The 144,179-nt window shown below is 49.1% G+C and overlaps 1 protein-coding gene across 9 annotated transcripts; it reads right to left on the bottom strand.

The window, feature by feature from the left end:
- Nucleotides 1-45,641: 45,641 nt before the first annotated feature.
- On the bottom strand, nt 45,642-133,108 carry PFKFB3 (6-phosphofructo-2-kinase/fructose-2,6-biphosphatase 3). 9 transcript variants are annotated; one of them, XM_060097581.1, is made up of 16 exons: nt 71,455-71,617; nt 64,190-64,315; nt 63,109-63,205; nt 62,465-62,531; nt 61,947-62,021; nt 61,500-61,556; nt 59,199-59,323; nt 58,287-58,494; nt 57,717-57,863; nt 57,504-57,608; nt 56,036-56,165; nt 55,340-55,402; nt 55,161-55,225; nt 53,221-53,394; nt 51,724-51,746; nt 45,642-48,180 (listed from the first exon to the last, which is right to left on the bottom strand). In XM_060097581.1, the coding sequence occupies exons 1-16, from the start codon at nt 71,528-71,530 to the stop codon at nt 48,171-48,173; spliced, it is 1,548 nt and encodes a 515-aa protein (XP_059953564.1). In that variant the 5' UTR covers nt 71,531-71,617; the 3' UTR covers nt 45,642-48,170. The 9 variants fall into 9 exon arrangements, with proteins under 9 accessions (XP_059953564.1, XP_059953565.1, XP_059953568.1 ...); XM_060097582.1 differs by having other exon boundaries at nt 45,642-48,177; XM_060097585.1 differs by lacking the exons at nt 51,724-51,746; nt 71,455-71,617 and adding an exon at nt 132,980-133,108.
- Nucleotides 133,109-144,179: the final 11,071 nt, after the last annotated feature.

The raw sequence follows: 144,179 nt of genomic DNA, 5'->3' as shown, positions 1-144,179 counted from the left end.
AATTCTGTGTGGCAGAGGGAAGGAAGGTATGCAGAAGAAGGCACACTGGAACTGGGTCTTGAGAAATGAGTGGAGTTTATCCAAGGAAGGGCATTTTAGGTGGAAGAGGCAGCTGAGCAAAGGTGGCACAGCAGGAAGGTAACCAGTCAGGTGTGGCTACTGTGAGATGTGGACAGAGTGGAAAGTTCTGGAAAGCTCTGTCTCCTATATCTGCCTATTCTGCCCACCTGCAAAGCCCAGATTCTTCCAAGAGCCTGCCCTACACACACCACATCCCGCCAGGGTCCAGCACAAGGTATAAGGAATCTTTACAAACCCAACATTGTCGGGCACAATGCCTACCTCCCAGACAGACCTTGACAAGTCAATGCCAATTGACTCTGGCTTCATTTGTGTGATGGTAAATGTCACTGGTCTTTGTCAAACAACTGGAAATTGTACTCCACCCCGCCCCCATAGCTGGTTAATGATTAGTCTCTAATCGCTGTCTCATGCTGTCTGGCAGGAGGTTCTGTATGACTCAGGGCTCTGCTGACATTCCAGGAGGTCACTGGAGGGACACTCCCCCCAAACGTGACCCCCCGGCACACAGGCTGGGAGCACAGGCGGGGAGAGGTCCTCGCCCCTCTGGGTGTGCACACAGCAACCAGATTTCCGAAGAAGAGAAGGAAAAACTGACCCAAGACACTTGCTGCTTCTCCAAATGAATTTATAGCATGAGGAAAAGGGAAAAATAAAATCTGTTCAGGCCACTTTTATAAGAACAGATGGGGCTTCCCTGGTGGCGCAGTGGTTGAGAGTCCGCCTGCCGATGCAGGGGACACGGGTTTGTGCCCCGGTCCGGGAAGATCCCACATGCCGCGGAGCAGCTGGGCCCGTGAGCCATGGCCGCTGGGCCTGCGTGTCCGGAGCCTGTGCTCCGCAACGGGAGAGGCCACAACAGTGAGAGGCCCGCGTACCACAAAAAAAAAAGAACAGATGCCATTTTATGAGGTTGATAGAAACCCCAGATAGCTGCACAGAAAGAACGTTTCGAACCTTCCAAATTTCTACAAATATGCGTATGCGTGTTAGATCTTTGACCATTAATGTTCATAAGATAATATATTATTAAGCAAGAATTGTCATTTTTAAAAAAGGCACTTAAGATGTTTAAAATGTGGCATATATACGAATACAAGATTTAAATGTGCTTAAATATAGACTATATAATGGTAGATTTGAAGGATAAAAGCATTTCAGAATAAAAGCAGTAAGAAGTTACTAGCTATTGCATTATGATGATCTTATGGAGATCCGTGATCGACTTACAAATAGTGATCACACTGACATTTATTCAGCAATTACTGTATAACAGAGACTACACTAAGAGCTCCACGCATCTTCTCATTTCATTCTCTCCAGAGCCCTCCAATGGCTGTCCTGTTATTATCCCATTTTACGGATGAAGAACAGAGGTCTGTGTTAGATCAGCCAGGGTTGAGGCAACAAAGTCCAGCCCTGCATTCTAGTCTGTCTGAGTCTAAATCTTTTATTTTAACCACCCACCCACCCCGAGAGTATCTTCTTGAAATGGCAGCTATGCATGTAGCCACTCACTGAAGAAGCATTTATTGAGCATCTGTATGCATACACACGCCAACTACTAGGGGATAAAAATGTGTATAAAACACAGCCTGTCCTCAGCAAATCTTTGGTCAAGTAGTCAGTATCCTTTTTTAGCTTTAAAATTACTATGCAAAGAGCAGCTGTATTCATGAAAGCCCAAAACGAGAAGCAACTCCAACGTCCTTCAGTGCATAAACAAACCATGGCACCCCGGTATGGTAGAATTCCATTCCTCCACAAAAAGGAATGCACTATTAATACATGGAATACATTACTAGTATGACTACTAGTACATGTTACATGCACTAATACATGTAATACAAGATTACTAATATGTTAACACATATTAATAAACAACTCCATGGATCTCAAAGGAATTGTGTCCAGTGAAAAAAGTCAACCAAAAGGTAACACACTGTATGAGTCCATTTATGTAACAGTCTTGAAATAACAAGTTATACAGATGGAGAAAGCTTAGTGGTTGCCAGGGGTTAGGGATGGGACGGAGAGGGGGAATGTGGCCACCAAGGACAGCTTGAGGGAGCCTTGAGGTGATGAAACCAGTCTGTATACTGATTCGGGTGGCAGTTAGAAGCATCCTCACTGTGATAAGATTGCATAGAACTATTCACGCACACACTCACGTGCACACACACACACTCAAAGGCATATAAAACAGAGGAAATCTGGATAAGTTCCGTGGACTAATGTCAGAATGCAGGTGGTAACATCGTGCTATAGTTATGTAAGATGTTACCACTGGGGGAAGCTGGGGGAAGAGCACAAGGACCTCCCTGTGCATTTTTGGGGAACTTCCTCGAATCTATAATGATTTCTTTTTTTTAAATTTTGAGTACTATGGAATTATTCTTTTTTGTAGACACTTTAACCCCACCAGCAGCTGCAACATCTCTGCTGTGGCCCTGAGATTTTGACCCGAGAAAGCAAAGATTTCATTGGTCCTTAGTAGAACTCAAATGGAGGTAGCCGGTGGTTAAAGAAGTCAGCAGTTAACACGCAACTGCCTTGCCAGCAGTCAAATGACAGTCTCATATGCAGATTTTTTTTCTTTTTTTTTTTGCTGAAGGATGGTCTTTATATTAACTAGATCCACAAACACACATTTTGCACTTTTACGCATTTTCTAAAGTATGATCTAAAATGAGCCATACACAGAAATAAATAACAACCCCTTCCACTCATATGCTGTGCTTCTTTCTGAAGAATTATCCCATTCGTCATCTAAGTTATAAAACATGCCACCCGTGAACCTGATTCAAAGGCCCAAAATCCCACAAATGAAAGGTAGCATTTGGGTGAGGATTTAATCTAAATGACCAAAGCCTTCTCTTGGGGCAGCAGAAGCTTGGGTCCTATTTTCACCAACATCCTAATTCCCTCCAGGCTCTCTCTTTATGTACCCTGTTTTGTCAAATACAAGAGTCTAGGAATTGTAAGACACATCCTGATTTCAGAGATATTTGAGCATTAAAAAAGCATGCCTTAGAATCCATGGAATACTATAATATTCCATCCAAATACATCCAAATTGAGGTCATGTAACCTCTGCACATATCTGAAGAACAGGCTCCTCCCTTACGCTATAAGGAAAACGTTCCCATGTGTGGTGATGCAATCCTTCCATTTAAAACACAAAGAAAGGTTCAAAGAAAGGTTCCCTTTGTGTGAGATAAGAACCTGTGTGGGGAAATAGGAGAGTGTGTGGTTATTTGTAGCAATGAGATGAGCTCATATGAAACTTCCCACAAAGACCAGAGCCCACATTCATGTGCGTGTGTGTGTGTATCTGTGTATGTGTGTACGTGAAGACCAGCTGACTGTTCATGATTCATCCACACTGGCTCTGTTACCAGGGTAGGGATGGAGTTCCTGGGACAGATAATCAGCTACTTCCTGCCTGTGCGGGGTGACAGGCAGGCTCGGCTGAGTCACACGGCAGTGACCCAGGTGGTTCCGCTGAAGGAACAGGGTCACAGCCACTTTTCAATACACCTCCTTTGCTGAGTCACATACAAACGTTGCAGAGAAATCTCCAGGAACGGCCACAACACGCTGGTGCCTATGACTGAAAAGGGAGCAGCTTCTGGAAACCAAACAGGCCTGCCGCCCTGACAACAGAGAGGGCTTGAGGAGGGCAGGGTGTGGTCATGACCACCACTCCCCAGCCCAGGTCCCCCAGGCCCAGGTTGGAGGGTTTGTAGGACCCAGGCGAGGAGCCTTAGACATGAGCCTCCCAGTGGAACCAAGGCAGAGTCACCCAGTCACAGATCTCAAAGGGCCCCAGATATCACCCAGTCCAGGAGTAGATAGAACGCAGGAATAGGTACGCTTCAGAATCATGGACATAGAGAACAGACTGGTGGTTGCCAAGGGGGAGGGAGTTGGAGGAGGGATAGATCTGGAGTTTGGGATGAGCAGATGCAAACTATTATACATAGGATGGATAAACAAGAAGGTCCTACTGTATAGCACAGAGAACTATATTCAATATCCTGTGACAAACCATAATGGAAAAGAATATATTAAAAAAATCATGTATATATGTATAACTAAATCACTTTGCTGTACAGCGGTAATTAACACATTGTAAATCAACTATCTTTCAATTAAAAAAATTTTTAATTAAAAAAAAAGGAAAAGGTACACTTGGATGGAAAATTAAAAATCCTCGCTTCCACTAACCCATAACAGATATTTAGTGTTTCAATGTAGGCATTAAAAAATGCTTATGAGGGGCTTCCCTGGTGGTGCAGTGGTTGAGAATCCACCTCCCAATGCAGGGGACACGAGTTCGAGCCCTGGTCCAGGAAGATCCCACATGCCCCGGAGCAACTAAGCCCGCACGCCACAACTACTGAGCCTGTGCTCTAGAGCCCGTGAGCCGCAACTACTGAGCCTGCGTGCCACAACTACTGAAGCCCGTGCCCTTAGAGCCCATGCTCTACAACAAAGAGAAGCCACTGCAATGAGAAGCCCACGCACCGCAACAAGAGTAGCCCCCGCTCGCCGCAACTAGAGAAAGCCCGCGCACAGCAGCGAAGACCCTACACAGCCAAAGATAAATAAAATAAATTTTTAAAAAACTGCCTATGAATATAGGCAGACATCTGTGTCTGCCACCAATAAAAGTCATAATTTGCTCATATCACACGATGGTTGTTGCACATTCTGAAATAACATCCACCCTACATTTTCCACTTGGAAATCATGGACTTTTTTACTTCCCACTACATCTTGTTATTTAATCCATTATTAAAGTACCACATACATTACTGTGTCACAGATGTTTGTGCTTGGTATTCTGATACCTGTATTTCAATAAACATTCTTTCTTTTGCAATCTGATATATTTATTTTTTACATTTAAAAGTTTTCCTGAGAGGGGCTTCCCTGGTGGCACAGTGGTTGAGAGTCCGCCTGCCGATGCAGGGGACGGGGGTTCATGCCCCGGTCCGGGAAGATCCCACATGCCGCAGAGCGGCTAGGCCCGTGAGCCATGGCAGCTGAGCCTGCGCACCCGGAGCCTGTGCTCCGCAACGGGCGAGGCCACAACAGTGAGAGGCCCGCGTATCGCCAAAAAAAAAAAAAGTTATCCTGAGAAGGGTCCAGAATCAAGCCCAGCCCACCACGGAAAACTTTAAGAACATCCTTTGCTAGGGTTGTCATGACGAAGAGCAGAGAGCAGGTGACTTAAACAACAGAAACTGTCTCACGGTTCTGGAGGCTGGAAGTCCAAGATAAAGAAGTCCTTCTGGGGACCCCAAGGGAAGGTTCTGCTCCAGGCCTCTCTCCTTGGCTTGTCAATGGCCATCTTCTCCTTATGTCTTTTCACACCATATCCTCCCTCTATGCATGTCTCTGTGTCCAAATTTCCCCTTTTTATAGCGAGGCCAGTCATGCTGGATTAGCATCTACCCTAATGACCTCATTTCAGTGTCATTAGCTCTGCAGAGACCCTGTCTCCAAGTAAGGTCACGATCTGCAGTTGGGAGGAGGTTCGGACGCCAACAGATCTTACGGTGAAGGAGTAGAGAGGCCCGACAAGACACGATTCCATCCAGAGCAGGCGCCCCGTCCAGTAACCTCCGTGTTCTGCTCAGGTGCCCGGGGTGGAGTGACACACAGAACTGCTAACAGGACACAGGCTTCCTGATGCCTCGTTCGCGACTTGAAGTGCTTCACAAACTGTAAATGGCGCACAGTTGTAGCTTAAAGGGCAGCGGTAAGGTCTCGGAGAGCAGGGGGCAGTCTCTCCATATGCAGACGTTCTCAGAAGCCTAAGACGCTGGATCAGAACGCAGAGCTGTTCACCCACGAGGCCGCCAGGGCTCGGGCCCCCGGAAGAGGAGCAGGAACACTGGTGTCATTGTTTTACTTTCCGTTGGCAGCTGCCATCAGTCTCATCTCTCATTTTTATAGCAGTTATGATCGTCTGTATCACGTATACGAGGTAGCAGGTGATGGGGCTCCGGAGTCTACTTGTGGTCTCCATGGAAATGCCTGCAACCTTGACCGCGCTTACCACGCAGAAGACACTGAACCCTTTAGGAAAACGGGAAGTATTTTCTCACCACTTTGTCTCTCTCTCTCTCTGAGAAATCTTGACCTCAGGCCTATTATCCAGATCTGAATTCCTGCCTCCTCTGTCTGACCCTGTTCTCAAGAAATGAAATGAAATCTTTCCACCTAGCTGCTGGCAGGCCCCAATCCAGGGTATGAAACCAGTCCAGTGGAAACCAGTTGAAGCAGAAAGCTTCCGGGGCCCTGATAGACTTATTTCAACACACTGGCCAGAATCCATAAATCTGCTGTATGATTCAGAACTCAGTTAAGAAACCCAGCACCCCTATGTCCTAATCGGATAATCAGAATGATTACCCCCTCTAGGCAGCTTGAAGGTAAGGGAAGGAGCAGGCAGGAATATTACCTGCAAATCTTAAGGTGACATCAGGGACATTTATCATCCCCCAAAGTGTACCAGCCTGGTTACAGCCACACGTGTCGTGCGTGTGAACCCAGGGCACTCTATACATCTGCATAACATACCAAGTACATACACGGTGGTAATGAAACATAGAATTACTGCCTCATACGAGTATTCCCTGCTGGATCACAAGCAGTGTGAGGGCAGGGACCATTGTCCCAAATGCTTAATATGTTCAATGAGATAAAAGACAAAACTAAGAATTTCAGCAGAGAAATCAAAATTATTAAATTATTTCTTTTTAAAAGAACCAGTGGGAATTCTAGAACTGAAAATAACCAATATAAAGAATAACCAAAATTAAAAATTCTAGGAACAGGTTTAAGAGAAAATCAGTAAACTAAAACATAGAGGGGGAAAATAGGATGATAAATAAAGCATAGAGCAACAAAAAGATGGAAAACACAGCAGAGCAGGTAACAGAAATAGAGTATAAATTGAGAATGTCTAGTATATGTGCTTATGAAATTCTAAAGGGAGAGAGGAATGGGGGAAAATGCAATATTTAAGAAATAATGGTTGAGAATTGCCATAAACGATGAAGAACAGCAAATCCCAAATTCAAAACACTCTAAGAAGTCCAGAAGGATAAACAAAACAAAGAAATCCACCCCAGGCACATCATAATAAAATCACTGAAAATCAAAGACAAAAGTAATAGCTTGAATGCAGCGAGAGACCAGAATGGCATATTACCTTTAAAAGACCTAAAATAAAGTGACAGCTGACTTCTCAATAGGAGACAATAGAAGGGTATCTTCAAAGGGCCAAGAGAGACAGCACATATATACAAGGTCAGGAATAAAAAAGGAAATAGCACTATAAATCCTACAGACATTAAAAATAGGACTTCCCTGGTGGCGCAGTGGTTAAGAATCCGCCTGCCAATGCAGGGGACATGGGTTCGAACCCTGGTGTGGGAAGATCCCACATGCCACAGAGCAACTAAGCCAGTGCACCACAACTACTGAGCCTGTGTTCTAGAGCCCGCAAGCCACAACTACCGAAGCCCATGTGTCACAACTACTGAAGCCTGCGCATCTACAGCCCATGCTCTGCAACAAGAGGAGCCACTGCAATGAGAAGCCCACGCACCACAACGAAGAGTAGCCCCCGCTTGTCGCAATGCAACAAACACCCAACACAGCCAAAAATAAATAAATTAATGTTTTTAATGTTTAAATAAATATAAATAAAAATATACTAAGACGGTATTATGAACAGCTCTATGAAAATAATTATGAAAATTGATGGTCAGATCACCAGAGAAATAAAACTTACCAAAACTGGCATGATAAAACAGAAAAATATAGTTGAATCCATAATTTAAAACCTCCCCAAAAGAAAGCTCTTGGTCCAGACAGGTTCACTGGGAATTCTACCAAACACTAAGAGGAGAAGAAACACTTCTCTTATACAATTTCTTTCCAAAAAGAGAAACGAAGCAATCTCCAACTCAGTTTTTTGAGGCCAGCCTAACCATGATCCAAAACCTCTTAAGAACATTACAAGGATGGAAAGTTTCAGACCAATCTTACTCATGAACACAGACATAAAAACCTTAAACAAAGTGAAGTGAGGGTAAACCAAATACAACAATAAATAAAGAAGTTAATACATCCCAAACAAGTTAGGTTCCTTCAAGGAATGCTAGATTTGCTTAACATTCAAAAATCAGTCAGAGCCGTGTGATATCTCAATAGCTGCAGAAAAGGCGTTTGATAAAATTCTGCATGTATTTATCTTTTAAAAAACTCATAGAGACTAGAAATAAAAGATAACTCCTTGTTTTCAATTTTTCAAAAACAAGCATCTAAAAAAGCATAATATTACTGGTAAAAAATGAAGTACTTTCCTTCTGAGATCAGGAGTGAGACGAATAACCACTCTCACCATTTCTATTCAACATTTTAGTGGAGGGCCGAACAGCAATAAAACAAGAAAAATAGAAAAGGTTAAGAACTGGAAAGGAACAGATAAAACCGTCATCATTCTCTGACCACATAATTGATTTACGTAGAGTCCAAAACAAGCAAACAAACAAAACACTACCGAAAAATTATTAGAGCTAGTAAGTGAATTTAACAAGGTCCCAAGGTACAAGGAAATTTTAAAAAATACAATTGTTATTTCTCATAACAGCAATAAATAACTAGAGAATGAAAATTTTAATGATGCCTTTAACCTCTTTATGCTTGATCTTTGTGAACGTGTTATCCAATCCAAAAAAAAAAAAAAATTGTGATTAAACGGTCTTTTGTTGTGAAAAAAAAAAAAGATAATTTTTACAATAGCACCCAAAAGAATACCAAAAAGATCCTAGTCTGAGGGATAACAGCAGTCACTTGAGTTCAAAACTCTCCTTACAACCTCCCCAGAAAAGCCGGAGATTATCACGGAGTGAAATAAACCACACAGGCAGAGAAATATGCACCTAACTGCAACAAAGCTATTGCTGGAGTTCTAGTGCGTGTTCAAGACCTTGGAAGTAAAGAGTGGGAGAGTCTTAAGAAGATCTTCTAAAAATAAGAGACCAGTGAACTATGCAGTCACACGGGGGCCAGTACTCAGAGGGGCGCTATGCTTGGTTTTCGTCGCCATCTTGAAATTCTTACTTTACCTTTGAACTGATGTTTTAGAAGTGAAGTCTGGGACTCTGCGTCTCCTTTTCCTGTTGGCTTCTCGCTAGACTGCAGTAAGGGCTGAGAGAGGGAGACTGAGCGTCAGGAGGAAGAATTGGCATCCTCCTTCCTGCTTTGTGCGTTCATCTGGAAGCATCTCTCTGACTGCAGCCCTTCGCCCTGGGCGCGTTTGTTTCTAACCGCCAGCCTCTTTCAGCACACCTGGAACCAATCTCATCGCCCGCCCCCGCCCCTGAGCTCTCAGTAGCAGCTAACAGCATCTACTCCTTCTCAGCTGTGGGCATCCCGTCTCTGAGCTTCTAGGTTTTGATAACCCCAATTGCTCCCCTTTGTTCCCCTAGCCTTCAAGGCAGTACCTGTTTTCTGAAGCTATTATCTCCCTGCTACCCTAAGGTTCCTTCTTGTCTTTCAGCCTCTGAAACCTATGTAACCATGTCTCCTTATTCAACTCGCTCTGTTGAAATACATAATGTGATTTCTGTTCTAACTCAGCAGAGACATACAACACACAAGAACAGTCTTATGACCTCAGGGTAGGGAAAGATTTCCTAAGCAGGACACAAAAAGTGCTAATCAGGAGGGAAAAGCTTGGCAAGTTAGATTACATTGAAGATATCAAAATATGGCTTTTAAAGGATTAAAAGGCAAGTAAGAGATATTTGCTATTCATTGAACCAAAAAAAAAGGGGGGGGGCTTGTATCCAGACATAAAGAACTCCTACAAATCAAGGCAGAAAACCTGATGAATAAAATACTTTAAATATATACAATTTTTATTTACCAATTACCTCAATAAAACTGAAAAAAAATGAGCAAAGACTTCAAAATGTACTTCACAAAAGATAATATCCAAATGTCCAATAAATACATGAAAAGGTACTCAACTTCATTTGTCACAAATGGAATACAAATTAAAATCAAGATATCACTACACACCATCATAAAAGCTGAAATTAAAAAAACTGACAATGCCAACTGCTGGTAGGGATGTATGCTGTAAAGACTCTTGTACACTGTGGTTGGGAATGTGAATTAGTACAACCAGTTTGGAAAACTGTTTAGCATTAGCTACCAAAACTGAACGCATGCCTATCACCCAGCAATTTCACTGATATTTACATAACAAACTGAAATGCATGCTCTTTGTCACGGAAAGACACATGCAAGAATGTTCATAGCAGCATTTTTCATAACAGTACAAAATTGGAAAAACACAAATGTCCAAAAGCAGTAGAATGGAAAATAAATTGTGGTATATTCATATAATAAAATACTATATAGAAAAGAGAATCAACCACAACCAACGCAACAAGTATGAATCTTAAGAACTTAATGATGAGTTAAAAAAAAACAGTCATCAAAGAACACATACAGTATGATTTTGTGTTTTAAAAAACAGGCAGGACCAAACTATAGTGTCTAGGGATGCATGCTTAGATAGTAAAAGTATAAGGGAAAGCAGAAGTCATTATCATATATATCAGGATGGTGGTTAATTCTAGGAGATAAAGAGGGGGTGACCATAGTGGGGATGGAGAGGTCTTCTGGGTGCTGGCAATGTTCTATTCTTATCTCATTTATGTTTTTGCTTTTTTTTTTTTTAAATGTAACCATTTATTTATTTATTTTATTATTACTTTTTTTTTGCAGTACGTGGGCCTCTCACTGCTGTGGCCTCTCCCGTTGCGGAGAACAGGCTCCGGACGTGTAGGCCCAGCGGCCATGGCTCACGGGCCCAGCCGCTCCGCGGCACGCGGGATCCTCCCGGACCGGGGCACGAACCCGTGTCCCCTGGATCGGCAGGCAGACTCCCAACCACTGAGCCACCAGGGAAGCCCCTGTTTTTGCTTTTTAATAAAATATAGAACCATACTTTATTTTTTGTGCACATTATGCAGGTTGTATTTGACCCCAAAAAAGGGTTAAAGTGTAGATAATAATGCACATTTCTTAGGATCATTGTAAAGATGAAGTGAACTAGGATGCATAGAGAAGGCTTTGTAAAGTGCCTGACATATAATAAGTATTTAGTACAAGCTAGTTATTATTATCTGGTGTAGTGTTATAGAGAGATAAAAGCAACTATGAACCTGGGCTAGGAGCAAACAAAACCCTAACAAGAAGCTGTCAAAGAGCCTAAAATGGTTTCTAATATATACTAAAGACTAGGTAAAGGATGGAGGTAAGTTTTAAGTGTGCTTGCTACAAATAAATGCCAGGAGATAAGAATTTGTTCCTACCACAGTGCTTGGCTTATGAGCATCTTTCAATAACTATTAGAAATATGGATAGATGGGTGGAGGGGTGGATGGATGGATGGACGGACAGATGGGTGGATAGGTAGATAAACTGAAACAAGAGTTAGTCTGATGCACTTCTCTGGTGGCACAGTGGATAAGAATCCGCCTGCCAATGCAGGGGACACGGGTTTGATCCCTGGTCCTGGAAGATCCCCCATGCTGTGGAACAATTAAACCCATGTGCCACAACTACTGAGCCTGCACTCTGGAGCCCAAGTGCCACAACTACTGAACCTGTGTGCCGCAACTACTGAAGCCCACACGCCTAGAGCCCGTGCTCCGCAACAGGAGAAGCCTCCGCAATGAGAAGTCTGCGCACCACAACGAAGAGTAACCCCCGCTCGCCACAACTAGAGAAAGCCCACACGCAGCAACAAAGACCCAAAGCAGCCAAAAACATAAAAATAAAATTAAATCTAAAAAAAAAAAGAGTCTGATGCAAATCTTGCAGCTCCAAGATCTTAACACACATCATATACAATAAAGTTTTAGGCTTTGTGATAACAGGGAAGTTGGTGACCATTTTTGCAGAACTTTTCATGGTCTTTCCTGGCTGTTTACTAGCCAGGGAAAGGGCTAATATCAACCTGGATCTATAATATCTACCACCAAGTGGGTAATTTATTTTACTTACAAATTAAGCATTCTGCCAGGGCTATCAATCTAGTCTGAAGGCAGAGTATGAGAGTAGTTTTTCTACCCACACAGTCTCCCACAGCAAGCAGAGGCTAAACTAATGCTCATCCAATGGACAGGGATTCACTAGGCTAAAAACATGTTTTCCTATGACAGCCTAAAATGACAACCAGTCATCCGGAATGGAGACCACTGAAGCCACAGTTTCCAGACCAGTATTGTATGTAATTGCAGTCTTCAAAGTTTTGTTCATCACAGGGAAAAGAAACATCATTATATTCACCAAGCAGTCACTATGCTCCTGTCTGGTCCTTAGAACTGCAGACCAAGAAGGCTGTCAACTATTGAGGCATATGCTACAGTCACAGGGCAGAGGCCGTGTACATTGATTGATTTCTTATTCCTATTATAAGGCATAATATGCTCACTCACAAACTCTGAACATCTCCACCTACACCTCCACTCCTCTTCCCCAATCCCAATCAGTCCTGTCGCAACAATTACAACTGGATCTATTTCCTTCCCAACGTTTTTCTTTATATACACACACACATTTATTTTATTTAAAAATGATATCAAACTATATATGTATAATACAATAACCATTATATTTGGTCTCTGTCCCAGGTTCCTGGCACAGAGTTCCTAACACCCTTGGAAATTCCTGAGTGATCGGACTATCTTTTTTTTTAATTCATAAAGAGCCCCTTTTGATCACACCTGAGTTTATGCTAATGAGGTGATCTAGGTGGGGCTCCACATAGCCTCAGGATGGGGCTGGTCACGAGAAAGACAAAGTGATACAGGGTTGGAACTTCCAGCCCCACCCACTGACCTAGGGGAAGTGGGCAGGAGAACTGGAGAGTAAGCTCTATACAACTCTAGAGCAATGAGATATGATAAGCTCCCAGGTTGGTGAACACGTGGAGGTTCTGGGAGCTTGCGCACCCAGAGAGGACACGGATGCTCTGCGGCCCTTCCCACGTATTCGCCCTTATACATCTCTTCCATTTGTCTGTCCTGAGGTGTACCCTGTATAATAAACCTGGAACTGTAAGTAAAATGCCTTCCTGAGCTCTCTGAGCCATTCTAGCAAACCACTGAACCTGAAGAGAGAGTCCTTGGAACCCCTGACTTGTAGCCAATCAGCCAAGGACAAGCGCCAACCGGGGTCTGGCATCTCGAGTGGGACAGCTTGTGGAACTGAGCCCTTTGACTTGTGGCATCTGACAATAACTCCAGGCAGAGTCAGAATTGAATGGAACCATTGATACCCAGCTGGTGTTGGAGAATTGATTGGTGTCGGGAAACACCCACTAGACAACTTGCTTTCTTTGCTCAGTGCTTCTCATAAACAATTTTCATGGGCACTGCACTGTACTTCACTCTTTTCATGCTTTGCGTAGGAAAGCAGACGCCCTAACCAGAACCCCTCTGATCCTTTTCCTGTTCCAGCATGTGCTCACCCCCTGGCTTATGTGTGCTTTCCTGTAGCGACTGCACCTGTAACTCTCTCCTGAGACCCGCCCTGGCTTCTGGAGCCATCTGCCTGGAAGCACTGAGAACTCGGAGGGCCTACAGGATTAAGAAGGCCCAGCTCCTTGCCTCCACGTGGTACAATTTATACTCCAGAGCTCCCCCCAGAAGATTGGGTGAGTGCTGGGCCTTCATCTGAAATCACTCCCTGATTTGGTGTCTTTCACTCCCCCGCTCCTGTCCCGACCTTCCTTTATGGGGTTGTCCTGGAACATGCCCCTAATAAATGACATGCAGATGAGTCCTCATCGCAGGGTGTGTCTGGGGAAGATGACTCATCATACACAATATTCCGTGGTATAGGATGTGAGTTAATCCATGTAACCAGTCTCCTGTGAGTGGATTTTTGTGTTGTTTCTGACTTGTCCTATCCCAGACCACACTGCATACGTAATTGCACACTAGTCCTACAGCAGTCCTTAATCCCTCCCCCCGCCCCCCTACTCTTAGGAGTTGGTCCAGTCAGTTGTCTGGCCTCCTGCCATCAGAGTTTAAAAACAAGAATGTATCTACAAAACAGAAACAGACTCACAGACATAGAGAACAGACTTGTGGTTGCCAAGGCGGAGAGGGAATCAGGGAGGGAAGGATTGGGAGTTTGGGATGAGCAGATGCAAACTAGTATATATAGGATGGATAAACAATAAGGCCCTACTGTCTAGCACGGGGAACTCTAGTCAATGTCCTGGGATAAACCATCATGGGAAAGAATATAAAAAGAGAATGTATACCTAAGTATAATTGAATCACTTTGCTGTACAGCGAAAATTAACACAACATTATGAATCAACTATACGTCAATTTTAAAAATAAGTAAATAAAAAGAAGGGCCGCACCACAGGGGGAAAAAAAAAGTGTCAACACGGCCACAAGGAACCCACTACCGTTATTAGCCACGAGGAGAAAAATGACTCAGCAAGCTTGTTTATTTTTCCTGGAGTTAAGTTAGGATCAAAGGGCTCAGCCCACACAACTTCCCGAACTGCTCTCAGATTCCTAAGAAATCAATGGTTATTATCACACATCTGCCCCAGAGGCTGGGTCCCCTATTTTCAGATCAATGACTAAGAAAGGGTCCTTTGTCTGAGAAATTACGAGGTCTTACATCCCAGTGTCTAACTTCTTCCTAACTCCTTGGATGGTCCCAAATAAAAAAGATGAAATCTTGATGATGGAGAGACTTCATTTATCGATACTACTGTGAAATTTTCTGGGAATTTCCGCAAGGAAAAGTCTTGCATATTTCTTTTGAAATGAGCAGGCGAGGACATGTGGAAATCTGTTTGAAACCTTTTCGTTTGGGAAACCTCTAAAAAAAAAGCTAAACTATCTTACTCTCTGGGGAATCTCCAGAGTAGAAACTTCCTCCACACTGTTCTCTTGACACAGAACCTAAGGCAGGAATCATTGGATTCCTTCTTTTTTCCCTCCTCGCAGGTGTGAATTTGATCTATCAGTGTCTGAAAGGCCCCTCTCAGCTCTGGCTGTGGGTTTCCACTCACAGAATAGATCCAAAGGGTGTTTCAGGACGACAGATCTCCCGCACGTTAAATATACCTGCCAGTAGCCCCATCTCATTCTTAAAGCTTTCCGGGACGATCAATGAAGTCAGTCCACTTAAAACACACAACCACCATGTGAATAAAAGGGTAGTGGCTGCAAGCTCTGGGTTGCGTGATAGAATGTGAGAAGTCACCGAAGACACAATCTCATTATCACAACCCTGACCAGCGGGGTCCAGACACAGCCACCTCCTCTGTGTGTTATCAGTCACATCCCAGCAAGTACTACCTCTTTTTTATTTTTCATCAGGGATGACAAACTTAGAACAGGTTGACTCACCTGGACCTGCTCACTGTCTCCTGCTGACACACCTCTTCCCATTCTGAAAAGAAAAGAAAAAAAAAATCTTCAGTTAGTCTCTGTGAATTCACATCCTCTGGTTGGAGGAATACATACTGGGCCCAACCACCCACAAAGAGGAGAATGAAATCTTTTACAGGGAGTCATCTCTGTCCTGATGCTAAGAACAAAAGACAAAGTAAGTTCTGAGGGCACAGATGTTAAAGTCTTAGAGGTAGGAGGGAATCAGACTATGAAGGGGGCTGTGGGGTGGAATACGTTTCAGAGTTTAGGTGGTTTACCCCAAACAGCCTCATTAGTGGCAAGTCAGAGGCTTCAGACAGCTTCTCTGAATTCATGGCCTGGGGCTCTTTCCACCAGAATGCATTGCTAATGTTGTTAGAAACAAAGAATACAGGAGGGCCTCCCTGGTGGCGCAGTGGTTGGGGGTCCGCCTGCCGGTGCAGGGGACACGGGTTCGTGCCCCGATCCCGGAGGATCCCACATGCCGCGGAGCGGCTGGGCCCGCGAGCCATGGCCGCGGAGCCTGTGTGTCCGGAGCCTGTGCTCCGCAACGGGAGAGGCCACAGCAGTGAGAGGCCCGCGTACAGCAAAAAAAAAAAAAAAAAAAAAAAAAAAAAGAATACAGGAGAGGGCTTCCCTGGTGGAGCAGTGGTTGAGAGTCCACCTGCCGATGCAGGGGACACGGGTTCGTGCCCCGGTCCGGGAAGATCCCATATGCTGCGGAGCGGCTGGGCCCGTGAGCCATGGCCGCTGAGCCTGTGCGTCCAGAGCCTGTGCTCTGCAACGGGAGAGGCCACAATGGTGAGAGGCCCGTGTACCGCAAAAAAAAAAAAGAGCACAGGAGAGAATGAAAGATGCAGGTCAAGGCTCCCATCACCTGTCAGTTACTTTTTTTTTTTTTTTTTTTTTGCGGTATGCGGGCCTCTCACCGTTGTGGCCTCCCCCGTTGCGGAGCACAGGCTCCGGACGCGCAGGCTCCGGACGCGCAGGCTCAGCGGCCATGGCTCACGGGCCCAGCCGCTCCGCGACATATGGGATCCTCCCAGACCGGGGCACAAACCCGTATCCCCTGCATCGGCAGGCGGACTCTCAACCACTTGCGCCACCAGGGAGGCCCTGTCAGTTACTTTTTAAATAATAATAATTGTCATCATTATTATTATTATAGACTTGTCACTTTTTTCCCACCTCGTAGAGATAAAGGCACCAAAGGAGAAGCAGCTGTGCCACTTGGCCAGCAGCTTCAACATCACGCCCGCCCAGGCCGCCCCTCTCGGCCTAAAACTCAGAGAATCGCCAGCCAGAGGATGCTCAGAACCCAGAGCCTTCACCTCCTGAAATCCACACATCCCAGCTGGCTCCCGGCAAAGCCAGTCCATCGAACACCATTGCTTGCTTGACCTGGCGGAGATCTGCGTACTCAACAAGACTAACCCAAAGAAGTACTCTGTCTCTCAAGTTTACACAGTCAGATAAGGGAGACACCTGTTGAAATGATCTTGTCCAGAAAAAATATACCTTGTGTTTTTCATGAACATTTATGGATTTTTAAGAGGTTGATTAAATTTTATTTCATTTGCATGGGGGTCAGAAAGAAACAGAGATAGATGTGAACCTTCAACATAACGCTGTAAGTGGGGCCCAAACAGTATAAAATGACAGGTTAATGGAAAACAATCACTTTCAATAGGTCTGTACTGATACCAAAAGTACAGAAGACACTAAAACTTATATTTTACGCAGTTGACACTGATCTGAGAAAGCACAAGATGACCCCAGAACAAGGAAACCTTCTCTGGGAGGCTCGCTTTTGTCTTGGGTTATCTTGAGGAGATGCTTTCAAGAGAGCCAGAGCAGCCAAGGAGGAGTCAAAGGACCCATCCGGGCTCCAGGATGCTGGGTGCAGGTGTCATCCCTGCACCTGGATGCCTAGGCCACCTCTCCACATATCCACCGACCACCCTGCTGTCCAGGGGCTTAGACGGGGTGACCCGGGTCCCTCCCAGTAATTCCATTCTTGAACCCCTAAATAGGAAGGAGCACATTGTGGATTGGTTGGCTTGAGTGGATAATCAGAAGAGGATAAAGAGGAGAAACAAACTACCTGAAAGTATGTGAATTAAAAGACACTCTATTCCTTGCCCCAAGTGAAGCCTGTCACCTTTTAGTAACGGCTTCCCAGAGACTGTACTCTTTCTCTCGCCTTGATGGCACACCAACTGCCCTCCTGATCCCCTGGACCTGAAAGCCAGGCTGTGGCAGCCTTTTCTGTCTCTTCTCTACGCCAGTGACCAAGGTAGAAGGATGTTGGAACCAAGGATGGGAGAGATTTTTCTGTGACAACTCATGTTACAGAACACACCTCACTGCTGGCTACTAGGTGATGACACACCGTCACCCTTGCCTGGACCAGATCCATCCGCCTTAGGGGACCACACCCTGCCAGCCACAGCCATCCACCTCCATGCAACTTGTGGGCGACCTCATCGAGTAGCCAGTTCACCTCAAGGCAATTGCCCAATTAGTTAAATTTTATGCTACCACTTTAGATTTCTGAAAGAGAGGGTAACTTTTTTTTTACCCTGCAATAAACAGGCAAGCTTTAAGAGAAGGCACATAGGAAGAAAACGAAAAGTCAAGTCTTTTAAAGATTTTACTAGGTTTAGTTACATATGTAATAGAAGTAATTGTTCTTTCTGTAAAAAATTCAAATATAGAAGTTTATAGAGTAAAACGTAAAGGTCCCATTCTATCATCCCCAACCACTTCACCTTCACCTCTAAAACTAACTTAACCTCTATTAGGCAGTTTGATATGTACCCCTATAGTCTTTTTTTTCTGTGCACTGGCATATAATATATATACTTTATACATTTTATATATAATTTATATATAATTATATTATTCAGTTATATTTATTTGATTTATATTGTATTTTATATAACTTATATTATTAAATTATAATTATATTAATTAAATATAATTTTTATATATAAGTAATATATTATATAATTAATATAAAATATATATTACATATTATTATATATTATTATATTTAATGTTAAATATACATTATATATAAATATATCTATATAAATATATTTATAAATTTACTATATATAAATAAATTTATATTAAAATTTATATATAAATTATATATTATATAATTGTATATTAATTATATACAATACATAATTATATAATTATAATTATAATTATATATAACATATATTATATATAGGATTCTTGGTTCAAGATGGCAGAGTAGAAGGACATGCGCCCACTCCCTCTTGCGAGGGCACCGGAATCACAACTAACTGCTGAACAGTCATCGACAGGAAGACACTGGAACTCACCAGGAAACATACACCACATCCAAAGACAAAGGAGAAGCTACAATGAGATGGTAGGAGGGGTACAATCACAATAAAATCAAATCCCATAACTTCTGGGTTGGTGACTCACAAACTGGAGAACACTTATACCACAGAAGTCCACCCACTGGAGTGAAGGTTCTGAGCCCCACGTCAGACTTCCCAACCTGGGGGTCCGGCAACGGGAGGAGGAATTCCTAGAGAATCAGACTTTGAAAGCTAGCAGGATTTGACTGCAGGACTTCTGACAGGACTGGGGGAAATAGAGACTCCACTCTTGGAGGGCACACACAAACTAGTGTGCACATCAGGACCCAGGGGAAGGAGCAGTGACCCAACAGGAGACTGAACTAGACCTACCTGCTACTGTTGGAGGGTCTCCTGCAGAGGCAGGGAGTGGCTGTGGCTCACCATGAGGACAAGGACACTGGCAGCAGAAGTTCTGGGAAGTACTCCTTCGCCTGAGCCCTCCCAGGATCCACCATTAGCCCCACCAAAGAGCTGGGTAGGCTCCAGTGTTGGGTCGCCTCAGGCCAAACAACCAACAGGGAGGGAATACAGCCCCACCCATCAGCAGACAAGCAGATTAAAGTTTTACTGAGCTCTGCCCACCAGGGCAACACCCAGCTCTACCCACCACCAGTCCATCCCATCAGGAAACATCCACAAGCCCTTAGATAGCCTCATCCACCAAAGGGCAGACAGCAGAAGCAAGAAGAACTACAATCCTGCAGCCTGTGGAACAAAAACCACATTCACAGAAACATAGACAAGATGAAAAGGGAGAGAGCTATGTACCAGATGAAGGAACAAGATAAAATCCCAGAAAAATAACTAAATGAAGTGGAGATAGGAAACCTTCCAGAAAAAGAATTCAGAATAATGATAGTGAAGCTGATCCAGGACCTCGGAAAAAGAATGGAGGCAAAGATCAGGAAGATGCAAGAAATGTTTAACAAAGACCTAGAAGAATTAAGAACAAACACCTAGAAGAATTAAAGAACAAACACACAGAGATGAACAATACAATAAGTAAAATGAAAAATACACTAGAAGGAATCAATAGCAGAATAACTGAGGCAGAAGAACAGATAAGTGACCTGGAAGACAGAATGGTGGAATTCTCTGCTGCAGAACAGAATAAAGAAAAAAGAATAAAAAGAAATGAAGACAGCCTAAGAGACCTCTGGGACAACATCAAACACAACAACATTCGCATTATACGGGTCCCAGAAGGAGAAAAGAGAGAGACAGGACCCGAGAAAATATTTGAAGAGATTATAGTTGAAAATTTCCCTAACGTGGGAAAGGAAATAGCCACCCAAGTCCAGGAAGTGCAGAGAGTCCCATACAGGGTAAACCCAAGGAGAAACATGCCAAGACACATAGTAATCAAATTGGCAAAAATTAAAAGCAAAGAAAAATTATTGAAAGCAGCAAGGGAAAAACGACAATTAACATAAAGGGAACTTGCATAAGGTTAACAGCTGATTTCTCAGCAGAAACTCTAAAAGCCAGAAGGCAGTGGCATGATATACTTAAAGTGATGAAAGGGAAGAACCGACAACCAAGATTACTCTACCCGGCAAGGATCTCATTCAGATTCGATGGAGAAATCAAAAGCTTTACAGACAAACAAAAGCTAAGAGAATTCAGCACCACCAAACCAGCTCTACAACAAGTGCTAAAGGAACTTCTCTAAGTGGGAAACACAAGAGAAGAAAAAGACCTACAAAAACAAACTCATAACAATTAAGACAAAGGTAATAGGAACATATATATCAATAATTACCTTAAATGTGAGTGTATTAAATGCTCCAAACAAAAGACACAGGCTCACTGAATGGATACAAAAACAAGACCCATATATATGCTGTCTACAAGAGACCCACTTCAGACCTAGGGACACATACAGACTGAAAGTGAGGGGATGGTAAAAGATATTCCATGCAAATGGAAATCAAAAGAAAGCTGGAGTAGTAATACTCATATCAGATAAAATAGACTTTAAAATAAAGAATGTTACAAGAGACAAGGAAGGACACTACATAATGATCAAGGGATCAAACCAAGAAGAAGATATAACAATTATAAATATATATGCACCCAACATAGGAGCACCTCAGTACATAAGGCAACTGCTAACAGCTCTAAAAGAGGAAATCGACAGTAACACAGTACTAGTGGGGGAGTTTAACACCTCACTTACACCAATGGACAGATCGTCCAAACAGAAAATTAATAAGGAAACACAAGCTTTAAATGACACCATAGACCAGATAGATTTAATTGATATTTATAGGACATTTCATCCAAAAACAGCAGATTACACTTTCTTCTCAAGTGCACATGGAACATTCTCCAGGATAGATCACATCTTGGGTCACAAATCAAGCCTCAGTAAATTTAAGAAAATTGAAATCATATCAACCATCTTTTCTGACCACAACGCTATGAGATTAGAAATCAATTACAAGGAAAAAACGTAAAAATCACAAACAAATGGAGGCTAAACAACATGTTACTAAATAACCAAGAGATCACTGAAGAAATCAAAGAGGAAATCAAGAAATACCTAGAGACAAATGACAATGAAAACACGACGATCCAACACCGATGGGATGTAGCAAAAGCAGTTCTAAGAGGGAAGTTTATAGCTATACAAGCCTACCTCAAGAAACAAGAAAAATCTCAAATAAACAATGTAACGTTACACCCAAAGGAACTAGAGAAAGAAGAACAAACAAAATCCAAAGTTAGCAGAAGGAAAGAAATCATAAAGATCAGAGCAGAGGGCTTCCCTGGTGGTGCAGTGGTTGAGAGTCCACCTGCCGATGCAGGGGACGCGGGTTCGTGCCCCGCTCCGGGAAGATCCCACATGCCGCAGAGCGGCTGGGCCCGTGAGCCATGGCCGCTGGGCCTGTGCGTCCAGAGCCTGTGCTCTGCAACGGGAGAGGCCACAACAGTGGGAGGCCCGCATGCCACACACACACACAAAAAAGATCAGAGCAGAAATAAATGAAATAGAAACAAAGAAAACAATAGCAAAGATCAATAAAACTGAAAGCTGGTTCTTTGAGACAATAAACAAAATTGATAAACCATTAGCCAGAAAAAGAGGGAGAAGACTCAAATCAATAAAATTAGAAATGAAAAAGGAGAAGTTACAACAGACACTGCAGAAATACAAAGCATCCTAAGAGACTACTACAAGCAACTCTATGACAATAATATGGACAACCTGGAAAAAATGGACAAATTCTTAGAAAGGTACAACCTTCCAAGACTGAACCAGGAAGAAATAGAAAATATGAACAGACCAATCACAAGTAATGAAATTGAATCTGTGATTAAAAATCTTCCAACAAACAGAAGTCCAGTACCAGATGGTTTCACAGGTGAATTCTATCAAACATTTAGAGAAGAGCTAACACTCATCCTTCTCAAACTCTTCCAAAAAATTGCAGAGGAAGGAACACTCCCAAACTCATTCTATGAGGCCACTGTCACCCTGATACCAAAACCAAAGACACTACAAAAAGAGAATTACAGACCAATATCACTGATGAATATAGATGCAAAAATCCTCAACAAAATACTATGAAACAGAATCCAACAACACATTACAAGGGTCATACACCATGATCAAGTGGGATTTATCCCAGGGATGCAAGGATTCTTTAATATACGCAAATCAATCAATGTGATGCACTCTATTAACAAATTGAAGAATAAAAACCATATGATCATCTCAATAGATGCAGAAAAAGCTTTTGACAAAACTCAACACCCATTTATGATAAAAACTCTCCTGAAAGTGAGCATAGAGGGAACCTACCTCAACATAATAAAGGCCATATATGACAAACCCACAGCAAACATCATTCTCAATGGTGAAAAACTGAAAACATTTCCTCTGAGATCAGGAACAAGGCAAGGATGTCCACTCTTGCCACTATTATTCAACCTAGTTTTGGAAATCCTAGCCATGGAAATCAGAGAAGAAAAAGAAATAACAGGAACACAAATTGGAAAAGAAGAAGTAAATCTGTCACTGTTTGCAGATGACATGATACTATACATAGAGAATCCCAAAGATGCCACCAGAAAACTACTAGAGCTAATCAATGAATTTGGTAAAGTTGCAGGATACAAAATGCACAGAAATCTCTTGCATTCTTCCACACTAATGATGAAAAATCTGAAAGAGAAATTAAGGAAACACTCCCATTTACCACTGCAACAAAAAGAATAAAATATCTAGGAATAAACCTATCAAGGGAGACGAAAGACCTGTATGCAGAAAACTCTAAGACACTGATGAAAGAAATTAAACATGATACCAACAGATGGAGAGATATACCATGTTCTTAGATTGGAAGAATCAATATTGTGGAAATGACTATACTACCCAAAGCAATCTACAGATTCAATGCAATCCCTATCAAATTACCAATGGCATTTTTTACAGAGCTAGAACAAAAAATCTTAAAATTTGTATGGAGACACAAAAGACCCCGAATAGACAAAGAGTCTTCAGGAAAAAAAACGGAGCTGGAGGAATCAGACTCCCTGACTTCAGACTATACTACAAAGCAACAGTAATCAAAACAATATTGTACTAGCACAAAAACAGAAATATAGATCAATGGAACAGGATAGAAAGCTCAGAGATAAACCCATGCACCTATGGTCAACTAATCTATGACAAAGGAGGCAAGGATATACAAAGGAGAAAAGACAGTCTCTTCAATAAGTGGTGCTGGGAAAATTGGACAGCTACATGTAAAAGAATGAAATTACAACACTCCCTAACACCATACACAAAAATAAACTCAAAATGGATTAGAGACCTAAATATAAGACCGAACACTATAAAACTCTTAGAGGAAAATATAGGAAGAACACTCTTTGACATAAATCACAGCAAGATATTTTTTTTGATCCACCTCCTAGAGAAATGGAAATAAAAACAAAAATAAACAAATGGGACCTAATGAAACTTAAAAACTTTTGGAAAGCAAAGGAAACTACAAACAAGACGAAAAGACAGCCCTCAGAATGGGAGAAAATATTTGCAAACGAATCAACAGACAAAGGATTAACCTCCGAAGTATATAAACAGCTCATGAAGCTCAATATTAAAAAAACAAACAAGCCAATCAAAAAATGGGCAGAAGACCTAAAGAGACATTTCTGCAAAGAAGACTTAGAGATGGCCAAGAAGCACATGAAAAGCTGCTCAACATCATTAATTATTAGAGAAATGCAAGTCAAAACTACAATGAGGTATCACCTCACACCAGTTAGATTGGGCATCATCAGAAAATTTACAAACAACAAATGCTGGAGAGGGTATGGAGAAAAGGGAACCCTCTTGCACTGTTGGTGGGAATGTAAATTGATACAGCCACTATGGAGAACAGTATGGAGGTTCCTTAAAAAACTAAAAATAGAATTACCATATGACCCAGCAATCCCACTACTGGGCATATACCCAGAGAAAACCATAATTCAAAAAGACACATGTGGGCTTCCCTGGTGGTGCAATGGTTGAGAATACGCCTGCCAATGCAGGGGACACATGTTCAAGCCCTGGTCCAGGAAGATCCCACATGCCGGGAAGCAACTCAGCCCGTGCACCCCAACTACGGAGCCTGCACTCTAGAGCCCGTGAGCCACAACTACTGAGCCTGCGTGCCACAACTACTGAAGCCCGTGCACCTAGAGCCTGTGTTCCACAACAAGAGAAGCCACTGCAATGAGAAGCTGGCACACTGCAACAAAGAGTAGCTCCTGCTCACCGCAGCTAGAGAAACCCTGCGCACAGCAAAGAAGATCAACTCCGCCAAAAATAAATAAATTTATTTAAAAAAAAGACACATGCACCCCAATGTTCATTTCAGCACTGTTTACAATAGCCAAGTCATGGAAGCAACCTAAATGCCCATCAACAGATGAATGGATAAAGAAGATGTAGTACATATATACAATGGAATATTACTCAGCCATAAAAAGGAATGAAACTGGGTCATTTGTAGAGACATGGATGGATCTAGAGACTGTCATACAGAGTGAAGTAAGTCAGAAAGAGAAAAACAAATATTATATATTAACACATATATGTGGAACCTAGAAAAATGGTACAGATGAAACAGTTTGCAGTGCAGAAATAGAGACACAGATGTAGGGGACAAATGTATGGACACCAAGGGGGGAAATTGGGGGCTGGTGGTGTGATGAATTGGGATATTGGGATTGACATGTACACACTAATATGTATAAAATGGATAACTAATAAGAACCTGCTGTATAAAAAAATAAATAAAATAAAATTGAAAAAAAATTTTTAAATGGGCATTCTCTTATCTAACTACAGTGTCATTATCACTTTTAACAACAATAATTCATTGATATCACCTGGTACCTGCTCCATAATTAAAATTCCTGAAATGTCAAAATTATATATATATATTACCTATATAATTAATTATATATAATATATAATTATAATTAGTATAATTATATATAATATATATTACATATATAATTGATACATATATAATTGATATATATATTATATTATATATAATTTATATATAAATTATATAATATATAAAAATTTTATATATGTAACTTATATATATAAATGAGGACATAAATGGTACCAGACTAATAATAATGTGTATTAGAGATATTTTCAAATCTGTACGTGTATGTTTATCTCATTATCTTTAATTGTTGCACAGTTTTTCATAGTAGGACCATATTATAATTTTTTAACCAATTCCATATTGATGGCCATTTAAGTTTTTCAGATATTTTTATCATATATACATGCATATATATATGAGTATATAATATATATCATTCTTTAATGTAAGATACTTCCATCACTTCTAAATTTATCCTTATTATAAATAACTTTCTATACAAGTATTTGCCTGCATTTATGTCTTAGGACAAATATCTAGAAGCTGAATCACTAAACTGGAAGAGACAAACTTTTTAAAACAAAAGTCTTACATGGTTAATTATTCAACTACCAATCAGAAAGTATATACTACTGTTGATCACAAACAACACTAAAAAAAAAAAAAATCATGAGGGAAATTTACAGAGGACATTCTGGGTATCTGTTACCAATTATACCATGAGCTTTGGCTTGAGCTTTCTGAACCATCTCCTTCATTCTCATAAAACAGAGTATAGGAGTCCCAAAAGTGTATCCTTCAAATACCCCAGGATAACAACTTAAGCCAAAGAGAATTATTTCTGTATTAACCACACAGCAGCAACAGCTGCACCCTGTGACCAGTGACACAGAAGATACACACCAGAGGTTTAGGCTCTGGAGTTAGACACAGATTTGAATTTGTCTCTACAACTTGATGCTTACTCTCTCATGATACCTCTGTTTATCAACTTCTGTTCCCTTCTTTCCATATCCTCCCCTTGCCTCTCAGCTCTCAATTTCAAACATCCTGCCTTTGCCACCAGACTAATCTTCCCCTGCACTGGTTCACATCCTTCCCTTCGAAGGGCTTCCAGTGCCTGAGAGAGAGTTCCACGTCGGACTGGAACACAGAAGCTTGTAACTGACCATCACGCCCACCAACAACACTGGGAAAAGGAGAAGAAGAAAAACTGGATAAACAAGCAAAAACATATGTTTTTAAAGCTATTGGGAACCACAGTTTCAAAAAAAAGTCTAAAGTCACTAAATTGGAGAGAGAGCCAGGGGGCTCCGCCCTGTGATCAGAGATGGCACTTTGTTTCAGAAGTGCTGGCTGAGTTGGGGAAGGGTTGTGTGGGTGAGTGTGCTGTAGACAGAAGAGAGGTGATGGATGATCCCTGTGAAGATTAACCGGGAGCAGAGATGTAAATGCAGTGGTTCCCCCTCCCACCCCACCCCCTTGCCCCTGAGCACGCGAGGTATACTCACATCCATTCAGGTTTATGCAGTCAGAGAGTTGGAAAAAATAGTTTAGGTTATTCTAGTTCAAGGTTCTGAATTTTGGCTGCATGTTAGAATCACCAGGGAACTTTTAAAAATACGTTCTGGGGGTGCAGGGGGAGGGCAAGGGGACTTCCAGACAAATTAAAACAGAAGCTCTGCGGGCAAGGCCCAGACCTCAGCACTTCCTAAAGTTCCCAAGGTGATTCTGGGATGCAGCCAACATTAAGAAGCACTGGTTTAATTCAACATGCTTCTATCATTCCTTAGACTTTAGATTAGATCCTCATGTGTTAAACTATTTTATCTTCTTCCCACTACTGAGGGCTCAGGCTACCTCTCGGCTACCTTTGTGTCTTTACAGCATCCACCAAGGTGCTCTGCATGTAGTAGGTATTCGATAAATGTTCTTGACGTGATCGATTAAATACACTCCCATGAGAGTTAGTCATTAGGAACTCAACGTCAGGAACAAAATGCATTTCTTACAACTTCAAATTGAACACATCAAATATAGGAGAGAGAAGGACATTCCCAAGCCAGAAACATTCACACCTTATACTTTACGTCAGCCCAGGAGAGTGGAAATGAATACATTTCCAGGGAAATCACCTCAATAAAAATGAAAGAAAAAGTCTGTTTCCCTGTCTCAAAAGATTTTCTTCTCTTTCTGGAAACTCACTGACTTTAATCCAGTTGGATCTAGCAAAGTAACAAAGACATTGGCTTCATGGCCACCTGGTAACCATGGTTACCTGGTTTGATTTCCCCCTCTAGCCGTGACAATCTGTGTGATCCAGGGCAAATTATTTAACCTCTCAAATTATTTAAACTCTGAGCCAGAGTTTTCTCATATATCTTGTTAAAAGATAAACTGAAGCATATTAAATTTTTTAAGAGTTTATTTGAACAAAAATTGACTTGAATCAGGGAACATCCAATCTAGCGGATAGAAAGTTGCTCCAAGGAGCTGTACAAAATGAAAGACATTTATAGCCAGAAGGGAGTGGGAACAAGGAAGTTATTCTAGGCAAAAAGTGGGTTGGTTATTGCAAGGTTACTTTCCTGTAGGGGATGCGGGGGTCTATCAGGCAGATGACCTAACTAGTGCAGATAAGGTGTTTCCTGATTGACTGGCTTAAGACTCCATTTCTGGAAGAGCGGAAACTGTAATTAAGTATGGGTTTGGTGACGTGGCACTTGGCATAAGTGATTCCGTTTTGGGCCCGTTGACTTGTTCTTAACAATATAAAATGGAAAAAAAAAAACCATAGAACTAACTCATAAAGTTGTGGGGAAGATTCAATGCAAAGTTTCAAGTCTAGACATCTAGCCCATAGTGGGCATTCAAATACTACTTCTGTGTATTCTTGGGGACCATAGAATATTATATGTCTTCATATATTAATATATATTATATTATATGTTATATATATATTATATTATTATATGTCTTCATATATTCTGTGGTATTAAATCAAGTTGAGTCCTTGCCTGTAGTCCTGATTCCCAGAACTCATCCAACACCAAACTGGCCACCGAAGAGCTAAGGCGATTCCCCCATCAAGACTAGAAAGGGTTCAGTTAGGACGGGTCTGTAAGATAACACATCACATCAGTGGAACCGGAAATTGGGCTGGTTGGGGAAAAGAAAGATGGATTTTTCCCTTACTGAAGGGAGAGCTGAACTCTTGAACCAACTGGATGTGTTTTCCTGTGTTTTGCCGACTAGCCAAAAGCGGTGGGCGGATGGATGTCTCTGCCTATTTCCTCCCGGTTGTTTTCACAGACCTACACTTTGAGAGGGCTAATTGTTGAGTCCTCATCTTTCTTCCCCACAAGAAGAGGGCTTTGTTCAGCGATTAAATCAGGCTGAGAGGCAAAGCCTTTCCATTTTAGATCAAGGTTTGGGCCCCCAAGTAAAAGAAATATCGCTTCTTTTTCATTTAGCTGACAATGTTTTCTCCCTTAGAGAATGAATTGGAGATTTCCACCCACCAGAAAGGCCCCACCGTGACTCATACGGATATCAAAATACCAGGAGGTGAGACCCCAGCTAGCAAAGCAGAGCATGAAGACAATCGTTTAGACATCTTGTTTCTACTTCCAGTGAATGAACACAAGCAAAGATCGCCTTTGGTTCATCTACACAATGGCCTCAGCCCTCTCCCTTCCTTTGTTTTGGGGTGTATTGCATTTCAGACTCACAGGGAGAGAAAACCCTGCCAGTGGCTGGGTTCTGTGTGCTCATCGTCACCATCTCGGGAGGTTTCTTTGCTGCCCAGCTTTGCAAGACTTGATGGACTTTTCTCTGAAGTTCTAGAGCTGCTGAGAACTTCTCGTTGTTGCTGTCTAAAGTCATCACCTTCTCTGAGATTAAAGCATTGTGTTCCATGGCTTTAATCTGAGTATAAACTTCTTCAGTCCTTTCTTTGGGAAATAAATATTGCCTAAGTTTCTTAGTGCAAGTCACATGGCACATTCACCCTTTAAACAGGAGGCTCTAAGCAGCTTGGGTCCAGCGGGGTTGACAGCCAGCACCAAAAAGCAACGCAGGCGAGCACAGGGGCTGAGGAACCCCATGCAGCATCACTGAGAAGGGGGAAGAGGGTCAACTTGCAGGAGAGGAAGGAAGTTGTCTTCTCAGCTGTTAGTCTAGTGGGTAATGGCTATAGCTGGCAGCTTAGAGCTTTAATGCCACACAGAGCTTCTGACACATCCTGGGGCACTGTTTTCTCTCCCATTCTTTCCAGGGAAGTAACTCTCAGTGAAAAAAGAGCTGGATCAGGAGTCAAGTCGGTTTAGTCCCAGCTGCTATTATGCCTGCAATCGCTTCCCCTCTGTGAGACTTGGTTTCCTCATCTGTAAAGTGTTAGGGTTGAACTAGAGGACCTTGAAGACCCCAGCTCGAGCCATCATGGCTTCAAAGACTAAAAGGCTCATATGATGATGTGTTTATAATTCTCTTTGATAGGAACTAATGTTTTTCTCATTCATCTCCTATAAAATTTTCTCCTAGCATTTAGCAGTCTTGGACCGTAATAGGACCTCTATAAACCCCAAGTGAGTGAATGAAGGAACGAACCTGATTTAACCCACTCTTCTCACTCCCGAGAAGCTCCATCTGAGTGAGGAGGCCCCAGTAGTAACACAATACTTCTTTGTCCTTAACTGTCCTTTTCCAGCTTCTCACTCACCTAATCCTTTGTGAGCTGTGGATTTTAAAGACCAGGAATTACTTGTCCAAGGCCAAGTTATTCTACTGGCAAAGTATACCAAATGTCCGAAAAAGAAAAACACTTAAGTGATTTTTTATAAGATGAATATAAGTCTGAGTCAAAATCAGGAAAGAACAGTATAAGAAACAACAATTATAAGCCAGTTTCACATTTAATATAGTGTGAGGCTAGAACCAAAAGGCTTGATTTCAGTAAAGACTGCTAAGAATGATGACTGAAATCGAATTCCTAGTGACCTTCATTTCAGTTTCCTCCTGAATCAGTAAACAAATAAAACACAAAATATACGAGATGAAGACACAAGTAAGAAAGTGGATACAGCTTCCCAACTCTTGCCTAGTTTCTCAGAGACGTGCTTCCTAAGTTTTGTTTTCTGTGAAGAGAAGGCAGGATGAGAAATCCACCACATCAAAGAGCCCAAGTCACCAGTTTTCTTCCATGTGTGCTCTAGAAAAAGGAGAAGGGTCATATCATCATTCAAGGGTCTATCTATTACTATATAAAGCAATTCCTTTTTTCCACTACAAGGACCACAATTTTGTGTCTTTGAAGCATTGTGTTTTTATTGCATTACTGGGTCCAGAGTAGACTTGACCATAGCCTATTACAAATATACATAAAACTCCTAACAATGTCTATCTGCAAATTGAAATCTGCAATGTATTTTAAAAATAAATAATGACCAGCTTGGGTATATCTTAGAAGGATATAGTAAAAGCTCTCATAACGTGATACAACACATCAATAGATAAAAGGGCAAAAAACACAATTTTTGTACATGCAAAAAAACCCCACATTCTGTTAAATCAACTCCAATTTATGATTTAACATAAAAAACTGATCAAATCAGGAAAAAAAAAAAAGAATTACTCGTTCAGATGTACTCTTCTTGCCACAGAACTAATTTATTCTTGTGTAAGAAAGCCCAGAGTGTTGACTGGGCTAAGGTGCCTCTGACCCAGAGCATCCGCTGAGCACAGCTCTTTGGGGGGGACTGTACCCACACTCTCAGGCCTGGTCTGAACTGGAATATGGTTAGTGTCTTTCTAAAACACAGTGAGCAACCAGATTGCTCCAGAGAGAACAGCATCTCTCCAGAAAGTCCCTTTGTCTTAACCAAGCTCTTCTTCCTGTGGCTGGCGGTGGTCTGGCTCCCTTGGAGAAATAAGGGTTTGATCTTCACTACATGCACTTGACTCACGCTCCCTGGGTATATGCTTTTTTATCCTGGTAAATGGAGTGGTGTCATGCTCTTCATTTGGTACCTGGGGCCCAGAAAGTCCCCAACAGCTGAGCTGAGGCCACGCTGTCCCCTCAATGGGCTGAGGAAACTAACAGCTAACACATTTAACTCCAACCCCTGGAGTTACAAAATGACAAATCATAATTTGTCTCACACCTTTTCCACTCCACTGTGGGTGGCGGCGGGGAGAAGCAAAGTGAATTAGCGAAAGAGAACAGGCCCCAGTAAGAAAAAGTCCCAGGCCCCGGGGGAGCAGCCCAGGAAAAGGTCTGCCTCAGTTGACAGCTCAGATGTGCAGAATAGATCAGAGGGGTGGCACTTAGAGGCCAGCCTGAGCACATGGCCGTGTCCTTGCTCCCTCCTGGAGGGGTCGGGGAGGGCTCATCTGATGCTGTGCGTTTACTTCCCCTTCCTTATTCTTCGCTCCATCCCTGTCATTCCTCACCAACTTCATCCACTGAGACATTCTGGGACTTTAATAACAAAGTAAAGAGCCTTGGGTGGGGAGTTACATCTAGGAGTTTTGTGTATATTTGTAATAGGCTATGGTCAAGTCTACTCTGGACTCACATCTTGGAGGTGAACAAAAATGCTAAATGTGTTGCCCTGGGACCAGCCACTGCTCCATTTCCAATCATGACAATGTGGTTTGTAAAGGAATCTTTTTCTTTAATGAGACACTGAAGCTCCTGCCTTCTTCTCTAGGCTGACACCTCAGCCGTACTGGAACTCTTAGGACCTGGGCATCCCCAGTGAATCTATCAGATTGCTAGCTCAGAAAGGGTGATGCTCAGTCTTAAAATGTTTACTGTCTCTAGTACTTCAAACAATGACTTGCACATAACACACCTTCAACAGATACTTGTTGGGAGGGATAAGCCCCTTCCAAGTCATATGTGAAAGCCTCACGTTCTAGTGAATGAGCCCCTCTAGACTGCACAGTAACTGAATCTGCTGTAAAAAAAAAAGTGGAGGGGCTTCCCTGGTGGCGCAGTGGTTGGGGTTCTGCCTGCCGATGCAGGGGACACAGGTTCGTGCCCCGGTCCGGGAAGATCCCACATGCCGCGGAGCGGCTGGGCCCGTGAGCCATGGCTGCTGAGCCTGCGCGTCCGGAGCCTGTGCTCCACAACAGGAGAGGCCACAACGGTGAGAGGCCCGCGTAACGCAAAAAAAAATAAAAATAAAAGGGGGGGGGTGGATAAATTGGGAGCTTGGGGTGAACAGATACACACTACTGTTTATAAAATAGATAAACAACAAGGACCTACCATATAGCACAGGGAACTAACTATATTCAATACCTTGTAATAACCTATAATGGAAAAGAATCTCAAAAAGAATAGATTTATGGGGGCCTCCCTGGTGGCGCAGTGGTTGAGAGTCCGCCTGCCGATGCAGGGGATACGGGTTCGTGCCCTGGTCTGGGAGGATCCCATATGCCGCGGAGCGGCTGGGCCCGTGAGCCATGGCCGCTGGGCCTGCGCGTCCGGAGCCTGTGCTCCGCAACGGGAGAGGCCACAACAGTGAGAGGCCCGCATACTGCAAAAAAGAAAAAAAAAAAAAAAAAGAATAGATTTATGTGTACATCTGTAACTGAATTACTTTGCTGTACACCTGAAACTAACACACCATTGTAAATCAACTATACTTCAATTTTAAAAAAAGAAAGAAAAAAGCAAAACAAAAACTGTTTTTAGGGCATTACATTGAGAATGTTTTCATCCTGCATGCTCAACCTAAACACCTGAGAGAAATCTTCCATTGCAGTTACTGCACTCGAGGAAACCCTGAGCCAGAATGATGCTGACCTTCCAGTTAGCATGGAAACAGGTAACCACCTCCATCCCAGTTAGGAATATGAAGTGCTAAACATTCTGGGTAGTGGAAGGCAATAGTTCATGGAAATCAAAGAACTACAGATCAGGTAAGAAACTTAAAAACTCATCTGCAAAGGAATATCTGTGAGTCCATAGTGATATAAATAAATGAATGAATAAGTAAATGAATGGGGAGGAGTGACTAATTTTCCTTACAGAAGAATCACACACAATCATTGTAAAAGAAAGGAAGGAAATAGAAAATTGCCGTTAGACACCAACGTAATAACATCTGCAAAGAAAATACACCAATGAATGCTAAAGTCCAAGGGTGAAAATTTAAGAAGACACAAGATATTTGTATATACTCAAAGTGTCTCCCCCCAAATCTTGATCAATTACTGTGGTGGTTTTAACACATGTCCACAAATTCTTTACTCCTCCTCCCTTCAGAGATGGAGATAATTTCCTCGAGAACTGAAAACTGAAAGGGAAAAACACTAACCTGACAGTGAAAAGTGGCAGACACCACTAATAAGAACCTGCTGTATAGGGGCTTCCCTGGTGGCGCAGTGGTTGAGAGTCTGCCTGCCGATGCAGGGGACATGGGTTCGTGCCCCGGTTTGGGAAGATCCCACATGCTGCAGAGCAGCTAGGCCCGTGAGCCACGGCTACTGAGCCTGCATGTCCGGAGCCTGTGCTCCGCAACAGGAGAGGCCACAACAGTGAGAGGCCCGCATACTGCAAAAGAAAAAAAAAAAAAAAAAAAAGAACCTGCTGTATAAAAAAATAAATTAAATTTAAAAAAATTTTTAAAAAGTGGCAGACACCACCTTCACCAAATGACTGGTTAACATCACCAGCAATAAGTCGTGTTGTTATCCTGTCCCCCAATATGATATGATGAGAAAATCACCTCCCCCAAAATGCATTAGCTTAGTCCTATCATGAGACAACCTAAGACAAATCCAAGTTGAGGAGCCTTCTGCAAGATACCTGACTAGCACTCCTCAAAAGTATCAAAGTCATTATTTTAAAAAAGGAAAGTCTGAGAAATTGTCACAAATTGAAGGAGGTTAAATGCCATGTGGGATCCTGAATGGGATTCTGGAACCGAAAGTGGATATTAGTGGAAAAACTGGGGAAATTCAAATAAAGTCTGCAGTTTTGCTAATGGTATTATACTAATGTTAATTCTTAGTTTTGATGAACGTATCATGCTTTTGTAAGATGTTAACATTAGGGGAAGCTGGGTAAGGGGTAGATGGGAACTCTCTGTGCAATCTTTGCAACTCTTCTGTAAATCTAAAAATATTCAAAAATGAAAAGGTTTTCTGAATCTATCTAGTCTATGCTCTTCATTTTATATATAAGAAATCTCGGGATGCTAACATGCAAATGTCCAGTATCCTAGCACCAGGCATGTGGTAAGTGCTTGATAAATGGTCCTTTAATTACATGGACTTTATTCTAATGGCCCTAGAACCCAGGCATCCTGGCCATGCAGTCCTGGGCAAGTCCCTATAAATATTGACTCTATAAAGTAATGAAAGTAATGTTTTTTTGTTTTTGTGTGTTTTTTTTTAAAGAAGATGTTGGGGATAGGATTTATTTATTTTTGCTGTGTTGCATCTTCATTTCTGTGCAAGGGCTTTCTCTAGCTGTGGCAAGCGGGGGCCACTCTTCATCGCGGTGCGCGGGCCTCTCACTATCGCGGCCTCTCTTGTTGCGGAGCACAGGTTCCAGACGCGCAGGCTCAGTAGTTGTGGCTCACGGGCCTAGTTGCTCCGTGGCATGTGGGATCCTCCCAGACCAGGGCTCGAACCCGTGTCCCCTGCATTAGCAGGCAGATTCTCAACCACTGTGCCACCAGGGAAGCCCAGTAGTGTTTTTTTAAAGTTTTGTTTTTAAAAGATAAAACAGAAATAAAATAAAAACAAGAAGTAGCTCCTTTCCTTTCACTAACCATGAAATTCAGATTTTCCCTAGATATGTTTAGTGAAAGAGAAAAGTTAACATGGCTAAAATCTAACTTGTCTGGCAGCTGGCACATAGTTTTAATTTTAATTTTAATTAATAGGTGGTAGACATCACTACACATTTAAAAATAAAATAAAAGGAGGACCGGTGACCATAAGAATAAATATTTCATGATACTATTTGATAGAATAGGTTTTAACCATCTCATTAAATGCCCCAGACATTTAAAGAATTCATGAAATTCTTTAAGAAGAAATTCTTTCACACAATTTACATGTTTCCATGCTTCTGTTTTCACTCTGCTTTGTCAGAAGCACTGAAGAGAGTTTTATCTTTTCTATTCCTTGTTAGACTGCTGATTTAAAGAGAGGGGGGAAAAAAGCCAAACTCTACAGACACTTTCAAAGTTCAGTTTTATAATAAAAATTGTTTGGATAATTAGACCTTGACACTCCTGAAGATAAAATAAACATGTAATCTTCTATTTTATTTTGCTCAGTAAAATTATTCAGAAGATCAAATGTAGTAAAGACAATGTAAAATTTAACATTTTGAAATTGATGTTGGACCTTGTTTAACTTAACATTTTGGAGAGTAACTGCCTCTGACATCAACTCAAGGAACACTTTTTTGCCGCTAATGTAATCAGTTTTGTAGTGACATCAGCAAAGATATGTTTATTATTTTTTTAACAAAACACACAGAAACATGTAAAAGTTTTTAACTTTTTCTTTGGAAATAATTTCAAAATACAGAAAAGTTGCAAGAATAAGAATGGAACCAAAAAAAAAAAAAACTATACACCTTTTACCTAGGTCTACCTATTGTTAATATTTTATCCCATTTGCTTTATCATCCTTCTTCTCTTTCTCTCTCCCTCTCTCTCTCTCCCTCTCCCCCCCACAAGGTGAATTTTCACTCAGTCATTTTTTGCGTAAGTTGTACGTATGGAGACATCACAGCCCTGAAACCAGCAGTGTAAGAGATGACATAGAAGTTTTTCTGTGGGGATTTTTTGCAATGTTTTCTACAAATTGTATTAGCCCTAGAAAACATTCCAGTTACATTTTAAAGAATATTTATGACAACCTACATGGCTGCTCTGTTTAAAGGTATTTTTCTCTCCAGCTAGAGAATAATATTGAGAATAACTGAAAATAATCACTTATGTTTAAATTATTTTTTAATTTTTTTTGTGTGTGTGTGGTATGCAGGCCTCTCACTGTTGTGGCCTCTCCCGTTGCAGAGCACAGGCTCCGGACGTGCAGGCTCAGCGGCCATGGCTCACGGGCCCAGCCGCTCCGCGGCATGTAGGACCTTCCTGGACCGGGGCACGAACCCGTGTCCCCTGCATCGGCAGGCGGACTCTCAACCGCTGCGCCACCAAGGAAGCCTTAATTTTTTTTTAAATTTTAAGCATTCAGTATTTCTTACTGATATTCTTTGCTTTTTCTCAAGCAACTCTCTTTCAGAAGGGTTGTATCCTTGGACACTACTGGAGAAATGGAAGAGACCAAAACATTGAAACAAAATTATTGTTTCTTCATTTCCTTTTATCATATACCATTCAGAATAATGTAACAAAATGATTCTCCCTTTAAAGAAATATCTATAAGGCAGGGAAAGGCAGGAAGTTCCAGGGTTCAGGGTACCTTGAATAATATTTGAGGGAGTCATTTTTTGTTTCATGCCCTAGAATTTTTTTATACACCAGGGCAATGCAGCTAGGGGAGATTTGAAATAGGCAAGAAGCACATTCTCAGACACATTATTTTGCAAAAGAATACAATTTAAGGTCTGGGATTGCTCGAAACTATTGCTGTTCCCCTTACACCTTAGAAGGTCTTCCTTTAAACACCCAGGGGAAACCTCAACCAGTTTAAAGGCCACTGTCCTGAACAAGTCATGGTCATCTGGGCAAAGAAGAGGTTAAACTGGAGAAAGGAGGTAAACTGAACCCAGCTTCTTGGCGATGAGATTAAGGAGATGGCCCACCCCCATCCCCATTCGACATGATCAAGAGTCGAGATTCAAAGGATGGCCAATAGGCACATGAAAAGATTCACAACATCACTAATTATCAGAGAAATGCAAATCAAAACTACAATGTGGTATCACTTCACACTGGTCAGAATGACCATCATTAAAAAGTCTACAAATGACAAATGCTAGAGAGGGTGTGGAGAAAAGGGAACCCTCCTACACTGTTGGTGCAAATGTAAATTGGTGCAGCCACTATGGAGAACAGTATGCAGGTTCCTTTAAAAACTTAAAATAGGGCTATCCTGGTGGCACAGTGGTTGAGAGTCCGCCTGCCGATGCAGGGGACACAGGTTCGTGCCCCGGTCCGGGAAGATCCTACATGCTGCGGAGCGGCTGGGCCCGTGAGCCATGGCCACTGGGCCTGTGCGTCCGGAGCCTGTGCTCCGCAACGGGAGAGGCCACAACAGTGAGAGGGCCATGTACCGCAAAAAACAAACAAACAAACAAAAAACCTTAAAATAGAGTTACCATATGATCCAGCAATCCCACTCCTGGGCATATATCTGGAGAAAACTTTAATTCAAAAAGATACATGCACCCAATGTTCATAGCAGCACTATTTACAATAGCCAAGACATGGAAGCAACCTAAGTGTCCATCAACAGATGAGCAGATAAAGAAGATGTGGTACACACACACACACACATATATATGTATGGAATATTACTCAGCCATAAAAAAGAATGAAAAAATGCCATTTGCAGCAACATGGATGGACCTAGAGATTATCATACTAAGTGAAGTAAGTCAAACAGAGAAAGACAAATATCATATGATATCACTTATATATAGAATCTAAAATATGATACAAACGAACTTATTTACAAAATAGAAATAGACTCGCAGACATAGAAAACAAATTTATGGTTACCAAAGGGGAAAGGGGGTTTGGGAGGAGGGATAAATTAGGAGTTTGGGATTAGCAGATACAGACAACTGTACATAAAGTAGATAAACAAGCTCCTACTGTATAGCAAAGGAACATTGCTCCTACTGTATAGGAAACGAATATACAGGGAACTATATTCAATATCTTGTAAAAAACCACAATGGAAAAGAATATATATATATATATATATGAATCATTTTGCTGTACACCAGAAACTAACAAAACACTGTAAATCAACTATACTTCAATAAAAATTTTTTTAAAAAATAGTTGAGATTCAGAGGGAAATGCAGAGTTGGGTGAGTGTCATTTTGTCCATTGGTCACCACTGCAGCATCTGATAAATATCGTATGATCAGAATGGCAGCCAAGAATGTGATTTGTGATTAATCAAGTGAAAAACAATTTGGTTAATAAAAGACAGAAAGGGGCCTCCCTGGTGGCGCAGTGGTTGGGAGTCCGCCTGCCGATGCAGGGGATACGGGTTCGTGCCCCGGTCTGGGAGGATCCCATATGCCGCGGAGCGGCTGGGCCCGTGAGCCATGGCCGCTGGGCCTGCGCGTCCGGAGCCTGTGCTCCGCAACGGGAGAGGCCACAACAGTGAGAGGCCCGCATACCGCAAAAAGAAAAAAAAAAAAAGACAGAAAGGTCTGAAGTAACCTGAAACAGAAGGATGAGAGTTCCCAAATGGTAGCCCTTCTTTCACTCATTCACCTTGTTCTGAGATTGGTTATTGAGTATTTATCGTGTGTGTGTGTGTGTGTATATATATATATATATATATATATATATATATATATACACACACATATATATATACACATATATATATATATATATATACATATATATATATATGTGTGTATATATATATATATGTATACCCACTGGTTCTGGTCCTCTAGAGAACCTTGATCAATTGATACAATCCTTAATATTATATACTCTCAGAGAACCCCATACTTAAACTTCGTGTTTTCATACAGCTATATAATGGTATAATGAAAGAGAGATAGAGAGATATAGATAGATAGATAGATAGATAGATAGATAGATAGATAGATAGATAGATAGATAATAAGGGACTGGCTCACACAATTAAGGAGGCTGACAAGTCCCAAGACCTGCAGGTTGAGTCAGCAAGCTGGAGGCCCAAGAGAACCAGCAATGTAGTTCCCATCCAAAAGCCGGCAGGCTGGAGACCCAGGAAGAACCAACATTTCAGGCCAGAGTCCAAAGGCAGGGGAAGACCCATATCCCATCTCAAACGCTGTCAGGCAGGAAAATTCCCCTTGCTCAGGGGAGGTCAGTCTTTTGTTCTATTCAGGCCTTCAACAGATTGGATGAGGCCCGCCCACATGAGGGAGAGCAATCTGCTTTACTCAGTCTACTGATTTAAATGTGAATCTCATCTAAAAACTCCCTCACAGAAACACCCAGAATAATATTTGATCTGGGCACCCTGTGGCCCAATCAAGTTAACATATAAAATTAACCATCACAAGGATGAAGGAAAACAGTCCAGAAGACTGACACCTAAAATTGAGTCTTAAGGGATTCGTGAGACTTGACTAAATTGGGGGGTAAAGATTTGTGATCTAGGCAGAGAGAGAAGAATGTGGAGAGGGTCAAGAATAGAAAACATGGCTCACCCTGAAAATCACAGAGGATCAGACAGTGGGAGCTGGGGTAGCCAGGCCTGGAGGTCATTAGGGGAGGTGTTGGAAGGTAAGCAGAAGGGTCCCTGGCTTGGGGGCTTTGCCTGCCACACTAACGTCCTGTCCTTTTTTGTGGGAAATGAATGGGTGGTCACTGAAAGGATTTATGCATAGCAATTATCAGGTTTCCCTTAAAAACCTTTAAATTATAAAACAATACTTACAGACATTTTCTCAAAAATGAATGAAGTGAGCTTATCACTTTAAGGAAAACAACTGACAGTATTTGTTGGCCATTTTAAGTTTTCAAGTAAAAAAAAGTTTCAGATTTGGCACTGCAACTAACATTTAAGAAACTATAATTTGTCCAGTTTGGGTGTAGGATCAAAGGAGAGTACTCACAATTATCTGAAAAGGCTATTAACATACTCCTCCCATTTTCAACTACATTTCTGTGTGAGGCTAGATTTTCTTCACATACTTCAACTCAAGCAACATATCACAATAGATTGAACACAGAATCAGATATGAGAATCTGCCATTAAAGAGATTTCTAAAAAATATAAATGCCATTCTTCTCCCTAAAAATTTTCTATTTTGAAAATTATAGTTATTTTGCATTAAATATAGGTTAGTTATAACGTGATGTGTTTATTATTTTTAAATAAATTATTAAAACATAGTTTAATTTTTTTTTCTGTTTTCATTTCAAATACACTAAATATGAATAGATATAACTCACATGAAAAAGGGCTCTTTGGAGTCTTTAATAATTTTTAAGACTGTAAAGGAGCCTTCAGATCAAAAATTTGGAGAACTGTTGCACTAACATATTGCGCTAACTGTTCTAAATTCAAAACATTCCAATAGTAGCTGAGTTACACGCTTAACAGAAAGATAGGGTGGGAAAGATATCCCTGGGGGTGTGTAGTGCCTGAGTTAATCATTAAAGGAGGCTTCGCTTTCTTGGGTGCCCTGGAGGTGTTTCCACCCTGGGTGCAATGCACTGTAGTGAGTGCTTTTGGGGTGGGGAGGGCTTTGCCTCTCTCTGTTTGCAAAGTAGAGAAAGACTATTTGTGAATCTAAGCAAACTTCCCAGGCTATCTGGAAAGGGCAAATGTGGAAGTTGAGGATCTGGAAACCTATTTGCCTAAAACGTAACCTTAACCTATGCAGGTGAACTCCTGGGAAAGCCTTCATGTACCCCAGGAATGGGGTACTCCAAAAGATGGTCTTGAGGCCCAGTTTAAAACAGGTGGGAAGGGGAAAACACAGAATCTTAGAGACTGGGCATCCTGAATCACGACCCCCTAAAGAAATCCTATTTTCTTAACGTATTTTTGGACACAGACAGTCCTCTCCATAGCCCCAGGGACACAAAAGCCCGTTTGCTAATTAACATGTGATTCATCTGGCAGCGCCTGGCTCAGCCCTGACACCTGGAGCTGACCACCAGTTAGGGCTGGGCGGAATCAGGCAGTCTCTGTAAGTTCTCCCAGCCTCAGATCCTCACCTGTAAAGTGGGGTTCACAGCATCGACTTTGCATTTAAAGGACCCGGCACCCGTGACTAGATTAATAACAGCCATTCCAGTGCTTACTCTATGCCAGAACTGTCCAGGGCTCTTCATGTGTAAGATTTAGTCCTCACAGAAAGCCTGAAAATGCATTACAGTACTGCTGCACTTCTAAGGAGACTTTTGGTCTACATTTAACACATCCGAAATTGAATTTTGTCTTGCATTGGTTGTGCATGTGGTTAGTTCTCTTTTGTAGGAAAAGTTAATAAATTGATGGTGTATTCTACTGAAAATATGGTATGAGCTCCCCCATTTTACGGATGGGGAACAAGTTAAAAATATAAAGTAATTTGTCCAGGCCCACACGTCAAGAACGCGGGAGGACAGAAGTGAACCCAGGACTATCTTTCTCCAAAGCCTGAGGTCATATCTTATTGATTCACTACACTGGGCTGGTAGTCTCCCCTCTCCCCTTGATTCTGCCACACGGCATAGATTACTGAAAATAAACTGAGCCCACCCAGGCCTCGAGTGCCCCCTCTACCCCTCTGTTCACCAAATGTAGGTGCCAGAATATCCAGGTGAGACATCTTTTGCGCAGTTAACCCGACGTCAGAGGCAGAGTTGCTCTGATGCCTGCAGCTGAAGTTTAGGCCTCAAGGAACTGAAAATGGACGGCTCGCACTCCCAGTGTTGAGCACTTATTGACAATGTAACGTTATGAAATATCTTATATATGGGGGACACGTCTGCACACTGCCCACCCTCATCCCCACCACCATCAGGTTCTAACAGTCCACCAAGCCAGCCTGTCCCTGGGCTTCATTTCACCCTAGACGTTGAATCTTGTGTGGCTAATGCGTGAAAAAAATGAGGCTTCTTCCGTGGACGTCCACACCATTAAATACATGCAAAGACACCTCTCAGGGCATGTGCGGAGGGCCTCCTTTAGTCCTAAGTGGCTGAAATACTCTGTTTTGTGCTTCTGCTGTCTTTTTCTTTTTCACTTTTTTTTTGTGTGATATAGTTGATGTACAGTATTATATAAGTTACAGGTGTATATCATAGTGATTCACAATTTTTAAAGGTTATATTCCATTTATAGTTATTATAAAATATCATCTATATTCCCTGTGTTGTATAATACATCCTTGTAGCTTATTTATTTTATACATGAGAGTTTGTACCTCTTACTCCCCCCATGCTTCTGTTGTCTTCATGGGAGTTCCCTCTGAGCATGATCTTACTTGTATGTCAGAACCTGTGGGTTGAAACCAGTGCCTAAGCCATCAATGCACTGGCTGAAGACTTGACCCAAACTACTCACACTGTGTCAAAAAAATGTGAGTTCCAACTGAAGCTGTTAAAACAGCCATTAGAACTTAACTCCAGGGACTTCTCTGGTGGCACAGTGGTTAAAAATCCACCTGCCAATGCAGAGGACACGGGTTCAAGGCCTGGTTCAGGAAGATCCCACGTGTCGCAGAGCAACTATGCCCAGGCAGCACAACTACTGAGCCAGTGCTCCGGAGCCCGCGAATCACAACTACTGAGGCTGCATGCTGCAACTACTGAAGCCCGCACGCCTAGAGCCCGCGCTCTGCAACAAGAGAAGCCACCACACTGAGAAGCCCGCGCACCGCCATGAAGAGTAGCCCCTGCTCGCCGCAAGTAGAGAAAGCCTGCACGCAGCAACGAAGACCCAATGCAGCCAAACATAAATAAATAAATTTATTTTTTAAAAAAAGAACTTTTAACTCCAGCAAACGTCAGTTGCCACATCTTTAAATGGTAAGGATTAAATAAAAGCCTTTGTCCAAGGATCTAGAAGAGTCTCCATGTTTTTCTTACTGCTCTGGATGTGTTTCCAATTTACATTTTAGAAAAATTGGGGGATTTGTCAAATTTGTTGCAAATATCTGTTAGCCTGTTGTTTTCCTTTTACTCATGTTCAAGGTTTTCTATGACATTGAACTTAAAATGTTCACAGGGTGTGGAATCTCAGTATTTCCTTTGTAGTTAATCTTATTGCTTCTAAGCCTGGTCTTTGTCCAACCAAAAATTAGACATCCACCAACATTTTCTTCTCCTTTGTTAATAGCTTGATTTTTTAAAAAACACTTAGATGGGCGGTGCAACACATAATCTGATTAGCTTTTTCATCCCAAATAGTTGGCCAATTCTCCCGCTACAGTTTATTAAGTAATTCCAAGTTAAGAGACTCTCAACCGTGCTGGTGGGAAAAGTGGAAAGTGAGCCGAGGGCAAAGTGAGTTGAGAATCAATTTGGCTGGAGGCTCCTGCCGCCGCCCGGGCCTGCAGGTGGAAGCACCTGGCATGAAGAATGCAGGCACAGCCTGCCCTCGAGAGGGACGCCACCAGCTCTGTTCACTCAGGTCACTTTGCTGCAGCAAATCCTTCCTAAGCACGCATGCCCACTCCCCACCCCACGAGGCATCCTCTCTCTATGCGACCCTGTGATCTGTTGCCTCTTAAAGGTGCTAGTCAATTTCTTGGGAGGAAAGATTAGCAAGGCGGATTCTGGACATTACCTGTGGAGTCCAGAATCTGGACTAGGGCGCCCACCTTCTCCTCAAGGGCCACTGCTGACTTCCCTGAAGACCCTGACCGTCTGACCACCAGCTGGGCACCCCAGGAAGCAAGGAGGGAAGACGGCCCATGCCTCCCAGCCCAGCGCGCAAGCAGCTTGAAACTGACCTGACCTCTCACCTGTTCCACTGCTAACTCCCATTAACTTGGAGAGACCAGAAATATGCGGAGGGGAAATTTTACAACGGTTAAAGCCACAAACCTTAGTGTCCCAGGCACTTGGATTTGAATCCTTAAAATTCACCTGCTAAGCAGCCTTGGGGAAGTTCTTTACCTTTGGCGAGTGTCGGATTCTCCATCTGCAAAACAGCAAACAGGAACTGCCTCACCCCTCAGGGCGCCTAAGGATCTCCTTAAGACCATTAAGTCTTAAGGCGTTGCAGCTGTTCCTGTTTGACAGAATGACTTTATCTGCCACTGGGGAATTCCTCACTTGTTTTTCCTGGTACGAAGAGCCACAGTCTGGCTCTAGACCCTCCATAATGAGTGTCCTTCCAGCATTCACCTTCCTGCAGCTCTCTGCACCCCTTCACCCACCATGCGTCCACCTGGTGACTCATTCTTCAGTATTTTTTCAATAACAGTCACTGTCACACAGATGACTCTCAGCTTGCCCAAAAGGCCACAAAATGGTCCTGGAAGTTGGATTGAGTCTCTTCCCACTGGAACCTTGAAAGGGGCTACAAGGGGGTGGGAGGAAGGGCAGGGAAGTGAAAGGGACCAAGAACCTGAGATGAAATGCCTTCCTGTGATTCTACCCAGGGCCCCAACACCATCTGCAGGGCTTGTATAAGAACAGCTGCTGACTGGGACTTCCCTGGCGGTCCAGTGGTTAAGAATCCGCCTTCCAATGCAGGGGATGTGGGTTCGATCCCTGGTTGGGGAACTAAGATCCCACATGCTGCAGGGTAACTAAGCCTGCGCGCTGTAGAGCCCGCGTGCCACACCTAGAGAGCCCACATGCCGCAACTACTGAGCCCTCGTGCTCTGGAGCTGACACGCCACAACTAGAGAGAAGCCCACACGCTGCAACTAAGACCAGATACAGCCAAATCAATCAATAAATAAATCAATAAAAAAGAACAGCTGCTGACTGAAGGGGCTGGGAGAAGGGATGGATGGCATTCTGAATGCCGTGATGGTAGATACATATCAGTATGTGTTTGTCAAAACACACAGGACCAAACAACAGAGTGAGCCCTAGTGGAAACCATAGATTCTAGGTAATAATAACGCATCAATATTGGCTCATCAGTTGTAACAAATGTACCACAAATGCAAGATGCTAATAACAAGGGAGACATATGCCTGGACCTGGGGGTATCCAAGAACTCTCTGTACTACCTGCTCTTCTCTCGAAACCTAACACAGCTCTAAAAATAAAGGCTATTCATTTTTTTAAAAAGGTGACACAACATTGTTTTGCAAATGCAGACATTAGGCAATCAGAATCTGCATGTCCCGTTTTGGTTTTTTTCCTTGGCCACGCCGCGCGGCCTGCGGGATCTTAGTTCCCCAACCAGGGCTCGAACCCAGGACCCTTGCAGTAGAAGTGCAGAGCCCTAACCAATGGACCGCCAGGGAAGTCCCTGCAAGTCCTGTTTGAAGGAAGGTGATGGGGCTGAGTGGTAGAAGCTTGGTGTACTGACCCCAAGTGTGATGAAAGACTCTTCCTCCCCGCCCCCCAAAAAGGACCAGAGACGCACTTCATCCGTGTATTTCAACCAGGTATTTTATTGTTCTGGCAACTGCAAAATATACAAATTTCCGACAGGCATCCCCTGTTTGAAAGCTGGCACAGCTTCATCCCAGGTAATTAATTCAGACAAATGTATACAGAACACAGAGAAGTCAGAAATCACACGTAAAAGGCCCCCAAGCCAACCAACTAACAAGACCCAATCTATACAGCTTTCCATCTTCAGGATCCCTTATACATATTAAATAAATAAATAGCACATCTGCTATCAAAATAATAAAAAAATAAATTTCAAGTATTAGAAACGAAAACGTCATTGGCGTGGTTCAAACAGTCTTTCTTCCCCCCCGCCCCCAAACGAAGAGCTTCGCCCACGGTCTCAGGACAGAAGGAGGAGAGGGGTGAGCCCGCCCCCAAAACAAACATGCAAAGCTAAAAATATTGGTCCCAGATGTTTTTCGGGGGGTGAGGGAGTGAGAGTCAATGGTCGGCGTTGCAGAAGCCCTGAGACCGTGGCTCAGACACACCCTTGTCCACCGCCTCCCTCCTCAGATGTCAGGCCCCTGGTCTCCAGTCTCCCAGCCTCGGCTCTCTCCCCATCTCCCCTCCACGCCTGTATTGATCTATCTCCCCACTGAGGCTCCTGAAAACCAAGGTCCCTGGTTAGGCCAAGTGCATCCTTTGTGGATGCACTGATTTCGGGCAGTCAGAGGCAAGGGGGGACACACCTTCACGAAGACCCCACTCAGACCAGCCATGAGAGTCAAAATTCAGGGTCAGCTCCGACAACCAGAGAAGGAATCAAAAGGTGGACATAAGAGAGCCATTCTCAAGAGCAGAGCTGCAGGGCCCTCCGTCTAAAAACACAAACCTACACACACACACACACACACACAGTCTGACAAGACAGCGGGAAAGCGAGAAAGTAACCAGTCTTGCACGGGAATGTACAGAGACATCGTCTTGGGAAGATGGCCAGTTAAGGGAAGGGAGGATTTGAATGGTTTTGTGTGAAACCCACAAACCTGGTTGTAGGGTGTCTGAATCGTGTTCCCATTTCTCCCAACCAGAGGAACATGCATTTTTCTACAAGCTCCTCTCAAACAAAACCCCCAAACAGCTCCTCTCCCCACTCCCAGCTCCAGCTGTCTAGACGCCCCTGCCTCTACCCCCAGTGACTACTGCACAAGCTAAGAGGGGTAAGGATGTGGGACCCCAAAGCAGAAGGCAGGAAGGGAAGGTGACCTTTGGCACCGGCTTTCAGAAATCCTGAAAAGGGTCATTTGGACAAACTCTACTGCTGAGTCCAAATCCATCCTCCTGGGCCTCGACACCGCCCCTCCCCCAGTCCTCGGAGGCCTCAGAGGAAAACCCGCAGGCGGAAACTACAGGTGTTTAGAACCACGTGTCCACAAGCCCTGCCTTGAACCACGCCCCCAAAATGCCACAGGGGCCATGAAGGCAAACGAGGACATTCTCTCCTCCAGAATCGCCCAAGGCACCCAGCTCCACGCTGGGCACACAGCAGACGCGTGACACAAGCGTAGGGAACCGAGCTGAATCCTGCCAGGAGACAGCGGACAGCCAGGCTCTCGGAGGAAGTGGCCGCGAGCGGGGCCTGGCTTGGGCCACTGTCCCCACCAGGGAAACACAGGAAGTGATGAAGGCCCCAAAGGAGGCGGCCAGACCCTCGTTCCCCAGCCGTTTTAAGGGGTGAGGGGTCCCTCCCCTCCCCACAGGCTGCCCAACTCCCACATCCTTTCAGAGATCCAACCCCCAGGGCGCAAAATGCAAACATCTAAGTTCCTGAAGGTGTGACTTTCAGGTCACACTCTCTGCCACAAAAAAAGTGCACGAGCCAGCAGCCCCGGGAAAGCCGTGTCCCAGGTGCCTCGAATCCAGGCGGGAGCCTTCCCTGGGAGGCGAGGCCCCGGTGCTCTTTCAGCAACGTATTTCCTCCTACCTCCGCAACTAGACGGTCCCACACCATCTTCAGAGACAGGACACACACCCGGAAGGGTGAGCGACACGCGGAGGGTCGCTGCCTGGCTGACCAGCAGGTCCAGCTCCGGGCTCTCTCGGCCGACCCCAACCTAGCACGGGCCGAGGAGGCAACGTTCAGGCCGAGAGGCACCAAGAGCTTTCTGAAAGTCTTCAGTGTCCCTTAACCTTCAGCAGCTGAGATCCAGGCCCCCTTTAAGGTTAGGACTCGGGGCAGTGTCATCTCGCCAGCAGGGAAGGTCCAGAAATGAGATGAACAAGCCCACGGGGAGGCGCCGCCGTCCCGCCTCCACTGCACATCCTCCTTCCCGGGCCTCAAGGGGTCCGCGGGGCGCGGGGCCCGAAGGCCAGGGGAGCACAGGCAGGCGGGGGCCCGGTCCTCCTGGAGCAGCAGCCCCTCCTCCACGCCGCCCTCCGGGAGATGTCCTTGGGATCGCTGGCCTTGGGCAGACAGAAGGGCAGGAGCAAAGCTGCGGGAGCGAAAGGGCGGGGCGCCGGCGGGGCTGCGTCAGTGCGTCCTGGAGGCCTCCGCGCCGCTCGGGGAGCCTTTCATGTTCTGCTTTCGGGAGAAAAGACGCGGAAGCCGGTTACCATTCCTGTTGACTAGGGTTCTAAAGCAAAGACGAAAGCCATGCAGTTAAGACGTGCCCCCCTCTCCCCAACAAAGACCACGGCCCTGAAGAGCATCATCACCAAACAGTGGCCCAGGAACGTGGTGGAGGCTAAGCCCGGGGGTCCCACGGGAGAAAGACCGGGAGGGCCCCTGACATCTGCCTGAAGGACAGGGAGGCAGGGAGGGGAGGGCAGGCAGCTCCTGTGGGTCAGAGCTGTCCTGGGGAGCACTGGGTGCCAGCACCTAGGCCGCCCCCCCGCCCCCCGGCTCACGGCCCTTTAGAGCCCAAGGCTACCCTTGCCCCAACCCGGGAAACTCATGCTGGCTTCGCTGTCAGGCAGAGGAAGGGGTGGGGGGCTTAAATCTGGAGAAGCATCAGGACTCTCCTCCCAGCAGGGTATACCACAGCCCTAGGGACCTGGATGCCAGGAACACAGCTCGGATGCCGGAACTCAAGCAAGGGAGCTGAGCAGAGAAGGCATGTGTCAGTAAAGCTCTCACCCCGTTCTAATAAAAGCAATCCTACCCGGAAGCCCCACCCCAAAGATGCTGGCCAGTACCAAAAACCCCTTAAAAAATATTTTTCAATCAGCTGGGAACAGACGATGGCTGCCACCACACAGCAGCAATCTCTTGACCTACCCTCCCTAACCCACCCTGCGGGAAAGGGAAGCAGAATCTTTAAAAGTGTTCTCTTGCATCCTGAGTGTCTCCACCAAGACTGTCTCAAAGGGGCGGCAGGGAGAGTGGAACCCAGGCGGACAGAAATGTAAGCATCACCAAGGCTCACTCCCCTCCCGCGTGAACCAGGGGGCTGAGGTGGAGAATCTCTACAGAGGACCATCGCAGGGCTGGCAGCACGGAAGCCAGTGCCTGATCTGAGCCCGCTCTCAGCTGGACTCAGGAGCCCAGGTGACCGACCCTCCGACCACGAGTGCATCAGACAGCCCCTGTGAGCGGGGTGTCTCCTGGGGAGGCCCCCAGCCTCGCAGCCAGAGAGGACCCAGTCAACCCGTGGGGTCAGAGATGGAGGTGCTGGCTCCCACCCACCCTGGGACACCTCATGCCCAAGGCTGGAGCACCCACAAACGATGGCAATGCAACGATGACACGGGGGACCACAGGCACAGGCCATGTCATTCGCTCATGGTGCCCCTGGCTCTGGACACATGGGGGATCTCAAGACAATGGGGCTGCTCTTTAAAAACACACAAGTTCTGGGGCACAGGGTGTATGAGTCACAGACTTCACAATGGCCAGTCTTCACGCAGACTGAGACGCCCCAAGGGCTGAGATGCCATGACCCAGAGAGACGTGGAGGGGACAGGAGGGCATGCACGGAGCCATTTACCTTTCCAAGGTTAGTAAGGAGAAAACTTTGAGAAAATATGACAGACAGTTCGTCTTTCAAGCATAGTGGGGGGGAAGGAAGAAACATGTTGGGAAAGAAAAACAAAACAAAACATCTTTAGTAGGATTCTCTTCTTAGCGTGCATTTGAAACTTAAAAGTCAAGGATGCATCGTGAGGGCCAGATGGTCCGTTGGTCCCGAGCCCTAGTGCAGCCCCTGGAGAGTGGACTGCAGGGCGGGCGCTGAGTCCCACCTGGCTGTCGTGCCTGTTTTACCAGAGCACCAGCATCACCGGCATCCTCAGGCCACAACACTAAGACCCCAGGGGCACCCCACTCCCTAGTCCCTAGGCGCTCCTGCTGCCCATGAGGAGAAATCCCCCTGGCCTGTAGAGGAGGGAACACAGACCAGAGAGCCCTGGATGTAACCACTAAAGCACAGGGCATCACATCTCCCACGGGAACAGCTACTGTGCACCAGGCACTGACCACATGTCAGGTATCTTGCTAAGTGCTACATCCATATTCTCATCATCAAAACACCTGGACGCTGGGACACCTGAGTGGATGCAGGTGTGATGGGTCCAGAGAACACATTTTTGCTGAACTGAAGGGATTTTGGCCACAGGCATTATTAGCCTTAGAGATGGACAAGTTCAACCTTAGAGGGTTGGGGGATGTGCCTGAATGGACCCCTCGCAGCAAGAAGATTTCTCTCCTGGCAGCATCAGGCCATGGGTCAGAAGGAACAGGATACACACCGATGCAAAACCATAAGGTTCCAAACCCAAAGGCTAGTTTTCACACAAGGAGGACTCTTGATCCCAGGACATCCTGGGTGCAACACCTGGCATCAAGGGGGTAACGGACGTGGGACTGTTACTCTTAAAGACTGAACTCAACGGGCAGGCCCACCATTAAATAAACGCGTCTCAGCCACGGGAAGCAGCTGCAGGGGAGAGGCTGCAAGAAAGAGAAAGGAAATTGAACAGCTCGGGGCCACGCCCCACAGGCTGCAAATGTCAGGTGCCCAGGATAGGCAGGTCAATGGGACCCTGGCTGTTCTGGAAACCGGCAGAGAGAAAACAGCCAGGCTTTGGGACTGGGAGACCCATTCAAGGGCTGGTTCTGCTACGAAGCAGCTGGGTGACCGTGGGCGAGACTCACCCTCATCTGAGCAACAGGGACAGGAACTGCCTTGCGACCTCCTGGGGTTATTTTAAGGACCAAAGACTCGGGATGTGTACAAGCCGTAAAGTGATGAAATATATTTCTCAACAAGTGGTACCACCTAGTCCAAGCATGATGCCCCAAAGCTCCTATTTTCCAAGAACAAGCCACGTTTCTGCGTGAATTAGTCCAGGTAGCCTAACCAGCGAAAGGGACGTGGGGTGGGTGTGGCTCGTGGCGTTGGGATGATATTTCAGGGTGTCTCTTATTAAAACTCTGCAAGATAAAGGCCTCAGTTCCTTCTGGGGCTGGGGGCCACCGGAGCAGAGGAAGCGCTGGATTATCCAGCAGCTGCTAACACTGAACTCTCTGCAGAGAAAAAGCTGCACCCCATCCTGAACGTGACCGTGAACGTCGAGCAGGTTGTGATACAGGACAACCCGATGCAGAATGATGGCTCCCAAACAGACCTCTCCAGAGCCTGGGGGTCCCGGAGGCCCTGAAGGTGGGGGGCCTTGCCAGGACAGGAGGGAGAGGCTTGGGTCCTCCACTCTTTGTTTTGCAGGTTAGGCTCTGGGTAAACTTTCCTTTCAAAATGACAGGGCTCTCCCGGGAGAGGCCCAGAACTTAAAAGACAACATCAGCAGGCACAAACCCAGCTCCCGCCAAAATCTGACTCTAAGAGGGAAAAAGCAGATAGACATCCAGCCATCAAGCACTGCAAATACTAACAATCGCCCCGGCCCCGCAGTGGCCGCAGCAGCAGGAGGATGCACCCAAAACCCGCCGACTTCCTGTATCCTTTTCTGAAAATCCATGAATCCCTTATTCTTCCTCCCATCCCATCTTCCTCCTTCAGATTTCACAGAAACTGGCATTACCCTCAACACTTTAACAGATAGGAGGCCAAACTGGCAAGCAAGGAGAAAGAGATGCAAAAAGCAAAAGTATTCAGAGAAAAATACTTACAAACAGGCTTTCCCTAGCAAAGGCTGCAGAGAGAAAAGGTGGGAGAGAGAGTCAGTTGAGGGAGAGGGTGAGGGCCCAGGTCATCGGGGACCAGGCAGCCTCCGCGGGGACAGAGCCCTGGACCCTCCCGGCCATGTCCAGCCAGTGGCCCTGCACACCGCCCAACCCCCACCTAGCCGGTCCCCACGGTGTCTGTGACTGCGGCCTCTAACCTTCCAACTATGACCCCACCGTTTACACCAACGCAGGATATCACTGACACACCACTTCAGTTCTCAGTTTTCATAAAAAGCACCTCTGACGTTAGACCTGAAAGGAGCACTAATTAGACATCTCCCAGCCAGTCTACCTCCCTCATTTTAAAAATCAGGGAGACTGAAGGCCGGGGAGGTGACGGAACCTGACAATAAAACCCCAGAGCCGGCGCCAGGAGCAGACACCACCATGTCAGAGTCTCAGCACGATCACCCCATTGATCAGCCCTTGGCAGTAGCTGCTTACTCCCCCATTCCACAGATGCGAAAACTGAGGCCTGAAGAGGTACGATGGCCTGTTGGGGCTGCGCAACACCCCCCCACACACAACACATTTTCAGACAACACACGGTTTAAATGCGTTTTGGGGGAAACGCAGGAAGAGCTTGTGGGCCTTCAGCACCCAGCTCATTAACAAATCCAATTCGAACCTGAGCCTGTGATTTCTGTGTCAGAGGCCAGGCATAGCGGGTTGGAGGTTGGGGAGACCACTGGGTGGGACCCAAATTTGTGCCCAGGGATTTCTGTGTCTCACATCCTGGCCAGGATTCTCGGGTGTTGTTGAGGAAAAGAGTGGTTTTCTGAAAAAAAATCTTAATGCCCAGTAGCCAGTACCTTTTAGCCTTTCACCATCACAGCGAATGAAATAACCTAAGAATGAAATCTAATTGGTTTTCTGCTTTGGGGTTTTTTACTACGTCATAGGAGAAAGTGGCTAGTTCCAGGTCCCCCGGCCCGGGTTCCAGCCCAGCCATGCTGGCTCCGTACACGCTCGCAGGGCCCCATCTGACAAGAGCTTTTCTCTAACGGGGAACGATGGAAAGGGAGCAAGTCAGGAAGAATACTCAGCTTGGGGACAGAAAAGACGTCCCCGGGACACACAGAAGCCAACAGCCCAGAGCTGGACGGAGACTCCTGAACTGGGGGTTGCCTTCAACTTTGAGAAGAAACTGTTCACCAAGGTGAATGGATCGCAGACACTCGGCCATTTCTTTGCTCTGCCTGGCTCTGCCTGGGGAAGACCACCTCTCCAGAATGGGCATGTGCATGCACAGCCAACGTCTCAAGGACGGATCCGGGGGTCCCACACTCAGAGAGGCATCCGTGTCCTCTCCCCGCACACCCCCAAGCGGGCCTGGGTCTGAGGCTGCCACCGCCCCGCCGGGCACGCTTCTCCCCAGCAGGCACGTTCTCCCCACCCTGCACGAGACTCGACTCAGGAAGGAGAAGGGGGTCAACGCACTTGTCCGGGCAGCTGCGTGGGCACCTCCGGGGGCAGGCAGGTAGGCAGGGCAGCGGAGGTAGAGGCCACATGCTCCTCAAAGCTGTTGATGCGAGGCTTTTTGGTGGGCTCGGGGCTGGCTAGTGGGGTGACACTATTGCGTCTCATGAGCGGGTTAGGTCCCTTCTTTGCATCCTAAGCGAGACAAAGACAAAAGAGAGAAGGCGACAGTTACGAGGAAGGGGAAGTCAATAAGCCCAAACAAAAAAATCCAAAACCAAACCAAACACGTTTCTCTGCTTCTGGATTTCACTGAGACCACAAGCCCGACCACGGTGAACGGCCCTGGACCGAGGGGCTGCTGGCTCGTCCCGTGTCTAGCACTCGGCAAGAACAAGGATGACCTCTCCTCCCGAACCCCCTGCCCGATCATTCCAAGACACCCACTCAGACAGACACGATGTTCGCAAAGCAGGCGAGGGAGGACGAGCAGGACGGTTCTGCACAGACAGTGATGCAGTTACAGCAGGGAAGAGATCAGAAGGACCTTGCTGCCAGCCTCCAAAAACACAGAGGCAGGGGTCCTGGGCATGAGGCTCGGGCAACCGCTGTGGGCAGCAGGAGGGGCAGGGGGGGAGCAGATGTGGTGTTGGACCCCCTCCCACTGACCTCAAGCCAGGATCTTCACAGTTCCTGTTCCCAGCGAGAACACCCAGCTTAGGACAGGAAACGCAAGCCTCCCCCAGCCAGGAGACCAAAGACGCAGGAAACCGCCAGCGAGGGCCGAACACCAGCCTTCTGACCAAGTGACATCTCCAGTGGAATGGGGACCTCTGAAGTCCCCCAGGGCCTGTCACTCTGTAGCTCGTGGCCCAGGAGCCTGAGCTGGGGTCTGTCTCCATTAAGCCCCTGCCCTGCTCTGAACAGTGAAGTGTTCAGGGGCCACCGGAGCCCAGTTCGGGCCCAACCCCAAGAACCCGGCTGCTGGCAGTCCAGCGGGGAGGCTGCTACTCCTGGAAGGAGGGCAAACGCGCATCCTGACACCCTGGCTCAGGAGGTGCCGTCACAGCCAAGGGAAGCCGTCCGCCTTCGCTTCGGTCAACCAGCCAGGCAACTGCCATGGGAGCTGGGATTTTAATGCCAAAATCTTCTGGCCAAGCTCCTTGGGAACAGGGACAAGAACATCACACTCAGTGTAAAAGAAAGGGTCAGACTGATGCTGGCAGAGAGCTGAAGTTTGACAGTCGGTATAGAGTAAATTCAAACTTTCTTTCACAATGTACGCCTGGGCAGAACCCTGTGCTGCCCATGGGAGGCCCAGCCAGGCTGACCACCGAATTCCAGACCCCACCCTAGAGGGGGGGTCAGCTGCGGCCAGGCATTGGGGTCTCCTGGAAGATCATTCCACCCGCCGCTGCTCCCGTGGCTAACCCCCGAGTCACAGCTGTGTTTCCCAGTCCCACCTCTTCTTCACTCTTATCGTCTTCGTGGGAATCTGGGACCTGAGTGCATGCAGATGACTGAGCGGATGTGTGGGTCCCGTGACTCTGGAACCTGCAATCGTTTAACTGCCCCGGAGGAAAAGGTGACAGTAACTGGGCTACGGTTACGTTTAAAAGAGCAAGAATGTCTTCCTCCTCAACACTCACTTCTCGGGTCAAGTGGTGGGGGAAGAAGCATGGCAAGAGAGAAAAGGAAGACGATGCCGAGAAGCCACCAGACGGGCAGGCAGGAGCACGCGGATGCCGAGGACAGGGAGGGCCGTCACGAGGGCCCCTGTTCCAAACAAGACAGAACGCACCGACAGACACAGCCAGCCTTTACAAACAAGCCGCCGGGGTGGGGGTGGGGGGGCGTCCCAAGTGCTGGCGCCCACTGGTGCCGCCGCTTGGCAGCATCCTTCCCAGAAGGAGGATAGGGCAGGAGTGTGCGGGGGGGTGCGGCAGCGAGCTCGCACTCACCTCTGACCTCTCCCGATGCGTGCTCACGGACTCCACGTTCAGGTAGATGGATTCTACTCGGCAGCCTGGGCGAGGGCAGAGAAGAGGTCGGCTACCGGTTAGAGGCGTCCCGCGCTCACAGCCTCACTGCCACCCCACCAGGGAGACTGGTCTAGGAGGGGCTGCGTCACCACACTCACCGTAAGCGACAGGAGTCAGCTTCAAGACAGCATGAAGGGGGCATTTCAGGTAGGGCATCTCCTCTGAGAAAGAGAGAAGGGTTACGGTGAGACTGGAGACTTGAGGGGGGACATTCCCAGGCCCCAGTGAGAGCTTCTGCCACGTGGGGACCACCTGCAGAGGCCTCACTGGGCAGGGTGTCCCCCCCACCGCCCCACCCCGCAACCCGGCCGCTGGCCTGCTGTGCTCGAGGCAGGCGGCCCTACAAAGAACAGAACCGAAGCAAACCCAAACCCTCACACAATGCGCTGGAGTAAAAGAGTCCATTTCCCAAACAACTTAGGTGTCAGGATCCACATTTAAGTGTTAAGAGTAACATCAGAGTTTTCTGGGCTGTTAACTCCTTAGAGGTGGGCTGCCTCTTCCCCACCTGACCCACAGCCCCTGAGACGTCAGGACACAGGAATTCCGGGAGGCTGGTTCTCGAAGCCATTAAGCCCACCCAGCATCAAACTGCTCGAGTGTCTTCCAGGGGCTGCAAGGAAGCGCTAGGTGGGGGGAGGGGGAGGGGGAGGGGACGCAGCCTTTCCTCACCCCTGTCAGCAGGCTACCCCAGCTCTAAGGCCAGTTTCCTTTCCCTCTCTCCCTTGGGGGGGCTGTGACTGGCTCCCCACCCCCTGACTTCCCGGGAGAGGATGCATCGGAGGACCAGGCACCTGCGCTCTTGTCCAGGAAGTAGGCCAGGAGGCAGCGCAGGACGGCCTGGTGGCAGATGACCAGCACGTTCTCCTGCCGCTCCAGCTCCATGATCACCGGCTCCAGGCGCTGGACCAGGTCCTGGTAGGACTGCAAGGCAGAGGGACAGGGCACCGAGTTGGAGCAGAAGCCTGGCATCCGTGGCCACGCCTCTCCCACTTATAAACCAGAGACCGCATGATGGATCCTCCATCAACCTCCTCTCCCCACACCTCAGTGTGCTGCATCCCTCCCGGGCACTGGGGGACCCACCCCAACTGCCCTCTCCCTCTCACTGCTCGTTCCTGACCCTCACTCTCCACCGGGAAAGTGAGGGAACGGGGCCCTGGCACACACTGCAGCGCAGAACAGCCCTGCACACGTTATACAGAGTGAAAGACCACAGGGTGTATGATTCCACTGACGTGAAACGTCCAGAACAGGCAACTCCAGAGACAGAACACAGACTCACAGTTGTCGGGGGTGGGGGAGGAGGAACTGGGACTGACCGCTAAAAGGCTGTGGTTTGTTTATGGAGCGATGGAATGTTCTAGAATTAGTGGTGATAGCTGTACAATATTGTGAAATGTAAGAAAAACCACTGACCTGTACACTTTGGTTAAAATGGTGACTTTTATATGATGTGAATTTTATCTCAATAAAAGAAAATTGAAAAAGAAAGGGTAGGCCTGTACCTTTAAGACCACCGAGGTTCCCTCCACCCCCAGTCCCCTCTCTCACTAAGCAGGTCCCAGGGAACAAGGGCCTGGGAGGGACCAGGGACAGCGTCCTGGGCTCCAGGGAACTGACACGCTGAGCGGAAGGAAGCACCACAGATGGGAAGCACCCCCGCTGGGTGTCACCAGCCGAGCCTGCGGAGACCCCAGAGCACCGCCTACAGCTGGACTCTCCATTCAATGCTGCAGGCAGCTGCTCGCTCAGCCCGAGGGGGCTACACGGCCTAAGGGTCCCTCCACCAGCATCGATGGAGTCAGTACAAGTGACTTGCTGACGTGTCTGCCATGTCGCCCACAGTCAAGGGGGGCCTTGTGCCCAGTGAATCACCATCCAGGACTGTTTTTCTTTCCTGAATTGTCATGTACGTCATTAGAGAAACACATCTGTCCCTGCTGCTTGTGGGAAACACAATTGTGCTTCTCTTGGAGCTGTTTACAAGGTCCAACTCGGGAAACTTGATTCAAAGGCAGACGGGCCAGGACGAGCATCGGCACAGGGTAGCGGGGTGGATGCAGGGGCCCTTCCTCCCGGAGTCACCAGTAACGGGTCCCTCCGGGTCCCTAGCAGCCCCCCTCCCCAGCCTCGCCAGACACAGTAGCCTCAGAAGGACCAGCTCAGCTCCTTGCCTACAGCACCCCGGCCACCTGCCCATCACTTGCCCAGCGCACACAGGCCCGAGCCAGAGACGCAGGGGGAGTGGGCGGCACGCACCTCCCCGGTGGGGTAGCGGTAGTAGTACTTGTCCTGCTCGCGCAGCGCGTACTCCTCGGGGTAGGTGTCCTTGATCTCCTCATAGGTCATCTCCTCACAGACGCCCTGGTGGGAACACCCAGAGGTCACTCAAGGGAATACCTGCCACGGCCGCCCCGACCTGGCCAGAGCAGCCCCTGCAGGTGGGAAGTGCTCAGGATTCCCCGGACTCACGGCATCAATCTCGTTGAGCGCCTTCCACTGCTCGTAGGGGAGCTGCAGGGCCTCCGCCGTCTGGATGGTGCTCTTCAGCTGGCTGGTCCACACCTTGAGGTCCTTCAGGTTCTGCTCCTCCACAAACTTGCTCAGGGCATTGGCGAACTGGGGGGAGCGGGGGTGGGACGGCGGATGGGATGAGGGGCTCATGCCGGACCACCAGCTCCGCCCCTCCCTCCCAGAGAAACAGTGCAGGGCCGGTCCCCGTGCACATCAGGGTCGGCCACACTGTCCTCACTACTGGTGAGGGCGGCCTGGGAGCAGCCACTGCACACGTACCCCCTCCCCTCGGACACACACACACACACACACACACCCCTCCCCACAGGCTCAAGAGACCCTCCACCCTCCCCAGACACATATACGTACACACACAGACACACGTGCATATACATACCCAGAGGAACACACAGAGACATACATGTACACACAAGGACACACAGACACAGGGACGGACACACACAGACGCACACAGGGACGCACAGCCCCACCCCTCGGTTTCCTGCCCCATCCCCGCACTCCGCCTACCTTCCTGCCCCTGCTGGACAGGCCCGAGTCCCCTCCGATCTTGCCCTGGAGGTTGTGCTCGCTCTCCCCGTGCCGGCACAGGTAGATGGTGCGGGGCTGCACGTGGATGTTCATCAGGTAGTACACGATGCGGCTCTGGATGTGGTCCTGGACCCTGTTCACCAGGAACCGCCGGCCCACGTCGATCACCTTGATCAGGGACAGGTCCCTGCACAGGAGGGCAACCAGCACGTCAGAACACTGGACAGCACAGCCGGGGCAAAGCCCTGACCCCGCCCCAGCCCCACTGCCGAGACTCAGCCCCAACCAATCCACAGTGTCAGCTCCTGGGGACACAGACGGAACCTCTCTTCTCTGAGAGTCAGGGGGTCTGAGTCTGTAATTCCCACAGAGGAGTGAGCGCTGGAGAGGCTGGCTGGCCTCCCAGAGCACAGGGAAAGAAAAGCAAGAGGATGGCAAAGAAAGCAAGGGAAATATCAAAGGACAGGAGCAAGATGGGGCTCAAATATTCACTTTCCACACTTGTACACAATGTCTAAAACACCGAATATGTCATCAAGAGGTTTTTTTTTTTTTTTTTTTTTTTGCGGTATGTGGGCCTCTCACTGTTGTGGCCTCTCCCGTTGCGGAGCACAGGCTCCGGACGCGCAGGCTCAGCGGCCATGGCTCACGGGCCCAGCCGCTCCGTGGCATGTGGGATCTTCCTGGACTGGGGCACGAACCCGTGTCCCCTGCATCGGCAGGCGGACTCTCAACCACTGCGCCACCAGGGAAGCCCAAGAGTTTTTTTTTTAAGATACTTAAAAAGAGAGTTTATAAAAGTATCCAGGAGCAAGTGCTTCGTGGGAACATCAAGAATAATATTCAAAGCCCTAAAGTAGGTGGCTCAGACGGTCACGTCTTAGGAATTACCTGTCACATTTATCGGGGTCGAGGGGCTGGTAGCTGGCTTCATAGCAATTAATTCTCTTCATGAAATCGTCCATAGCTTCTGCTGAGTTGCAGTCTTTGTAATCTGGGCTAGAGATTTTCACTTCCTGTAACACCACAAAGAGGCAGCTGATAAATCACGCTGGAAGGCTTTCTGCTTAGAATGAAGCAGGATTTGGGGCTCGCAAACGGGGAAAAGCACAGACAGGCTCAGAATGATGATGACCCTACCCAGCGTTTTAAGAGAGAAAAAAAAAGAGATACGGCTGGACGCTGAGTCATACCCCATGCTTCCACGGGGAGAGCACCCAGGGCAGATAGAGCCTCTCAGCCTGGAAGGGCGAACACAGGAAATCCATGCGGATTCTAATGAACCCCTCTGAATGGGCCCCGATTCGGGATCAATCCAGTAGCCAGGTCACCAGCAGACAACCCAGCCGTCAATTCAGCTGAGCTCCCCATAAGCACCTGCAGCGTTCACCCCACCAAGCAGAGGTTGTCCGTAAGCAAAAGTGCACCGGGAGGTGCTGGCGATGCCCTGGTCCCACGTGCCAGGCAGGATTCCTCCTCCACTGCCCAGAGGTGGGGGCAGCACGCACTTGTCACTGGACCCCAATGGATGCTTCTCCACCTGGACTGCGTGTCCAGTCCTCCTGCCCAAGGCTTGCTCTCATGGGACAGAGACGGAGGAGGAATGCCCCTCGGGCCTGCCATCCCCTATAGCTGAACAATAGGCCTGAGCAACCTGGCACATTTCAGGGAAACCCAGGATTTGTTAATGCATGTGCTCTTGTCGTCCTCAACAATGACCACAACCATAAAAGAGAGGCAGGCACGCTGCAAAATCCGAGTTCAGCGGGGAGTTTCATGGGTGCACGGTTACAGTCCGGGAAGATGAAAAAGGTCTGGAGGTGGATGGTGGGGATGGCTTCCCAACAATGTGAATGTGCTGAGTGTCACAGAGCTGAACACTTAAAAACGGTCAAAATGGTACCTTTTATATTATGTATATTTTAGCACAATTAAAAAAAAAATCTCAGTTCACAAACCCCTTTCTCCAGCACAGCCTTTGCCTAAAAAGCACAACAGAAAGGCCTCAAAACTGCAAAGTTGCTTTGAGGCTTCATCAGAGAAAGAGATCTCTGAACACGGAGAGGGTCAGGGCAAACAGATCCACGGATTCACAGAGGATGAGACAAGAGTTTCTGGCCAAAGCGAGTGTAGACGGCTCACTGGGGAAAAACGATTCTGCCGCTGCACTCTGCTTCCCTACCAAATGGGAATGGTAGAACCAAACCAAAGAAATACAGCAAAACCCTTTGTTTAGAGCATGGCAACTTCTGTTTCCTCCTACTCTGAGCCTCTTCCTTTGGGGCCACTGAAACCAATCTAGACTGATTTTCTACCATTTCAATAGCTCTTCCTGAAATATGAACTCATTTCTCAGAAGTGCATGTAAATATTCCCACTGCCTTGGAGAAAAGGCCCAACACCAAAAGCTAACCAACTCCCAGCATCCCTTTAAAGGATGCGCACTTTATGTGGCCAAACTCTAGCGTTCCCTGTAGAAGTGTCGGACCAGCTTTTCTTTACAGGTAATGTCTTACTCTGATGTATTTAAGCTGGAGAAGAAACTATCTACGATATAAGAAAGGGAACTGTAGTGAAGTCTTCATAGTAACCGTTTCTGTTTATGAGCTACTGCTATCAAATAAAATTTAAGAATTAATCAAATTAAACTGCCAATTACCCTCAATTTACCCGGCCAACTTCCCCTTGGTACAGGGAGAGGCGCAGGAAGATAGTTTAACCACCCACATTCTTCCCAAATTTGGGAATTCTGCCTTCTGTCTGCTGAGTCCTATGTGCTTTTGTCAATACACAACCATTCTTACCTACCAGGGGCCTTTACAGCAAAAGAGACCAGCCTGCTACTTCCTTTCCCGTCTGGAGGGGTGAGCTGCTCTTTGCCCTAAGCAGCCCCATCACCCCTCAACTGCCAAGCTCCTGCCACCAACAGAAACTGTTCGAGATCCCCCAGTTTCTCTCTTATGTCCCACAAAGACAGCTTTCTGCCAACCATCTGAAAGGACCTTGATAAAGCCTGTCCAAGTCACAGAATGTGCTTTTAAGTTAAATACCGCTCTGTACTTCTGACCCCCCAATCCCTCCTCAGACAAGATCAACAACCAGCTGGGAGAGCCAGCTCTTTCTCAGGGTGGCTCCTCTGGGCCAACCCAGTCCCTCACTTTTCTCAGATTAGCACACTACAAAGGGTCTTACCATGATGTTGGAGGCCACAACTGTAGGATCATCACACACAGACTCAATGAAAAACACCTGGGACGAAGCAAGACAGAAACGCTAAGAAACAACAAATGTGGTAACACAAAGGGCCAACTTCGGTATCACTGTGATGGCACTACCACATTGGAGCAGAAAGGACCCCACTCATAAATCCCCAAATACAGAAAAAGGAACCAGCCACTCAGTCCTGAGTTCTCTGCACCCGCCCCCAATAGAGGGATGCTCCCCCTCCCCCTCCCGAGTCGCCGTAACCCCTAAGAGCCCCCACCAGTCAGACCCAATCTGTAGGCAGCAAAACCCAGGCAGCGGGAGGGGAAGGCCCGAGCATGGAGCACCGGTGCTCCAGGCACAGGAACCAGCCGATCCCTGCGGGGCTTCCCTTGCTCCTGACCGCTCCGAGGCGAGACGAGAAATCAGGCTCACCTTGAAATCATTTTCTTTGGCAAAATGAAGGATCATGTGTCTCCTCTCTCTAGTAGTATTGGTGGCATCGAAAACCTGGCAGGGAGAAAGAAGGGTGGTGAAGAGAGCCCAGTTTGAGTTGAACAGTGTTTACCAAACCACCAGAGGTCAGGCCTGGCACTTCCTCACCCTCCCAGGCCCCCTACTGCCCCCTACACTCAAGGATGGAAGGGGAGGGATGGGAATAGAACTTAAAGCAAAGGAACAATAGCCATACACAGGAGAGGGAGCACAGGGAAGGGACACTGGCTCCCTCGGCTGCAGCCGCCCCAGGTCCAGCTGCCTGTGCCCCTGAGTCCGCCTGATGATCACCTTCCTCCCGAGTCCCTGTGCTGCCCTTGCCCGCTGCTTCCCTCACAGCTCAGGCCAGACACCCGTCCCCACTGGAGGTGTCCCCACACAGCTCTGTCTACACTCCCTCCCCACCCCAGGGCACCATCCCGCTGGGATCGGAGACAGGGCTTATACTCCAGGCTTACTGCAATCTGGCCCCCTTCCTTCGCCAGGTAACTCTTGACATCTCTCAAGGCAGCCAGCGCACACTGCCTGCAACACACAGAAAGAGCATGGGCGCGTCAGAGCCGGGCCATCCCAGGAGGACACGCAGGCACCCCCAATTCACCTCAACGACCAGGGTGACCTGTGATTCTACTGCTAAACTGCTCAGGCAGGCAGGACCGTCAGGCCCGAGGCCCCCGATGGGAGCCCCGCACACATGGCTGCAGCACTTGGGACTCGGCCTCGTGCCGGCTGCACAGTGAAGTTCCCCTGGGAGCTTTCAAAACACAGATGCCCAGGTCCTGCCCACAAATGCCCACTGTACCCATCTGGGCAGAGCTGTGCCCAGCTCCCAAGTGATTCTAAAGTGCAGCTGTCACACTTCAGTTCTCTGGTCACTCTGAGGTGAAAAGAAAATCCTTTTCCAACGTAAACAGATGATTTTCCAGGAAAATGATTTAGCTTACTCCTAATGAGCTGTTGCTGTCGGTCAGTGGGATCAGTGAGGCTCAGAGGCCGAGAGGCTCAGGCTGATACACAGGAGGGGGACCAGCTGCCTCTCTCTCACCCAACCTGGCGCTACAGAGCGCCCATCCCCCTCTGCCCACCGCAGCCCGGGCCTCACTTGCGAACTTTCATGGCCTCCTCGTTGTCAGGGCGGAAGAAGTTGTAGGAGCTGTACTGCTTCACGGCTTCCCGGCGGTACTCACCCACGTTGAACACTGGATGGAAAAGAAAGGCCCCTTAGCTGACCACGCTGACCACCAGAAGGGCCTCCCATGGTCAGGATCGCTCTTTCCAGAAAAGAAAAGCAAGCCGGCACACGACTTGAATAAGATCCTGATAAGACCCAGAAACCAGACAGTGGGCTCCGCGTCCTGTGCCAGCATCGCTTGGCCTGGAAGGCTGCCCAGCTCCCCCAAACCCAGGACCTTGTTTCTCCGGGGTTGCCTCCCATGGCCCAGCCTGCAGGCCGGCCTCTCCAGGCCGGGGCTGGAGCCTGAGCCTGAGAGCAGGTGGCAGCCACAGGCCTAGTGAAAATCGGGGCCATGATGTCCACCAACGCACTGGGGGTGGGGAGAGTGAAGGCTCCTACGCGTGGCCGGGGCCACAGCAGCCATTCTGCAGATCAGCAGCCTGCACCCAGGGTGGGCAGTGGGTGCTGAGCCAGTGCTTAGTGTAGGAAGTACTGTGCTGGGCACAGGGCAGGGTGGGCAGCAAATGTGAAAAATTAGTCCCCGTGCTCAACACCCCCGTGTAGGTGGGAAGACCAGGCGAAGATTCGCAAAAATATAATCAATAGTACATAGCACTTTATGACGGTCAGTGGAGGAGTGTCTCAACTAAGGGCTTGGGGAACTTAAAGGAAAAGATCCACACAGACTGCGGTGGTCAGAGAAGGCTTCTTGGAGGAGGTGAGGGCTGAGCTGGGCAGGATGCAGGGCAGTGGGAACCAGACAGCAGCCAGTGAAAAGAGACCCTCCCCCTCCCATACACAGCAGGGTGTGCATACAGGGTGGAGGGTGGCACAGCTGGAAAGGCAAGTGTGTCCCTCGACTACAGGGACAGCACTCTGTTAGATGGCCCTGCAAAGAGAGTCCCAGCAGCTGGAGAGGGAAAGGCCATTCTTTTTTTGGGGGGGCGGTCATGGCAAGTGGGAGGGTGCCCTCAGCCTGACAGCCCCGGCCTGGGGGGCGCAGGCTCACCTTTCGTGGGGACGCCAATCCAGTTGAGGTAGCGGGTCAGCTTCTTGGAGATGTACGTCTTCCCCCGGGCTGGGAGGCCCACCATGACAATCACCGTTGGGGAGTTGGTGAGCTTCGGCCCACAGGCTGGGGAGAGCAACACAGAAAGGGCCATGAATAAAGCAGCCAGCGGGGCCCACAACAGGCTTTAAAGAATTCCACGGGGGACTTCCCTGGCAGTCCAGCAGTTAAGACTCTGTGCTCCCAACGCAGGGGGCATGGGTTCGATCCCTGGTCAGGGAGCTAAGATCCTGCAAGCCGCACGGTGTGGCAAAAGAAAAGAAAAGAAAGAATTCCACGGAAACACGGCTTTCATTCCCACCTCGAAGCCCCTACATTTTACAATCCAGTGGGACTGGGCCCCTGGTGGCCAGAACCCTGGGTCACACAGCTCCCTCTTGCTTTGAGGTCCACACGGCAGGGACCCCAAATTCCCAGCCTGACACCTGAGGGCCCAAAACCCAGCCAGGAACCAATTACTAACCCCAGAGCAGAAAGCACCCCTGGGGGTGTAAGGCTCACCAGTGATGAGGAGGTTATCAGTAGGAGAGGTTGCTTCAGATGCAACATAACATGTAAATGGAGGCAGCAAGTAGGAGCCCTGGGGGGCAGGGCCCCAGCGGTGGCCAAATGACAGAAGCCTATTGTCAGTTTCCGCACCACCATGCACGAGGGCTGCATGGCCTTCCTAAAATAAGTAATTTTTAAAAGGCAATTTTCACGAGTAAGAGTTTATCAAATGGAAGTAGGTCTGGGACCCGGGAGGCTGACTCCCACAAATTTATCTGTCCCTGAGACTCTCCTGCCCTTTTCTGCTCCCCACTTCCACCAGGTCACATGGGCCCCCAGAAACCCAGAGGGTCTTGCCTGACTTTGCTGAAAGTCAAAGGGGATTTGCAAAATCCCCTCCTGACTTTGCTGCTGAACCACTGTCCCATGTTCCTCAGAATCTCAACAAAACAGCAGGGAGAGAGGTTTTCACTGGGTTTGAAGAAAGCAGCCCAAAGAACCCTGTTCTGGACATTTCAGGTGCAGTGTTTCCTTGGCTGGCGTCTTGCCCCTGAGATTCTCCGGCATCCTGGTGACAAGACTGCTCTCGAGCCTGGGGCTCCCCGTGGGAGCCAGAGACCAGCCGCCTGCCCACTCCCTGACCAGCAGATGGGAGGCAGGGAGGGCCGCCAGGCCACTGACAGCACAGGCTTGAGGAGATGCCTCCTCTTAAGCTGGACACCCCAACACAGCCCCATGATGCTGGGCCTGGGGGCCAAACTGAGGTCACGTGTCCAAACACCGGCCATGCTGATCCAGGGTCTGCTCCTGGACCTGCAGGCTGGGGCCACAGAGGCAGCAAGCACCGCACACAGGGGCTGTGTCTCCTTTCATGTTTCTAGACCATCGGTGACCTTCTCCACGCGGAGCAAGGAGGAGGAAGAAAAAGGCCATCGGGAGGCCAGGAGACACTAGGGAGCCACAGAAACCCTTGGCTGGGATTCCCCAGCAGCCATCGGCCAGGAACGAACAGGTTCCTAGAAAACAGAGGCCATTTCCCTGCCCTGCGTGAGCACACGAGTGGGGCAAAGAAGCACCAGTCGGCCATGTGTCACTCCAGCAACTGCAGGTGACACATGAGAAAGTGAAAGTGTCCTCACTTGCGCCTGGAAATGATACTCATTCTGCTCACCCTTCCCCCAAGCCACCGGTTTTCCCCTGGTCTTATCTGATGTCCCTACATGCCACTGCTCTCAAGAGCATCCACATACAGAGACAGACGTGCGCACGTGCACGCGCACACACACACTCTCAGCTGTGCACATACATGGAATACTTTTGTTGGACTCATGCCAAGGAAACAGAGACAGAGGCTGACTGATTTATCAAATCGGGGATTACTTCTATATCCACTAATCGTATGCGCAAATCTCCTCTGGCAGTAGACACTTCGGGAGGAAAAAAAAAACCCATAAAGACATGGCAGAGTACATATCTGAAGCCCAAAATTCAAGCTGGGTCTCAAACCCAAACAGACCATCCCTCCTTTGGCGAAGCAGAAATGATTCCTCTCTTCCTTTGGCTTCTTGCATGAGATTCAGAGAGCTGCCAGAGGGATGGCCAAAGGTGCCCGCAGCTGCCCCCCCCGCTCAGGGGTCCCCAAGAGAGAAGGGAAACCACAAAACCTTGTGGCTAAACCTTCGGGTTTTACTCTTCTTCATCCCTGCCCCCCCTTTTTTTTTAAACTCACAACACATCTCAAGTGCTTTCATGGTCCTATAATCACCTGCCTCTGCTTCAGTTCCCCTCTGACTCTGTTTCTTCTTCTCTGCAGACCTTTTTAACCCTCCCACCTCTCACACCTTCCTCCCTGGAGCTCTGCCTTTTCGTTTTCCTCCCCAACAGCACAGGGATTTTCACAAGATTTTCCAAAAAGTACTTGTGTGTAAGGGGATACACAGAGGTTAGAGGGGTAAAGAAGCAATCGTCTGAAGCCCCTGGACAGAGGCTGTATTCGCAGGTTCCAATTCCAGCCCTGCTCCCTGACTGAGCTGCTAACCTCTCTGACTGAAGTAACCCACTGCCTCAAGCAGGCAGGACAGCTGTCCTGGCCCACGGTACGGACACCACAACGCAGGCTCAGGAAATAAAAGAAACCAATGGAAGACACTTTGCCGCTGCTCCCATACCTCCTGCAAGCTTTCTTCTACTCAGAGGCACACCAAAATGTTAACCTCAAAAAGATGCCACATCACTTGGGCTCTTTCCCGACGAGTAGGTAAGTCATGTTTTAGTGCCGAGTTTCAGGGGAACTAATGGAAGACTGACGGCCAAGCTGTAGCTGTAGACAGGGCCAGTGCTCAGGATAGCCCCATGGAAGTTCCACGGTCGGGTGTCTACAGTAACCATGGCAACCTGCTCCCCTGCCGCTGCCAGGCAAGGGCAAACCACATGCTGCACAGGAAGCCCTGCTGTGACCCTGCGGTGATGCCACTGCCCAAGAAGGGCTCTCTGGGGAATGGGTCCATGTGATTGGCCCTGGACTGTGCTCCGCTGGACACAAACCCTCTCCTGAGATCACACCAGCCCAGAGAGTCTGCTTGGTCCGTGTTAAGAATACATATCTAGGGACTTCCCTGGCGGTTCAGTTGTTGAGACTTCGCCTTCTGATGCAGGGCCTGTGGGTTTGATCCCTGGTCAGGAAGCTAAGATCCCACATGACTCACGGCCAAAAAACCAAAACATAAATCAGAAGCAATATTGCAACAAATTCAGTAAAGACTTAAAAAATGGTCCACATCAAAAAAAAATCTTTAAAAAAACAAAACAAAACATCTAAGTGAGCTCACCCCAGGCAGGTGAGGCTCAGCGGGGTAGGGAGACCCCAGCTCAGCAAAATCTCTTTTCAAAGCTCTTCTGGACTATGTGGTGGATGCCAAACTCATTCACTGCTTTGCACGCACATTTTAACTCACGCCTAACCTTTGTGCAACAAACGGCCCTCCCAACCCGACACGCTCTCTGGCAGAGAGCGAGGGATGGGCATTTTAGTGAATCAGTTGACCGCACAAGAGCATGGTGGCTGAGAGGGTGACGGGCCCTGGCACTTCCTCGGGCCGTGGACAAGTTACTTGATCTCTCAGGGTCTCGGTTTTCCCTTTCTGTGAAATGCAGGGATGCTTCATAAAGGTTCTCGGGAGGATTAATCACAAGATAATATGTGTAAGATACTTGCTACGTTGGCCTCCATCAGCCATTAAGGCTTCATCATCCCAGACACGAGGGAACTAGGACCCACAAGTGAAGGAGGTCCCCCTGCACAGGCGGTGAGGGACAGACCAGCTCCAGCTCACCTCGGACTTTCTCACCCGCAATCCTTCAGTCCCTCCTTCCTCAATCAGTGGTTATCAACCAGTGGCTGAACCTAAGAAGCTTTTTAAAACCAGGATGCCCGGGCCCCACCTGCAGCAATTCTAACTTGGTGTGGGGTACCAGCATGGATTTTTTCCTCAAAGTCTCCCCCAAATGATTTTTTTTTTTTTTTTTTTTGCGGTACGCGGGCCTCTCACTGTTGTGGCCTCTCCCGTTGCGGAGCACAGGCTCCGGACGTGCAGGCTCAGCAGCCATGGCTCACGGGCCCAGCTGCTCTGCGGCATGTGGGATCTTCCCGCACCGGGGCACGAACCCGTGTCCCTTGCCTCGGCAGGCAGACTCTCAACCACTGCGCCACCAGGGAAGCCCCGTCCCCCAAATGATTTTAATGTGAAGTCAGGGCCAAGAATCACCTCTATAAATTATAGTGGCCACCCAAGGATATAAGGTCAGGATTTCTCTGGAAGGTTTCCTTCCCTTCCTTCCCTCTTTAAGTTGGAAAACCATTAGTGGAGCTAAGCCCCTGCTGAGATGAAACCTTCTCTCAGCAGACAGTACACAACCTACTTTACAGAGATGAGGAAACTGGATTCTGAGTGGGGAAACGATAAGTAAGTCCAGACCTGTACACAGAACTCTCAGCTTTCTGTGATGACAAACAGAAAGGATCGCCAGCTCTTGCCAGTCGAGAATTTACTTCTTTGTCCATTTAGCTGATTCACCAAGTCAGTAAGTCTCCCTGAGTTACCGTCTGCACTCGAAGGAAGCTGCAGGTTTTGTAAGAAGCATTTACCACCATGAAGGTGTAGCAACGGGGCCCCTAACCAATGCGTTTCAGAGGTGGAAATACCACCAAACGAATCAATCTGGGGCTTTGTACTGTGCTTCTCTGACTGTTCTTTATACATCGGCAGTAATGTTTCCGCTGCCCTCTTGTAGTTTTCACATCTCAGAGGAGGCTGCTGTAGACCCCCAACTAGGACAGCACTTAGAAAGACGGGAACAGGTTCAGAAGGGAGAAAATCCACCCAATGTTCCGAATGCCATGAAAGAAGGGGGGAGGGGCAGGGAATCTGGAAAGACGCCAAGAAGGGATACCCTCTCTTCGCTATTGGATGAGAGACAAATGTGACTATATAAACGGAGACAGACACTGCTACTTAAAATAATGGCATGTAAGCAGTAAATATCCAGGGTACAGATATTTTCATAAGAAAAAAACATAACCCCACAGCCACACGCAGGGATTCCAGGAGTGGGCGGGGAGAGGAGACTTAATCCATCAGCTTTAGCAAGCCCTCCCCACCTCAAGCCGTGAATTGTTCCGACAGGGATTTTCAGGCAAATCTCTCATCTGCGTGTGAGACGTGCAGACTGATAGATTCTAATGGATGGGTCTCTGAAGCCTGGAGGAAAAGCATGGCTGCATACTTGTGTCTCTCACAATCACGTGGCTGAGCGGATGCCAGCCAATCTCAGCACCCCGGCACCGGCTGGACCTCCCAGTTCTCACCCGACCGTGAACCCCAGAGAACAACTAAATATGTATGTGCATTTGTATGCGCATACATACAGGCGTTTAGAGAACCAACCCATATTTGTATGACCCATTACAGTTTACCGAGCACTCCGTAAATATCTTTTACTCAAAAGTCAAAAAGGCTGGGGCTGTTTCTGCATCTTGCCATCTCCCTCAGGATTTCAGGCGGGGCATTCCTCACTACCAGTAGGCTTTACAGAAATACAACCGGACCGTGGTCAGCCTGTTCAGCGAGCTATGTAAGAGCATACCTGAAAGGCCGGTGGAACAAGACATCTGCAAGGCCCCCAGCCCTCGGCTACCTTGTAAAGTAGCCTAGCTGTCCTTCAGGCTTCTGTAGCCCGCTGAACCAGAGGGGGCAAGCTGGTGGAGGAGCCCCCCCGCCCCCAGTGTGGGGAGCACCTGGCCAGGTCCCCATCAACAGGACGACCTAGGAGCACCCCAGGGGCAGCTCTCCCAACCTCCTGGGACAGGTCCGGGTTTGGTGGGGGGCGGGGGGGGGTGATTCACACCTGGGCAAAGCCTGGGGAGAGGAGCTGTCACCGTGGCCTTGGTGACCATTCCCTGAGAAACGTGGCAGCACAGAAGGTCAGCAGGCCACCTAGTGCTCAGGCTCTGTGGATGCCTAAAAGCCACCTGGAGGGTTTGCACTTGGGAGCCCACGTTTACGTCTCAGGCAACCTGACCTGACCTGGAGCAAAACACGGCTGTCTCAGCCTGGCCACCTGACAGGCTCCTGGGCCGGTTCCCTGGAGGAGGGGTATCGCCTTCAAACCACCCGCACCACCCTTTTAAGAGGTGCTCTCTCCCTGGCTGGGGACAGAGCCCAAGGTAAGCCTTCCCAAAGCATTTATGGGCCACGACGCACAGGGCGAGGAGGTGAATTGCCAGCAAACTCCGAGCTCAGTGAGTGTGTGTGTGCGCGCGCGCACGTGGGAAACATTGCCAACTGTGCAGTCACCCATCCGCAGACACCCCCCCTCCCCAGAACCTGCACAAAGGCTTGGTTCCAGACAGCTCTCTTGTAGTTCCCAGCACAGGAGCTAGAGGTGGAAGCGGGGAAAGGAAGAGAGGAGAGAGGTAGACAGCAGTAAAGAGAGAGAAGACAGAGGTAAAAACCAGAACTAGAGAGAGGAGATTAGAAATTCATAGAAAGAAGGAGAGAAAAACAAAAGCTATATAAAGAGAGAGAAACATATAGAAAGATGGAGTGAGAGGGGGTGGAAATACAGAGATTGAGAGATAAATATATAGGAGGGAAAGGCGAGACGGAAAGAGGTAAAAAGGAGGGGGGAAGGAGGGGGAGAGAGAGGAGGGGAGGTAGCGACGGACAGAGAAAGGGGGCTGAGACCCGAGGAGGCGCGGCGGGCGCCCGGGAGCGGGGGCCGGGCCGGGGGACACGCCGACATCCCTTCCCACGCCTCCGCAAAGCGGAGACCTTCTGCCGTGCTCCGCGCTTCCCGTCCCGTGCGCTCGCCGTTTCCGGGTCCCTCTGCGCTCCCGGCGCGAGCGGAGTGGAGCTCCGCGGAGACTGCAGGCCTGGCCACAGCGCCCCCGACGCCGGCCAGGGTAGGCGCAGCGCCCGCGCCGTCCCCGCCTCGCGCCGAGGCCGGCGGGGAGGAGCTGGGGGCGCCTGGGCCGGGCCTCGGGGACGGCGTGGAGGGCGGCGCCCGGCCCGCCCGAGCGCGCCGCCCGGCCCGCCCGAGCGCGCCAGAGGAGGGGAGCCGGCACAAAAGCGCCCGGCCGGCGCCCGCCACACAATGGCCTCGCTGTCCACACGGCGCGCCCTCCCCGGCAGCCCGGCCCCGCGCACGTATGCACTCACATCTGGGCAACGAGGGGCGGTGGTCGACCGGGATCCAGATCTTCTGCACCCGGCTCTGAGTCAGCTCCAGGGGCATCTTCTCAGCCGAGACTCGGCGGCTCTCCGCCCCTTCTGAAGAATTCGGACTTGGGGAGGAGAGCGGTCTGGCGACCCCCGAAACAAAGGGGGGAGGGGGTGCGTGCGCGAGAGCGCGGCTTTTTGGAAACGTGCTTTGTGCTAAATCACGGACGCTCGCCCGAGGCGTGAGGCTCCCAGAGAGGGGCGGGAGGCCTGGGGCTGCACCCGCAGCTCCTGCAAGGCTGGACTCTTCCGCTCGGGAAGCCCCGGGATGCTCGGAGCGCCGTGACAGCCGCGGTCCCCGTGCGCCGGCTCGAGTGCGCTGCGGTCCACACCAACTCGCCTCCTCTCTGGCTCTGCTGGGATGCCCAGTGCTCCTCCCGGGCTTTTAAGAATCCGGGCCGGCAGAGACGCACACGTCAGCCCCGGGGCGGGGACGCATTCCTCGTGTTCCATCCCCCTTTCACGTGGAAGGAGGGTGGCCCAGCCAGGAGACAGCCTGCTGGCGCCCCCTGCAGGCCGGCGACATCGGCGCGCCCGGCTACTGAGGTTCCCCGGATAACGCCCTAAACCAGCCCTGGCTGAAAGTGCTACTCCGTGAGCCCCCTCCTATCATCCCCTAAAAGCGACCTGCACAGCCTCCCAGAATAATCACCTCAACTGCGCTTGGAGGAAAGAAACAGCACCGTCCAGTGTGGTCCACGGACCCCCTCTGCCGAATCACCTGGCATGCTTAATGCATCCTGCTGACTCGGTCTCTCTGGGAATGGGACCCCCATACTCTGCATTTTTAGCACGCGCTCCGGGTCAGGCACAGTCAAGGTGAAGACGCGTGTTTCGGGTTAAAGGTTGCAGAGAGGTTAGAGAGGACGGGGGGGTGGTGGGGGGTGTTGTCTCTGCTACCCTAGAGGGAAGCCAGAGGGAGGATGCTGAGAGCGCCTGTGGGTCACTCCTTGCCGGAGCTGCTCCCTAAACATACCTGTGAGTCACCCGCCAGGGGCCCCGCCACCCACGGGGAGAGGGCTTCCCTGGTCCTTCGTCCTCACCCCGCCCAATTTCCTGAATTCCTTAGAAACCCCAACTAGCGCTGAACATTGCTCCCCCGCACCCAGCCCCCAAGACCTGGAACCCCGGGTCCCGGAATGCCGGGCACGAGGAGGGGGTGGGAGAGACCCGGAGGCTGGACCAAAATGGAACGTGGCATCTTGGTTTTCACGGTCACCGTTTACAATATTTTCGATATACCTTTATCTCTCCGAGTAGAAGAGTAAATAAAATAGATCCTATTCCGACCTGCAATTCATTACTTGGCTGCAAGCCCCGGAATAACTATTGGAGGCGTCACCATGATTGTGCAAACCCCTAAAATTCGTGCCATTTAACCGGCGCAGCCCTACTGCAACTCTTCCTCGCCAGTTTTTGGTGTATGTGTGCCTTCTGCATCCCCGGTCCCCTCAGCTTTGCATCAGCAGGCGACATGTGGCAGTCGTGTAGTCAGATCGGTGGCCGCCCCGTGAAGATCTGGGCTGCTTTGAGCGGGGGCTGCCGCCTGCACAGGGTATGGCATGTATGTGACTTTGGAACGCGATGCCTCGGTGCGCAGCGCAGCCCTGCCCTGCAGAGGTGTATCCCTCACGCTGGGCTGCGCCGTGATTGGAAGGAGGCGGCGCTCGCTGAAACCCACACCGCCACGGAACAGTCTGCGCAGAGGCTGCCACACGTCGCTCACGTACCGCATGGCTCGGCTGGGACGGCGCCCGCTCCCTGGCGGCCGTCAAGCTGCTCCAGCCTGCCCCGCCCCCCACCCTGGGCCTCCCCCTTCCCCTCACCCCAGCCCGCCCAGAGGCGGGGAGCGCCCAGCGTCCCCCATCGGGCGGGTGCCCCAAACCACCCCCCAGCCCGACCTCCACCCCAGGCACACCCCCAGTCCAAGCATCCCCCTCCCAACCCGCCCAGGGTCGCGGAGCGGACAGTGTTGCCCACCCGGCGGTACCCCCGACCCCTTCCCACCCCCCGCGCCCCGACGCCCACTCTAGGCACCCTACTAGCCTGGGCATCCCCCATTTTCCCCGCATCCCAGCCCAGGGACCAGAGTCGCCTACGGAAAGGGTGCCCTTGACCTCCTCCCCCCCGCCCCCACCCTGGGTACCCCCCCACACTCCCACCCCCCACTTCCCTCTCCTGAGTCCCTGCTCTCCTCCCTCCCACAGCTTTGCTGACAGTCTGGTTTCGGCGCTTGGGCAGCTGTTCAGAAACCCGAGTGCACTGCATTTGGACTTGTTTTTCTGTACCGGGAGCAAATGCCAGAGATGACACCCTATAGCGCCCCAGAGAGAGTCCCACTCCACTCCTGAAATAAGAGTGGTCTGATCCAAAGAGGAAAATAGCAGCGAGGGAGCGCTGGCGCCCGCGCCGGAAAGTCGCCGCTCCCAGATCGCTGGGGCCGGGGTGGGGACGGCTGCAGCCCTACAGGCTTGCACACTTGTCTCTCCCAGAGGACCCAGTGTACCTGGTGTACCCACGTGCCTGTACTTGCCCACCGATTTTTTTGCACACGCTGAAGGGCAAGGCAGGGGATGGGTGTCCAAGCTTGAAAACAACTGTGGATCTCAGCTCAGCGGGAGAGCGGTCCACACCAGTGAAGGCACATCTTTAATCTCGTCATCTGGATGATGTGTCTGACCAGGGTCCAGCTCTGAGGGCACGAGGAGGTTGACATTCCTCGGAGCTTCCAGCTAACTATTCACACTCCACACCCAGACCTGGTGCCTTCCCGGCCCGGGTGTCGGTAACGCCTAGAGCCTTAGGCGTTCTGGCCACAGAGCAGAGACTAAGTTCTCCCTCATCACCTCCTACACCTAATGGGGGCCAGCAAATGGAAGTTTCAAGTAATCCCCCTCCCACTTCTGATATCTAAGTGCAAACAAACTGGGAATGAGTGGGGGACTAGGACAAATTTACACTTTAAAATAAAGGGGGGGGGGCAGCTAGAACTGGTGTGGCCCTTGCAATCCTCAAGTGCCATACATTAGCGTAGCATCCTTCTGGAAGCTAACACTGATTGACTGCAATGCCGTTTACAAACAACCCAATTGCATCTGAACTCCAAGAACCTACTGGTTCAGTGTTTACTGTTTTAGACATCCACCTCTTTCCCTAGTTCTGCTAATGACCGCATCTGTATCCAACTCTCCAGGGCTTTGACCAACCCCCACCCCCACCCCAAGCGGATGATCAGAACGCCGTCCTTCAGAAAAGGCAGCAGAGAATGTAAAAATTCCTCGAATACGATGATGTTTCTACAGATAGGACAGCTCCAAGTACTGGGGCAGGTGGTGGGGGGGGGGGATTCTATGACCCGTGGTCCTAGGCATTATTAAGGCTAGAAGGAATTTTCCAGATAATCCAGTCATCCTTTTAAATGAGTAAAGGGAAGTTTAGCGATTAGAGGAGTTAGAAGTAGGCCAAAGGTCAAGGAACACAGCCAGTTAGGACCCTCTACTCGACACAGTGGGCAGATGGCCCCCAGGGCACTTGTGATGACTACAGCCTGACCCGGGGGTGCTGAGTGGAGTCCTGACGAGGGCAGGGCACACTGTGACTCAGCCCATCTCACCCAGAACAGCTGAGCTCCCGGCAGGAGAGAGGAAAGAAAGCCCTTCTTGCACAGTAGTGCCTCTTGCGGTGCTTATTTATAGCGAATTCCTTAGCTAGCTCCAGACTCAGAAAGGATGATGGGGGTGGGTTTTCTCCATGACCTCTCTCTTCTCCGTTCCCTCTGCCGGCCACAGGCATCTAACCCTCACCCCTGCTCCCCCATGCTGCTGTAACTTCAGCCAAAAGCAACCCCATTTCCACGATCAGAAGCCAGTGAGCCAGACTGCAACACGGAAACCATGCTGGAACCCACCTCCTGTCCAGCGAGAGGAGGCAGAACAAGCCATGGCAGGCGTGAGCATTCACAAGTTGCTAATTAGACACAAAGCGTCATCATCTGCTCCTGTGAACAATCCCGTGTCTGAGAGAGTGAAGAGAGAGGCCAAATAAAAGACTGAAATAAGCCCTTACCTCATCGCCCATCCAGAGACAGGGGAGAGGACGGCATTTTTTTTTTCTAAATAAAATGTAACTCGTGAATGGGAACACAGGCATGGACGTCCACACGATGCCACAACGGCAGGTTGAAAACCCAGTTCAAAACTTGCACACAGGGCTTCCCTGGTGGCACAGGGGTTGAGAGTCCGCCTGCCGATGCAGTGGACACGGGTTCGGGCCCCGGTCCGGGAAGATCCCACATGCCGCGGATCGGCTGGGCCTATGAGCCATGGCCGCTGAGCCTGCGCGTCCAGAGCCTGTGCTCCGCAACGGGAGAGGCCACAACAGTGAGAGGCCTGCGTACCGCAAAAAAACAACAACAACAACAACAAAAAAAAAACTTGCACACAGAGGTTTATAGCCGCTTTATTCATAATCACCAAAACGTGGAAGCAGCCAAGATGTCCATCAGTAGGTGAAACGATAAATAAACTGTGGTGCCTCCAGACAATGGGATATTATTCAGTGTCCAAAAGAAATGAGCTGTCAGCCACGATAAAGACATGGAAGAACGGTAAGTACATATTCCTAAGTGGAAGAAGCCAATCTGAAAAGGCTACAGACTGTATGATTCCAACTCTATGACATTCTGGAAAAGGTACAACTACAGTAAAAAGATGAATGGTTGCCAGGGTTTGGGGGGAAAGAGGGATGAATAGGAGGATTTTTAGGGCAGCGAAACTGCTCTGTATGATCTTACAATGATGGATACGTGTCTTTTTTTTTTTTTTTTTTTGCAGTATGCGGGCCTCTCACTGTTGTGGCCTCTCCCGCTGCGGAGCACAGGCTCCGGACACGCAGGCTCAGCGGCCATGGCTCACGGGCCCAGCGCTCCGCAGCATGTGGGATCCTCCCAGACCGGGGCACGAACCCGTGTCCCCTGCATCGGCAGGCGGACTCTAAACCACTGCGCCACCAGGGAAGCCCTGGATACGTGTCTTTATACATTTGTCCAAACCCATTAAATATACAACACCAAGAGTGAACCCACGGTAAACTATGGACTGTGGGTGACAATGACGTGTCCGTGTAGGTTCACCCTTAGTAAAATGTACCATCTGGTGAGTGACATTGATAACAGGGGAGGCTGTGCGTGAGTAGGGGCAGGGGGTACATGGGAAATCTCTACACTTTCCCCTCATTTTTGCTGTGAACCTAAAAGTGTCCTAAAAAATAAAGTCTATTTAAAAAAAATCATTCCTCTTCTATAAATGTACACTTTTCTCCAAATGAGGGGATTTACCCATCTCGTCACGAGAGTATCAGGACAGTTAAATGTGGCCACGACCTGGCTCTGGGTGAATCGTCACAACTGAAGTCCTACTGAACCAGCAAGTTTCCTTTCCTTCTGCCCAGTCCGCGGTCCTCCACTTCCTGCAGGCCTTTCCTCTTCTGAGTGTATGCCCCGACCTTGGGACCACGCTATTAAAACTGCCCCTGGGTGTTTCACACCTAGCATCACACCAGGCTCCTGCTTTGAGAGTATTTTACACTCCCTGTCAACCTCCTCACCCTATATGAAGACATATGTTATCTGTGTTTAAAAGTATTACGTTATGACTTCAGAATATGTGTGCTTTTAAAAAGTCAGATATTCTGTAGTCTAGTTAACAGTCTTGTACCAACGTCAATTTCCTGGTTTTGGTATTTTACTACAGTCATATAAGATGTCACCATTAAAGGAAGCTGGGTGAAGGGTTCATGGGACTCTGTGTACTATTTTGTAACTTCTTGTATTTCAAAATAAAAAGTTTTTTTAAAACTCCCCAAAGGGCCTCCCTGGTGGCGCAAGTGGTTAAGAGTCCGCCTGCCGATGCAGGGGATACGGGTTCGTGCCCCGGTCTGGGAGGATCCCATATGCCGCGGAGCGGCTGGGCCCGTGAGCCATGGCCGCTGGGCCTGCGCATCCGGAGCCTGTGCTCCGCAACGGGAGAGGCCACAACAGTGAGAGGCCCACATACCGCAAAAAGAAAAAAAAAAAAACTCCCCAAATATTAAATCGGTGATAGCTCAGTTTGCTCAAATTCCAGAGAAAAAAAGGAAAAAAAGCATAGATGGTATAGATCCAGGCATTAAGGGAGAAGGGAACTGACGGAAAGGTAGCCAAGAACTCTTGTAGTGATTTGCATGTGTTCCTAACACCTTTGCTTCTTGCAAATGACACAAATATACAAACAGAATTTGCACAAATCCTGCACCTGTGGAAAAACGGAATCAAGCTCAAGCTGTGTTTTACTTTGGGTGGGGGGGATGATTCTATTTCTGGGCTTTGCATAAATCGTTGGGAGAATATTGGTGGGTTTGTAGTCTCGGTTGTCACCAATCTGCATGCACAGCACAAAATAAAGAAAAGACACATGCAGAGTTCAGCTGAAGACTCCAGACGGCTAGGCTGAGCCTGTCTTTCCCGGAGGGAAGAGGAGCCACAGAGATGAGCAGCTCACTGTCCATCTTCTGGCACATTTAATAGATGCTCACAAGCAGTAGCTGTGTGTCAGACACTACACAGAACAGGCTGCACCGGAAACACAACAATCTCGGGTCCAGCCAGGAAGAGCAGGTGATCAAACAGCTCTCATCAAGGTGTTCCCTGCTCCATCTCACTCCGAGTATGACAAAGAAAGATCTCCCACGCCCAAGAGCTTGTAATTGAAGACCAGAGGGGGAAATGTACACGAACTAGACTACAAGTAGGGAACTAAGAGAGAGCTGTTGGGTAAGGTTATGCCGAATGCAGGCTCAGGGTAAAGTCCAGGTTGAGAGAATAAGGAAAGTTTGCATGTAATTGGGGCAGATTCGCTGGGAATTTCATATCCATTTCATTGTCCTTCAGCGTTTCTCTGCTAAGCCCAAGAGCAAACATGGAACTAAAAGTCAGTATCTCTCATTTCTTCCCACATTAAACAAGTATTCAATGAAAGCAACTGTTCAGGGGTCTCCAGAGTCAAGTGAGATGTGGTCCTTGTCTGAATTATGAATTCATTTTTGAATTTCACAGTGTCCCTAACACACAAACACACACAGACACACACACACGCACGTGCGCCCCGACCTTTTTCCCTTGGAGTTAATGAAACTGAGGCTCAGAAATATTACATTACTTCCCTGTGATCACATAGCTAATAAGCAAAGGAATAAAAAACAAGATCTCCGGCTAGGCTGGTATTCTTTCAAGTGTCACCCAATTAAATTACTTTCCAACTAGAACATTCAGTCTTCTTCTCAATAACAAAGTCAACAATAAAACTTTGGATCCAAGTGGTTTCTATGACAATGTCTACATTACTTAGTATTTGGATATAATGAGGAAATAAGAATCATCTTAAGAAACGATTATGAAGATTAATAACTAAAAACTTTCAAATGAACCTATAATGTAAAGTGCTACTTAGCATATGAAGACAGAGAGACAGCCACCCAAAGAGTCCCAGCCCTCATACTGGGACAGCCTCCCCTACTGATGCAGAAAAGGCGCATGGTTGACACCACACAGCTGAGCCAATTTAAAAAGAAATTACTATTTTATGAAATAAAACTGAGTCAGCTTTAAAAATTTTTTTAAAAGAGGTAGAGGAGGTCTTGGGCTTTCTGTGTACTTCTCAAAGGTTTTAAGGTGTCCTAATTGATTAGCAAAGGGAAAGAAGAAAAGAAAGATCCTATTTCTCGGACACTATTCAAATTCTTTGATAAGCTTCAAATTTCTATTGTTGATAATACATCTTTACGGCCAGGCTGTCAACAGCACAACATCACCGTAGCTGCAGGGCAGCACTGGCCCATAGGAGCGACAACCTTGGCTTAGGATTTTCCAGTTGTGAGAAGAAACAGGAGAACCTAACAGCAGCAGTAGATACTAGTTAGCCTCACATAGTCCAGATACTGTTCCTTCAACACGTGCTGTAACAAGTTGGCGAGATGGTCCACATTCCACTGTGTGTCCTGCATCTTCGGTCACCCTTCCAGGTATCCGGAGTAAGAGGCACCCAAGTGGAGACACACGGACAGAGGCGCTGGGGTGGGATCTGGATTCAGGGAAGAGCCGGGTGGGTAGCACAGAGAGGACTGGAGAGTGAGGAGGGGGAGGGGCAGTCAGGGGGCACCTTGTGGACCCTCAGGATGACTGGCTCCTGTTCTGAGAAAGAGGAAGTCCCCAAAGGGCACTGAGAAGGATGAACAAGAGGACGGGAGGGACCTTCCTCGCTTTCACAGCTGTTTCCATCCCGAGGGGCCTAGAACAGAGCCGGGCTGGTGGCACGTATCCGTCAACACTGGTTGACAGAATGCATGTTTGGTTAAAGACTGGCCTCTGGGGACTTCCCTGGTGGTCCAGTGGTTAAGCCTCCGCGCTCCCAATGCAGGAGGCACGGGTTCGATCCCTGGTCAGGGAACTAAGATCCTGCATGCCACAGTGGCAAAAAAAAAAGACTGGCCTCTGGTTATGGTGCTAAGAACAGGTTATAATAAGCAGGAAATGGTCTTGGGATCCTGAAATAACCGTTAGCTCCAGGATCTCCACTCTGGGTTTGTAAGGAAGATGGGGTCAAGGAGAGCTCAAAAGACAGGCCCCTGCGTGGAGACAGTTTCTCTTCCACTCACTCCTCCCCCAGAGAGCATTTATCCTATGAAACTAGAAGAGGAGTCCAGGCCAGAAACCTTTATTCTGGAAAATTCCTCTCCAAGGCTTTAAAACAAGAGGCGGGGGTGGAGTAGAAAAAGATCAGGGTGCTGGAACCCATAACTGGATGTTGGGATCCGTAACCACACTATAGGTTGTGGTAAAGGGCCCTCAGATCCTGAAAAAAGTTGCCCTGTGCAGTGAGGATAACTTAATGGGTACTTTGCTGAGAAACTACGTATCAGTTTCTGATACACAGCTCTGGGAGCAGCCCTGACAGGAACCCACATGCTCCTTTCTCTGCCCCACCAGGCACAGAATCCCTCTAACTCCTGCTTACCTGCCCTCACAGAGAGCCCACTGGCGAGCAGACCTGAATGTTCTATTCTGACCAGCAGCCATGATCCTCCTAGAAATGTACCAAGTGGGCAATCTAGTTTAAATACCATTCTCTCACCAGTTTGGTTTGTGATTGGTCTCCCTAAGCTTGACCATCTCTGGCTGCACTGCTAAAATCCAGCTTCTAAAGAAGAAAATCTGAGGACCAGACACCGGGGCACAGACAAGGCTGGCCACCCGTTCCTCTCTGACACCAACCTGGTCTGTTTTCATTGTGTGCATGGATATATGCCCTAGAACACTTGTGGCTTTGTTTCTTGTCAGAAAAGTTTCCCAGGGACAATATTTTATAGACACAAACACAAAACAGAGATCGAAGAAACAATCCAGAAGTAAAGAAAGACCCAGATAAACTGATGTAGCAGCTCTGGGTAAACTCACTGTGGAGTAGGGAAAACCATGGCAGCTACTAAGCCACCCCAGATGTCCCCTGTCCGAGAGTCTTCTAGGACCTGCATGACACTCTCCCAAATCACCGATGGAAAAGAAACAGGCAAAAACCCGCCTCTGCCATGAGAAAAGGGCTGCACAACTTTCAGTAGGTGAAAGATTTTCAGAGTACATCACTAGATAAACTGAGGATAAGTTGGACAACTCTGGAGTTATTCTTTTTGATAGTTCTTGCTATTTCCTTATCAGTAAGAAAGCTATCACCCAGCCATTAGTCATGGTGGATAAAGAGGCCAGACAGATGCCAGGGATAGTGTGCAAACACCTGGACAGTGATTACATCCACTAAAGACTCAAACAACCCAGCAGCTCTTCACTGCCCCCAGGCAAGCTCACAACAACACAGCTGCTTGTCAAATACCTGTTACCAGCTTTAGGAGGGCCAGAGCTGTCCTGATACAGAAGGCTGGACTTTGAATCTGCACCCAGACACTTAGCACTGCTCCCTGGGGACAGTGTACACATACTACCTGGCCCTCCTCTGCCACCCATCCCCCAGTGCCAGTAACTCCTTTATGTAAAAAGGCAGTGGGTGTAGCAGCATTTTTCGCAAGAACCAAAGGCCCAAGTGTCCATCAAGAGATGAACAGAAAGACAAAATGTGGTCCATGCATACAGTGGAATATTATTCGGTCATGAAAAGGAAGGAGGGGGACTTCCATGGTGGCGCAGTGGTTAAGAATCCACCTGCCAATGCAGGGGACACGGGTTCGATCCCTGGTGTAGGAAGATCCCACATACCGCAGAGCAGCTAAGCCCGTGCACCACAACTACTGAGCTGCACTCTAGAGCCCGCGAGCCACAACTACTGAAACCCGTGCGCCTAGAGCCTGTGCTCCGCAACAAGAGAAGCCACTGCAATGAGAAGCCCATGCTCACCGCAACTAGAGAAAGCCCACGTGCAGCAACAAAGACCCAACGCAGCCAAAAATAAATAAATAAATAAAATTTTAAAAAATTTAAAAAGAAAAGGAAGGAGGTATTGAAACACACTGCAACATGGATAAACCTTGAAGACATTACAGGTGTGGACTGAGTTGTGGTCCCCTAGAACTCATATGCTGAAGCCCTAAGCCCTAGTACCTCAGAATGTGATTGTATTTGGACACACAGTGTTTAAAGAAGTAATTAAGTTAAATGAGGCCATTAGCATGGACCCTCATCCAATCTGACTAGTGTCTTTATAAGAAGAGGAATTTGGAAATTCCCTGGGGTCCAGTGGTTAGGACTCCGTGCCCTCACTGCCGAGGGCCCGGGTTCAATCCTGGTCAGGGAACTAAAATCCCATAAGCCGTGTGGCATGGCCAAAAAAAAAAAGAAGAGGAATTTGGACACACCAAGACCTACCAGGTGTGTATGCCCACAGAGGAAAGGTCCTGTGAGGACACAGCAAAAAGCCGGGCATCTGCAAGCCAAGGAGAGAGGCCTCAGGAGAAACCCAACCTCATCTTGGACTTCCAGCCTCCAGAACCATGAGAAAATAAGTGTCTGTTATGTAAGCCACCCAGTCTGTGGTATTTGTCATGGCAGCCGGAGCAAACTAACACAATTATGCAAAGTGAAAGAAACCAGACACAAAAGGTTATGTACTGTGTGATTCCATCAATGGGAAATATCGGAATAGGTAAATCCATACAGACAGAAAGCAGATTAGTGCTTGCCAGGGGCCGATAAGAACAGGGGTGACTGCTTCCTGGGGATGGAGCTTCCTTTCCAAGTGATGAACACGTTTTGGAATTGGATAGAGGCAAGGGTTGGACAGCACTGTGACTGTACACTAAATGCCACTGAACTGTGTGCTTTAAAATGGTTCATTTTATGTTATGTGAATTTCACCTCAATTTAAAAAAAAAAGACAGCGGATGAGGGAAGACAGAGAGCAATCTGAAAAATGAAGATATTAAACCTGTTCAAGTTAGGACAGGGTGGTTAACAAGACAGAGAAGAAGAGGATGCTAGAAAGACCAGGAAAAAGCAAATTCGAGAGACCGGAGAAAAACAGAAAAGACGGTCAGCCCAGACCCCTGCATCCATAGCCCTGTCTGCACCTGCCAACTGGCAGCCTTCCCCCACTTTGCTCCTTACCCAGGCCCCTCGTCATCAACAACACAAGGGGTGGGGAAGGAGGAGAGGGGAGGAGACCGAACAAAATCATTTCACATCGTGTTCATTTCACATCCGGCGGGTGTGACTTGCTGTACCAGAGTGGCTTTGCTCAACAATGCATCGGGGACAATGCCCAGCTATATACAATGGGGTTTTCGTAAGAAGAGTGCACAGCAGAGCCCCGGCACGCAGTGGGCTCACGATTTCGTAGCCAAGGGCTCTGTGCAAAGCGAGCCTTCAGCTTTCTCCAGACCCTGCATCTCTCCCTGAACTCTCAGCCAGGTGGTGGCATCTAAGTTAGAAAACAGGTTCCCCAATTCCTCCACCTTCCCCACTCTACCCTGCTCAGTGAAATCCATCACATAGCTGGGAGGTTCCATTACTTCCTGTAATAGTCAGGGTTCTCCTGAGAAATATGTATGTATGTACAAAAGGAAACTCATTATACGGTTTTGGAGGCTGAGAGGTCCCACCATCTGCTGTCTGCAGGCTGGAGACCCAGGAAATTGGGTGGGATTCACTCAGAGTCTGAAGCCCTGAGAAACAGGAGCTCCGAGGTCCGATGTCCAAGGACAGAAGAGGATGGACACCCCAACTCATGCCGAGAGAGTGAGTTCGCCCTTCCTCCATGCTTCTGTTGCATCCAGGCCCTCACCAGACAGGATGCTGTACACCGCTTTGGGGAGGACCATATGCTTTACTTAGTCCACTGAATCAGAGGCAGTCTCTCCAGAAACATCCACGCACACACACCCAGAAATCATGTTTTACCAGCTACCTGGGCACCCCTTGGCCCAGTCAGGTTGACACATAAAATTAACCATCACTCACCCCAGTAGCCACTCTTCCCATCATCCTTAGCAGCAGAACCCCAGTTTTTAGCTAAACAATCTCCCAGCTAAATGATGATTTTCAGACTTGCAGGTTAGCCATGGCTGAGGCGAAGGTGGAGCCAGGGGAGAGGGTCAAGCTCCCAGCCGCTCCACCGCCCGCACCCGGCACCGTCTTCTGCTGCTGGAACAGCTTACCTCCCCGCCCTCCACACCCTGCATGTTCCCTAGGCTCTTTCCACACTGCATCTAGAAACCCCAATCTAGAAATCTGACGGCCCTCCCCCAAAGCCTCAGCTTGAACCTGTGGCTTCAGGCTGGTCATTCTATTATTAGATGGGCTGCTGGCCAGACAGACAAATGTCCCTCCCTGCAACTTCCCTCAATTCTCTCTCTGCCACCTGCCCCCTCCTCCAGGGCAGATGCCCACCCTCCAACCTGTGTGAGCAGCTGTCGTGTCCCCATGAGACATGCACTCTTCAGGCTCAGAAGCCCACTCCTGGGCTTTAAAGCAGTGTGAACACAGCTTTCCACACAGCAGAGCAAGAGTGGACCAGCCCCATGATGTGAAAGGAATCAGGTTCTAGGGAGGAGTGAATGCTGACTGACACCATAAGACCTACTGTTAATACCACAGCCAGGCCCTTGAAATGACTGGCAAAAAGTGATTCTAGGGAACCTATGGATAACCCAGGTTTGGATCCTCAACTATGCAAACCAGCCCTGTCTGGTCTCCAAAGCTTATTCAGCGGGAGTGGGGGCACGGAAGAGACTGCAGGGTGGGGAGGGGCGTGGGCTAGGGCTGGGAGCCTGGACCCCGCCCTGACCCTGTCTGTACCAGGTCACGGGATTGCCCTCTCTGGACCCAAGTTCCCTCCTCTGCCCATGAGCCCTCTAGATGGTCTGGAAGCATCTCCACTTCTCCAAGGATTCTAATTGCTCTCAGTGAAATGCAAATAGAAACTGGATGGTAATTACTAGACTATAAGCACTTAAAACACAGACAGCTGTTCATCCGTGTATCACTAGAGCCTGCCATCATGTCAGGACACGGGACGTCTTCAGTATGTTGGATGAAGGAAGAATGTATTTGCAGTGATGCTATATGGCTCACATCATGGGCTGGAAGTAGCCTCCGTAACCACTCAGGGAACCCCAGGGCTTGGAGAGGGACAGAGAGCCACTCGCCCTGGTGAGCAGCTGGCTCATCTGGAAAATCAGGATAATCGCTGCCTGTGCACCTCGCGAGGTGGGGAAGGGGACAAATCAGATACCACTAAAAGTGCTCATGCAAACACTCCAGTACTCAACACATACATGAAGATTAGCATTTTCTGAATCATCCAGGCCCACCCCGAGGTGGTGGCTGAGGCGTGTTAGTAGACTTCTTCTCCTCTTGAGGCTCCACGACCTGGTCTCCAGCCCTTGGTTTCCTCAACACACACACACACACACACACACACACATATGACCTGGTCTCCAGCCCTTGGTTTCCTCCACACACACACACACATATGACCTGGTCTCCAGCCCTTGGTTTCCTCAACACACACACACACACACACACACACACACACACATATGACCTGGTCTCCAGCCCTTGGTTTCCTCCACACACACACACACACACATATGACCTGGTCTCCAGCCCTTGGTTTCCTCAACACACACACACACACACACACACACACACATGACCTGGTCTCCAGCCCTTGGTTTCCTCAAAACACACACACACACACACACACACACACACACACAAGTCCTGGTCTCCAGCCCTTGGTTTCCTCAACACACACACACACACACACACACACACGACATGGTCTCCAGCCCTTGGTTTCCCCAACACACACACACACACACACACACACACACACACACACACACATGACCTGGTCTCCAGCCCTTGGTTTCCTCAACACACACACACGCACACACACACACACACGACCTGGTCTCCAGCCCTTGGTTTCCTCAACACACACACACACACACACACACACACATATGACCTGGTCTCCAGCCCTTGGTTTCCTCAACACACACACACACACACACACACACACATGACCTGGTCTCCAGCCCTTGGTTTCCTCAAAACACACACACACACACACACACACACACACACACACACGACCTGGTCTCCAGCCCTTGGTTTCCTCAACACACACACATACACACACACACACACACACGGAGAAGAGCCGAAGTCAAAACAACCGAGGTTCCCGACCCAGGGGAGGACGGAACTGACAAGCAGCCACCTTCTGCCGTGTGGTGAGCGCCCAGGGCGACGCACCGGGAGCCGAGGTTGAGAAAGTGGGGCGCAGGCTGTGTCACAAGACTGCTTACGCCCCATGGTGCATGCAGCTCTGCAATTGCCAAATCCGAGCTGACATCCTTTCCCCTCTCTGTTCCCCCTTGTACTTCTTCCTTCTCCCGGTGGAAAACATTCTAAAAATAGAGCCAAATCAAGCCAAAAAACTGTTTAAATGCAGGTTTTAGAAAACAGCACTGAGTAGATGTTGGACAGCCTACAGCAGCTGGGCCGTGCTAATGCCTAGCGTTCAAGTTAGCGGGGCGGGTGGTCTGTTATCGCCGTGCTAAGACCACACTGCGCATGTGTCCGGTTCTGGGAGACGCCTTTTAAGGGAACGGTAACAAACTCAGACACATCCAGAGGAAGGCAAGCAGAAGGCCCCGGCCATCCGGAAACCACTCTGTGAGGAACAGCTAAAGAACTAGATGTGAGATAAAGGACAAGATGATGAGATAAAATGATAAACAGCTACCAATACAGGGGAGCTGACTTGCATTGTGCTGCTCCCGGAAGCAGAAGCCCGACTGCGGGCTGGAGGCCATGGTGGGGACCATGATGGTACAGAATGATGACACAGTGCCTGCCCCATTGTGAGCCCCCAGCCCAGCTCATCAGCTTGGTGATTTGGGGCAGGGCACTTCTGTACACCTGAAGTGTGGAACGACCTCACGATCTCAGTGGTCCTTTTCCGTTGTAAAGTCTTTTAAGTCTAGAACCGCGATACGAAGTGAATCTGGGTACAAAGCTGCTGACCCAGCATTTAATCACACATCTGATCAGCCTGGGTAGCCAAGGGGCCAGGAGCCACAGATTGGGTGGAACATTACTCTGACAAGGCCCCTGGAATGCAATAGCCCTCCGGTGATCCCGGCTGACGACTCATTCTTTCTAGTCACCCGTTGGGGCAACTGAGACCATTACGGCCCCTCTGAACCAATCAGAGACGCCAGCTCGAAACCCCAGACGAGAACGGAGTTAGACACCTAGACCAGTGTTTCCCATCTAGTGATGATTAAAACCTCAGGGAGTGACAAACGTGTGGGACCCCAAGAGGATGTTCACCCCCCGTGTAGAAATTAGTTCTGTTTCAAATTTCTCATTTTTGAATCAACAAACACAATCTTTAAATATTTTTCCTAAGGCAGCCTTAGAGGTATGCCCCTCCGGTCTCCCTTTAAGAAAGAACTTGCTCGTCAGCTATGAGCGGTGCAGTTAAATGAGTCTCTAGCCACAGCACTTCGGGATCCGTGGTGGCCTCGGAGCCCAGGCCATGCCCCTCCCGGCAGCTCCCAGGTAAGGACTGAGCCCAGCAGGGCACCAGGGTCTGGCTGTTTCTGCCCACAATGGGCAAGCTCTGCACTGAAGCTCCCCACCGGGGCTGGCAGAGACTTCTCAGAGATGCCCTCCACCTTTTCCCGCACACCCCCCAACTCGCCGTTCACAGGTATCAGGCCTGCAACCCTCTCCCTTTATTTTTCACAAGCACTACCCCCAATAAATCTCTTGCACTTCTGACTCCTGTCTGCTTCCCCGAGGACCCAACCAACACACATGCCCAAAATAAAACAGCTTGAGAGCATCCGAGTGTGTATGGAGTTCAGAGAAGTTAGGGTGCAAGATGAGTGTGCTCTTGATGCTTGGCTGGCTTATCGCTCAGATGAATTATCAGCAGCCGCTCTGAGGGGTCTGGCCATGGTACAGCTTTAGACGAATTTAGTCTCAGTTATTTGGTATTTGATGACAGAACTGTATTGATGACTGTGTAAAGATGGGAACCACAAGAATCACTGATGTTGACATGTGACTTCATGAGAAAATGATAAGGATTTGAAATCACAAAGAAAGAAATCACAAAGGCCTACTTTAAGGCATTCCACGGGTCAAATCTGGTACAAGTTTTGGGCAACAAAATGAATAATAGTAATAGATTATAACCCTGAGTAAAATGAGAATCCCCAAATCCATTCACCTGTAAATAAAACGAATGAATGAATGGGTGCAGGAGATGAAAGAGCGTCTCTTTACACAGAATGCCAACAAATAAGTGTAAAAGCAATGATGAAATTTGTAAGGCACTACTTGGTAATAATTATTTCAGATAAGAGTCATCGAGTGGCTGAAAGTTTGACAAGAAATGGGATATTTGCAGCATCTCAGAGTATCTCCCCACAAGACACTTATTAATTACAGAGGAGGAATAGAAACCTCACAGTAGAGGAAGCTGGTGGACGCCATCCTACACAAGGGATCAAAGTGAACACGGGCAGGAATAAGACTAAGACCTACCACACAAAGACCTACCCCGAGGACACGGCACTACTCCCCGGGTGTTCCTGCCAAAAATGTAGAGGCTGGATCTAATCATAAAGAAGCAACAAACAAACCCAGATAGGGGGATATTCTAAGAAATAAATGGCCTGGGGCCTCCCTGGTGGCGCAGTGGTTGAGAGTCCGCCTGCCGATGCAGGGGATACGGGTTCGTGCCCCGGTCTGGGAGGATCCCATATGCCGCGGAGCGGCTGGGCCCATGAGCCGTGGCCGCTGGGCCTGCGCATCCGGAGCCTGCGCATCCGGAGCCTGTGCTCCGCAACGGGGGAGGCCACAACAGTGAGAGGCCCGCATACCACAAAAAGAAAAAAAAAAAAAAAAAGAAAGAAATGGCCTGGATTCCGAGGAGTTACTTGCACACCCATGTTCAAAACAGCATTATTCACGGTAGCCAAGAGGTGGAAACAACCCAAATGTCCATCCACAGATGAATGGATACACAGAATATGGTCTATCCACAGTGGAATATTATTCAGCCTGTAAAAAGGAAGGAAATTCTGACGTCTGCTACAACATGCATGAACCGTGAGGACGTTATGTTGAGTGAAATAAGCCAGTCACAAAAGAACAAATACTGTATGATTCCACTCACATGGCGCACCTAGGGTGGGCAGGGTGGATGGATGGACGGACGGATGGATGGATGGATGGATAGAGAGAGAGACAGACAGGCAGAGGAGTGAGGGAAAGAGAGAAAAAGAGAAGCAGAAATCAAATAGGGTAAATGTTAACGTTTGCAAAATCTGGATGAAGGCTATCTTGGAAGGCTTTGTGCTATTTTTGCAACTTTCCTGTAAGTCTGAAATTATTTCAAAACAAAAAATAAAACTCAAAAAAAATTTTAAGTTCATGAAGCACCTAAAATGGTAGTAAAAAAATTTTAAGTTCATGAAGCACCTAAAATGGTAGTAAAAAAATTTTAAGTTCATGAAGCACCTAAAATGGTAGTAAAAAAAATTTAAGTTCATGAAGCACCTAAAATGGTAGTAATTCTGCACATTCACTTCAAAAGGCTCTTCCTCAGGGTTGGAATTTGCATGCATCTGATCAAATCACGGCATCTCTCATATTTCAAAACCTAATGTTGAAAGATAATGTATAATGGCAATTACATTTAATTTAACTTTTCACTTGTTGGCAGCAAAAGACCTGCCACATGGGAATTCCCTGGCGGGCCAGTGGTTAGGACTCCAAGCTTTCACTGCCAAGGGCCTGGGTTCGATCCCTGGTCAGGGAACTAAGATCCCGCAAGCCGTGTGGCTTGGCCAAAAAAAAAAAGAAAAAGAAAAGTCCTGCCACACAGGAAACAGGTAATTTGTAGAGAAGCAGCCTAGAATAGTTGCGTAACATCTCTCCTCATTTACTATATTTTAAATGGTGTAACATAAGCCATGTCATATATATTACACTATATTAAACAGTGTAACAAGCTATGTCGTACATATTACACTATTTAAATATTATAAAGTTATGTAGAGCAAAATATACTGGCATAAGGATGCTTGGCTTTTTACTTTTAAAACACTCTGCAGGGGACTCCCCTGGGGCGCAGTGGTTAAGACTCCGCGCTCCCAAAGCAGGGGGCCCGGGTTTGGTCCCCGGTCAGGGAACTAGATCCCACATGCATGCCGCAACTAAGAGTTTGCATGCCACAACTAAGGAGCCTGCCTGCCACAACTAAGACCTGGTGCAACCAAATAAGTAAGTAAATATTAAAAAAAACAAAAACAAAAACACTCTGCAGAAGTCTTGGAACACCTCCCGGTCACCTCACTGGCCAGAATGTGGTTTCCACGCTGGCCACAAAGTCAGGAGGGAAACTCAGTCTTTTATCTGGATCAAATGCCTGGGATTCTGCTGCTCAGAAAGGGGGCACATGGATGTTGGGGGAATGCTCGCAGTCTCTGCCATAGCATCCTTTTTGGATAACACAGTTTTTCCACAAACCCCTCTCAGGAGACATAGTCTTTTATTCCAAAAAGAGTGGGGAAAGCTATTAAGCTTCGCACTCAGACGAGACCAATGAGGTTTATATGTCCCGTCTCCAACCCGAACGGGTACAATTGTGCAATGCCTTTTTTTTTTTTGGCCACGCTGCGTGGCTTGCGGGATCTTAGTTCCGGGACCAGGGATGGAACCCACGCCCTCAGCAGTGAAAGTGCCCAATCCTAACCACTAGATCACCAGGGAAGTCCCTACAATGCCATTCTTGAACTCACCTGTCGAAAATTCATGTTTCCCTTCCATAACTAAAGTAAATCAAATAGCATGTGTTAGCTGTAGAATACCGAAAGCTGAAGATCCGTTTCAGTGGATGTGGAGACGTGGCCCACTGTCTGCCCTGCAGCCCCTCCGTTTCTCCCCGGCTGCCTGCACCTCGCCTGGGCAGATGGGGGAGGTGGAAATCCCCAATTTCAGGGTAAGTTGTCCCGCCCCGTCCCATCCACAAGCCACTCCCCCTGGCAGGTCTGGATGTGACCATCTGACCCGTTCTCGATGGAAAACAATAAAGAACATCTTTTAGGTTTAAGCTACTGATGGTCAGGAATTCTGTGAGTTCTAGCCAAAAGCATTCTTAACTGGTAGATGTATCATGAGCATCATCAAAATTCTAATACAGACTTCATACACAATTATTATGTTAATAATATAATCGAGAACAAAAGAGTTTCACTTAAAGTCATTCCTCTTTTTATATACCACCAAAAACACCACCACCACAAAAGAAAAAACTTTTGATTTTGGCCTCTTTGCATCCCTGAAAGCAAGGGAAGACCCCAACAGCTTCACTGGAGCCACCCAAAAAAACTTGGACAGGGCTCCTGCTGTTGCGGGAGAATCAGCAAGACCTTACATCACTGTGGAAAGGGTTCCAGAGTTTTTGTAAAAAAGGAGGAAGGAACTATTGATCTAGTATAACTAGGTGAGGTCTGAGCCCCACAGAGCGACTTGCCTCAGCTCCCAGACTGAGCACTGGTCCAGCCACACCAGAGGGAAGATGGATGGGACCAGAGGGACCACATTTGAGGCCCTGGCCTTCCTCCACCACCCTCCTCGCCCCCTCAGTTGGCCAGTTTTTGTGGCCTGTTCTCTTCATCCTTATCAAGCTTGCTTCCAGAAAAGAATCTGCACCCCATCCCCATTAGATTATCAATGATTGCTGGGTGGCTTAAAGCATAGCCCCTCCCGTGGTCCTTGACTTAACCAGCATTCAAGCCCTTAAGCTGAAGAGACAGCACATCAGGTACAGATCCCGAGGCCCTGCACGCGGTGGGTGGGCTCAGGACTGGCCTCTCGTGGCCTACATCTGCTTCCAGGGGCTGGTCTCTTTCGGGGGGATCCCTGAGCCCCTTCATGTCTGCCTGCTGAGGGGGATTATCTCTTTGCTTTGGTCTTTAGGAGACTGGCCCGAGCCACTCAGCGTCCTGGCCTGGGCCCCCCCAGATCGCTGCTTCTAGAGCTGGAAAGACAGCCACACCCAGAAGGAGGCGGAGGCACAAGGCTGCCAGGCAGAGGTGCGCAGGGAGAACCCCACTCACTCGGAACAAGAGGCAGAGTACCAGCTCCAAGGGCATCCTTTGGGTGTACAAGTCAAGTGGAAAACGCCCCCATGGACGAAGAGCCAATGCAGGGGACCCAATCTGATGACCCAGCTCCACAGTGAGTGGTCAGAAACTCATCACCAGGGAATAAGGAGGAAAAGGATAAAAGCCAGAGACACAGAAGTCACTGGACCCAGATGGTGTCACTGCCGCGGTGAGTGCGTCTTTTGGACACTGTCACGTGCCATATATGAGGTGTACTGCTGATAGCAGAATACGGCGACAAGGAAATTACACATAAAATAATGCTGGTGGGATATAGAGAACAGACTTGTGGTTGCCAAAGGGGAAGGGGGTCGGGGAGGAACAGAATGGGAGTTTGGGGTTAGCAGATGCAAACTGTTACATATAGAATGGCTAAACAACAAGGTCCTACTGTATAGCACAGGGAACTATATTCAATATCCTGTGATAAACCATAACGGAAAAGAATATGAAAAAGAATATATATATGTATAAATGAGTCACTTTGCTGTACAGCAGAAATTAACACAACATTGTAAATCAACTATATCAATATTTCAATTAATTTTTTTAAAAAAGTAATGCTGGTGGAATCTCAACTTTCTAGAATATATTAGATGTGTCTATAGATCAGAAATGATAGATCTCGGTGGCTGAATTATAGGTGATTTTCATTTTCATTTTGTGAATGTATTTTAAGATATTTTATAATGACTAGAATACAATACTATAACAACTATTCGATAACCATAATAGTAATCATTATTAAAACAGCTACCATTTATCAATCACTAAATCTGGGCCAAGCTCTGTGCTCAAGTTTTACATATATTTTCTCAACAATGCAATCAGGTAAGTAATGGTGTCACTAGTTTTCAGAGAAGGAAATCCAGGTTGAGAGGTAGAAATCCTGCAACAGCTCACACGACAGGGAGTCAAATCCAGATGTGCCTGCCGCAAAGTTCATAGTCCCTGCCGTTAACCTCTGCGCCCCATCGGCCTCCCGAAATGAAACCCTTTTTAAATTTATTTATTTATTTATTTAGGGCTGTGTTGGGTCTCCGCCTCTGTGCGAGGGCTTTCTCTAGCTGTGGCAAGTGGGGGTCACTCTTCATCGCGGTGCGTGGGCCTCTCACTATCGCGGCCTCTCCTGTTGCGGAGCACAGGCTCCAGACGCGCAGGCTCAGCAATTGCGGCCCACGGGCCCAGTTGCTCCGCGGCACGCGGGATCCTCCCAGACCAGGTCTCGAACCCGTGCCCGCTACATTGGCAGGCAGATTCTCAACCACTGCGCCACCAGGGAAGCCCTGAAACCCTTTAAAAAGAAATTATATGTGTGTGTGAAACTGGTTAATGGGGGCAAGAAAACGGGAAGGATGGCGGGTCTGGGCTGGAGGTCTGCTGGGGACCCTCAGGCAGGAGGGGCCACCGGAAGCCCCCATGTCACCCAAAGGAAGAGGCCCCTGAGGTTTAACTCCCCGGGGAGGGAGCCTGAGGTTGGCAGCCCTCACCGCCTCTTCTCACCTACTTGCTGATCCAAACAGTTTTCCTGGAGGAAGACAAAGGCTCTCATTTCTCAGTCTGACCTCCAGTGCAAATTTGGGTTAAATAACACGTTAACAAAAACAAGGGATACAGTAAACGACTAGCATATTAGCAACTATAAATGGGGGTGTCTTCTGATCACCTTCTCTTTCTTTTTTTTCTTTTTTTTTTTTTGACAAGGGAACTCAGGAGCCCCATGCTGGAGGTTGGAGGAAAGGCACCAAAAGGAGAAGAAACTTATGGGTCCTGGCAGATGTTACAGCCTCCAGGTAACGTGGATGGGATGAGCTCCCTACAGAAACAGCCTGGCCCGGGATGCCTTGTAAATGGACTGTGGGTTAAAACAGCAGTCGTTTCCATAATCCTCCCAAAGCAATGACAGATCAAATGAGGATGTAAGGAGAGAACTGGAAGGCCTCATGGGCCGATAAGAGTTGCTGAAGTGAAGCAACTTCAGCAGGAAACCCTCTGGGGCACGACCTGGTCACCCACGCGTTTCTTCCACTGAGCCTCATGGAAAGCCAGGCCTTAGCTTCCTGGCTATTTCAATCAGGTTTGTTATGTCCTGGGTTTCAATAACTTGAGATTCCAGGCTGATAGGCTGGATAATCTAAGGGGAAAAAAAGGAGTGAACACGCAAAACTGATTACTTAACCTGAACCATGATACAGATCACTGTTCTTCAGCATCAGGGACACATGAGAACCACCCAGAGAACATTTTCCAAACATCCGATGTGTAAACCCCATGCTAGACCCATTCGGTCAGAACTGCTGGGTAGGATTTAGGCTTTGCAATTTTTTAACAGCCTCTCAAGTGATCATTGTGTCTAGCCAAATAAAGATCCTAATTTGCACCACACCTAACCAGCCCTATGCTGAGCTTCAGGCTGGGGCCACGGGATTGGGAGAAGTTCGTGGCATCTGACTACAAATACGTTATATCTTGTTCAGGAAACAAGACATATCTGCATGGGAAGCAACTAGTAGACACAATCGCCATGGAGTTTGTTGGTGTTTTGGAGAGATCTGTGAGCAAAAACATCTAGAATAAGTGAACCTCTCGGAGTCGGTGTTCCTGGTACACCTGCAGCCTTTTCTTTTCCGTGCCTTATGACCAGCCACTTAGCAGCCTTGAAACTTGTTCTTGTTTGTTTTGTTTTGCTTTTGAGAATGAAGAACTGGGTTGACCTTCTCAAAGAAGGCTGGATAAATTCTTAGGATACTAAACTACTAGGTAGTTTCCAGAGAAAATTCCCTCCTACCTGCTTTGCTAGGCTAGAAAAGTCCTCTGAAAGGTCATTTACCCACGAGGTCCGTTCACCCAACAGAGATGAGGAGAATCACTGGGAGTCCCCTCCCCACCCCCATGAGAGCAGCTGGGGTAGCGGGTAAAGACTAAGTCACCTAGGGATGGGCCTGGGTGCACGCGTGTGTGTGTGCGTGTACATGTGTGCACGCAGGGCTCTGCTGCTTCAGACCCTGCAGGGCTCGGCCATGTCCACTTTCTGAGGTCAACAGGGTGGGTCCATGGGGACAGACGGACACTCCGGCTGACCCTGCCGTGGAGCAAGTGGAGTCCCTGGGGCACCGGCAATGGGGTTGCACCGTCTGGCAGAGACTCGGCCCTCTGCCCTCCTGACCCTGGCCCCAGACCCTGGACTGGATGACAAACTTCACCCACACTTGGGCATCGTCCAGCTGAGCCAGGGAGAGCCTGGGGCCATCTCGCCGCCTCCTCCACTGGCGCCCGAGCCAGGCTCCATGTCCGCAGCCTGGAGGAACAGGAGTGGGTGGAGAGCCAGCCCGTGAGAGGCATTGGGCCTGTGATCTGGGAGGCCCTGCTTCTCCCAGAGGTGGTGTCAGGATTCCAAGCCGCCCCAAGTGTGTGCCGGGCTCCCCTCCGCTACCTACCCCTCCTCCTCTCCTCTTCTTGTGTGTGACGCACACACTCACGCTTCCCAGAGGACGGGTCAGGGGTTAGAGAGGCAGCGCGGGGAGGAGGGGGACAAAGAGTCACCGGAGCAGAGACCCCCACGGCTGGAAGCCAGGTTCCATGGCTCCAACTCTTATCTTTTGCCCTGTTTCGTTTCTTTCTGGTGAAATAGATGTAACCTACAACTTACCAATTTCACCATTTCTAAGCGTTCAGTCCAGTGGCACTGAGCACATCCACGTGCGGTACAACCATCACCACCATCCACCTCCAGAAATTTCCATCTTCCCAAACTGAAACTCTCACCCACTAAAGGATAAGTCCCCCTCCCCCTCCCCATCGGCCCTGGTAACCTGCATTCTACCTCCTGTCTCTGAATTCCTCAGAGAGGTGGAATCATATATTTGCCCTCTCGTGACTGTCCCATTTCTCTTAGCATGACGCCCTCAGGGTTCACACGTGTTGCAGCACGTGTCACAAAGTCCTTCCTTCCACAAAGGCCGAGTATTATCTCACTGTGTGGATTAATGCATTCATCCACCGATGGGCACTTGGCTGGTTCCCCCTTTTGGCTGTGGTGAATGTGCATGGGTGTACAAACGCCTCTTCAAGGGTCAACCTCTATATCATATGATTAGGATGTGCCTTAGTTTTAGGGACACATTCAACAATTTGCCATTTTCCGGAGAACGAATAAACCGAGTAGACCATCTTAGTTTGAATTCTTAAAAGTAAGGCAGTCAGAGTACAAACTGCATACATCCCATGATCAACTTTTTGGAAAAAAGTAGGAAATTCCCAGAAGTGATAACAACAGCTACCTCTATGTTAGGGAAACACGGGTGATGCCTTTCTTTCATAGTACTTTCCTGCCCTTTCTGCAATGAGCCTGTATTATTGTTATCCTTAGGGAAAAAATAATAGTACTATGTTTTTCCCTCGGTCTGAATGCCTTTGGACTGCCTGTTGTCCCGGAGTCCACACTGACTTACATGTACATCATTCACTCACTCGTTCATTCGTTCATTCAAAATAACGTTAATTCCAGACATTTCTAAAAGCTGGTAACTTTGAATGGCTGAGTGCTGAGAGTCCAATCATTCCCGTGCAGTCGTACCTGTCACTTAGATGGATCTCACTCTGCGCCTGTTAAAGGGCACTCCCCGTCTGGAGCTAGTCACATGCCTCATTGTCACTCAGGGGGCTCAGAGGTCATCTCACAACTCACCAAACTGAAAGGAGCACTGGGTTCCAGCGCCAGGACCACTGTCTGCCTTGGCTGAGTCTGGCTCACAGGCACGTCTCTGTTCTTCGCCCCTCCCGTACCTACCTGCTCAGACAACAGGATTCCTGTCCACCTCGGGCTCCTGGGGCGCCAGCTTCCTCCCCATTCGAAAACCCAGCCTCCGAAGGGTAGAACTCAGGGGGGTGGGTTCCTTCTCTTCCTCCACCTCCTGCCCCTTGCCTTCCTGGACCTCCACACCATCCTTTGAGGGCCCGAACTGATGGTGACACCCCAGAGCAGAGGAAGGAGGGACAGGAAAATTCCTCCAGCTGGGGGCGTCCTCCCCATGCCCCAATCTTTCTCCTTGTACATGTGGCCTTTCAGCACCTAAGGGAACAAAACTGTTAGCTGATAAATGATCAGAAAGCTTCCAGCAAAGAGTAAGGGACTTGGAGAAAGCTCAAAAGCAGCATAGGGTCCTACAAGTTCAAGCTTTTGCCTGCTTCACCTTCATCTGTTGCTCTTCCCTGGTGGGAACCAGGCTGCCTGGGTTCAAATTCACCACTTACCAGCTGTGTGACCTTGGACCAAGAACTTAACCTCTCTACGCCCCAGTTTCTTCACTGGTAAAACAGAGTAGAAAATAGAGCCCAGGAAGTATTAGCTATCTTTATTCTTAGCCAATAAATTCATCTCAGCTCCCTTTTACTGAATGTACCAGGTGTCGTGTTAAGTACTTAAAAGAGATTATCTCTCATCTTCAGAACTACCCAACTGGGTAGGAACTATCGCTATTCTGGAGATAAGGATGAAATCTCAGAGAGATTAAATAACTTGTCTCAGGACCCGGAGTGGTGGAGAAGCCTTCCACAGTGGTCACCAGGGTAGGGAGGAGGAAACTGGGACTAGAGACCATTTCCCAAGGCAGTTTGTTTCAAAAGTGGGGCTTCCCTGGTGGCGCAGTGGTTGAGAGTCCGCCTGCCGATGCAGGGAACACAGGTTCGTGCCCCGGTCCGGGAAGATCCTACATGCCGCGGAGCGGCTGGGCCTGTGAGCCATGGCCGCTGAGCCTGCGCGTCCGGAGCCTGTGCTTCGCAACGGGAGAGGCCACAATAGTGAGAGGCCCGCGTACGGCAAAAAAAAAAAAAAAAAAAAAAGTGGTGCCAGCAGTGACCAAAGTCCTACATCAAATCCCACCAGCCCAATGTGCAGAAGCAGAAGCGCAGGGTGCCCTCTGGGGCAGAAGAGGCAAGTAGGGGCCAAACACACGCAGGGGCCCTCAGACACTTCCCCACGAGCCCTGCGAGGCCTGGAATTGCTCCAAAAGCAATAAATCCCTTGATCCAGCAGACAAATTCAAGGCAAAGATGCCCACTCCCTGCCCCCAGGAGAAATAACACCTGACTGCATTCCAACGCAATCACCAAAGGCCCCTGTGTCGGGGAGGAGCTCTCTGTCCACGTGGCAGTTCCGGGCCCCTCCTCCCCTCCCGCACCCCCTGCCGAAGTCACTTAGCGATACCCCGCCCCGTCACTATGATTTAGCGCACACACACACATCCCCCCGACACTTCACACCCCTCTTTCCTGTTTTATTTCCCCCCCTGTGCACTTATCACCATTAACGTGCCGTGTTGTGTTATCCTGTTTATTGTCTCATCTCCTCCATGAGGGCAGAGATTTTTGTTTGTTTGTTTCTGCCGCTAACGAAGCCCGGCCCCCAGTAGGTGTGCCGTAAACATCCGACGGGTGGGTGGTGCTGTGCTGGGCAGCGTGTGCCCACAGAGGCCTAAGCAATGGGGCCCGAATAAACAAACGGGCTCTCTCTCTGAGTCTGGGCATCACCGGTGTTCAATGTCTCACGTTTCCCATTATTACCCAGGCGGCATCCAAGTCCGATGGGAGCTTCTCCGTACGTGGGCCCCTCCCGTGTTTGGGGTCTTCACACCAGCCCCCACTTCTCACATCCACCCTCACGTGCACCCCTGCAGGTGCCTGGAGCTCTCTGCGATGCACTCCACCTCCCAGAGTTTTCCACGCTCCCCAAACAATCCCCACCCCATGCGTGCATCCAAAACGTCCCATTAACTGGGTTTTACTGAAGTCTTTTATGTGTAAGGGAAAAAGAATCTGGTACGAGGAATTCATACAAAGAGGTGAACGGCTGCATGCCAGTCACCAGGTAGCGGCTGAATTTCTGTCCACTGGGAGGAAGAGCGAAGCAGTCAGCCAAACCCTCCTGGTTTGGGCTGACTGTAGAGCTCGGAAGTGTGTCCTGTAAGAAGCCACTGCAGAACCACAAGCGCTGGGGTGGTTCCCTGCAGGCGCTCTGAGCGCTGCACACCGGAGTCATAGGAGGCCTCAGAACTGCTCCCAGCCCAGGAAGCCCAGCTCGGCAAGCCCCCAAGAGCACGCGGTCAGGGGGCTCCCACCTGTTTTCCCCAGCCCTGGCCAGACAGCACCTGCATCTCCCATCTTGATTTCATCCCCGATTTCTTCCCATCCCACTCGATCTGTTTCATGTACTTAGACTTCAGGTGAGGTTTTGTTTGAAGAGATGGTTCTGCGGCCCTGAGAGATCTGCAAACCACGACCTCCTCCGGGCCATCAACTTCACAGAAAAGTGGATCCAGAGGGAGGTGGCTGCCCCGAGGCACTCACAAGTTGGTGACAGCTAGAACCCAGGTTTCCAATCCCCCAAGCCATTTTTAAAATCAACATCTCATTCTCATTTTTGTAACATACGTAAATGCACCCCTCGATAAAGCTCCAGGTGAACCTGCCTGCGTAACCATCGCCCGCGCAAGAACTAGGTCACTTCCCGAAACGCCAGGAGCCCCGTGCCCTTGCCAGTCACCACCCACTTATGACAACGGATTCGTCTGTTTGATTCAAGCGCTACGTCAGCGGAGCAGCACATTACTGTTCTCCTGGGTCTGGCTTTATGCACTCGACGCTGTGCCCGTGAGATTCTTTCGTGTCGCCTCTTACAGCCGTGGTTCCTTCGTTAGCACTGTTCCATTGCACAATGTACCACAATTTCTTTCTCCATGTTGCTGGAACGCTGAATGGTTTCCACTGAGGGGCTCTTGCAATAATGCCGCTGGGAACGTTCTTGCACGTCTGGGCACATAAACGATTCCTGCGGGTCTACACCGAGGACTGGAGCTGCTGGACCACAGTTCAGTAAATATTGCCAGCATTTTCCAAAATGATGATATCAATTTTCACCTCCAGACGAGCATTCCTGTCACTCTGAAGTCTCCTCAATACTTGGTCTCTTTCTTTTTAGCCATCCTGGATGAAACAGGGACAGTTGACCCTTGAACAATATGCGTTTGAACTGTGTGGGTCCACTTTTATGTGGAGTTTTTTCAATAAATAGAGTACCTGTGTTTTCAGTTTACAGACCCTTAAATTAACTAAGGGTGGGGAAACATTTGTGGCACTTAGAGATCATGATACGTGGAATCAAAAGAACAGAGGTTTGGGCTTCCCTGGTGGCGCAGTGGTTGAGAGTCCACCTGCCGATGTAGGGAACACGGGTTCGTGTCCCGGTCCGGGAAGATCCCACATGCCGCGGAGCGGCTGGGCCCGTGAGCCATGGCTGCTGAGCCTGCACGTCCGGAGCCTGTGCTCCGCAACGGGAGAGGCCACAAGAGTGAGAGGCCCGTGTACTGCAAAAAAAAAAAACAAAAAACAAAAAAAAAAAGAACAAAGGTTTGAATCCTGATTCGCTCCAAACTGTGTCAGCTTCCTGCCCTTGGGTGAGTCATTTATCAATTCCTCTGTTTTTGAGGCAGAGATAGCAGTACGTGGATTCTCGACTGTGTGTGGGGGGGAGGGGTTGGGGGGTGTCAGCACCCCTAACCCCTACGTTGTTCAAGGGTCTGATGGTGGCTTTAAATTGATTTCCTAAATGACTAGGGAGATGGAGTCACTTTTCATTGCTTCCTGACCATTTGGATGCCTCCTCTTCTGAACACAATGAGATGTGTATCTGTGTTTCCACCTTAAAGTCCTTTCTGGTTTGTTTGGTTTTTCTTTCTCCTTCCTCCACAGTGACTTTCATGGAGCAACGCCGTTTCCTGGGTAAGGGCTCTGGAGCCAGACTTCCTGGTCACGTTCCAGCTCCAGTGACACAGGGAGTGGCCATCACTCTGGGCTCCATCCCTCCCCATGCCCAGCGACACCCTCTGTGAAACGGGGCTGAGGATGCCAGGACCTCACTCAGTAAGCTTCAATGTGCGCACGCAAACATCCAGGACGACACCTGCATGAACTAAGGGCTCAATGCGTTGGGATTTTGACCGCGACACCTGGCAATCTGCCCCTGAAAGAGCCTGAAACTGCAGAGAAAAAGGACAGAGGGCGCAGAGCAAGACCGAGACAACGTTTCACAACCTGTCAGTAATTTTTCACAATCTGTCAGTAATTTATCACCACTTCAATAGCGGCCTCCTGCTTCTCCCTATGAAAAAGAGAGATTTCCCTCACGCGCGGGAACCCGAGAAGAGGTGATGCGGTGTCTGAGGAGAGATGCTGGGTCCGATTCATCTCCAGTGAAAAAAACCAAACAGGCCCATGCATGAGGCTCGCCAGGACCCCAGGTCCGGGCTTCGCCCGCAAAGCCTGCAGACTGGGAACTCGGAGCCCCCGGGCCCCACGGAGCGCCAGGTGGCCTCACACCCGCCCTTTGTCCCCCCCGTACCAAAAGCGCTTAGTTCCGGCCCCACCGGCCAGTCCCCACGGTCCGGGGCAGGGATGACCACGTGCCTGATAGCTGGGCTCCATCTCAGCCTCCTTGGCCGGGGCCTCGGGCAGCTCCAGGCAGCGGGCCCAGGAGGTCAGCCCAGGCTGTGGCCACCCTCACTAGACGGAAACTGAGCTGCACCTGGGGACACCCTGCCTGGACAGCCGGGCCAAGACCAGGCCAGGTGCTGGGGGTGCTGGGACTCTTCTAAGAAGCCCCACGCTGGATGAATGGGAAAAGTAGGTGATGCGGCCAGACGGGAAGAGATCAGGGAAGGCTGGGCTTCCGGTAAACAGGGCTGGTCAGTGAAATGATGTAAACAGCAGGCGTGTGCCAGGAGACCAGGATGAGTCACCAGGCCCCAGCTCCCTGAGTGTACAGACAAGGAAACTGAGGCTCAGGGAGGTTAGAAGACAAGCCCAACTGGTGATCCGTGGTCCCTCCTCTGACCATAACCTGCCCCTCCAATCCCCACGGCTACTTAGTCACCAGACCCTATTCTACGTAAGGTCACTCATACAAGGGATCTGTGTTCTGCCCGCTCCTACTGTCTCCGGTCAGATGTAAGCCCTCAAACCTCCCGAGACCACAGGTCGTCACTTCCCATCTCCTCCCCCAGCCTCCCTATTCCAGTCCAACGTACACACTGCTCACACACTCATCTCCTAAAACGGTACTTCAGCTCTGTTCTTCCCCCTTGCTCAGGAACTATCACTGGCTCCCTACTTCCCCTAAGACCACTTCCAACCCCCTCAGTCTTCACTGCAGGTCCTCTGCAGGGGGCTCTCGGCGGCCTCTCTCCCCTGTGCCTCCTCCACTTGGGCCAGAGATCTGCTTCTTCCCCCAGACATGCCCTCCCCCACCCCCTTCACCCCCCACCCCGCCGCCTGTCTCTGCTTTTCAACAGAGCAACCCTCCGGAAATCCCTTTCCTCCTTTCTGTCCAATCCCTACATGTCCTCCGTGTCTCTTAGCATCTCTCCCTTGCTGTTCCCGTGAGCTTTTACTTCCTGTACTACATCAAACACTGGCATCCTGTCTGCACCTTTTCACATGTGTGGATCTGTGTTGTGCGTGTGTGTGCAGAGCCTGAATGTTCTCTCTGCATCCAACACAGCAGGCAGCATAGCCCCCCCAGAACGTGGGTGCTGAAAGTATACGCTGATGGACTAGACACACACAAGACGCCAACAGCACGCACAGGCTTCTTGACAAGCTCTCCCTCCAGTTTAGATGCACTCGGCCCTGGGAACGCGGAGACTACGGAATCTCACCTCCACCTTCCATGGGCCGCTGCGGACACAGACATGAACACAAGCAGTGACTGTTATAGAAGTGCGTGAGGGCCTGGTGGAAGGAGCGAGAAGAACGCTCAATTCTGCCACGAGCAGTCTGAGAAGGCTTCGTGGAGGAAGTGTTGTGAGGGGAAATCTGAAATGTCAAGTGCGGGAAGGGGGAGCACAGGGGTGAGAGAGGAGGACGTCCCTACCTGGAAGAGGATCGTGTGTGAGGGGGTCTGGGGAGGCCTGAATAACGGGCCTTAGTGACTGAGCAGGTGGTGAAGACAGGCTCATCACAGAGGGGCCTTTCCTGGGGAGAGACAGGGCAGACGTGCTCCAGCACTCCTGGAGGTGGAGGATCTTGTCCTGCTGCTCCTTCCCAGGTGCTGTCTGGCCTTGGGGGGCTGGTAAAGCACTCTGGTCCTCAGTGCCCAGATCCTGGTGACCCATCACCTGCCATGTGTTCCTGGTCCTCGTCAGAAACAAAGCCTCTTGTGTCTCCCAACCCACTGACTGCTGGGTCCTGTTAGGGGTCTGAGAATTTAGTGTTTGAACCACAAGGATGCTGAGTGGTGACCAGATGCATCAACAGGGCATTCAGATGTTTACCTGGAGAGCAACCTTCCATTCGGATCCAACCTTGCATTCGGATGCTGCAGACACAGGGGTGGATGTCCACCTTTCCCACGCCCGGGGCCAACCCCTTCCGCTTCAGGACGTGCCAAACCAGGCCTGGCTGTTACATTTGAGGCTTCAGGGAAAGCGTTAGAAATTCTCTTTTCAAAGAGACTCTTCTCATGCTGTGTCGGGGAAGCTTATCGCACTCCGGGCCACCACAAGGCTGGTGTTGAATGTGCGTGCCTTCCACAGGCAAACCCCTTTGTACATCAGTCAGCAGCCCAGGAAGGCTTCATGGAGGAAGTGGGCTTATGAGCCTCTAAGTGGGCTTTTTCTAGCCAGAGGGGTTTGAAGGGGGAAGGTGGGGCTTCTAAATGGCGAGACATGGGTGTGAGGATGGGGACAGTGGGGACTGTGCTGTCTGTTCACAGTCAGCTCCTTTCCCAAACCTGAAGACCAAGCTCCATGGGCTCCAGACCCGAGGTCACGGACTCACTGTTGTGGCCTCTCCCGTTGCGGAGCACAGGCTCCGGACGCGCAGGCCCAGAGGCCAAGGCTCACGGGCCCAGCCGCTCCGCGGCACGTGGGATCTTCCCAGACCGGGGCACGAACCCGTGTCCCCTGCATCGGCAGGCGGACTCTCAACCACTGCGCCACCAGGGAAGCCCTGGGGAAATATTCTTTAGAGCCAGCAGGCCGAACCCAATCCAGACTCTGGCCCAGAACAGACTGGAAGAAAATCTTCCCACCTTGGTTCCCGGAGGGGACATTTCTGTTCTTGTGCTTGAGGACAATTCACAGCTACGTTAAGTGCAAATGGTCAAACACTACCTAAAAGACACATCACACTGGATAAAAAGAAAAAGCAAGCCCCACGAAAAGAAATCCAGCTTAAGTATGAAGACATGCATCATTAAAAGTAAAAGCATGGGGGAACTACAGCATGCAAACACTAGTCAACAGAAAAGGGAGTTGCTGTATTAACAGCAAAGTAAATTTCAGAACAAACAATATTAGCAGCGTTCAAGAGGGACCTTCCTTAATGGTTAAATAGGCTGATTTAGCAAGAAGACATAACAACCAGCATAAATCATTAGAATTAGCGTTATTAAGTTTCAAATGTGTTAATCACCATCATTTCTGTTTCAGTCGAATTGAGGAGGAATTCCAGTGTCTGCACACTGAGTCCCCTGCTGCCGTTCCCCTCCCCCCACCCCCGCCTTATCTTGATGAGACCCTGAGGTCTCAGCCTAAACGCTCCGCCAGTTCACCTTCTCTGCTGCTCCTTCCATGGCAACGGGAACCCACAGCAGCACAGAGACCTGACCCCATCACAGCACCCAACAGGCTGGTAGATGCATCTTTGCTCCTCTTGTCTCCCTCCTTAAGGCCAAGGACTGCCTTGTTCATCCCTGAAGTCTGAACACTTAAGACTGGACACATCCTAGATACTTATCTGATGAATGAATGAATGAATGAGGATTGAAGTCCTCAAAAACTCAAGCCTCTTAGCTCTCACTGGCTCCCAGAATAGAGACAAGTTCTTATTCCAACATAAAGAACAAGCGAGCATGCAGCGGGAAGAGCCTGCCCTGCTCCACGGCTGCCCAGCCCTGCAATCTTAGATGAGTCGGCTGCCCACTCAGGGCCTCAGCTTCCTCATTTACAAAGTGGTAAAAGGAATTCTAGGCCCGGGGAGCTGTGGTTTTTAAGCAGCCGTGTCGAAATGTGCTTTGCCAATGTCAGTGAACGTTAGAAGTGGTAGGTACCACCCGTGTCACCTGTGTCTAAGAGTGCCCAGACAAGGCCGGCAAGGGAAGGGAAGTGCGGGGAATGCACAGAAGGGGGGGGGGCGGCTTTAACGGGGTGTACCTGTTCGCTCACCTCCTCCCCCTCCCCCTCCCCCTCCCCTCCCTCTGCACTGCAGAGGGTTAGGGCCATCTGGACCAAGCAAAGCAACGTCATATGACCCAGGACAATGACACATCCCTGATGGGAACAGATGCCAGGACCTCTATGATATTCACCACACAGGGACTTCCACGCAGTGCCAGGGGTAAGCCTGGGACATTCTGGGGAGGAGGCTCCAGAATATCTGTTCCTGACCCCCTGCTGGCTTCCAGGTTACACTCTATGACTAAGACACCGAATGAATGGATACTGTGGCAAAAAAAAGGGCGGGGGAGGAGAGAAACACCATTTCACTCCTTCTGAGTCAACCCTCCAACTGTAGAAGGTGGAGCTCCAGCCCAGACCTACTGAACACAAATTTGCATTTCAACTACATCTCCAATGAGTCACGTGCATTCAAGTTTGCAAAGCACTGCTCTCTCCCTGCTGTGTCATCATTTCTCTGAGCAGTGGCCTCCCAACTTCTCTGATCACACATCACTACCCCCCAATAAGATACGTCTTTAGTTGTAAATTATATACAGGTGCTACTGCGCTGATATATTATGTACGTTATAAAACTTGCTTGAAAATTAGAAATTAAAAAGGATGAGTTAATAATAAGTAGAAAGAAAAGTTGCAGTATTTTCTTCCTGCATTTGAAGTCATCCTTTGGGGGCTGAGGAAGGACACAGGCATACACCCTGCCTTTCCCGGCTGCGGGATTAAAGGAGGGATACTCAGCGTGGAGGTTCAGTTAGGGTCCTGGCAGCGGTCCTCTCCTCTGGCTTCTCAGCAAGCACTCACGCCCCGGTATCACCCCCACCACTCTCGTTCTTAACCATCCCATTTGCACCACCGATGGCCTCAGGAGTATGTGTGGCTGAAAGTTTCCACTCCGTTTAAACGTTCACCTTTCTGTATTACATTTGTTACAGGGGCACGAAAGCAAGCATACATGAGGAGTGGAAGAGAGTGGGAGTGAGCTTGGAAGATAGATTTCTCTTCTGGAGTGAAAGCAATCCACACTCTTTCTGATTTCTGGATCACCAAACACTCCAAGCAGTTTCTCAAGATAAGATGAGGATCAAAAGACAGAGGTTTTTTAATTGCTTCTAGGCACGCCACCTACTATCTTGGAATAAAGATCTATTTCTGGAGCTCCAGGAGATCGTAAACCTGGTTCTTCTGCTTGAAAGCAAAACCAAGGTCTCCTTGTCAGATAACCCGCGGGCAGGCCCCCAAGGCACATCTCCCCAGTCCTGCCACTTTAAAATAACCACAAACAGACATCCAGGAAATTCGCTGCAAAAAAAAGATTCCCAAAGTGTTACTAATTTAAGGTTCGTACAAACAGGGAATAGGAAAAGTCAAGTCTTTCCAGAGAGCAAGCCATACATACTACCAGTAAGCACGTCAGTCTTCTAGTGTACAGACCCAGAACCTCAAAGAGGCTGGTGAAGGTTTAAGGAAATGCACATCTACAAAACTAAAACTTCATAAAAACATAAAATTGGGAGTCAGGCCGGGGCCAGTCCTCCCTAGGGTCTCTGATCCTTGTTGCAAATTTTGTAGCAAGCCCAGAGGCTGGGATTTTGCCCCACTGCATATGCATTTAAGGATGCTGCATTTTTTAGAAGGATTTTTAAAGATTCTTCACACTTGTGAGCCTCTCCCTGGACCTCAGAAACTACCCCTTTCTCCCAGTTCCTCCCCCACACCCACCAGTCAGCAGGGCAAGTACACACACACACAACACACACACACACACACACACACACACACACACACACACGCACCCTGCCCGCTGGAGGCCTGAGGAACAAAGGCCCAAGACCAAAATCAAAAACCCAGCGGGAACACAGATCTGCTCTGTATCTACTGAGGATGGCCGTCTCCTCCCGGTTCCCAGCAACTGCAATGATTGTGGACCGGTTTTGAGCCCCCTTGACTCCTATCTCCACTGAAGTTAAGATCCAGCTCTGCTTGTAGCCACCAGAGACCCCATTACAACCCCACAGGTGTGCGAGTGAGGAAAACTGGAGAAACTTTTCGCCCCCAGGCAGAGGGACCACCCCATCAGCTGCACCCGGGAAAGCACGAGGGGGTCCCTGCTGGAGAGTCTGGGGAGGCGGGCAGGGGGGCGATCCGCTGAGGACCACTTCGGGAGGTGCGGTCCCGGGCACACGGATCCCTAGCAAGTTTCCTAGACAGTCGGCACCGCGGACCACCTGCAGTCCTGGGTGTCAGGGTCAATCGGGCCTGGAAGGGCAGTGAGCCCTCTAGGCGGTGACAGCTGCAGTGCTGACCGCTCGCCCCCGCCCCCTGTCGTCCAACCCACTGAAGCTCACTCAGCGGGTGGCAACAGCAACCGCAGAGCTGTCATCGCTGGACTGAGGGCACCGGCTGTGGAGCACCGAGCACGTGCCAGGCCCAGACTGGAGTGCTTCCTGCTTCATCCTCAGGACCACCCCACTTGGCTGACGGGGGAGGAAACTGAGGCACAGAGACAGGAAGGAACTTCCCCAAGGTCACGCAGCTGGTGTGTGAGCCCAGGAAGAGTGATTCCAGAACTCGCAGCAATATCCCACCTCTCTCGCTTGCACTCCCAGCCTCCAGCACAAAGCCTAGGGGGTTTGATCTTATTGACCGAATCCCTTATTGAATGAATTATAAGTGAATACAGAGACCACCGGGCAGGGAGCAGGACTCTGGCTCAGTAAGCAGGAACAGAAGTGGGGTGTCCCACAGCTAGCTTCCAAAGCACTCATCACCTCCACCTCCACAGCCACCCCCCTGAGCTGCCCTTTAGGATGCGAACATTGCGGCGGGGAGGCTAGGGAAAGAAGAGCACTGTGACTTAACCTTGGCCCCTACCCTAACCCTAGGGTGTTTATCAGTTAAAATGCAACCTGGGGGAGAAACGAACGAGAAGGAGGCAGGCAGACAGAAACACTTCCCCCTCTCTACCCTGTTGATTAGGGCTGGGCTGGGGTCCCTGGTCGACGACCAACGCCTTGATACCCTGGAGGCAGAGGAGAGAGGAGGATCCAGGAGGTTAAGGATGAAAAATCAGGAGATTTACTAAAAGGAAGGAAAGTGGACCTTCAGAAATAGCCTCCAGAGCTCTAAAAACTGTGTCCAGGGCAGAAGTAGCCTCAGGCAAGTTCCTCTGGGGGAAGAGGGCTCAGCTAGGTATTTTCTCACTGGGTTTTTTAAATAAGAAATTGTAACCAGGAAGTGAGAGAGTGGCATGGACATATATACACTACCAAACGTAAAACAGATAGCTAGTGGGAAGCAGTCGCATAGCACAGGGAGATCAGCTCCGTGGTTTGTGACCACCTAGAGGGGTGGGATAGGGAGGGTGGGAGGGAGGGAGACGCAAGAGGGAAGAGAGATGGGAACATATGTATATGTATAACTGATTCACTTTGTTATAAAGCAGAAACTAACACACCATTGTAAAGCAATTATACTCCAATAAAGATGTTAAAAAAAAAGAAATTGTAACCAGGTCCGCTAGAGATCCAAGAAAAACCAGATTCTTTACACGCATTTCATACCCCTACCTTCCTCCCAGGGATGCTAATATGGGATACACTGAACAATTTAATACATGTAGTGGAGACAAAAACTGACTCCTAAAGTACTCTTGTCTTTTCAGAAAGTATGAAGCTATTAATTCATAAAATGAACCCAAGACCTCAGGGAGGGCCACCTCCTCTATGCATCTTCCCTAGAGGCTTAAAGTCTGAACTATGAGGCACTGAGGGCCACAGAGAGACTCCAACCAGCCCGGGCGCTCCCCTCCTGACTTTTCAGGGTGCTGTGTCTCATGCTGCCTGGAGGGCTGACATGTACTCAGGTCAGAGTTATTTGTTCCCCCAGTCCTCAGCTCTTACTGCATTGGTCCCACTTTTAGCCAGGTCTAGGCAGACAGAGTGGGCAAGAGGCAGATGGTCAGATGCAAAAAGAGGGCTGGGAGGCCATGACAAAGACTGATGCCCGTTGGATACTGCAATCACATCTGTTAAACTCAAAGTCAAGATTGCTTTAACAAGTGTGAGAGCACTTGCAAGGACAATGGATCAGAGATGTGCGTGGCTGGAAAACCTGACTTGCTGGTGAGATAGGGGGCCTCCTCCTTCTCAGGTAGCTGTGGCACCCTGTCTGGCCCAGGACAACCTCCCTCTTCATCGGAGCTAGAGAATCAGTGACACCACTATCCTCCAGTCTAATGCACTCCATCAGTGCAGAAACCCTTTGTCACTGTCATTACCCCCAAAGTAACCCATCCCATTAAAACAGATACATCATGAAAACTGAAAAGGCAAGGGCTTTGGAATCCGGCAGATCAGAGTTTGAATCTAAGCTTCACCATTTTCCTACTGATACATGTAAACACCTAGCTGTACCAGGTTCCTGGAGAAAATGCCATCAACTTTCTTCCCTGCCCCGTCTCGTAATTGACCTGAAATTCACCTCCTGTAAACATCTCTGCTCTGTCCGCTCAGGCAGCAAGGGAACCAGAGCAATCGGAGAGTCCTTCATGTACTTGCAGCTGGGCTCGTGTGCCCCCGAGGCCTGTCTGGGCTAAACACCACAGTTCTTCAGCCACTCCTCATATGACTTGGTTTCCTGACCCTCCACTAGCTGAGTCACTCAGCGAAAGTTAACTTCAGAGAGAAGAGTCGTACATAGCCACGGTCCCAACTCATTCTAGGATCTGGGGGAGGAGGAGGGCTGGGATGCGGGCTGAGAGGAATTGCTCAGCTCGGGGTCAGGCCCGGGCCTCAACCCGGGGGTAGGGGAGAGGGCTGGGAGAGCTTGCATGCAGGGGTGGCTGCGGTTTCTGGGGTTCACTGAGGCCCCCGACCCTCGGGAGGCGTCCTCTCAGGGTGGCTGTGCGGGCTGTTTACACGATGTCACACGGAACATCGCGTCCACGATCAGCGGGTTTGGTACGTCTTTCTGCCAGCAGCGCGGGGCACTTGCACTGTTTACTTCCCGAAAATAAAAACACTGCACGCGCTTACGCAATCTCCCGCGTCCAGGGCTCTTTTTAATGCCTCCCCGGACCCCCTTCCTCTTCTGCGGCGCGCACCCCGCCCCCGCCTGGCCCCGCCCCGGTTCGGCAAGCCACCTGCCGACCTAGTTCCTCTGGCGCTTTAACAAAGCTCAGCTACTCTCAGGCCTTCTCGGAAGAAACCCTGGCCGGAAAATGAAACCAAGACTCCGGGAGGGGACCGCGCGCGGCAGCGGGAGGTGCACGCCGCGCCCACGTGCAGGACCCGCGCCGCGGGGCAGGCTGGGGTGGCGCCACGTGAACGCGGCGTGGGGCGGGGCGGGGCGCGCGCTGACCGGCCCGTGCTCCGCGCCAGCAGCCAATCCGCGCGCCCGACCGCACACACGGTCCTGCCCCGCCCGCCAGGCCCCGCCCCGCCGCTGCCTCGTGTCCGGGAGTGACCTCTCCAGGGGCGGCCGGGCTCAGCTGACCTGCGCGCAGGCCATCAGCCCCAGGAGGGGGAGGCGGCGGCTAGAGCAGGGCTCCACCTGCAAGCTCCTGCCTGGCCTCCCACCCGGGAGACGCCGCAGAGCCCTGCCCTGTGCCTGCCCCGCCTTATCCCACGGTACCTGCCCACCTCCGTCCCCACAGCCTGGCTCCAGGAGGTGTATCAAGGGCGGCAGAATCTGCCACCTCAAAATATGCTTCTTGGCTTAAGGGTTATTTTGAGCTGGTTATTTTTGAGAAACCGCAGACACAGGAGAAGTTACCCTTTTACAAGGGGAATTTACATTAGAAGGGGGGGACTGTTTCTGGGAAGGAGCACCTCTTCACCTGAGACACCTGTCTGCAGGGCGGGGGACTGTGGACCACACCTTTCCACCCCCCACCCCACCCCGCCTTCCGGCGAACTGCCTTCCTCCCCTGAGAAGCCCCCAGGCCCCAATCCCTGGCCTTAGCGCAGGAGGGTATATAAGCCTCAACTGCCTGGCAGCCTTTTGAATCTCATATCTTTGTGGGTACACGTACGTCCATCATTAAACAAATTTTTTTCCGGGCTTCCCTGGTGGCGCAGTGGTTGAGAGTCCGCCTGCCGATGCAGGGGACAGTGGTTCGGGCCCCGGTCCGGGAAGATCCCACATTCCGCGGAGCGGCTGGGCCCGTGAGCCATGGCCGCTGAGCCTGCGCGTCCGGAGCCTGTGCTCCGCAACGGGAGAGGCCACAGCAGTGAGAGGCCCGTGTACTGCAAATTAAAAAAAATTTTTTTTTAATAAAAAAAATTTTTTTCCTATTAATCTTTTTTTTGTTGGAGGGAGAGTCCTCAGCCAACGACCCAGAAGGGTGGAGGGAAAATTTCTTTCCTCCCCTGCAATATGTAGGATGGAATGTTGGCATCCAATCCATATAGGGCTTTTTTTTTTTTTTTTTGCCCTCCTCTCTCGTCCCTCTGCAACCTTCCATTTTGAGATTATCTAGGATTTTAATTATACATATTTTAAAATTACTCATTGAGAGTTACTGAAGCCTAATCTAGGTTTTCTATTTCGTTACTCACCACTGTTTCTTGTATCTGATAACATTAAATTCTTTCAGCTACCTTCACCATCCTTCAGTCCCCCTCACTCCCCAGACCCTCTGCCAGAGGGCACGAGCCTAGTAACTTGTCTGAATCTTTGCCATCCTAAATGCGTCTTTATTTTGCTCTCATTTCACTGGTACGTTATATACTAAATATAGGATTCCAAGAAAAAATATTGTTCCTTGTTTTCCCCTAATGTCTGGTTTTGCCAGTGAAAGCTCAGATGCAGCACTAAACGAGACTCCCTCACCTGGGGCTTCTGACTCACTAATGTTCACTTCAGCTGAATCTCCTTCTGCTTTCCAGTCCACCAATCACTTTTTCCATCCAATCATCAAAATCTCAAACTGCCAGGCCCTCCAGCTCAGCGCTGCAGACATCAACAGGCATACAGATCACCTGTGGGTCTTGGGAAACTACGGGTCCTGTTGTCATTCTGGGGTGAGGCCTGAGATTCTGGATTTCTAACAAGCTCCCAGGTCACAGCGAGGGGGACCACACCTCGAGAAGCAAGGCTCTAGCTGCTGCCGCTTCACAATGTGACTCCGCTTTAATCATTCTGAAGATGTTAATCATCAGTCCCACAGTCTGCCTCTGTGTTCTCTAAGAACTCTGTGTCTTGTCTGTTAATACTTGTATCTGTTAAGCTCGTGGCTTCTCTCTTCTAGTGTTGGTTTTCCTCAGTATTTTTCTTTTCCTTTCTCCTTTTTAAATGCCTGATGGTCCGAGCTGCCTGTTGCTTATCTGCTCCCATCAGGGTGGGTGAGGACCAGCCCTGCTGCCCAGAGGAGTGCCAGGAGGCAGGGGGGGGAGGGGGGGGCGGTGCGGATAGCCGGTGAGGGGGTTCTACACCCCATCCCCCGAACTCTTCCCTTAGAAATTCCTGTGTCTTATTTTTAAAGTAACATACACGCATTGTGAAATGACGGGCAGGTACAGAAATAACATGAAGAATTCCTGGTTGTGTTTCCTCCAGAACCCCCTGCCTGTGCAGATATTTTTTAAGGCCCCAGAAGACTCGGTGTCAGCCCCGACCTGTGCACTGAATTTATGATCCATTCGCTGCCATTGCTTGTGGGGAATGAGGCATTCAACATGAGGAATTTTGTTTACCAAATGAATAACACCAGGAGTAAAGGAGATTCAAGATTTTTAAAAAAGGGCATCCCTGGTGGCACGGTGGTTAAGAATTCGCCTGCCAATGCAAGGGATATGGGTTCAAACCCTGGTCAGGAAAGATCCCACTTACCTCGGAACAACTAAGCCCACATGCCACAACTACTGAGCCTTTGCTCAAGAACCTGTGCTCCGCAGCAAGAGAAGCCACAGCAATGAGAAATCTGTGGGCACCTCAACGAAGAGGAACCCCTGCTTGCCTGAAGACCCAATGCAGCCAAAAATAAATAAATTTATTTTTTTAAAAAGATTAAAAAAAAAAGATTCCTGGGGAAAATATAAAAAGTAAATATGGAATTGGAGGGGAAGGAGAGGAAGAACTGTCTGGTATTGGACCGGAATGCGAGAGAGCAGTATGAATTTATGATATTTTAAAGCATCTGTTTCCTAGCTCTGCCCAGTGAAAAGGCCCTAGAAACAGTGGTAGCCCAGGTGCAGGAAGCAAACCAGAGCCCAGATCTGGCTTCTAACTCCCATCCTCTGGTGAAAGTAACCAGGGCTCCTTGGAGAAATGGCTGATCCCAAGGCTGAGACAGGCTGTAGAGGCGAGCCTGCAGCCCCTGATTGTGCCAGAAAGTAAGGAAGAGCTCAGAAAGCAAAGGGAATGTGTCAAAGAGACATGGCAGCCATGTTGAAAGGGTCTCAGCCAAATCTGGGACGATTTGAGTGTCAAAATGCATCACATCGGGAATGGATTCTAACACATGCGATCATAATTTTAAAAATCCCCGAATCCATATGGACAAATTAAGAGAACATTCTTGGACTTCCCTGGTGGCACAGTGGTTAAGAATCCACCTGCCATAGCCAGGACATGGAAGCAACCTAAGTGTCCATTGACAGATGAATGGATAAAGATGTGGCACATATATACAATGGAATATTACTCAGCCATAAAAAAGAAAAATTGATTTATTTGTAGTGAGGTGGATGGACCCAGAGTCTGTCATACAGAGTGAAGCAAGTCAGAAAGAGAAAAACAAATACTGTATGCTAACATATATATATGCAATCTAAAATTAAAAATGGTTTTAATGAACCTAGGGGCAGGACAGGAATAAAGACACAGACATAGAAAATGGACTTGAGGACACGGGGAGGGGGAAGGGTAAGCTGGGACGAAGTGAGAGAGTAGCATGGACATAGATACACTACCAAATGTAAAACAGATAGCTAGTGGGAAGTAGCCACATAGCACAGGGAGATCAGCTCGGTGCTTTGTGACCACCTAGAGGGGTGGGATAGGGAGGGTGGGAGGGAGACGCAAGAGGGAGGGGATATGGGGATATGTGTGTGCGTATAGCTGATTCACTTTGTTATACAGCAGAAACTAACACACCACTGTAAAGCAATTATACTCCAATAAAGATGTTAAAAAGAAAAAAACAGAATCCACCTGCCAATGCAGGGGACACAGGTTCGATCCCTGGCCCGGGAAGGTCCCACGTGCCACGGAGCAACTAAGCCCGTGCGCCACAACTACTGAGCCTGTGCTCTAGAGCCCGCGAGCCACAACTACTGAAGTCCGCGGGCCTAGAGACCGAGCTCCGCAACAAGAGAAGCCACCGCAGTGAGAAGCCCGCGCATCGCAACGAAGACCCAACGCAGCCAAAAATAAAGAAAAAGAAATTTATAAAAGAAAAAAGAGGGAGAGAGAATATTCTTGATCTGGGGAGGAACACGCTGAATTATTTAGGGATGACGTGTCATTACGTCTGCCACAGTCTCAAGTGGTTCAACAACAGCAAGACAGGTTGAGACAATAACACAGTAAAATGCAACAGCCGGGGAATCCAGGTGGCACAGGTCGTTCCCTGTGCCATGCCTGCAACTTTGCTAAATGCTTAACATTTTTTTTTAAGTAAAAAGAGAGACAGAAATGGAAAACCCTCCAGGCAGGGAGTGTCCCTCGTTGCCGTCACACACTTTTATTACTTTCCTGACACACGCAATTAATGCTCATGCAGCCGAAAACTATTCCTGAGTCATCAACTGTAAGTTAAAAGTGTTATGTTTGTGTAGACACACAAATAAAATACATATGCAATTAAAGGGACACGTCTGGGGCAAATGAGTCCCAAGTGTTTTATCCAACATTCGGTGCAGGAAAGGATTTCCCATCTGCTCCCAGGCCCCCCGCCTCCTGAGCAGGGCAGTTGTCCCCTTTAAGGAGGTGCACACGCTCAGTGGGCGGCCACTTTATAACAGACTTTGAGGAGGGCAGACGTTGCCATTTCTGCTGCAGATCAAAGAACAACGTGGACAGTGATAATTAGGAAGCACGGGGGTCACAGAAAAGGTCTCTTGAAACCTGGGCCTCCCTTTGGCCACTTGTGCTGGGACACATTTCTGCTGTCACTTAAGCATTTCGTGTCTCCTTTGTTATGGGAGGCCAGCCAGGCCTGTCCCGTCCATTCATCTCACACACACTGCAGTGGTTCTCAAACCTTCAGGAGGAGACCCAGGACCACCTGAACTCTATTACCTCGTGTTCCAGGGGGGTCCTCTCAGGGGTTCTGATTCGTTCTTAACGTCCCCCCAGACACCCTGCATGGTTGTGATGGCGGGTATCCCGGCTGGAATAACTTAGGATCCTACCTAGGCATCTTGAAGAGAACAGCGTCTAACTCGTCTCTCTCTGAAAAAGAGGTGTTTGGTTAGAAGGGGGAGCAATGAAGGAGAGGTGCGATGCAGAATAAAACTCGAGGAAATGCCCCAGAAGAAGTCATCAGAGCTATTCTGCAGGGTCAACAACACATGAAGGCCTAGAGGCTGGGTGCTCCCGAGCCAGGCAGCTGCAAACCCCAGAGACTCTGGAAAAGGTGTCAGCTTTCCAGGCTTCTGTTCCTTCGCGGGAAGCGCACCTTCTGTGTGATCCTTGTCAGGGACTGGGATAAGATTCTGATTTAATCAAGAAGCAAAAAAGACCCTCAAGTCAGAGAATGACATTCTTTGAGGCCTCTTCTGTGCACTGAAGTATTAATGTTCCTATTAATTCATTAGTTAATTCAATATATGTTTATCAGCCATCTACCAGGCCCGAGGCTGGACAACAGGACACTACCTGGGAGCTTACAGTCTAGCTGGGGAAACGGAATGAACACACATTACAGCACAGGAACCAAGACTACCTCCAGCTTGAAGACCGTAAGGCTAAATTTAAAAAAAAAATAATTAATTCAATTTAAAAATAAAATAAGAAAATGCTGGATCTTTTTTGCAAAGAATTGCTCCTACTATAATAGCGAATTCAACATCTATAAACATTTTAAAAAGAAAACACTAGGGCTTCCCTGGTGGCGCAGTGGTTGAGAGTCCACCTGCCGATGCAAGGGACACGGGTTCGTGCCCCGGTCCGGGAAGATCCCACATGCCACGGAGCGGCTGGGCCCGTGAGCCATGGCCACTGAGCCTGCGCGTCCGGAGCTGTGCTCCGCAACGGGAGAGGCCACAACAGTGAGAGGCTCGCGTACGGCAAAGAAATAAAATAAAATAAAACACTAGACAAATTTTAAAAAGACTTTAAGGCAGCCTGTGTTTTGAGTTGGGTCTTGAAGGGTAGGGTACAGATGCATCATCCAAGGAGGGAGCTGATGAGAAAAAGCAGAGCTGGGAGAGTGAGGGGTGTGCACAAGGAAAAGCATGCAATGAAATTGCAAGAAATGTAAAGAATTGCAAAACTTTGTGTTTCCGGGATCGAAGGCAGAGTAAGGAAGATATGAGGGGGAAAAATCTCCGGAAGGTAAACTTTTCCCAAGGAAGACAGCATCCTTCCCCAACATCAAGTAGAAAACACAATCTCTAATCCACAAAGGAGAGAGAACTTCATCTACAGACAGGTGCTAGAGGAACTAAACCTCCATCTTCACCATCAGCTGGCAAGTCCACAGAAATGAGTGTTTTCACCACCAAAAGGCAGGTACAAATAAAATGTTCATCGGAGCTCAGGGCATAATAACCCCAAACCAGAAACAACCCAAAGGTCCACGAACAACAGAAAGGACACAACGGAACACTCCATAGCAACAAGGATGAACTAAGCCTTCTACAAACAACCACATGAGAAAATCTCATGGTCAGAATGTTGATGGAAAGAAGCCACCTTCAAAATACATGTAATGTTAAAAAGAGAATGAAATTTTGCCATTTGCAGCAACATGGATGGACTTGGAGGGCATTACGCTCAGTGAAATATATCAGATGGAGAAAGACAAATACTGTATCATATCACTTATATGTGGAATCTAAACAATAAAACAAACTACTGGGCTTCCCTGGTGGTGCAGTGGTTAAGAATCCGCCTGCCAATGCAGGGGACACGGGTTTGAGCCCTGGTCTGGGAGGATCCCACATGCCGCGGAGCGGCTAAGCCCGTGCGCCACAACTGCTGAGCCTGCACTCTAGAGCCCGCGAGCCACAACTGCTGAAGCCTGCACGCCTGGAGCCTGTGCTCTGCAACGAGAGAGGCCACCGCAATGAGAAGCCCGTCCACCACCATGAAGGGTGGCCTGCACTCACCGCAACTAGAGAAAGCCTGAGTGCAGCAACAAAGACCCAACGTAGCCAAAAATAAATAAAATAAATTTAAAACTAACTAACTAAATAAATAAAACTAGTGAATATAACAAAACAGAAACAAACTCACAGATACAGAGAGCAAACTAGTGGTTACCCGTGGGGAGGGGGAAGGGGGAGGAGCAAGATATAGGGGTAGGGAATTGAGAGACACAAACCACTATGTATAAGATAAACTACAAGGATGTATTGTCCAGCACAGGGAATGTAGCCAATGTTTTATAAGAACTATAAATGGAGTATAACCTTTAAACATTGTGAATCTCTACATTATACACCTGAAACTTATATAATATTGTAAATGAACTATAATTCGATATAAAAAATACTCAGAAGAAACAAAAAAGATACATAATGCATAATATCATCTAGGTAAAGTTCAAGAACAAACAAGATTTCCGATGGGAGAAGTCAGAATAGGGGTTCCTGCTGGGAAGAGTTTTGAATGGCAAGGGCCCCAAGGAGCCTTTGGGGACTGGAAATGTTCTCTAGCTTTGATCCCAGTGCTGGTCACATGGATGTGTACACGTGCAGAAACTGACTGAGATCTGTACACTTAGTGCATGTATGCTACATGTCAGCTTAAAAAAACGTAAAATGCAAACCAATAACAAAAAAGACTGACTTAGATCTTGGTGCGAACCACTGTTTAGAAATCACTAAAGACGTAAGGTGTACGGGCCCCAGGTTAGGACAGAGAGATGACACTTCAGAGCAGGAGAGACTAGCCTGTCGTGATCTGTTCAAGTTGCCTCTACACATGCTCTTCCCAGAACTCAGTCTGCCACACACTTTGTAGAGGGCGTGAAGAGGAGCAATTAATTAAAGCTAATGTTCTGAAGACCTTCATGATACCCATCCTGATAACTAAATACATATATTACAAATCAAACATAAGAATCATTACGGGCTTCCCTGGTGGCGCAGTGGTTGAGAGTCCGCCTGCCGATGCAGGGGACACGGGCTCGTGCCCCGGTCCGGGAAGATCCCACATGTCGCGGAGCGGCTGGGCCCGTGAGCCATGGCCGCTGGGCCTGTGCGACCAGAGCCTGTGCTCCACAACGGGAGAGGCCGCAACAGTGAGAGGCCCGCGTACTGCAAAAAAAAAAAAAAAAGAATCATTACTATAGCCCTTTGGGGGCTAAAAATCAAATGCATGTTTAATGCTGTTAATCCTAACAGCATGAGAGATGAAAGAAGACCACTAGATTTGCAGAAGGAACTTGCTGGAAGAGATGACCCCGTTAACTCCTCCATTTTATAGAGGAGAGAATGAAGGTCCAGAGAGATGGAGCGGCCATCAGAGGTCCCTCGACAGGTAGAAACATCACAGGACTGGAACCCAGGTCCCTCCCGCCTGCCCAGCACACTCCCATACTCCCGGAGCTCTCCTGAGGCAGCTCCCAGGTCAAGGTCCACGTCACCCTTGCCCCGAAGCCCCCCTGCCCCGAAGCCGGCCCTCACGGAAGAAGGACAAGGAAGTGATGGGCAGGCAGAAGTCCAGACGGAGCCTGGAACCCAGGACCAGCCTCAGCCATTCCTCCTGGTCATCCGTCACCTTGACAAGGTCTCTGAAATCTTTCTCTTTCTGCTCATCCAGAAAGTGGAGCCAAAACTTGCTTCTCAAAGGCTGAGAAACCAGCTGCTGTGAAGACAGTGCATTCTTTTTGTTTGTTTCTTGAAACAGCTTTCTTGAGATCTAATTCACCCATTTAAAACCACGCAATTCACTGTTTCTTACTATATTCACAGACTTGTGCAAACATCACAAATCTAGAACCTTTCCATCCCCCCCCACCTGAAGAACTCTTCAGCTGTGTCAGTCCCCATCTTCCTCCCCCTCTAACTTCTAGGCAAACTCAAATCTACTTACTGTCTCTATAGATTTGCCTTTTCTGGACAGTAAGTATCCATGAAATCATACAATCTTTTGGAAATAGCTTTTTCACTTAGAGTGTGTTTCAAGGTTGTCTAGGTTGTGGCATATTTCATTCCTTTTTGGTGCTGAATAGTATTTCATTGTATGGATATACCACATTTTAAAATATTTATCAGTCCACTGACATTGGGTGGCTTCTCCTTTTGGGGAATTATGAGTAATGCTGCTATGAAAATGCACGCATATCTTTTTGCATAGATGTGTTTTTTTCATTTCTCTGGGCATATTCCTAGGAGTGGAACTGCTGGGTTATACAGTCGATGAATCCTTTGTATAAGAAGTGCCCTTGCTGGGACTTCCCTGGCAGTCCAGTGGTTAAGACTCCATGCATACACTGCCGGGGGAGCGGGTTCAATCCCTGGGGGGAGCTGCGCGGCACAGCCAAAAAAAAATTTTTTAAGTGCCCTTGTCTGTACCTTTGGACACAGTGGGGTGAGGACAGCCAAGGAGAGTGACGGGAAGTGCCAAGAGGAACCAGGGGCAGGGGAAGGCGATGAGGCTGGAGAGGTGACCACACATCTCTCACTTCTGTTTTACCTTCTCATTTTGACATAATTTTAAACTTACAGAAGAATTTCAAGTAGCACAAAGAACTTCCATGTAATCCTCCACCCAGATTCACCAGTTGTTAACATTTTGCCGTATTTACTTTATATGTGTTATCACTACTTAAATAAATATATGCATATCTTACATATACAAAATACCACACATAGTATTTTTAATTATTAAATATTCATACATATTATTTTTTTGGAACCACAAGGATAAAATGTGCCCCATTCCTCCTTAATACTTACCTAAAAGCAAAGATGCTCGCCTACATGCATAACCACAGGACATCCATCAAAAGCAGGAAATTAACTCAGATACGATACAGGCTCCAAATGAATTCTGCCAATCGGCACCATCACGCCCAGGACCCCGGGCAGGACCACCCACCGCATTTACTGTCCTGTCTCTAATCTGGGTCCCTCCCTCTAAGGACCTAATAATTTAAAGTATCTACTATTTGAAACGGACTCTCCAAATCATTTCATTTCTCTGTTAAAACTTAAATATAATTGGTAATAGTAGAAACAAGAATTTAAAATTTTAAAATACGCCTTTATGTTCTATTTACATGCCATGTGACATTCAGTCCTGGATTGACTGTCTTCTTCTTGCTACACGTCCACTCACTTAGCAAACAATCCCTCCTGTGGGCACAAACGGCAATTTAACTGCCTTACAGCTATTTTATAAACCATGAAAACTTAGAGCTTTGGGAGCTGCTGATATTTTTAACAAGTAGGAAGGAAAATTCTTCTTCATGCTTTGGTGATTTGGGTATAGAGAACTGGGTTAATCTTAACCCTTGGTCCATCTCATGCTCCCATCATTGACCCCTGAATGGCCCTCTTCTGTATGTTGGTTCGTTTTATTGATATAACAGACAACCAGGAATCTATCAGCCAATCAACATCTGAATTACCGGCTCTGATGACATCTGTCTGTACGAGAGAGAAGTAACCATTCTCTTGAACCTCATAAAAGAAATATCATTTTATTATATAGGTATTCCTCAAAAGCATATTGTTTAGTTTTTGTTGTTTTAATTTTATTTTTTTAAAGTATCTGACTGTATCTAATGTTTTGAGATTTTTTAAACTGTCATGGACAATACTGAGTGTAGCTGTCTTCAGAGTGTAGCTCATTCAGACGGCCATAGAATATTCTGTTATGGGACTATACCAAGAGTGAATTCATTCTTCTCTTGTCCATGTGCTTTCGGGTTGTTTAAAGGCATTCCTAATAGAGTCTTAGAGTGCACGCCAGCGGCCCAGAAGTCTCTCTGTGACACACCCAGGAATGACACCTGGTTACAGGGTGTGCAGATTTCAACTTTACAAGACAATTCCAAACTGTTTCCCACGCCCACCAGCAATATATCAGAGACCCTTCTGACCAGCATTCTCCCCGACACTTGATAACATCAGACTTCGTTTCTGCCAGCAAAGAAGGGTAAAATGGAGCCTTCCACGGTGATCTCCATCTGTGTTTTCCTGAGAAGTGAAGAGGCTAAATTTCTCTTTTTTTCTTCAGCCCGTTACACACTCCCTGATTTTTAAAAGGTTTTCACCAGTCATCTGGTTATTTCTAACAGAAGCCAGAGAAAGGAACATGGCCACGGAGACACACAGGCTTGTCCCCTTGCTGGGCACAGCTGGTTCTCCTGGAGAGCGGATGACCAGTTTAGTGTCATGCCATGTATTCCTTATTAGGAGGCATCCACAATGAATTTGTAAGAGTTTTATATGGTTAAGAAACCAATTTCCTCTAAAGCAGTAGTGACCATATGACCTTTCACTGCATTCAAATGACTGTATACAAAAAGCTTTTATATCATCTGGGATTTGCACCAAACATGATTTCAGCTGGAACTGCTTTCTGTTTTCTTTTCCCCACTTATATCTGGGAAATGATGCAATAACAGCAAACATGATTCATGGTAAAGTGGATGCTGACTGACTCATTTTCATGAAAAGGGGATGACATTTGACTTTTAGACTTTTCACACTGAAACCAGGCAATTTGCAGATTCAGACTTCTGTGCTGGTATTACAGCAAGTTGATGATAAAATTCTTGCTCTGATTTCCGGATGCGGCTGTTGGCAGAATTGCTTTGAAATGTATTTTCCATAATTTCAAGCCGTAACCCAGGGCCACAGAATTAGCTTGGATTCTATTTGTTGTTCAAACGTGGTTGAGGTTTTCAAACCTCTTTCTCTAACATGAGGCCGTCTAGGGGTCATCAAGCCCAAGGCGTGAGGGTTGGCTGGAGGTGGGGAGGCTGACCCACTGTCCCAGTTTGCCTGGGATGAGGAAGGGGCTGGGTCTTGGGACTGTCGAGGCTAAAACAGGGAAATCGTGGGTGATCCCCGGTGAGCTGGTCACCCCGTTAGGAGGCTAACTTGGTCAGCTGGTGGCCGGCCTGAGTTTGTTCAGGAAGCCTTCCTGGAGTGGGGAAGGCCTTTTCTCCCCACAATGGGGGGCCTTCACACTTTAAGGAAACTGAGGAAGGGAGAGAAATTTAATTGCTACTTTGGTACTACTGTCATGGAAACACTGGTCCTGTGGGAAACCTACCAGTCGCTTCCCTCCCAGCTTGGAAACTATCTGCGCCCAGCACCACACGGAAACTTGACGGATCCCTTATGTGCAGCAAGAATGGTCAACCCTGGGCTTCCCTGGTGGCGCAGTGGTTGAGAGTCCGCCTGCCGATGCAGGGGACACGGGTTTGTGCCCCGGTCCGGGAGGATCCCACATGCCGCGGAGCAGCTGGGCCCGTGAGCCATGGCCGCTGAGCCTGCGCGTCCGGAGCCTGTGCTCCGCAACGGGAGAGGCCACAACAGTGAGAGGCCCGCGTACGGCAAAAAAAAAAAAAAAAAAAAAAAAGAATGGTCAACCCTGATTTGACTTGGAAGCCAGTTGCTTCTTACAAGAAGCATCTATCTGGAGACGAGCCCAGAGCATAACGGATCTTCGCAGAGGGCCGCGTGCCGAGTCCCAAACCTCTCGAATCCTCTCGTAGTTACTCAACAGGCACTGGGACCCCTAACCCCATCCCACTGTGACCTGTCCCCTTGGCTGGTCCTGAGGCTGTTAACGTCCTCAGCATCCCCACAGATCAGCCAGGGGGCAGTCGTGGGAGCTACCCTGAATCACTCTCTTTCCCCCCACATCCAGTCCATCCACAGGCCCCACAATCTCTGCCTCCTGAACACACTCAGAATGCAACTTCCCACTGCACCACCCGGATCCCAGCCCACGGCACCGCTCGCGGGCCACCTGCAACCTGCTCTCGGGAGGGCAGCCACAGACCATCCAGAGGGTTTGCTAACCTAAAGTTCACTCGAGCCTCGTCCCCACTAAAACCCTCCCGGGGCCTCCCACCCACTCCAAGGAGGAGGCCAAAGCCTTACCATGGCCTCGAGGACCCAAATGACCCACGCTTTCTGAGCCATGTCCCACACCCACTACACACCAGCCCCACTGGCCTCCACACTCAGCCCACTGTGGCCACAGGGCCTTTGCACCTACACGTCCCCCTGCCAGACACTCTCCTAAGATACTGCGTGGTCCACTCCCCCAGTCCCTTCGGTTTCTGCCCAGATGTCCTCTCAGTGACCATCCTATCATCCTAGTTAAAACAGCAGCCCCCACCCCCCTCCCTCTTCTTTCCCATGTTATTTTTCTCCTCAGCACTGGTACCCACTGGACACATACCATACTCACTCATCTGTTACCGTCTGTCTCCGCGTCAGGACGTAAGGCCACGAGGGCAGGCGTCTCTGTCCAGTTCCCTGCTGCACCCTCAGCACTTGACCCAGCCCTGCTCCACGAGGCGCTGAACAGACATTTGCCGCATGCTGGAAGGGCTAATGCGGGTGACTAAAGTATTGATAACATCACGGGGCTGGGGGCGGTCGGCACAGGCAGGGGCAGCGCAGCCAGCCTCCTAGTGTGTTTCTTGCCTTTTCTTCTCAAGTTCCTCAGCTGTAACTCTCCCCTTCCTATATTCCCAAAATGTTTACTTTATGATGTTCTCCAGCAAAACATGGCCCATGCAGATGGCTGCTTGATGGGGGCCTCCCTCCCTCTAGATGGATCCGCTGCTTCCTCCCACGGGCCCCTGGCTCAGAAACCCACCCCCCAAAGGTCAGGCAGGTCACTTGCACCCCCCAGACCTGACAGAGACCCTCAGTCACACCCAGAACCCGAGGTGCAAGGGAGTCTGGGAGGTGCCGGTGAGGGCTTCCTGGCATTTTCAAGAGTGTGGGTCTCTCCCCATTCGTGGCCTTGAAATGGGTCTTTGGAGCCGACCAGAATCTTTGTTAATGAAATGGAATAGACTGGAAATGTCACCGTGTACCTTGTATCCTACAGATAAGATTGATTCATGAATCTTTCTGCCCAGGCATCAACCCAGAACCATTAAATCAGAATTTCCGGAGCATCCGATTTTTTAAAAAATCTCCCCAGTTAACCCAAATGTGTGGCCAGGAATGAGATAAACGGTGCCCCTGTACCCGTTGTTCCCGGGCAGCATGAGCTACCCCAGCAGTCAGGGGGCGTGCTGCCGAGAGCCAGGCTTTCCTGAGAGTCCGCATCAAAATGCATCTTCCTGTGCTCAGGACCTCTCTCAGGCTCTCTTCCTGCTTCAAAGCCCACATGGGGGCACCTTGCTAAGCTCCTGTCCGACCCCCACCGGCTGATGAAATCTTGCCCTTCCTGTGAAGACTGGCCCTCGTCCCCAGGCCTCTGGATGACGCCTCAGTGGGAGGCCTTCCTGAATCCCATCGCTGGGGTGCAACAGGTGAGGCCGACAGTCAAAACACCAAAGCAATCGGCCCTCGGTTGTTTTCTCAAAAGCATCAGCATCCCTGCATTTCCAGGCAGGGGGGCCAGGGCAGCACAGCCCCAAACCCTCCTGTTCCGCAGACGTCGCCTGCCTGGCCCCTGACCAGGGGCGTGATACCTCCAGGCTGGGCCCCCTCGCTCAGTCTGGACACCGATGCAGGCAGGAGCCCGACGTGCTGTTTCAGGCCAGTGGGATGGGGGTTTGCTCCTCTTACTGTTGTCCCTCCACCGGCCTTGTCACCAGGAGGAATCCTGGAACTGTTCTCTGCAGGTCGTGAAATGATGAGCAGCTTTCATGTCCTTCTTGTCGGTTCTCTGCATTTTCCAAGTTGCTCACAATTGAACTTACATGGGAAGCACTAGGGCTTCAGTTTTTTTTAAAGACTTTTTGATGTGGACCTTTTTTTTTTAATAAGATGAACCACTTTATTTATTTATTCATTTATTTATCTATGGCTGTGTTGGGTCTTCGTTGCTGCGCATGGACTTTCTCTAGCTACAGCGAGCGGGGGCTACCCCTCGCTGTGGTGCACTTGCTTCTCATTGCAGTGGCTTCTCTTGTTGCAGAGCACGGGCTCTAGGCACGCAGTCTCAGTAGTTGTAGCAGGTGGGCTCAGTCGTTGTGGCTCACGTGCTCTAGAGCACAGGCTCAGTAGTTGGGGCGCACGGGCTTAGTTGCTCCGCGGCATGTGGGATCTTCCTGGACCAGGGCTCGAACCCGTGTCCCCTGCATTGGCAGGCGGATTCTTAACCACTGCGCCACCATTTTTCAAAGTCTCTATTGAGTTTGTTACAATATTGCTTCTGTTTTATATTTTGGTTTTTTGGCCCTGAGGAATGTGGGATCTTAGCTCCCCAACCAGGGATTGAACCCGCACCCACTGCATTGGAAGGCAAAGTCTTAACCACTGGACAGCCAGGGAAGTCCCGGGGGCTTCGATTTTTGATATACATGATTTACAGCTCTTCCCCAGGCCCCCTGTGAACACGTGAGGCTCGGTCACTCTTTGCTGAAGTTCCACACGGAAGGCCCTGCTACTGGTGATTCCTTTAGACTCTGGGGAGACCTGCCAAGAGACGGTGGCCACGAGCTCCCTGCAGCCTGCAGACCCAGGATGAAGTCGGCCTGACATCACGGGCAGGTTCCAGAAGGGTACCGTGTGCTTCCACAAAAGGCGGGCTCCAACACCGACTTCCTTTTGGTCCAATTTCCGTCCTGAAGTCGTAGCCGGAGGAGTGCAGAGACCAGAGACCGCAGGCCCAAGACGCCACCATTTGCCACTCGCCTCCCGCCTGGAGCTGCTGGAGAGACAGGCCAGGGTGCCCGGGACAGAGTCCCTGGAGGACCCAGCCCAGAGGGGACCCCCAGCCTCCCGTGGCCCGGCTTAGCCAAGGAGCTCGGAGGGGGAGACGGGGCGCATGTGTGACAAGCGTCCCAGCAACTGGGAAGCATCAGTCTCTGGGCCGGAGCTGCAAGGAATCTCACTTCACCCCCTTTGTTTCCAGATGGGTCAACCGAGGCCGAGCGCCATCCAGGGGTGGCCCTGAGACCCAGCCCGTCACCAACACGGTGGACCTGCCACCACTGGGTCTCCCAGCACCCGGCCGGGGTGTCTCCCCGACGGCACACATCTGCCTCCTGCTGAGGGCACGGCCCCACATCCTTAGATGCTTCCTGCGGCTTCCGCGTCACTTCTGCCACCTGTGGGTACCTGCCCTGCCCCAGCCGCTCTCAGGACTGTCCCAACAATGATGAATAAATGCTGAGAGAAGAGCCTGTCTGTAAACAGGACTGGCTCCTCCTCCTCTTGGGCTCTGCGGATCATCACCTGGGGCCATCACACTGGGGGCAGCGGCAGAGGTTATAAAAGACCCGGGCTCTTAGGTTACAGACCTCGGACCTCAACTCCTGCAGAACAGCAGGCGGGACAGGGGCCAGGGCTGGGAGCACTCCTGACCTCCCCCCCCTCCTCTCCCCTCCTTTGTCCCCTCCCCTCACAGCCTGTGTCCCTCCCCCTGCTCTTCCCGGGCTTCTCCTGTGGCTTTGTGACTTCCTGTGTTCGTTTTATCCAGCTTTCATCTAAATGCAGCAATTGGGAAGGACGGGAAGACACACACAGTCTGCCTGCCTCTTGTAGGGCCACCAGGTGCTGATCCCAGCACCTCCCAGGAATCCGATGCAGATAAGGAGGAAACAGGAGGCCACACACGTAGGTGCCAGGAGCTGGGACAGAGGTGACTACCCAGGCCCTGCCCTGGGAACGTCCTGTGAAGTTAAAGATTCACATTCCTTGCAGGGGAGGTAAAGGGATGATGCATGCTTGGACGCTTCATGGATGTATACAATTCCTGAGGATGTGGTACTTTTAGCTCCACAAGGAGAAGAGTGCCTGCTTGCACGGGGCCCCCAGGTCTGAACTAACCAAGGTGCAGGCCACACTCAGGCACACAGCATCAGGTGCTGTTGTTATTGTGGTTTGGACCCTGCTATTTCACCCAAAAGCACCAAAATCGTGACCATAGTAAAAATCAGAAGAGTGTCCGCCTTGCTTACATTTATGACTTGGTATCGTCTTTATTTTAAATTACATGTGGGACGATGACCCTAATCTTTCAGTGATTAGGGATCTGACGGTCTTACTTCGACTATGCAACTACCCACTGCAGAAGAAAATGGAGTTTTGGACAAATTAACCAGGCAAAGGATTTATGAAGCACTTGCTACCACCTGGCCAGAGAGAAGTATGAGATCTAGACCCTCCCCCAAATGGAGGACAATTAAGTGCGAGGACTAAGTAACTGCCTGCAAGAGCCCCATCTGCACAGAATAGATGGAAAACGGGGCAGAGAAGACTTGAACTTGAGCAGGGCCTTAAGGAACCACCAGAAGCGTACACGTGCCCACGTGTATATCCACACGTGTGCAAATGTACCATAAAGGATGGTAGCACCTGGGAGGGTGCGGCTGGCTCCTCGGAGGGGAGAGGATGCAGGAGGGAAGCACAGATGTGGGAGCACAGGGACGCTGGTGGCCACTACTGGACACTGAGGGCACAGACCACAGCAGAGGACACGCTTTAAGATAACGGGAAGGCATTAGAAGGGCGCAGCCCAGGGATCAAAGGCCTGAGAAGACAAAGCAGAGGATTCAGAAGGGAAACCTGGAGACAGAGGCCCTGAGGGAAACGGGCAGGCCCAGCCTGGTTGGCCGCTGCTTCCCTGGGGCGGTAGTCTCTGAAATGGAGCCTGTCCTGCCCAGCAAGCTGCCAGACCCCAAGGGAGGAAAGTTTGCCTGAGGACAGAGCCCGCCCGCAGGGCCCCAGAGAGGAGGGCGGTGCCGGCCCAGCACCCGAGCTCAGGGGAGGGATGAAAGGACCAGAGACCAGCCCAGCCCTGCCAGTCTAGTCGGGATCCGCTCTTTGCACTCCTACTGGGAGTGAAAGGAAAGAGAGGTCCCGGGTTTGGGTCCAAAAATGCTGACCTCCTCCTGCAACAGTGGGACTTGTCTTTGCCTCCGTGCCCAGCAGGGGACGGGGCAGTTCCTGGGCAGCTGTGACCTGTCATCTGACTGGAGTATCATCTCCACGACACCAGACCCATGTTATGAGTCCAGCCCCTGACAGCTGTGCCCTTGGGGCCACGGGAGAGAGGGGAACCCCGACTGTCCCACGTGCAGTCCCATCCCTTCCACCTGCCTCTCTCAAGGATTCAGAAGAGTCAGGCATCTAAGTCTGTCTCTCGGCTCATTTCTAACGTGGAAGACGTCTGATGTTCATAACGGCAGACTTATCACACTGTACGGTCTCAGCCTGACACACATCCTACCACATCCCAAGCTAGCCCGTCACTGGGGTCCGAGCCAGAAAGGCAGAGCCTCAGTCCAGCGCTGCTCAGCACACGAGTTGGCCGTTGTGTATGGAGCCTCTCTGAGCCTCACTTCCTTCACCTTCACAGTGGAAATAATAGCCCCTGGGGTAGTTGTGAGGACAAATGCACATGTGCAAAGCACTCAGCACAGGACCTGGAAGGTGGTCCCTAAGTGTGTTTGGTTTCTTACTGTTATTTATTATTAGAACCTTCACCCCTATCCCCATCCCTACTGAAGGTAGGATGTGCAGGAATACTTAGGACTCCACCATCTGAAGACATTTTTTTCAGCTTCTCCACCTGAAAGGGACCTTGAGAATTTAGCCAAGACCACAGTCTCTGAACACAGCACTCCTCAACCCCCTAGAAAATCACCATCTAGCCTGCCTTTAACGTCCTCCAGAGAGAGAAGTTTCCAGCTTTAATCACCCCATTCACCACCTTCCTCCTGGGGCCTACCTAAGTTCTTCCCACCCCTTTGTTCTCCTGAGTTTCCCTAATGGTCCACGTCAGGGCATTTCCTTCTTACCCGAGCCCATCTCAAAATTCCACAGCTTGGGCTTCCCTGGTGGCGCAGTTGTTGGGGGTCCGCCTGCTGATGCGGGGGGCACGGGTTCGTGTCCCAGTCTGGGAGGATCCCGCATGCCGCGGAGCGGCTGGGCCCGTGGGCCGTGGCCGCTGAGCCTGTGCGTCCAGAGCCTGGCTCCGCGGTGGGAGGGGCCCCAGCGGTGAGAGGCCCGCGTACCGCAAAAAAAAAAAAAAGAAAGAAAACAATTCCAGCAGCTCAGCTGAGGGTCGGACTCTGTTCACCCCACTAGCCCCCAGCACCCTGGAGCCACCAAGCAGAGAGGCCAGGGCGGATGTGAGTGTGAACGCGGTGCCCGCATGCCATCCCCTCAGCCGGCGGGGAAGGGCACCATCGGCTACTGCCCGCCACCCGGCCCCACCATTCACCCATCTCAGGCTACACGGTCCCTGCTGGCCATTATCACAGCAGGTGGACCACGCCGGGGAGGTGTGACTGCGGCGAGGGAACTGTCAAGTCTGTCATTCACAGAGAACCTCCAGTGTGCCCAGCGCAGAGCAGGCGCTCTGTCTAGAGAATGAATGAATGAATGAACGAATGAATGAACGAACAAATGAATGAACGAACGAATGAATGAATGAGCGAGCGAGTGAGTGGCGTGCAGTCACTGAACTCTGCCCTAATTACATTCAGTGCCAGCGATCAAGCCTCTCACAGGCAACGCCCAGGACGAGTACCAAAGATCGGCTGGTCATCTGTTTGTTCCCCCAGATCCTCTGTCACGAAGGGCAAATCCACCCGTCTCCGGTCCCCGCAGGCTGACCTGCACACACACGACAGGCTCCCTGGCCCTCGGCTGCCCATGTCCTGGGGTCAGAGGGAGGGAGCAGCGTGGGGCCTCTGCGGGGGCCACAAGCCAGGGAGGGGCAGCCCCCCTTGGGCCACTGGCTTCAGTGACTGCTCGACCCTCACCCCTCAGGACTGGGGTGGGACTGCCTGGGCTTCTGCAGTATCCCCTGTGGTTTTCCTCTACCCTAACCCAAACCTTTGTAACAGGCCCTTCATTAAAATCTCCTCAACTTGCCCTATATGAGCGGGCATGTGCTTCCTGCCAGGCCCTGACCCAGCTGGTCCCCGAGTCTTACTTGTCAAGACACAGAAACACAGCCTGGAAGGGAATCAGCGGCCAATGAACCTTCTAGACGTTAGCTACAAGGAAGTCCTTCTCCATCTGGCTTCTCTTCGTTTTGTGCGGAGAGAAGCAAAGTCTTTTCATTTCCCATTTTTTAAATTACTTTTTTTGAATAGTTAATAGATTCAGATGGTTCAAAATTTTTTTAAAGTATAAAAGAGTATATATATACTTGAAGTCTGAATATATACTGTATATATATTCCATATATATACATATACTGAAGTCTCCAGCACCGGGACAGTTCCAGGGATGGGGTGCCATATCCCCAGTCACGGGCCCAGCTTTCCACCTCCAGGCAGGTCCAGATGACGTCTCATCACCAGATTAAACAAACCCGGCCTCGCCATCATTTCCACTTACTGTGTTCACTTCTCAACAGGAGGTTCCGACCAAGCCAAGTGGGAAGGTTCTGCCTTGGGCTGGAAGCAAGCCCTCCAGGGCCCCTGCCCTGGCTCACACCAAAGCTTCCAGAAAACCCAACAACGCCTGTTTCTCACACCCTGGACCTTTAGGAATCAGCATTCACAAATGGAGGGGCAGGATTCACCTCTCCAGGCAGCAGTGTTCTCTTCAGATTAGAAAAAAAAAAAAGTCAAAGCTTAACGTGGTTGGCGGCGGGCAGACAGACATCTGTTGCATGTGACCTAATGATGCCATCACATAGGGAAACCTTCACAGGTGAACACTCACTCAACAGCCCAGGTGCTTAAGCCTCCTGCATAAGGCTCCCTCCGGCTCCGTGACAAGTAAACGGGCACTTTGCCTCCTAGGAGTTTGCCTCCAGAGACCACAGAACACAGCAGATAAATGACCATTCACACTGCAGCTAAATGAGGTCAGCTGGGGACTCAGGGGAACGTCCAGGGATACGGCGTTGCCGTTATATGTGGAATAATGGAGCCAATGAAGACGGTGAGTTTGGGACCACACGTCATCAGCTGAGGATCCGACTGAACCCTCTGTCCCTGCTCGTGGCTTTCACCTTCCTTTTCAACATCCCCACAGCACAGGGAGTGCCAACAATGCATCTTCACAAACAGGACCTCACAGTGGCACCTTAACAACCTCCGTTTAAGGGACAAAGGCCAATAGGGTAATACTGGCAACCGTAGCATTAACCTGACGATTAATCGCGATTATGAGAGAAGTGAAGAGACGGCCAGAAAGGTGGGGTGGAGGCAGCGGCGGGAAGCCACGCAGCCAGTCCCAGGTACCCGGGCGCCTGGCAGGGAGTCTCGGCTTCCTCTCTGTTCGCCCCGTCAGTGGTACCCAGGTGGGGGTGGGGAAGGCTTGGCTCAGAGTGACAATGGGTCACAGAGCCCAAGCCCCTTCCAACACAAACAGAAAAAGCAGGAGGAGCCAATCAGCTCTGTTCGGAAAGTAAAAAACGAGTCTCCTCCAACCTAGGCTCCTCCCTGAGGGTGGCAAGTCCCGGCCCAGCTCTGCAGTACCCTGGGCACAGCAGGGCCTCCATCGCCCTGCCCGGAAATTGGGGCCCCGCGAGCATCTGGGATTTTCCGGCAGGCCTCGCGCACCCAGCCCGCGGTGCAGGTGGGCCAGGTGGGGCGCTGGGTGCCAGCTGCCAGGCACAGGGAGGCAGGTCTTGCCTGGCCGACCGGCCGTTTCCCCACGCCTCTGCATGCTAAGCCGCGCGCCTCTCACCCGTCCCGGTCCCCACACGGCCGTCCCGGTTCACGCGCTCGTTTTGCGGATGAAGAAACTGAGGTTCCGGGTGGTTAACTGACTTCCCGAGAGTCAGAGGGTAGAAAAGGCCGAAGGCAGGACCCGCACTCGGACCTGCTTCCACACCGCCGAGCTGCACCCCCCCCAACCCCTCGCCCTCCAGTCCCTCCTGGAGACTCGGACCGCAATCCGAGCGCGCCGCCGGGACCCCACGCTGCAAACCTCTCGCCACCGTAGAACAATCGACCCCCCGCCCCAAATCTCCAGTCCGCCGGGAGAACCCGATTCCACCTGCATCTCAGAACTTGCTGCGGCGCAATCCGGGTGCGGTCCAAGTACCACGACCGCGCTCTGCGCGCCGGCTCTGCGCACCGGCTCCGGCACGTGGGGTCGGCCGCCGAGTGCCCGGAGGGGGCGACGTGGGGTCGGAGGGGCGATGCGGCAGGAGAGGGGCAGTGCGGGGCCGGGCCCCCGCGCCCTCCCGGCCGCCCCCCGGCACCTGGCGGCGCAGGTCTCCTGCTCCGGCCCGGGAGCGCTACGCGGGGGGACTCCGCCTACCTTTCCGGAAGGGCATCCTGGAGGGGCGCTCCGGGCGGGTCCGGCCTGGGACACCGAGGCCGGGCGACGTCCGAGTGCCAGCCCCGCGACTCGGGGGTGCCTACGGGTGCCGGGTGCCGGGCGAGGGAGGGGGGAAAGGGACATATTTGGGCAAAGGCCGGGGCGTCACCGGCGGAGGGAGGAACCGCGGCGAAGCGGGAAGCGCGGCCCCGGGGCGGGCCTCGCGGAAACCGCTTAACCCCTGAGCTCCCGGCCGGGCAGCGCGCCGGCGGCCGCCCCAGCCCGGGCCGGGGTCTGGGTTGCGAGCTCCCCACGCCGTGCATCGGAGCTGGGCCTGCCTCTCCTGACGCCCCTGAGCGGAAAGGAAACTCCTGATCGGGAAGAAAAGCAACTCGCTCATCCACGCCTTTGGGCGGCTGGAGGACATCATCCCTGGAAGTATTGGGGGAACTTTATTCCATTTTAATCTTTTTGTCCTCAGGCCCAGGCGTCCGCTCGAAGGCTGGTTGACTTGACTTGAAATTAAGTGAGGGCTGGGGGGAGCAATCCCACACACAGCTCAATAAATATGTTAAAAAATAATGATGGTAGTGGGACTTCAGGAACTATAACCCAGAGAAATGGGGGAGGGGCTCACCCCTCACATTACTATTTATTTTGCCTTTGGGAAGACCCGCACCTGAGAAAATGCTTTATTATTTGGTGGACTCAAACGTCTCAAAGGCAGGACATCCTTCCAGTCAGGTAAGAGTTAATTCCTGTGCCAAATGCTGTTTCACATTGCAGTTTGAAGACTGGTGTTGCCACAATCTCCTGATATAATATTTAAAGCACCCATGCAGATAGCAATTGGCCCACTTTCTGTATAGTGAAAAAAACCATCCAGGTGAGCTGGGAAAGTCAGAGCCAGTGGTTTAGTGTTTTTTTTTTTTTTTTTTTTTTGAATCTTATCTTAATCAGAATCAGTTGTTCAGCCTGTTGTCTTTTATGATTAATAGTCCGAACTCTCCCCACCCCCTTTTGAAGGGAGAAGGAAATAGCCATTAGTTCAGATACTGTATTGTCAGCTGGCTTGGGAACATGGTAGAGCCTCCTGGAAATACACTGTTGCATGGACCCAGCTGGAGATCCAGCTGGTGAGCCCTGATCAGTCTGCCTGAGAGGAGCAGGAAGTGAGGGGTGCTGGGGGAGTCCGAGATTCAGTGCTGGGAGCAATGGTCAGCTCCCTCTGCCCTTTTCCCTGCCACGACCATAATGCCTGGTGGACGTGCACTTTACTCAGTGGACTTAGCTGCCATGAAGGCAAATTTTATCTAAGGCCAGATAAAGTGTCAAGACCGCACATCTCGGACTCAGACTGCCGTGAGTCATCCTGAAGCCAGAGGACATGCACTTTGAGAGGATGGGCCTTGCACCCTTCTGGTTGGCACCTTTACTGCCCTATGGACTCACGTGGCTGATTGTGCTACAGTAAGAAATTTACGTTTGGTCTTTGTCACCGGTTCTTGACACAGAGCTCCTAAAACCTTTGGAATCTCTGGAGGGATCTTCTGTATGCTAAGGAGAGGACGGGTGGCTGGGGGCCCCTAGATAGCTTCAGGAGAGGGGCTGGTGGCTAGAAGACCAAGCACGATTAGAGGACTGGAAATTGAGTTCAGTCACCAATGGCCAATGATTTAACCAATCATACCTACAAAATGAAACCTCAGTAAAAACCCCACCATGATGAGGCTCGGAGAGCTTCTGGTTGGTGGGCACATGGAGGCGCTGGGAGGGTGGAGCACCCAGGGTGGGCACAGAGGCTCCACATGCCTCTGCCCTCTCACCTTGCCCCCTGTGCATCTCCTCCACGTGGCTGCTCCTGACTTGCATCCTCTATAACGAACTGATAATAGCAAGTGAAGTACTTTTCTGAGTTCTGTGAGCCATTCTAGCCAATTATCGAACCTGAAAGGAGGGCGTTGGAGGATCCCCAGACTTCATAGCCAAATTGGACAGAAGATGGGTACCCTGGGCATCTGAAGTGGGGCAGTCTTGCGGGACTGAGGCCATAACCTATGGGATGTGGGCTAAACCCTGGTAGTTTCAGAACAGAGTTGAATTGCAGGACATCCAGTTAGTGTCCAGAGAGCTGGACAACTGGCTGTTGGTGTGGAAAACCCACACTTTTGGTGTCAGAAGGGTTCAGATTCATGCAGCCTGATCTCGGCTTTGAGTCTAACACCATGCAGGAAAAAGAACACAGGACTCCTTTTAGTCTGGTTTCCATCCTGTGTTCAGAGAGCAGCCCTCTCAGATTTTTGTAGGCTTGTTTAACAATCCTGAAGACATTTGTTCTTTCACCACCAGTCAGAGGCAGCCAGCAAGGACTGATGTCAACATCTTATAACTCAGAGGGCTGCTGCTTGTCCCTTGCAGAAGGGAGGAAACAGCCCAGGCAAGTTCACTCAAGAGATAAGAGTGGCATGGGCGGCTGGCTTTGCTGAAGCACTAACTCATCACCGCCAGCACTGGGGGGAATTGGGCTGGGGTGGTGGGTCATGGCCCTCTGGTTTTCAGACGTGGAGGAAAGATTGGAAGCAATTTTACATTGAGAATAAATTCCCAGGCCCTGTCAACAATGTAGCATGAGTCATAAACTAAGTCATTTCATCAGTGTTCACCAAATTTCAATTGTGTCTGCTGACATTTCTGTTCTCAATCTAATGCACTATTGATTCAACATTGCTCCTCTCCTAAGGAGCTCATATACCTCAAAGTGATGTTTTTTTTAAAATCTAGCCTAATTGCTACAACCATGAGGAAACTCCAAGTCCTCCTCCAGGCCTCAGTTTATCATCAGTGTAGGATGGTCACCGTCAGCAGCATAATCTGAGGTCACCTGAGGTCCTGAGGCACTCCAACTTGCAGGCAGGAGAGGAGGTTAGAGGGCTGCCCACGTGGATCACTGGGCCTCAGCACCCCCGTTTCTGATTCAGTCTGGGGTGGGGCCTAAGAACTGGCCCATCTAGCAAGGTACCCAGGTCATAAGGATGTTGCTGTTTCTCCTGGTTCCAGACCGCCCTTGAAAAGTGAAACTCAACCGTGAGGTGAAGGCCCCAGAGGAGCTAGATCAGAATCTTGGGCCCTGTTTACCCAGGGCATGAGCTGCCTTTCTCCTGGCTTTGGTGACCTGTTCCCAGGCTCTTGGCAGGAAGTGCCCAGGCCACAGCCTCTGGTTTTCTCACTGCAGGAAGAAAAGGGTCCCCGACCCAGATTTCTTTTCCGATTCATAGGCAGAAGACTTTCATGCCCTCTCAGAGGGACGGTAGCACTCAAATAGGAAGAGATCTAACACTCTGTACCCCTGGCAACTCACTGTCCCTACCACAGCCTTTCGCTTCCCAGGTATTTGGGCATCTGCATTTTCAAGCCTTGTCTCTCTAATTATAGAATGTAAGGCTTTGTCTCCGATGAAGGGTTCCCAGGCCAAAGAAGGGGGCTGGGAACTTTTGATGGGGGTCAGGAACAATGGTAAAAAGAAGTATGTGTGTGAAAGAGGAAGGAAGAGGAAGGTGCTGGGGGCAGGCGCCTCCTCCAGACTGCCAGCGAGGGGAGACCAGGGGCTGTCCCCACTGCACTGGCTCCCATGGCCTGGCTGCCCCCTCACTCTTTGCCCCTCGGCATGGTTTAAGCTTCCAGCTCCTCGGTGTTTGCCAAAAGGCAGACCTACAGCCAGCACAGGGAAGGGTGGATGCAAAGAGCAGGGTTGGGGACTGAGAATCGCCACAGCGTGCTTCCTACTCTGGCTGTGTGATATGCCCTCTTGGAGCCTCTGTTGTTGGTCTGTAAATGGGGAGACTGCCTTCTTTGTGCATCGCTGTAAGGATTCGAACTCATGTTTGCTTGGAGCACAAGGACCCAACAAAAGGTAGTTACTGTTAATGATATTAATATTAATAGAGCTGGAAGTGGAGAGAGGCTACTTTCAGGGTCCCCAGAGTAATGAATGGGAAGGGTCCCAGCAGAGGAGGTAAGTGATAGGAGCTCCTGGGGAGGTACAGGGTGGGAGTGCGTGGCTGGCCCAGGAAACGTAGGGGCTGGTTCAGGGGGGTCAAGTGCAGCAAGAGAAGTCCAGCTGCCGGGGGATGAGCTCCCAGTGACTCTGCGTTTTACCAAAATGTGAGTCTGCGTGTGTGTATGTGTGTGTGAGACTATGAAAAGATTAATGATCCACAGTATCAGAGAAAACTATGACCATTAAGAGTAGTTCTATGGAAATAGCCAAGATATGGAAACAACCTAAATCCATTCATCAGCAGGTGAATGGATAAAGAAGAATGAAATAGGGGCTTCCCTGGTGGCGCAGTGGTTGAGAGTCCGCCTGCCAATGCAGGGGACACGGGTTCGTGCCCCAGTCTGGAAGGATCCCACATGCCACAGAGCGGCTGGGCCCGTGAGCCATGGCTGCTGAGCCTGCGCGTCCGGAGCCTGTGCTCTGCAACAGGAGAGGCCACAACAGTGAGAGTCCTGCGTACCGCAAAAAAAAAAAAAAAGAATGAAATAATGCCATTTGCAGCTACGTGGATGGACCTAGAGATTATTATACTAAGTGAAGTAAGTCAGAAAGAGACAGACAAATACCATATGATATCACTTATATGTGGAATCTAAAATATGATACAAATCAACATATCTACAAAACGGAAACAGAATCACAGATATAGAGAACAGACTTGTTGTTGACAAGGGGGAGGAGGTTAGGGGAGGGAAGGATTGGGAGTTCGGGATGAGCAGATGCAAACTGTTATATATAGGATACATAAACAACAAGGTTCCACTGTGTAACACAGAGAACTATATTCAATATACTGTGACAGGGCTTCCCTGGTGGCGCATTGGTTGAGAGTCCGCCTGCCGATGCAGGGGACACGGGTTTGTGCCCCGGTCTGGGAAGATCCCACATGCCGCGGAGCGGCTGGGCCTGTGAGCCATGGCTGCTGAGCCTTTGCGTCCGGAGCCTGTGCTCCGCAACGGGAGAGGCCACAATAGTGAGAGGCCCGCGTACCAAAAAAAAAAAAAAAAAAAAATCCTGTGACAAACCATAATGGAAAAGAATATGAAAAAGAATATATATATATATCTAAAGAATATATATATGAGTCACTTAGCTGAACAGCAGAAATTAACACAACACTGTAAATCAACTGTATGTCAATAAAATTTTAAAAAAAGAACAGTTCTATGGACACGTCTAACTCACAGATCCTGGTTTCTAAATACTGTTCTCTGATTAAAAGGCCCAGGAGATCTTGGAGGGTTGGAGTGGAAAGATGAGCCTGGAACATGTTAGGGTGCCAAGAAATAAGTAACTTTTATGCTGAGGTGCCAACAAGTGACGGGGATGCGTCTGAAAGACCCGGGGGCCAATCTGAAAGGGCTCTTCTGGGAGAGTTTGAGCAACAAGATAAATCATGATGGCAATGGGTTCTGACCCATAGAATAAAGACTCTGTGAGTCCACACTGACGTAAAGAAATAGGTACATGAGTAAATAAGTGGGAGCAGAGGGAATGCTCTTCCTCACAAATTCTAGGATTTATAGAAATTAATGATTTCTAAAATTTATAGAAATTATTAGAATTCTAGCTAATAAGCCACATAGCACAGGGAGATCAGCTCGGTGCTTTGTGACCACCTAGAGGGGTGGGACAGGGAGGGTGGGAGGGAGATGCAAGAGGGAGGAGATATGGGGATATATGTATATGTATAGCTGATTCACTTTGTTATACAGCAGAAACTAACACACCATTGTAAAGCAATTATACTCCAATAAAGATGTTAAAAAAAAATCCTGCCATTCACAGAAATGCATCAGCTCAAATTTTTTCCAAGTATCAAAAACAGCATTTCTCCATAACTACCTCGTATTGTAATTAAAGTTCTTATTTCAGTTAAAGTGTTTTCCCTCTAATACTATTCTTTGTGGAGAAGCTGTAGAACACAATTACTGATATGTAGACTTTTTGCTTTTTTATCTAATTGCTTTACTATTCTTCAGCTTCAATCCCAAATAAAAGGATAAAGATTTAAAACTCTAAAAAAAAGAAAAGAATTCTAGCTAATAAATGTAGAAGGAATCATAGACTAGGACAGTCACTGTTTGGCAAATCCCACAGTAGTGATTGTTTCAAAGAGGAATCATCAGTGGTTGCTGAAATTAGTGAGCAAAAATACGATGAGAGACAGGATACTGACAGTCTCACAGTATCTCCCACAAGGTAGTTATTAATGACAAAGGGGAAGAAGGCAACTTTACCGGGGAGAAACCTGGCAGCTGCCTTAACCAAGGGATCAAAGTGAACGCCTCCAGTGATGGACCAAATCGACACTGTGTGCCTCTTGACACAAGGCACTGAGGACACAGGATGACACCTTCAGTGTTCTTGTCAAAAATGCATAATTTGAATTTAATCCTGAGGAAACATGAGGCACCTAAAAGAAGGGGCATTCTACAAAATAACTAGCCAGTACTTCTTCGAAAACGTTAAAATCACAAAGGACAAAGACTGAGGAGGACTGAAGGGTTCCTGCACTGTGTCCTGGACCACAAAGGGAACACCAGTAGGACAGTCGGGGAAATTTAAATAGGATTGTGCCAGTGTTCATTTCCAGATTTCGATAATTGTGCTCTGTTGATATAACAATTGGGAAATTGGAGTGAAGGGTATTTGAGAACTCTTGGTACTGCTTACAACATTTTTGTAAGTCTGAAATTAATTCAAAATGAAAAGTTTTTTAAAATTCAAAAGTAATTATAGATGCTGGAGAGCTCATTGAATGAGAAGACTCCCAAATTGATTTGGCCGTGTAATCAGCTGCTAGTTACCTTAGTGACAGGAACGGCCCAACTGCCAGGCGGCGGGAGCATCACCACACATCGAGGGGCTTCAACACTGCCGGTCTAGTAGCTCGCTGTTCTGTAGGTCAGAGGTCACGCAGCGAGACTGGGTTCTCTGCTCAGGGTCTCACGAGGCTGAACCAAGGTGTCAGCCAGGCTGAGTTCTCACCGGGAGGTTCTGGAGAAAAACCCGCTTCCGAGCCCTTTCTCGTGGGCAGAATTCAGTTCCCGTGGCTGTCTGCGGGTCCCCATTTCCCTCTGGCTGTCTGCGGGGGCCACCTGCGTTCCCGCCTCCATCTTCAAGGCGGGACGAGTCCTTCTCACGCTCGGAGCTCTGACCTCTTTTTCTGGGACCAGCTGGAGAAAACTCTCTGCCTTAAAGGACTCAGGCCCACCCGGATAATCCCCCTCTCTTAAGGTCAGCTGACTTGGGCTCTTAATTACATCTGCAATTCCTTCCTCTGTGGTACCTAGACTCTTGTTTGCCGGAATCACTGCAGAGGTGTGTGTACACCGGGGCCAGGAATCTCGGGGGCCATGGGAGAAGCCTGCCAACCACGGGGGAGTAATCTCTTAAACCGAATGCATGCATGTGAATTGGCAGCAGGTTACGGCCGGGGAGAGTGGGCTACCCGCAGTGAGGATGCGGATGCCCCAGGGCCCCTGACCAGCCATGGGCTGATCCTCAGAGAGGTCTCCTTTCTCTCCAGGCAATCCTCCTGCTTAAACTCCCTGACTGTGCGGGAATGTGGTCAGTTTTCCTCTCTCCTCCTTTCAGCTGGAGTTTCAGAAATCAGGATTTAGTCTCTAGGGGACCGATCCTTTTCAAATCCTTGATTAATGCCCCCAAGGGAGGAGAGCGCCATTGTGTTTCTTGTTCAACTGTCCCTGCAACTTTGTAAGCATGGAGCAGTTACAGCTGAGCCTGCTGGGAACATGTGCACCGCGGCCAACCAGCTCCATCAGGGACAGTCACCCCTTTCTTCAGAAGGAAAGAATAGCTGAAGTGAGGCTCCAAAGTCCGTGGTTGGCCTTGGCCAGCGGTTCACAGAGTCTCCCTCCGACCTTTGAAGCTCACTGGGCCCAGGGATGGGTTTGAGGTGAGGACAGAGCCACTGGAAACATCAGAGCCCTAAATGACTGAGCGTAACCAGTCTGCTCCTAGGAAGCCACTCCTGTGTCAGTACAACCAGGCTTTTTTTTAATGGTACAAAGGGCTTTCGTGTGTTTTCACTGCACTCTGACAAGTTTTTGATTCATGCAGAGGCCAACATTCACCCCGTTTCTCAGATGACAAAGCTGGCCCCGGGGGTGGGGGTGGGGTGGGGGTTGCCCCCGTGGCTGGGCCAGACAAGGACAGGCCAGAGTTCCGAATCTAGGCCTCTCGACCAAGGCCACTGTTCTCACTCCCCACCCTCTCTCCAGGGAGCTGTGCTCCCTCCTGGCCCTCATTGTCCTGCGGGCAGGATGTCACAGTCCTGAGGGTAAGCTTAGCCGGGAATCCGGGGCCATTTGATCTCAGTGTATTTTGTCTTAATAACCTATTCATGGCTGAGGAGCCAGGCTGCCTCTTTCCCAGAAATCAGGCTAAATCTCCTGGGCCAAGTGGCGGCTTTCCACCCCATTATGGTCCAAGAATATGATGCTGCTTCTGAAGGGGGAAATGAAGAGTCATTGTGATTTCAGTGAGTCACATAATCACTTCTGGAGAAAAAGGGTAAATTTGCTTTATGAGGTTTCACTTCACCTGTAATAAGGACACTCACTCAAGAGGCAAACGAAACAGTGGACGGGTCAGGCCGTGGAGGCAGGTGGCGGATGCGTGACCAAGTCCAGCGCTGGCTCTGGTTCTGCCGCCGAGGCCACTTCTCCCTTCCTTTGCCTCTGATTCCCCATCTCGGCAACAAAGAATACCAGTTGTCGGCTGAATGTAAGGAGCAAAGGATTGCTTAGAAGAAAAAATACATCAAAGTTCTAATGTAAGACAAACATCTTTTACTGTAATTGAGAATGGCTTTTACATATATAAAAAACTGCTTGAATTATGTCTATTTTTATTTAATATCCATTTTATTCAAATTCAAAATTTTAGGTTTTCCTTAAGCTTTTAGGCTTAACTTAAAACTGCATCATTCTACTTAGAACTTTATTTTATAAAATATAGTAAAATTTAGCTGTCACTGTTAAGGGAAACTTGGATGACTGGTCCCATTTAGAAATTTAGTTATTTAAACTGCCTTAACAACTTAAACCTGCATTTATGAAATTAACTTTAGAATACTTCAGTTTGCTCACAGGTCTTCCCAAGTTCTCTTTCTTTTTCTTTCTTTCTTTCTTTCTTTCTTTATTTAGGGCTGCGTCGGGTCTTCGTTGCTGCGCGCAGGCTTTCTCCAGTTGCGGTAAGCAGGGGCTACTCTTCGTTGCAGTGTGCAGGCTTCTCATTGCGGTGGCTTCTTTTGTTGCGGAGCACAGGCTCTAGGGCACGCAGGCTTCAGTAGTTGTAGTGCACGGGCTTAGTTGCTCCACAGCATGTGGGATCTTCCCAGACCAGGGCTCGAACCCATGTCCCCTGAATTGGCAGGCAGATTCTTAACCACTGCGCCACCAGGGAAGTCCCACTTCCCAAGTCTTGACCAACTGAATATGGTGAATCTTGAGTTCCACTTAAATGTTCCCATACTGCTTACAATCTTAATAAAATTGCACTGCACCTTTTAGCTTAACACAAGTCTACATCAATTACTCAATTTGAGTCACAAGCTGCCTACATTGGTTACCCAAATTTGACACTTTCTCTTAAAATTAAAAGTTCTTAAAATACCAAATACAGATCACCTAAACTTAACCCCAAATTTTCAAAAGTATGAGTTTAATTTGCTTCACATTCCTCTGCTTACATAGAAACTTTTCCAGGGTTATAAGAAACTTAATAAAGAAACAATTGTCATTACCAGCAAGTCAAGGGTTCTGTCCCAGGGCACTGAAGTTACCTATAGATAACACGTAATAATGGTTTCCAGACCAGAGTTGGGGGTTATTTATTTTTGCAATAAAATGTTTAAAACTAAAAAGAAAGCTAAATTATAGATCTGCTGCTGGGAAGTTTCTAAACGGGATGAGAAGAGCTTTGAAGCTGCTCCCAGGCCTTTGCTGCTTGCTTCAAAAGGGCTTCAAGAATTAGCCAAGGAGGGCCTCCCTGGTGGCGCAAGTGGTTGAGAGTCCGCCTGCCGATGCAGGGGATACGGGTTCGTGCCCCGGTCTGGGAGGATCCCATATGCCGCGGAGCGGCTGGGCCCGTGAGCCATGGCCGCTGAGCCTGCGCGTCCGTAGCCTGTGCTCCGCAACGGGGGAGGCCACAGCAGTGAGAGGCCCGCATACCGCAAAAAAAAAAAAAAAAAAGAATTAGCCAAGGAATTAATTTCTAAACGGTGTCATGTGCCAGAAACATCCAGGGCTGTGTCTTGGGTCTCTGCCAGCCGCTCTGCAGAGCTTCCTCAGGCACAGGGCTGCAGAGGGAAGGAGAGAAGGATGAGACTGCATAAGGTTAAAGAAAAAGCAAGGCACCAAAATCAGTCCCACGGGGCAAGGGCATCAGACTCTTGGGTCTGAAGGACAGATATCTAATTCAAAGGAGCGTAGGCAAATGGGCAGTTTTCTGGAAGAATGCTGAGGTTACTCAGGACAAAAGGCAGAACATCCAAACCACAGGACAGGATGACAACCTGCTACAGGGACAACGGGCACAAGGACACCTGGACACAGCCAGGACCCGCCCCTCTCTCATCTCTTCTTCCTGCTGATGGTCGCCTTATTTCACAGTGAACCAGCCCCCCCACCCCTCTGTGCAGGGACACAGCTGATGGCGACAGCAGGGGTTTTTGGTGTCCCCACTCCCCCTCCATCTTGGAGGTCCTGAAGGTGCAGGCGGCTAGGACAGGAACCAAGCTTTCCAAGCTGGGGAAGAGTGGTTCCCAAAGGGAGGAGCTGTCACTCCAGCTCCAGCGGGGTGGGTGCTCCTGAAGGGTCAAGCCTGACTCAGAAGAGCAGCTTGTCCCCTTGGGCTTCACCAACCATAGACAGATTTATGGGAAGAGCCAGGCATCAGGAGACCTCGGTTCTGGTGCCAACTGCTGCCACCAGCTAATTTGCTGACCTTGGATGAGGCTCTTCCCTTCTCTGGGCCTCATTTACTCTAAAGTGACTGAAAGACCTCGAAGGGGGCTTCCCAACCCTGGCACTACAGTTCTCTGAATTGGGACGGAAAGGCAGATTGGGGGGCAAAGGAGAGGTAACAAGGGCACTGGGTGGACTGATAGAGGTG

The sequence above is a fragment of the Mesoplodon densirostris genome, chromosome 4 (assembly GCF_025265405.1).
Source record: "Mesoplodon densirostris isolate mMesDen1 chromosome 4, mMesDen1 primary haplotype, whole genome shotgun sequence".
Taxonomy (NCBI): Eukaryota; Metazoa; Chordata; class Mammalia; order Artiodactyla; family Ziphiidae; genus Mesoplodon; species Mesoplodon densirostris.
The sequence above is the reverse complement of the archived record's forward strand: the minus strand, read 5'-3'. Positions and strand labels throughout refer to the sequence as shown.

Excerpts from the sequence above, each read along its gene's own strand:
- PFKFB3 (XM_060097588.1), bottom strand. The coding sequence starts at position 71,530 with ATGCCCCTGGAGCTGACTCAGAGCCGGGTGCAGAAGATCTGGATCCCG. Across the intron at positions 63,206-64,189 it reads GATTGGCGTCCCCACGAAAG|TGTTCAACGTGGGTGAGTAC; the intron begins GTGAGCCTGCGC and ends TTTTCCATCCAG. Across the intron at positions 53,395-55,160 it reads CGCATCGGGAGAGGTCAGAG|GATGCAAAGAAGGGACCTAA; the intron begins GTGAGTGCGAGC and ends TGTCTCGCTTAG.